Genomic DNA, 122763 nt, shown 5'->3' with positions numbered 1-122763 from the left:
ATATATGAATATATTTATTTAAGTATGAAATATATATATATATATATAACAATAATAAATCTCCGAGCGAGGTATAAACAGTAACTGCTCTATAATATAAGCGGGATCAGCCATCTGAATGTGGCTAGGGACAGGGCGGGGTGGTGGGGGTGTTACTGATGCATTTAGCCCCAGGCGACTATCGACGTCACCAGAAGAGCCGACACCATCACGGTGTCCTTGCTAGCCTGCAAAGGGAGATCAGCCTCCCCGAAGATACGGATGCTACACACGGACCGGTTTCAAGGTAATTGCCTCTTGTCAGCACATGGCAAGCACCGTTCTTCGTTGAGGGACTTCCTGTACAGGCCAGATATATATAGATTTTCACAGTAACCACAATCACTGGCGTAGAAAATCTGTTTATACCTCGCTCAGAGATTTATTATTGTTTTCGAACAGTTTTTCTACGCCAGTGATTGGTGGTTACTGTGAAAATCTATATATATCTGGCCTGTACAGGAAGTCCCTCAACGAAGCAAGGTGCTTGCCATGCGCTGACAAGAGGCAATTACCTCGAAACCGGTCCGTGTGTAGCATCCGTATCTTCGGGGAGGCTGATCTCCCTTTGCAGGCTAGCAAGGACACCGTGATGGTGTCGGCTCTTCTGGTGACGTCGATAGTCGCCTGGGGCTAAATGCATCAGTAACACCCCCACCACCCCGCCCTGTCCCTAGCCAGATGGCTGATCCCGCTTATATATATATATATAATATATATATATATATATATATATATATATATATATATATATATAATTGTCCTTAAGAGTATAGTTCGCGTATTTATCCGAAGCAATCGGTTTTTCATAATGATAGAATACAGTCATTAATCAATTAAAAAACTCGTTGGAAAATAGCAGTAATGAATTGACACCTATCAATCGTTTATGTATGTATGTATGTATGTATGCATGTACGTACGTACGTATGTATGTATACAGACACACACACACATATAAAGCTTTAGCCGAAGTAAGAGAAATGGTGCCAACGCGCGAAACTCTCAGACCCTGAGTCTCTCTGTTACTTCTGCTAGATATTAATAAAAATGTACATCCACAGTAATCCCTCGCCATATCGCGGTTCACATATCACACACTCTGCACATCGCGGTTCACCTATCGAGCACTCTGTACACCGCGGATTTTTGCGGCTGATATATGTATACTTATATTGTGGACTCCTCAGTATATCTGGGTTTCAGCGGCTGATAGGTATTTATATCTTTTAGATTTTAGTCATTTTCTTTGAGAGGTTTTAGAACGTAACACACGCGATAATCGAGTTTGAGTTCTATTTTTCAGTTGTATCAACCTAACCGATATAATAGTCATATATCTACATTTTATATATATATAATATATATTATATATATATATATATGATAGATTGTTAGATGGAGAGGTGGACAGATATAGAGATTTTGTTGCAATAAAAAAAAAAATACCGCATTTGAAAGTGAGTTCGTCTAAGTCCCTTACTGATCATAATTTGGACTGCATCTCAAGTGGCGCATCATTTAATGTGTGGAGAAAGCATCAAATGATGTTTGTCGTGAGAGGCAAGAGTCGTGTCGGAAGACTGGAAACGTGTGCTTTTGGTTTTGCCGAATAATTGCATTTTCACTCGGATTTTACATGAACTGAGGCAGTGTGGACCAGCCAAAGAGGAGTGGTGGCCAATGGTTTCGTGATACATATACAAACATCTTGCTTTTTTCTGTACATGTATATATTATATATATATTGGTAATTATTCAGTTTACGTTCATTTTATATATATATATATATATAATATATATATATATATATATATATATATATATATATATATATACACATACATACATACACACATATGTACACAATAAATATATACAAATATACATACTGACATACTCAAACATATAAATATGTATATACATGCGTAGACACGTTTACCCACCCAACGCACATACATGAACAGACACACACATGTTTAATTGTACACAAACCTGAATTCATGCTGTGAACTTCCGATGCAGTCTTTTTGTCGGTGGACGCAATCTTAACGTCTCCTCATTTATTTCTCTATATACACACATAGCTACCTATATAGCACTACCAACGTACCTATTTGCGTAACATCCTACTGAAATAAGTACCAATTTGCTTCATAATCAACTTTCGTTCCTATCTATCCATCAAACCTGGTTCATTCATTCGTGCCCATTCTTCTTCATATTTACCTATCGACCTAACGTCTTTCTATTTATCTCTCTAACAAATAATTCTTCTATCCAACCAACAACTATTTAATTGTCGATTTCACTCAAAGCTCATTTAAATGTTTATTTGTTTATCTGTGTTTAACCATCTCTCTCTGCATCTGTTTAACTGTCTATTTTAGACATTTCTGTCTGTTTAACAATCTATCTATGCGTCGTTCGGTTTGTCTTTCCCTCTACCTGTCCACGTATCTCAGATGTCGGTTACAGAGGCGAAAATACTCCGGCAAATCCCGAACAACAAACACAGTTTCCACTGCTGAATGTAATAACATAATGCATCTCACAGCCAACAGAGGCTACCAGACCTCACTGGCCTGACTCGCACATTAAGCATTAATTCAAACACATTCTCATCTTTCCTTCATCCTTGGCTAATCATGGCTGCTGCTTGTGTTAATGTGACTTGTGCGAGCCACTGTTGTTGCTTTAGCTAAGTCCATCTTTGGCACTCGCCCATCTTATCCATACTTACAAATCTCACCTACCGCATTGCACCCCGACGTATCCATCCTAGCTCATACCAGCGAGGGAACCTCTATCAGGTCGTTTGAACTGTTAGAAATAGCAACCACAACCCCTTATGAACTACATAACTTAGTCTTTAAAAAAATACTTTGGATACTTTGGAGAACATAGTCCTAGATACACTATTACTCAACTCAGCTATACTCAACGTATATACGCACAAGACAAGATAAACAAAACAAATACGGAAGCTTTACGTCCTCGCCAGACCTGTTGGAAATAGAAACCAGGTCTCTTCAAAAACAACAAATCACATTCTATTCTGTTATCTTATGTAGTGTTAGAAAACATTTTATCTGAAATCAAAAAAGAAAGATGGCCACGTTTGGAACGCTTTTGATCGTTGATTTACTTTGATCTGAGCTTGAGCTTTAAATAAACAAGGAAAAGAAAAACCAAACCATTAACTTCCACTATCGTGGCCTGTTTATCGGTTGCCCACTCTTTCATTTGTCTTTATATCAGTTTCCTTGTTGTATGGGAACCGCTTCTAAACAAATTATCTCAAAGAAAACAACCCCATCCCTTTTTCTCTCTTCATTGCAGTCATTGCAAGGGCTCAACAAAATCAAGTAGATTTGCGACGAATTGAGGAAAAAGAGCCTTTGCCTAAATCTGCGACCTTCACACATTATTAGTGTGAAGGAATTATTATTTCTTTTGCCTTTCAGTCTTATAGGGGTGGGGGTGGGGATCAGTGATAATAATGTAATTTACCAGTCAAGTACTGAAAGGTCGTTATAATATTAATAATAATAAATGCCCTTTTTTCTCCCTGACCCCTTCAATAATAATAATAAAATTGGAATTTATGCTTTGTGCCTATAGGAAAAACCGGTGTCGATAAAATAAAGTATCAACAGATATAATTACCGACTGTACACCGACAACTAGCATTTGTATTTCGTCAAGAATTATTGTTATTATAAAAATCTGTAGTCTTAATTTCTCATCCTTCGGTAATTTGCCTTGACAGATTTATATTTTGTTCTCGTCCAATTCATTTGGTGCGCTGGATTGTTTGGCCAGCAGACATAGCTTACTACGTAGTGCTTGTTGCTTGACCTGACTCTATCTGGAGTCACCTCCTCATTTATCTGTCTTCCTCAGTCTAACCTAATGTCATTCATTCTTTCGTCGACCTGTCAAGCAATTTGTACGATACTGTACCTTCTAAAATCGTAACATACCCTTCCTTCCTTCCCTGTCATATATTCTTTTCAAAACACAAAATACCTGTTGTGCATAGAAAGACTTTTCAAACAAACATAGTATTTTCTTTCACACGTTATAGTCTAACACACACAAACATACATGTTTCTTAAATCATTTCCCTTCTGTATTCAACCTCTGTAACCTCACACTACACCTCGTCGCCTTCAATTCAATTCGCTCACCTCATGCACCCACCCACCCATTCATTCCTCAGCTACCTTTTACCATTCCGAACCAACTGGTGATCCACTTATGCGGTGACATGACCTGTAAGTAGAAATAACAGTTACCGTTCCCCCAACACACACTCTAACATCTTTCACAAAAGAAACAGTTTACATTCCATAACGTAGTTTTAGATACTAAAAGACAGTGTGGTCACGACTGGAGCTGGTCTGGTACCAAGCAACATAATCTCCTTCCCCCCCACTACTCTACATCACGTTTTATCGCCACCCTCTCGCATCACCTCATAAGTTTATCACTTTCATTCAGTTCGCTCCAATTCTGAACTTAATTTCTTTTATTCTTCCACCTGTAACCCTACATTCCATTCCTTCTTCAGAGATCTCACCCCCGCCTCCATCACGGGTCCTACGACCACTACACCGGTCACACGTCTCTTCATCCAATCCATATCACTTTACCTCTGCGTAAAAAGTATTCTCACAAAACACATTTGGACACCCATCAAGCCTACGCTCAAACAATTTTGACTTGGAGCTAAATGACATCCAACCACATAGTCACTATATCCAAATAGGCTTGCACTCGAGTGATATACTGTAAAAAAAAATAACCAACAAAAGCAAAAAAGACAATAGTCATATTCTATTCAATTCATCAGGTCACTCTTTCATCCTCTCTTAAGCACCCGTTCTTGTTCACCTGTAGCCGAACCATACAACTCACCACCTACCCTATTCTCATCCACTTTATTCCCCTCCACGTAGGCCAAAAACAGCAACACCCTGACCCGACATATACACTACCACAAACTTCCGCCTACGTGGTTGCTTGATAAAGATATCACACCCATCGTCTTAATAAAGACATTGCATTATGTAGTCCTAGATTTAGTAAAAGAAAAAAAAAAAAGGATGGTCCTGGCTGGAATGCCTTTGGTGGTACGTTTTGTTAATCGAAGTTGATTTCAAGTTAAACAACTCTACTTATCATCACTTACGAGTCCATCATATACACACATCAATAGAACCAGCGCCTCTTTTGCTTTCAGAGCCATCTGTCTGCTCCCATATATTTTCCTGTTTGCTGACTTCGCTCTGATTTTCTCGTTTGAACACCAAGGTTGAGGTTAGGGTTAACCGGCGACCTGCCGCTCTCTTCTAGTCCGTCCAATCTACTTCACACCACTTTACTCTGTCCATCTTTTTTCTTCCCCTCTTTTGGAAGTTTGTCCCGTGAGCTGGTCAGATATTTCAAAGCTCTTCTTAAATTAATTCTTCACTTCCTCCAAGCATTCAACAACCGTTACGATCAACAATCACAGACAAGGGGGGGACCGAAGAGACCATATGCTGCTGCTAAAAACTCCATCTTAAAGAGAGAGGTCTCTTCACGTCGTTTGTCTATACTCCCCTACAACCACCATATATATACATACCACTGGTCTTTGCTGTCATCACGACCCACCGCCGCCCCTGCAGCGTGTCCTCCACCACTACAATCTACACTATCATTACAGATACTGTTATCAATATCGCCTCCGCCACTTCCACAAATTCTATTACAAAAGCACACACAAAAAGTATCTACATTCGCCGTCACTAACAACCACTCGTTCACTCCTTCAGTCGCTTTCATCGTCACATTAGTCAACAGCAACACACCGGGAACATCGTAAATAACAACAGCCGCCACAACGTTTGCCACGTTACCGACCTTTTTCATAACACTACAACAGCAACTGACACTCTCTACTAAACCACTACTGCCATCACAGCAATCACAATAATCATAATAAGGCCATCACTACTGCTACTGCTGCTATCACCAGAGTCAGAAAAGCTTATCCTCACATACATATCTGTCTCACATTAACTCTTATCCATATCCTATGTCCGCGCAGTCGTCGCGTTTTAACACTGCGAGGTCAACTTCGTGGTTGGGTGGCGGCGGAGGCCCTCCTGGCTCCGCTGACCTTCTGGACTGTGTCTTCCGCCCCCTGTTGGCCTGCTCCAAGATGAAGAAGTATATGGCCCTGTGGGGCTCTCTCTTCTTTTTCGTCATATGTGTCTCTCTCTATCTGATGATGGAGACCGTCAACATGAACAGCAGAGCCAATGTTAGGCTGGCAGACTTTGACGAGGTGAGTAATTTTTTTTATTTTGTGCCAGTCCCTTCAAGTTTGCCCCAAACAGATCGGAAAGTCTTTTTTGTTTATGTTTTAATTTGTCAGTTATTTCTTTATTGTTATTACTAATTTCACTATTTTACTCAATGTAATTTTATCCCCACTGCTTTATTTTTGTGTCGATTCGGAGACATTTGGTCCTAGCAGTCTTTCTTCTGCTTCTTGACTGGTACTTTATTTTATCTATCCCGGATTTTCGGTATGTGAATGTGAAGAACCTGCCTGCCGCTTTTATTTTTCTAATAATTACTGTAATAGTTTTTAACTATAGGCACTGGGGAAATTTGATGCGAGGGTCTGGTATTGCTCCCTTAATACTTGAACGTTGTCAATCTTGGATGAAAAATAATTTTGTTGGAGAGGCGCTGGATCAAGGGACCATGAGAAAGCCCAGGCTAATACAATGTGTGTGGGTTTAGTTTATTCAGAAATCGAATGGAAAATATGTATGTATAATTGATGAACGCATTTGAAAGAAGTGAGGAGGACCTCTATATCTCTGACAAACACTTTTTTTCAACTTGAAGAAAAAGTGTGACTCCATTGTTGGAGAAGTGCTGCGGCCCTCAATCAAAAGTGGGTTGACAGTGTGGTTTTATATTTTAATCTGTTTGTTTCATTTTTTCCTCTCTCTCCCTCGTGTTTATTGTACATGCCTACCCATACAAAATGTAGGATCCTTTCGGTTTCAACGGCAGTTTTTTTTAATAATTTCCACGTAACTAAACACTTTTAAACTTCGTATACTGGTAGAATGTGTTTATAAAACATCTTTTTCTCTTGGCTTTATTGAGAAAATGCTATAGTTTGTAAGATATTTGTTGTTTTTCTTCAATTTCTGCAATTTCAACCAATCAATGACGTCTATTGAGGTGAAAACATTATGTGCCGTATGAATATGTCCCTCGTTTAAGAAACACATTGGGTTTATTTACATTTCTGAAGAAAAAAAGATACCCTTCCCCCTAACCCTAAATCTAAAATAGATTGAAATGCAATAGATCGATACTAGGGCCATAATTATGGGTGACAATTCCATATGACACTGCTAGAAAAAACTGCCGTTCAAACCGAAAAGATCCAAAATGTATTTGACGAAGTACACGTCTGATTCGTTTTTTTTTTTTAAGCAAAGGAGTCCTAAAACTTCTATATATTCTGGATGTATCGTGGCCGAACGGCTGAGAAGTTCGCTTAGGAGATTTGGTTTTTATTTGTAGCTATCATGAAGAGGTCTCCCTCGCTGGCTCCATACATACATATATAGAGGTAATAGTGTCTCCCTAAACCAGAAAAATGGATATTTCTTTGATGAAATTTTCTGCAAATATATTTCAGATGGTGTAGATTCTGATTATATCAATTTGTTATGAAAAAGTTTTTTCGAGGGTGTGGAGAGGAGTTTTGGAAAAGTTACACGTGTTGCTTTTGTTTCCTCATAACTTTCCCACAAATGGATATTTTTTTAATGAAATTTTCTATAAATTCTTTTCAGATGGTATATTGTATCATTATATCGGAGTTTGATATGCGAAAAAAAAAAAAAAAGCTGGCACACAAACATATTGACAGATATCACAAAATAAAACTTGAATTTTCAAAGAAAAAAAGAAATTGTGAGTTGTGTCAATATGTATATGTACGAGTCCATCAATGTTTTAACATATTAAATTGCTATATAATCGTAATATACACCATCTGAAAGAAATTTAGCTGCTATTTCTAACAGATCTAGCAACCACGTAGACGCTGCCTAGTTCGCACGTACGTATATATTGTAAAGACTTGTGTTCAAAAGCATTTTCAACTGTGATCATCTCGTTTTGGTAAACTTTTACTGTCGTTTTTACTCTGTGTTCAGGAAACTTAGGATATCGTAATCCAGTGTATCGTTTTCTAAGACAAAAATAGGGCGTGATATGGGTAGATTTGGCTGCTATTTCTAACAGTTCTAGCTTAGACATGTTTCTCCCGCGTTGGCCCTCTCTCTCTCTCACACAGACAAACATACGCGTGCACACACAAATAAAATAGTAGGTTGTGTGATCTGAGGGGAAAACTTTGGCTGCTATTTCTCACGTCTCGTCTGATGTCTTTCAGACCAGTTTTCCGCACCCTACACAAAACCCCACTATTTATCTCTATTTTTTTTTCTTGTTTAAGTCATTAGGCTGCGGCCATGTTAGGGCACTGCTTTGAAGAATTTTAGTTGAATGAATTGACCCCAGTACTTTTCTATCGGTGACTTATGGCGAACCGCTAAGTTACAGGTATGTAAGCACACCAACACCGGTTGTCAAGCAGTGGTGAACAAACATAGACACAAAGACGCGATATATCGTGCTTGAGAAGACCCATCAAGCCAAGTGGAATCATTGTGGTGGCTGGTGCTGGTGGTGTGTGACGGGTACCCTAGCCGCTGGCACATAAAAAGCATCCTTTGAACATTGGGCTTCATGGAGGCAATGATAAGTGACTGAGACCTTTGGCGATATGCTTCAGAAGACCTGTCAAGCCAAATGAAATTGTAGTTGTGGCAAATGCTGGTGTTGCATAACTGGCACCTGTGTCAGTGGCACATAAAGAGCATCCATTACAATCTTGGAGTGGTTGGCGTAGGAAGGGCATCCATCTGTAGAAACATTGCTAAATCGGATTGGAACCTAGTGTAGCTCCCCAGTTTCAGTCAAACCATCTAACTCATGCCAGCATGGAAAGCAGATGCTAAATGACGACGATGATGATATATATATATATATATATATATATATATATATATATATATGAGAGAGAGAGAGAGAGAGAAAATTCAATTCAATTGGCCTCATGAAGAGATGGTGTCATCCAAGGAAATATCAAGACTTATGACCTCATGATTGTGAGTGCAACACCGTAACCACTAGGTCAAGCACCTCCACACAAACATACACATATGTATACATGAAGGCTTCTTTTAGTTTCCTTAGGTCAGGGCTATAGTATAAGACACTCAAGGTGTCACACTGGGACTGAAGCTGAAGCCAGATAGTTGCAAAGTGAGCTTCTTAACCACATAGCCAGGCCATATATTTTTTTAAAGGAATTTTGCAGAAGTATGTTTTTCAAAGTGTACATGACAATCATATGATTAGAAAGAAATTATATACTTTTTCACTTGGAAATTAAGTCCTTACTTTTTTTTTTCAACTATTCAATAACCTGCTCGTGATCATTATTCAACTAAAAGAAAACCCATGTCATAGTCTTAATGTAATTCACTGAGAATAAAGACCTCCTTCAGTCATGAATGACCATGGAATTGTACCTAGAAAGTTCACCTCTGAAGCACAAGTCTGGGAAATTTGTTTGAGGAAGACCAGCAGTTGCTCATGCACACCAGCCTCCCTTCTCCATACCACTGATGTTGTCCAAAGACATCAGTGACGTTGCAATTTATTTCTACAGCTGAATGAACTGGAGCAACACAAAATAGTGTGTCTTGCTCAAGAACACAACACAGCCCAGTCTGGGAATTGAACTCACTACCTCATGTTTGTGAGACCAACATTCTTACCACTGAGCCATATGCTTAAAAAATATTCCCAAGTTCATTTTTAGCCTCCAAATTGAAATTATTCGAATACTTTTGATTTTAGTTGAAAACCAAAACTAACTCAGATTTAAAAAAAATTTGGCTGTTGCTATAGCAACCAGTCTGCTTCATATAGTTCCTTTCTGTTGTTAATGGCTGGTTTCAATTTGTTTATAAGGAGGGTTTCAATAATTCTGAAATTGCCCCCGTTGCATTGGGTTGCCTTGATGGAAACTTTAAAGTTCCAGGTTTGGCACTTCTTGAAGTGTCTGTCTGCATATACTCTTTTATATGGATGTGTAGTTCCTTAGTGGTGCTCCCTATGTAGGGTGCTCCACATTTATCACAGACTACCTCATAAACTACATAGGCCCTTGAGCATGTTTTGATGTCATTAAGGGGGCAGTTGGTGAGTATGCATCCCATGGTGTTCTCTGGTGTTTTTTCTCGACAGAACTTTCCTCAGGGATGGACTGGTGTGTACCAGCTGTATATGAAATCCCTCTCTGTAGCTGGCATGTTGGATAGCTACTATTCTGTCATTGAAGTAGGGCAGTCTAAAGAAGCACTTTTCTGACCTGATGTTATGGGTTTTCTCCTGTTGTTTACCTCCTTTTGTGCTTTGCAGATGCAGTTGTTTAGCTGTGGAATGTGGATAGCTGTTGTGTGCTAAGTTCTTGAGGAATCGCTTGGTGTTGGTAGCTTTGTTGGTTACTTCACTGCATCTGTCTCTTATGTGTGATATTTCATTTTGTATGTAAGCCACATACATACAAAACGAAATAACATGCATTAGAGACAGATGGCTCTCTGCCATCCATAGCTAAACGACTGCACCTGGGAAGCACGAAAGCTGGTAAACAACACAAGAAAACCCATGACATCAGGTTAGAAAAGTGATTGCTTGAACTGCCTTTTGACTGAACAACCTGCCATCCACGGTACACACTAGTCTATCCCTGAGAAACTTACTTGGCAGTTGGTTTTGGTCTTGTTTTCCATGGCTGGATAACTTCAATGTACAGCGATGTCTGCTCGGTAGTTTGGGTGAATGGTTACCTATTGAAACCATTCAGTATAATGCATTTGGTTCATCAAAAGTGACTCCTCTCATCTCTTCTGAATCTACTGGCTCTAGAGCCACTACTGCAGAAATTGGAGGTGTTGAGAGGCATCCTGTGCAAACTAGGACATGGGGGAACTGTATCAGCATATGCGGACTACATCACTGTCACAGTGTCAAACACCAGGGCATGTGAACCTGATTGGCATCGCTCTAAAACAACACAAGTCAGTGACTGGAGCAAAAATTAATCAAAAAAAGTCAGTGAACCTGCAGCTCAGCACTTGGAGAGGTAAGTCCATGCCATGCAATAAAGTTGTGGGATACTGGACGGAGGAACCAGTTAAATTGCTCAGTCTGGTTTGCTCCAGATATTCAGGTGAAGAACAACTGGGACAAAGTGACAAGCAGGGTGGATAACTCCCTCTGAAATGAGCCAAGAGAAAGTTATCTTTGAAAGGCCATGTGAAGGTGGCAAATGCTTACACCACATCCACAATACTACACCACAATACTACTGCCTGATTGCTGTGTCCTGCCCTGGTTTACATTTGATCGATGAACACCATGCCTGTTGATGCACAGATATGCACTGAGACTGCAATATCTCCAGTGCTTCCTTGAGCAGGAGTGGTCACCGTTTGTCAGACTCGCTCCTCCACAGTTTGTCTCTTTGAATCAGCTGCAGTCTTGGATCAAGTATAATCTGAGCGGGGCACCTGGTACATCTAGAGTGTTGTCAGCTGCTTACAGTCCTCTATCAGGCAATATGGTTATTAGGAGTTCCACCTGGACGTTTTGTGTAGGTAATTTCCATAATTCCTTGACCTGGTAGTACTACTGAATGTGCATGGGGTGCGCATTGCTAGTTCGAGATAAACTCTACTGGCATGAAAGTGCTGTCAGCTGGGCTTGCCGAAGATGTATGCAGAGTGACTAAATTATTCTGCACACTCTAGTCCAGTGCCTGACTGTTGCAGACTTGGAGGTCTATGTTGAACACCTGCTGTCACATGTAGGACAGATCCAACTATTGGTTGGGTCTATTGTGAAGATTGTTCCACCACCTTCCTTTAGGCTAAAAGGGCAATCAGTGTATCTTTGGTGGCCTTACCGAAAGAGGGCTGAAGGCAGATACTTTCCTCTTTGGCCAAGACCTTGTCAACTTTTTCAAGTTTCACGTGAACAGGTGAAGGTAGAAAGAAAAGTATTGCCATCCAGCAATTTTGATGAAAGGTGGGTGAATGTGACAAGAATGGTCCAAGTAAATGGGCCTACTTTAAGCATGTGTGTGGACAATGTAGAAAGGGCACCTGCCCTAGAGGTCAAGGTCACTGTGGTTTTGTGGGCTTTCCACAATTAGCCCTAGAAAGTTGACTTTTTTTGAGGAATTATTCATTAAAATATTTTGTTTTTGGATTTGGTTTGCAAGATTCTTTGAGTTTGTGTGTTGAAGCATATTCTGTTGTGTCTGGGGAGAGTCATTTTCTTTTTGTGCCTTATAATTTAACACACTCACCAGTAAAATTTCAACTTATTTCTTATTTTTATTTTCCTAAAATTTTCGTTGTCTTGCAACCTTTTTAATAGTCTTGAGTCAAGGTCATTGTTAAAATTTATATTGTTACTGTTGGTTTTACTTTTTACATGCTTTTTATGTAATTCCATATTGTATTATCCTGTACTGTCCACAATGTTTTTGGTGAACTCTTAGTAGTTAGTAAAGAAAAGAAAACATTATTATTATAAATGTCCCATAGTATACAATATCATGACATTGTTGATTGAAGATATTGTGTCTATCAGGGGTTTGTACTGTTTGTCAAGTCTCAACAAGGACCTCAGACAGACAGTACTTTATGCAATATGTGTGCAATTACAAGTATGCCGACATCTAGATTGTAGGGTATTTCTAAGATTTTCAGATGTATTTTCAGATTGGGTGGTATTGAACCCAGTGCTCCAATGACAACAGGGATGACCTTTATGTTTGACTCTCGTAGCTGCTTCATCTTAGCGATCTCAATTCTCAGGTTTCCATGTTTATCAACCTTTTCTCTTTCTTTCCTGATGATGTGTTGATCTTCTGGCACTGCCATCTCAATTATTAGGGCCTCTTGTTTGTCCCACGTAAAGGTTACTATATATCCAACCTTCAGTACTCTAACACTTTATCTGTCTGGAAGTCAAAGTCTCAGAGGATTTTTACCTTTCTCTTTTTGTCCATTACCTTTTCTGGTGTATGTTGGTACCAAGTACCTGTAACCTCATATCCATACTTATGGCATATTATTATTATTATTAAGGTGGTGAGCTGGCAGAATCGTTAGCACACTGGGCAAAATGCTTAGCAGTATTTTGCCTGTCACTACGTTCTGAGTTCAACTTTACCTTTCATCCTTTCAGGGTCGATAAATTAAGTACCAGTGAAACACTGGGGTTGATGTAAACGACTATCTCCCTCCCCTAAATTTTAGGCCTTGTGTCTGTAGTAGAAAGGATTATTATTATTCCAAGGGTGGTGGATTGACAGGATTAGAGCATTGGACAAAATGCTTGTGGTACTTGTTTTAGCTATTTTTATGTTCTGCATTTAAATTCCGCTAGGGTCAACTTTGCCCTTCTTTCAGGCTAATAAAGTACTAGTCAGTTGGGTATATTAACTTGGATCCATATACTCAGCTAACCCTGTATTGTAGGTCTGATGTCTAATTTAGAAACTGTTGTTGTTGAGGCTGCAAGCTGGTAGAATTGTTTGCACACTTAGTGGCGTTTTGTCTGTCTTTACATTCTGAGTTCAAATTCTGTTGAGGTTGACTTTACCTTTCATTCAAGGCAAAACCTGATGGCTTTGTGCCAAAGTTTGGAATTATTATGGGAAAGGCTGCAAGCTGATAGATTCGTTAGCATGCTGGGCAAAATACTTAATGGCACTTCATCTGTCTTTGGATTCAAATTGTTCATGGCCAACTTTACCTTTCATCCTATCAGAGTTGATAACTGTACCCAGTCAAGCATGGCTTGATGGAATCAAATTCCTCCTCCCTTCAAAATTCTGACCTTCTGCCAAAAAATTAGAAAAAATTATTATTAAAGCAGTAAGTTGGCAGAATTGACAGCATGCTTAGCGGCATCTTATCCATCTTCACATTCTAAGTTCAAATTCCACTAAGGTCGACCTTGCCTTTCATCCTTTCGGGGTCGGTAAATTAAGTACCATTTGACTACTTGGGTCGATGTAATCAACTATCCCCCTCCCCTAAATTTCAGGCCTTGTTCCTATAATAGAAAGGGTTATTATCAATAATATTAATACACTAATTTATTTTTTGTATGTACTCAATGCTTAAGAGAAGGAAATTGTTGAAAGAAATTTTGTTTGTTAAATAAAAATTTTTAACTGGATGTCTTGTAATTTCTGGAAGAGATTTGAAACCACCACCTAAGTGTTGAGTTGCTGCTTTTCAATACTGATGCCTACTGGGCAAAAGCAACAACAAGCTTAATGAGAAAATTAAGATACTGAGCAAAAGAGAGAGGCAGTGAGAGGGAGAGAGAGAGGGAGTGGCTGATAGGTATTTGAATTCCTTTCTACAATTGAACTTAAACTGACCCCTGGTTATTAAAGGCCCAACCACACACATTTGTTTTAGGTCTTCTACCCATTTGAATTCAGCCATACACCAGATAACTTGTCTTATGTTCCAAAATTTAAATTTTGAATTTGTTATAATTATAAAATTACACCTCAACTAAAACTCATCTTTTAGCTTTCGAAGACTACCTTTTCTTTCTCTTTCTATATTTTTTGTTAAGTTACAATTTTTCTGTTTTGGTCAGGATTTTTCAAATTTTTTTTTCTTGTATCAAGTAATGGACGAAAGCATTTAAAAAAAATTAAGAGCCAAATCTTTTCTTAATACTAACAAGAGCATAGTATGAGAGAGATTAAGCTGTTATTTCTAGCAAACTGAACAACCACACAGAGTTGTTCAATTGGCACATTTGTTGATGTGTATAAGTAAACTAAAAAACTAAGACACACACACAGATATGAAAGAAGTAAATAGACACCCTTATAAGCATTAGAATTTATCTAAATCTGAAATTATATATCCAAATTATTTGTTAGTAGTTATAATGCGAACATTTAATATTTAGTAGACATGCCCTTTGCATTTTTCAATTCAAGGGCCCTATTAGTCATGTTTACTGATCAGATGGTGAATATTCTCTTGCGGAATTTCTTGCTAAGTTTCATGTAATAATCTCGAAAGATCTGGCTTTGAAGATGCTTTCTTGTTTTGTTTATGAAATGTCCTGTCCATTACGCCCCAGAGGTGTTCTATAGGGTTCATATCTGGTGACTATGGAAGCTTTCTAATGCCATTCTTTACCAACAAGTCTTGGGTCATTTTAACCATGTGACAAGGAATCCCATATTCCATTGCAATATGGACACATTTATTTGAATTTATCTTTCCCTCACACTCCACCAGCTCTGATCAGCCATTGCTCCAAATTGCTTCCCAGACCATCACAGAATAGCTGCTGTGTTTCATTGCTGGTTGCAATCTTTTGACATCAAATTCTTGATTACAGTCTCCAGACCCACACTCAACCACTGCTAGGAAATACAGAAAATCTGGACTCATCAGAATATGACTGTGTCCCAAAATTCTAATGGCTTCTTTTCTCCACTTCATATTGGATAGTCAAAGATGTGGCTTCCTTCTTCCTGTTCTGCCAGTTTGTGGAGATTCCTGACAGCTGTTCTGGGACTGACATCAACTTGCTCTGCTATGTCAGAGGTCTTGCAATGAGGATTATCCTCCACACTTCTCTTAGCAAAGAGAAGGGTCCTGTCAGAGGGCCCTGGTTGATCTGGACAAGGTGATGTGGACTCCTTCCCCTCTTTGGTGAACTGCACAATCACTCTATTAACTGTAGAAAGCAGGATCCCATGGTTTTCTGCGATTTTACGCTGACTATATCCACCTTCAGAATGAAATTCAGACAGTTCCAAGGCTTCTTTTGTACATGGAATGATTAAACAGTCACATATAGAATCTGAAACATAAAAATCATCATCATCATCTTCGTTTAACATCCGCTTTCCATGCTAGCATGGGTTGGACGATTTTGACTGAGGGCTGGCGAACCAGATGGCTGCACCAGGCTCCAATCTTGATCTGGCAGAGTTTCTACAGCTGGATGCCCTTCCTAAAGCCAACCACTCCGAGAGTGTAGTGGGTGCTTTTTATGTGCCACCGGCACGGGGGCCAGTCAGGCGGTACTGGCAATGACCTCGCTCGAATCTTTTTACACATGCCACCGGCACAGGTGCCAGTAAGGCGACATTGGTAATGATCATGCTAATGATCATGATAAGGCGGCGAGCTGGCAGAATCGTTAGCACGCCAGGCGAAATGCTTAGTGGTATTTCGTCTGCCGTTACGTTCTGGGTTCAAATTCCACCAAGGTCAACTTTGCCTTTCATCCTTTCGGGGTCGATTAAATAAGTACCAGTTACACACCGGGGTCGATATAATTGACTTAATCCATTTGTCTGTCCTTGTTTATCCTCTCTGTGTTTAGCCCCTTGTGGGTAGTAAAGAAGTAGGTAATGATCATGCTCGAATGGTGCCCTTGGCACCTTACAAGCACGGGCACAAGTGCCAGTAAGGCGATGCTGGTAACGATTACACTCGAATGGTGCCCTTTTATGTGCCACTGGCACAGAAGCCGGTTAGCCACTCTGTCAACAATCACACTTGTATGGTGCTCTTTGCACCCTGCTAGCACGGATGCTAGTCATTGAATTTGATTTTGATTTCGCTTGTCTCAACAGGTCTTCGCAAGCAGAGTTTAGTGACCAAAGGCTAGCATGGGTTGGACGATTTTGACTAACATTGACAGGACACAGCATTTATAATTTCATTGCACTATTACTTACTGATATTTCTAATCAAAAAAATGTCTACTAAAAAAGATCGTCAAAAAACAAACACACGACGTGCAATGCTTTCTCTATATCTCCTATTATGCTATTGCCTAATTTATTTCAACAGAGATTCTGCAATGGTACAACCCTAATTGTGCACTGACACAGCTTTTGTAATTTCATTCCACTCCTGCTTACTGATATTCCTAATTAAAATATGTCTACTAAAAAAAGACCGTCAAAAAATGAACACCAAACAAACGCACTACATAGGTTGGAACACCATAAGATGTACCCAGTGTAAGCTATGGACACATAAGACGTACAGCAATATCAAAGGAAGGAAAACTGGGAAGATAGTTTTTGTGTGTGGGGACAATAAACACTGAAAATGTGCAGAAAACAGCTTCTGTCACATTTTAAGGCGAAAAACTACAAGTAGTTGATAGAGGTAGACCCAGGAAGACCTGGGATGAGGTGGTGAAGCATGACCTTCTAACGTTGGACCTCACGGAGGTGATGACAAGTGACCGAGACCTTTGGAGATATGCTGTGCTTAAGAAGAGCAAACCAAATGAGACCGTAATCATGGCCTATGCCAGTGCAGCATAACTGGCCTATTTAAGAGTACCCTTCAATCTTGGGCAAATAAATTGCACTTGTGAAGACCTGTTGAGTTAAATGAAGTCATTGTCGTGGCTGATGACAGTACTGCCAGACTGGCCCTCCTGCTGGTGGTACATGAAAAGCACCCAGTACACTCTTGGAGTGGTTGGCATTAGGAAGGGCATCCAGCTGTAGAAACTTTGCTAGATCAGATTGGAGGCTGGTACCGACTTCCAGCTTGCCAGCCCTCAGTCAAACCATCTAACTCATGCCAGCATGGAAAGTGGATGTTAAACGATGATGACGATGATTGATATATATATATGTATATTAGATCATCCCATAAATAATGTGGTTTTTTTAACTGCATGAACTAAAAGTTGGAAGAGGCACAGGATAAACTACCTGCATCAACTTCCTATGAAAGCAGGTAGTAATTTTACCTTGTCCTTATTCTTAGTGCAAGTTTGGAAGTGACAAAGGAGCATATTTTGCTTTATGAGTTCAATAAAAACAACACCACAATGAAAAGAGCAAGGAATATTAATGCAGTATTTGGAGATTGGACAATAAGAGTAAGCCAGTGTCAGCGGTGGTTCCAGAAGTTCCAAGTCAGACTCTGCAGCCTAGAAGACAAGCCTCATCCTGGAAGATCTGTAGAGCTCAATGAGAACATCCTGCAAACCCTGGTGGAACAAAATCCCACTGTAACTGTTGAGGAACTAGCAGAGAAGCTTGGATTTGGTCATTCAACCATTCATTGACACGTGTACCATTTGAAAACGGATCAATGGGTTCCTCACAAACTTTCTTTTTGTGTGCAGAGAGTGAATGTGTGCTCTTCTTTGCTGTTACATCTCCTGAATAAACCCTTTTTTTTTTGGACTGAATAGTGACTGGTAACAAGAAATGGGTTCTCTATAAAAATGTCAAGTGCCAAAGGTAGTGGGTAGGGAAAGGAGAAACACCAGCATCCCAGGCTAAAGAAGGTCTTTGCCCATGTAAGGTGTTACCTGTTTGGTGGGATATGAAAAGCTTAGTCCACTTTGAACTGTTAAACTCAAACCAAATGATAACAAAGGAGATTTACTGCAAGCTGCCTGAGTGTCTCAAGTCAATTCTAGAAGAAAAACGACCATCTTTGGTTTCAAGACGAAAGGAGTTCGTCCATCAGGATAATGCTTGGCCACACAGTGAGAATGAGATGCAAAAGGCTGGAGCAGTTTGAATGGGAAACGATACCCCATGCACTATATTTGCTGGACATTGCCCTGTCTGATTATCATTTATTCTGCAGTCTTCAAAATCCTTTGGACGGAAAAAATATGAATTCTATAGTCGAGGTCAGAACAGAACTGGAAGAGTATTTTTCATCATGGACAAGTTAATTTTGGAAGAGGGGCCTTGCAAGTCTACCAGATAGATGGAAGAACATTGTAGAAAATGAAGGAGAATATATTTTAGATTAAAAAAGACTTCATTTTGATTTTGAAAAATAAAAATAAAAATAGAAAAACTCACATTGATGGGATGACCCAATATATATATACACACATACATAGATAGGTGCAGGAGTAGCTGGGTATAGGCACAAGTGTGGCTGTGTGGTAAGTAGCTTGCTTACCAACCACATGGTTCTACTACAGCCTTGGGCCTACAAAAGCCTTGTGAGTGGATTTGGTAGAGAGAAACTGAAAATATATATGTGTGTGTGTGTGTGTGTGTGTGTTTGTCCCTCCACCATCATCACTTGACAACCAATGCCAGTATGTGTACATCTCCGTAACATTAGCAGTTCAGCAAAAGAGACCAATAAAATAAGTACTTGGCCTACAAAGAATAAATCCTGGGGTCCATTTGTTCAGCTAAAGGCAGTGCTCCAGCATGGCTGCCGTTAAATGAGTATACACACACATTAGCTTATGTATGTATGTATTGATATATATTTTGTTGCATCTAGGGAAAGTCATTATGCCACACACTCGTTCAATTCCACTCCTTTGTTATTCGTCAGTTGGCTAAATATCCAACTAAGTAATCGACTGTTTGTTTAACTTGGTTACACAGTCAGTTGTCTTTGTTTTTCTCTTTTTCAAAACTCTTTCTTGCAGACTATAACAAGGATGTATCTTGGCACCTACGCTTATTCTCTTTGTGTCTAGCTGCATGGATTCACAAACTTTCTCCAGACAATCCAGGAGTTGACATCAGATAGTGGTAACGTGGAGAGCTTTTCAATCTTAGTAAGCTTCAATCTAAACATCTAACACACACGCAACACATCTCAGAACTTCAATATGCTGATGATAATGCTGCCTTCAGTCATTCAAAAGAAGAACTCCAACAGTCTGTAAATAACTTGGCTTTGGTTTACCATTGCTTTGGCCTTAGAGTAAACATCAAGAAAACCAAGGTCCAAGCACAACCAGTACCAAATACCATCTTAGCAGATTTTTATTTTACCACCTCCAATACACCTTTTCTCAAACAAGTGCATCTCAGAAAAATATATGGAACACAGAATTGGAGCTGCACACAAGGCATTTGGAAAGTTAATGAAATGCATCTTCATCGCTGATCATGAAACACCGTCCTTAATGATCAGAACATGTAGCAAGAAGGGAAGCGTCAAGATTCCCATGTGAAGTCTTATTCAGTGAACTTACTTCAGGGAAAAGACCACAGGGTTGTCCTTGTTGAAGATACAATGACCAATTAAAAGCAACATTAAAAGCTACTGGAAGAGAAAATGAAGGAAGAAATCAAATGACAGGAGAGAAAAGCTCAACAAAATGAAGCTCGTCCTCTATCAACATGGTCATGCAGTTAATGCCATTGACTCTTCTAGGCATGAATTGGTTTCCAAAATCATCAACATCACCACAAAGGAAGCATTCAAAGAAGAAAAATAAATTCTCAGATATGAGACAAACGCCATCGATATATATCATAGGTGCAGGCATAGCCTTTGGGTGAGAGTTCTCTATAGCCCTAGGCCAACTAAAGCCTTGTGAGTGGATTTGGTGGACAGAAACTGAAAGAAGCCTCATGAGAGAGAGAGAGAGAGAGTGTGTGTGTGTGTGTTTGACTGTCCCCTTACCTAGGTATCACATGATAGCTATGAGTGTTACCATCATGCAAGCAGTGTCCTTCGTTTCCAATATTCTGTGAAACGTCTGGCCATGGGGAAACATGTATTTGGAAACATGTAAGGGTTGGCGACAAGAAGGACATTCAGTTACAGATAATATGCCAGAACCAATTCTATCCATGAATGGAAAAGTGGACATTAAAATGATGATGTGACAGATAGAGAGATGGGTGGATGTATGTGTGTGTGTGTGTGTGTGTAGGCTATTACGTGGATAAACATAGTTAGATATATTAAATATAACAGTTTGGGTATGAAATCCAAAATATGTGTACATGCAAAATGCAATAAAGCGAAAAGTGGAGTCTTTGATGAATACCTAAGTATAAATATATAAATATTCATATTAATAGATCCAACTTACTCAGAGTACAAAGGACAGAGAAAATTAAAGAGGAGGTAGAACAGTGTTATAAGTCCAACAGCTGTTTGTTGGGGTTTGGTAGATGTAGTTCATCACAATACGTGGCTGTAAGGGAAGCAATCAACATTGGATAAGATGAACTTCCATCATCAGGACAGAAAAGATCTTTCATTTCAGATCTTAATGCAGAGAAGTTCAAAGATGTGTGTGTATGTATGTGCATCTTTGTTTTGACCTATGTGATAATTGTAAATGAGTATCACCATCATATAAGCAGTGTCATTTATTTCCAATGTGCAAACATGTCTGGCCGGAAGGTTAGTGACAGTAAGGGCATCTGCAGAAGATCTTCCTCACAGCATTCTGTCTGACCTATGCAAGCATAGAAAAGCAAAGGTTCAAAACATACATCAGACACTGTGAAAGCAAGTTTTACTTGAACATTGTGCCTTTATCAGCAACAAATAGCAGCCAAATCTCCCTCAAATTTCATATCTATGTACCAACGAAGTGGGTCTCTATGTGATAGCTCGACCTAACAGAATTAGCAGCTGCTAAGGCTTCTTCAAATCCCTCACTCCATATTCAAATGCTGTCACAAAATGGGTTGATACTTTTGTTGGTGTTATTTCTCACCTTGATTGAGTTCAAAAGCAACTTCCTAACATTATTTGTCCTGTTTTTGAAGGTAAACGTGAACAGTTCTCTCACTGCCAACACATTTCTCTTTCATCCTCCCCCTTCCACAAATACACCTGCTTTCTTCTCTTGCACCTCCTCTCCACTCTTTAGCATTCAGCTTTCTCTGCTTATTTATTCACGTTGATAGAGATTTGTCATTACCTTGTAGCTGTGAGATTTTAATGATGTGATTGTTTATTTTTGGAATAATACTGTTGAGTGTGAGAAGCTGGATCTGGCCAGTTTAAATGTGAAAGGGTTGAAATTAATAATTAATAGAAATAATTATTTCCACTAAATCTTACTCATTCACTGTTGTTGTATCCTCTTTACAAAGTGTTGCTTCTACTCTGGTATTTTCTGTCCTCAAATATCTCACAAACACAACTTTCTCTCTATTCTTCATTTCCCTAATAAATAGCATCTTATTTGTTTCAAACCATTTCAAGGTTTTTAGGGCAGTAGGTTATTTTTCCTGGTTATATGAGGTCTTTTTTTATTATCAGTTGCTTACCAGCTTGTAGTGAGTGGTGTCACCCACCAAAATTAATAAACAGATGGATAGAGAGGTACATACAGGCATAGTTGTGTAGATATAGAGTTTGCTTTATAACCATACTCTCAAGATCCGATTCACTGTGTGGCACTCTGGACAAGTGTCTTCAACAGTAACCTCAAGACAACTAAAGCTTTGTGGGTGAAATTGGCAGATGGAAGCTTATTTACATCTCTCTCTCTCATACATAATATAAATATATGCACCTTTTGAGTATTTGGCCTCATGGAGGTAATGACAAATGATTGAGACCTTTGGCATATGCCATGCTTGAGTAGAAGATCCATCAAGCCAAGTGAAATTGTAATTGTGGCAGATACTGGTGGCACATAAAAAGCACCCATAACACTGTCACAGTGGTTGGCATTTGGCATTAGGAAGGCTATCCAGCTGTAGAAACCATGCCAAATAGGATTGGAATCTGGTGCAGCCCCTCAGCATACCAGCCCTGGTCAAACCATCCAACCCATGCCACCAGGGACAACAGATGTTAAATGATGATGACAATGGTAGTGCCTACGTGTGTAATTTATATTCTTTATCATCACATGTAAGTGCTGAGCTAAAAACAGTGACATTTGTTGGCACTTTCAGTCAACAAATCATCCTCTGAACTTTCAAAGACAAGTGGGATAAAAAAAATTCCCTTGTAAAACTGATGAGGGCGAGCGATGGGAAAAACATTTAGCTGTAAAACAATGCTCCAATAATAACTTTTTGCCCAACCTATGCTTGCATGGAAAACAGATATAAAATGTGTTGTACTGTGTGTGTGTGTGAGAGAGAGAGAGAGAGTGTATATTCTTTTATTCTTTTGTCTCAGTCATTTGACTGCAGCCATGCTGGAGCACTGCCTTTGATTGAACAGATCAACCCCAGGACTTATCTTTTGTAAGCCTAGTACTTATTCTATCATCTCTTTTACTGAACGACTAAGTTATGGGGGACATAAATACACCAACATTGGTTGTCAAGTGATGGTGGGGGCACAGACACACACACACACACACACATATATACAACAGGCTTCTTCCAGTTTTCTGTCTACCAAATCCACACACAAGGCTTTGGTAGGCCCAAGGCTATAGTAGAAGACACTTGCCCAAGGTGCCATGCAGTGGGAATGAACCTAGAACCATGTGATTGGGAAGCAGGCCCCTTACCACACAGCCGCTCCTGTACCACACATTATATATATGTATAAGTGCTAGAAAGATTTTGGACTGCATGAACTGTGGTTATAGTGTTAAAAGGAAATGGTTGTGCAGCTGATGGTCGTTGATAGCCAGCATCATGAATCAGCCTACACATCACTTTCATGCTTATCTATTCAGGTTCAATCATGTAAACTTTACTGATGCTATTTTAGAAAGACTGATTTTTTTTTTTTTTTGTTGGCTTGTAAATTCAAGTAACATGTTTACATCAAATTTTGCATTAAGTTCAGCCAGTTTTATCACTGGTTATGTCACCCAGGTGGGAGTAATAACTAAATAATTGCACTTATCAAGTGCAGGTGTGTCTGTGTGGTAAGAGACTTGCTTTCCAACCATATGGTTCTGAGTTCAGTCCTACTGTGTGGCACCTACAGCAAGTGTCTTCTACCATAGCCTTGGGCTGACTAAAGCCTTGAGTGGATTTGATAGATGGAAACTGAAAGAAACCCGTTGTATATGTGTGTCTGTGTTTGTCCCCCTCTTGACAAGTGGTGTTGGTGTGTTTACATCCCTGTAACTTAGTGGCTCAGCAAAAAGAGACTAATAGTATAGGTAAAAAAAAAAATCCTGGAATCAATTTGTTTGACTAAAATCCCTTCAAGGCAGTGCTCCATCATGGCCGCAGTCAAATGACTGAAACAAATAAAAGATAAAGATCATGTGACATAACTGACAAGGCTGTTGGAAAGAGACACCAAAGAAAAAAATTTCTTGTCATTATTCTGTTTTTTTTTAGAAACCAGGGGGTTGAAAAACAAACAAACCTGACCCTCAGTAAATTTGAACTCAGAATACAGATAAAAGAAACTATCTGCTACAAAGTACTAAGTTATGACCTACTGTATCATGACTGCATATCAGCTCCTCTCTCTCTCTCTCTCTCTCTCTCTCTCATAGTGTGAAATCAATAATGAATCGCCTGGCAGCTGCTGCCATTCATACGAAATAGGTCTCCTGAAGATCAGAGTCAAAAGTCATTAATAACGTCAGCTTAACTGATTGCTGTAACACAAACACAGATGCACTCAGTCTGCTAGACACAACAGTCAAATCTCTCTCCAATTACAGCCTGTTTTGTGTATGTAAATATGCATGCATGAGCTAAAGAGAGTGAGACTTCTACATGGTAGCTAGAACAGACAGAAATAACAACTAAATATCCCTCAAATCTTACTGTAATGTCACTCCCACTGCATTGTGCGAAAGTACATTTATATGCATCGAGGCATCATGAGAGTCTTTCAGAAATTCTACTGATCTTAGTACTTTAAGGTACGCATGAATTAAGTTTAGCTTTAATGTCCCCATTCTTATAAACACCAAGTAGTCACTTAACTTGCTATGTGAATGGATGTGCACCAAACAACACCTCTGTATGCTCACATCATCATGGATGCTTGTATGAGTGAGTGTAGATGTGCCATGCAGCCTGTGTGACGCTGTTTATACATCCGCTGTATTGCGTGTTTGTTTCTCTTTTGCATCCGTTATTTTATTAATTGTCTTCTGTATAAATGAAGAGATATCCTTAAATTTGCTGCTTTTCGGTACATGAAATGAGAAGATACATTGCAGAACTGTTATTTTAATGAGTTATATTTATCATCCGAAGAGACACATCTGCACCGCTGGAGGCTCCTGAAACAACTAGTGATTAATAAAAATTCTTTCATTTACTATATATATATGAGAAGCTAGGAGACAGGTTTATTTAGCCAGAGGGGAAGCAGATAAGAAAAAATTTGCCAATGTTCTGCGCCGTGAGGACCAAAGACTTGAGGTATTCCGTGTTGCAAGATAGTGTGTGAGAGAGAATTGTGATGTTGTAGGAGAGAAATGTGTTCGCATGGATGATGGCTCACTTGCGCTGAGAGAGGTTTGGAGACACCATTATGAGAGGCTGCTAAATAAGGAAAATGAATGGCATAAAGAGAGTCTGCCGAATGTCGACCCAACAGAGGGACCAGCTATCTGAGTTGATAGTTCCTTAGTAGTTAAGGCAATTAGAAGCATGAAGACAGGGAAAGCCCCAGGTCCATCAGGAATTACTGCTGAGATGCTTAGAATATCTGGTAGTGTCGACTATAGCCTAGTCACCCATATAGTTAACCAGGTGATACATGAAGGAGTCATACCCAATGACTGGTGTAGCAGCATAATAGTCAACTGCTACAAAGGTAAAGGTGACGCTTTAGATACAAATAATTACAGAGGTATCAAGTTGTTAGATCAGGTAATGAAAGTTACGGAGAGGGTCATAGCCCAACTGATTAGGGAAAGAGTCAGCTTGGATGAGATGCAATTTGGTGCCAGGGAAAAGCACCACTGATGCTATATTTCTGGTGAGACAGCTGCAGGAGAAATACCTAGCCAAAGATAAGCCCCTGTACCTGGCTTTCGTTGACATGGAGAAAGCCTTTGACAGGGTCCCCCGATCCCTTATCTGGTGGTCAATGAGAAAACTAGGGATAGATGAATGGTTAGTGAGAGCTGTGCAAGCCATGTACAGAGACGCTGTAAGTAAGGTGAGGGTTGGCAACGAGTACACTAAAGAATTCAGGGTAGAGGTAGGGGTCCACCAAGGTTCAGTCCTCAGCTCCCTCCTATTTATCATAGTCCTCCAGGCAATAACGGAAGAATTCAAGACAGAATGCCCCTGGGAGCTCCTCTACACTGATGACCTTGCTCTAATTGCTGAGTCACTATCAGAACTGGAGAAGTTTCAGGTATGGAAGCAAGGATTAGAATCGAAGGGCCTTAGAGTCAACCTAGCTAAAACCAAAGTCCTAATATGTAGGAAGGCAGGCAAATCACAAACGCCTTCAGGTAGATGGCCCTGCTCGATCTGTAGAAAAGGCGTAGGTAGAAACTCTATAAGATGCACCAAGTGTAAGCTATGGACACATAAGAGGTGCAGCAATGTCAAAGGAAAGTTAACTGGGAAGATAGTTTTTGTATGTGGCAGATGCTCAGGAGCAATAAACACTGAAAATGGTCAGAGACCAACTTCCGCCGCATTCCAGGGAGAAAAACTAGAAATTGTTGATAGTTTCCGCTACCAAGGTGACCAAGTCAGTAGCGGGGACGGGTTGCTGAAAGTGTAACTGCTAGAGTAAGAATAGCCTGGGCAAAGTTCAGGGAGCTCTTACCTCTGCTGGTGACAAAAGGCCTCTCGCTCAGAGTAAAAGGCAAACTGTATGACGCATGTGTACGAACAGCCATGCTACATGGCAGTGAAACATGGGCCGTGACTGCTGAGGATATGCATAAGCTCGCAAGAAATGAAGCCAGTATGCTCCGATGGATGTGTAATGTCAGTTTTCATACTCGACAGAGTGTAAGTACCTTGAGAGAGAAGTTGGACCTAAGAAGCATCAATTGTGGTGTGCAAGAGAGACGTTTGTGCTGATATGGTCATGTAGCGAGAATGGATGTAGATAGTTGTGTGAAAAAGTTCCACACCCTAGCGGTTGAGGGAATCTGTGGAAGAGGTAGACCCAGGAAAACCCCGGACAAGGTGGTGAAGCACAACCTTTGAACTTTAGGTCTCACCGAGGAAATGACCAGAGACCGAGACCTTTGGAAGTATACTGTGCGTGGGAAGACCCGGCAGGATAAGTGAGACCATAACCCATGGCGTCTACCTGGGACGTAGCCAGCCCACTTATGCATACCTTTCCTTTTTGTGACACAAACCCTACTTGTGAAGACCTATTGAGGCAAGTGAAAATCAAAATCAAAATCGATCAACATCAATGGAAATTGCAGCTGTGATTCCAGTGCCGGTGGCATGTAAGGGAACCACCCGAACATGGCCGTTGCCAGCACCGCCCCGACTGGCCTCCGTGCCAGTGGCACGTAAAAAGCACCATCCGATTGTGGCCGTTGCCAGCCTCGCCTGGCACCTGTGCTGGTGGCACGTAAAAGACACTCACTGCACTCACGGAGTGGTTGGCGTTAGGAAGGGCATCTAGCTGTAGAAACACTGCCAGATCAGACTGGGCCTGGCGCAGCCGTCTGGCTTCCCAGACCCCAGTTGAACCATCCAACACATACTAGCATGGAAAACGGACGTTAAACGACGATGATGATATATAATCCCAAAAATGAAGAAGAAACACAAGAAAAAACAACACAAGGATGTGGTACGTGCAAAGTTCTTCTTCAGAAATAGGAGACAGAAGAAAGTCCAAGAGAAAAGGAAGATGGAGGGAAAAAATTCACCAACAATCCACATGTAGTGTAGTGTGTCTATATATAAATAAAATATGAATTAGAGATAAAACCACTACTAGTGAGAGAGAAGTTGGACCTTATACTGTGAAATTTGATTTAATCCTAAATCTAATTTTTCCCTGTAAGTTTGGAGTCATACTCCCTAATATTATTATTTTATATATATATATATATAATATATATATATATATATATATATATATATATATATATATATATATATATTATATACTATATATATATATTATATACTATATATATATATATATATTATATATATATATATATATATATATATATATATATATATATATTATATATATATTATATATATATTATATATATATATATATATTATATATATATATATTATATACTATATATATATATATTATATACTATATACTATATATATATTATATTCTATATATATATATATTATATAACTGTTGGCATCCTTTTTGTCTCGGGAGGCAATGGAGTTGCGCATAAAAAAGTCTAGTCCGGCTTTTACATTTCATGTCCTGCTGTGGCTGTGTAGTCCTATCCTGGACAAACACTCCCTCTGGCAGGTACCGCAAATGTAGCGAAGACTGTTCCTGGCTGGTTGTAATGCCATAGTTTCTTGCTGGCGTCTTTTCTTGTCTTTCCATTTCTTCTCTCTCTCTCTCTCACTCCTTTGTATTCCCTCTTTTACGGTACGTCACCAATCTCCACGGTTGCCTGCAACTGCTTCCCAGTTGGTAATATTGACGTTGCAGGCCTTCATGTCCCTTTTGCAAACATCCTTGTAACGTAAGAGCGGTCTACCCACAGACCTAGTACCCCTAGCAAGCTCTCCGTAGAGTATGTCCATGGGGATGCTGCCATCTTTCATATGGCTAACATGCCCAAGCCATCTCATACGTCTTTGTGTGAGGAGCGCAAACATGCTTGGTATTCCTGCTTGCTTGAGGACATCTTTGTTGGGGATATGATTCTGCCATTTGATGCGGAGGATTTTCCGGAGGCAGCGCAGGTGAAAGATGTTTAGGGTACACTCTTGGCGTGTGTATAGCGTCCAAGTCTCACTTCCATACAGTAGAGTGCTAAGTACACATGCCTGGTAGATCTTCATTTTCGTGGTCTTGGTCAGCTTATTGTTGTCCCATGCCCGTTTGGAGAGTTGGGCCATCGCAGCAGCTGCCTTGCCAATGCGAATATTGAGCTCAGCGTCAAAGGATAGGTTGTAGGTGACGTTAGAGCCAAGATAGGTAAACTTCTCCACCTCTTGTAATCTGTGGTCTCCAATATGTATGTTTGGGATGTCCGATGTAGCCTGACCTATGATGTTGGTCTTCTTAAGGCTGATAGCTAAGCCAAAGTAGTTACATGCTTGCTCAAAACAGTTAATGAGCCTTTGGAGGGCTTCTTCTGTGTGTGATACCAGAGCGGCATCATCAGCAAATAGCATCTCCTTGATCAGGACGTTTCTGATTTTGGTCTTGGCATGCAGGCGCGAGAGATTGAACAGTTTCCCGTCACTTCTGCTGTGCAGTAACACTCCATCATCTGATGTCTGAAAGGCATGTGAGAGTAAGAGCGAAAAGAAGATGCCAAATAATGTAGGAGCGAGGACACAACCTTGCTTTACCCCGTTTTTTATTTGGAAGGCGGCTGATGTTGAACCGTTGTGCTGTATGGTGCCTTGCATATCATCATGGAAAGACTTGATGATCCTTAGCAGCTTTGGTGGACATCCGATTTTTTGGAGCAGGGTAAAGAGGCCTGTTCTGCTTACCGAGTCAAAGGCCTTTGTTAGATCAATGAAGGCCATATATAATGGCATTTTCTGCTCTCTGGACTTCTCCTGAAGTTGGCGTATGGAGAATATCATATCAATAGTTGATCTGCTTCTTCTAAAGCCACACTGCGATTCCAGATAGATTCGAGAAGCAAGTAGTTGTAGCCTGGCCAGGATAACGCGAGCAAAGGTCTTTCCAACAGTGCTTAGAAGAGATATTCCATGGTAATTGTTACAATCACCACGGTCACCTTTGTTTTTGTAAAGCCTAATGATGTTAGCATCCCGCATATCCTGAAGGACTGTACCTTCTTCCCAGCACTGACACAGAAGCTCATGAAGGTGCCGAAGCAGGATGGTGTTTTTGCCAGCTTTGATGATCTCTGAGGGGATGCCATCTTTTCCCGGAGCCTTGTTTCTTGCTAGGGAGTCAATAGCCTTGGTGAGCTCTGCTATAGATGGCGGACTGTCAAGTTTGCACATGACTGGCAAGATCTTGACACTCTCGACTGCAGCCTCAGCCACTGTAGTCTCCCATGAGTAGAGATCCTGGTAGTGCTCAACCCATCTATCCATTTGCTTGCTTTGATCCCTGATGAGATCTCCAGTAGTTGATTTCAGAGGGGCTGACTTGGTTGCGGATGGACCGAGGGGCTTCTTCAAACCGGCATACATCCCATGGGTGTCGCCCCCATCAGCAGCTGACTGGATACCCTGACAGATTTCCTGCCAATACCTATTTGCACAGCGTCTGGCTGTCAGTTGGGTTTTATTTCGTGCCTTTCTGAGTTCTTCGAGTGACTTTGTAGAAGAGTCACTCTTGTATTGCATCAGAGCTGCACGCTTTGCTTCGATAACTGGCTCCAGCTCTGAGAGCCCAGCATTGAATCAGTCTGGATTTTGCCTTTCTCTCATGCCGAAAGTATCTATTGATGTGGTATACAAAGCTTCCCTGATATAATTCCACCTACTTTCAGCAGAGGAGGTTGGGCAGCTACTGAGGGCAACCTTGATAGAAGCAGCAAAACATTTTCGCAGTGTAGGGTCCGAGGTTTTGGCAGTGTTAATGCATGGTCAGCCCACTTTCTTGGAGCGATGGACTTTTTTAGGCAGAATCCTCACCCTACTTCTAATTAGTGAGTGGTCTGTGTCACAATCTGCGCTGTGGTAACTGCGGGTCAATAGAGTAGAATTCAGAAAGGATCTCCGTGTAATGATGAGATCCAGCTGATGCCAGTGGTGAGAACTTGGATGTCTCCAAGATGCCTTGTGGGATGGCTTGTTATGGTATGTGCAGAATTCGAGTAGTCTCTGACCATTGTCATTCATGTTGCCAATACCAAAGTGTCCAACACAAATGGGCCACGAATCATGGTCAGATCCCACGCGAGCGTTAAAATCCCCTAGAAGGTAGATATTTTCAGATGTTGGTATATTTTTTATGACACAGTTGAGATCTTTGTAGAACTGGTCCTTGGTCTCCTCTGAGAGTGGGAGCATAGATGCTGAGTAGATGTACTGAGCCAGAAGAAGTCGAGAGGCGCAGTGAGAGGATACGCTCAGTGCCTCCTGATGGTGGTTCTATTGAGGAGAGTAATGAGTTTTTCACTGCAAAGCCAACGCTATGCTGATGAGGTTCTTCTGGATCGCTTCCTTGCCAAAAGAAGGTGAAATCCTGTTCTTTGAGTTTGCCGTTTGAGGGAAGCCTTGTCTCCTGTAGCCCAGCAATGTCTATGTTAAGCCTCTTTAGTTCACGGTTAATGATGGCTGTTTTCCTTGTGTCTTCAACCCTGAGTAGATCATCAGATATTCCAGGGAACATGGTCCTGACATTCCAGCTTGCCAACTGCAGGACTGGTGGTTTCTTGTCTTTTAGTTGTTTGCCCGGTGCAGAGGTTGCAGGCCGCTTTTCAAGTCATACTCTTATCTCCAAGCACCCAATGAAGCAGGCGGCCTGTGGCAGGTCCGCACCTTATTAACTGGGGGCTGCCCAGCTTGAGGTGGGCAGTAGCTAACCAATAGGACACGGAGGTCCCTCCCACGGTCAGAGGTAACCCGTAGCGCCCATATTTTACGCCAATCTGAATGGACTTATCACTCGTGACTGTTACCTCCCGTGTTGTTTCTGCAGCTTTTTACAGCAGCACTGAAGTGTCCTCTCCAGTTTTGCGCAGGCCTGGGCTAGAGATAAGAAAGTCCTGGGTAGCCCAATCGTCAGGTTTTCTCTCTCGACCTTGCTGATGTAGTCCAAAGGAGTGCAGAGCATTACGTTTGGCACCAGCTTGGTTGCAGGAGCTGCCGGAAGAGTGTCGAGTCGAACACTAAACCGCCTTCGGGGCTCCACTCCGGATTTCTTTGAAGGTTGTCTCCTTTCCGTAACCCTGGATAGGGGCCCATACCGGGTATTGTCAGCCGGAGCCAGCTGAGCCCGGAACTCGTGTCAGGCAGGGTCGTCACTCCCTGAAGTAGTGAAGAAGTTCGCTACCCACTTCCTTTTCAAGTAATGTTAAATTATTATTAGATTTTTCATTCTTTTTCCTACGTTTGTTTTATGTTTATTTTCAACCACTAACATTCATCATCATCATCAGCAGCAGCTGTTGTAGTAGCAGCAGCAATATCACTATCAGCAGTAGCAGAGGCAGTGGTAACAGCAGTAGTAATGGCAGCAGCGGTGGCAGGAGCAGCAGCAGCAACAGTGGTAGCAATAGCAGCAGTAGTAGTGATGGCAGCAGCAGTGGCAGTAGTAGTAGTAGCTGCAGCAGCAGCAGTAGTAGCAGTAGTTGGTTAGCAAGAGGTAATAGAAAATAGATCTTCCAGTTTTTTTGGGGTTTTTTTTAGAATTTCTTTAAGTAAATTACTCGCTTCTCCCCTTGCTCAATTCCGACCGACCCTTGTTCGCTGTGCTCCATATATTATATACTATATATATATAGGCATTATTAAATCTCTAAACGAGATGTAAACAGTAATCGCTCAACAATGTAAAGTATAAAAGCCATCTCAATATGGCTAACCACAAAGGGGGGATGTTACTGTAGCTTTTTAGCCCCATACGGTAACCCCCCCCTCTTTGTGGTTAGCCATATTGAGATGGCTTTTATACTTTACATTGTCGAGCGATTACTGTTTACATCTCGTTCAGAGATTTAATAATGCTTACAGTCAGTTTTTCGAAATCAGTGGCAGGCGTCACTAGAAAAATTCTTATATTTGCAAAGCAGGCCTTGTCTTTCATCGTGACCTGGTGGTTACCGCCCGTTGATAAGAGACAATGATCTCGAAACCGGTCCGTGCGTATTACTCAGGCTTACAAGAAAGGGATGGCCTCCCTTTGCAAATACCTTAAGGGCACAGAAAGTGTGTCTAAAGCCAGCTGGAGACGATGATCTCCTGGGGCTAAAAAGCTACAGTAACCCCCCCCCCCTTTGTGGTTAGCCATATTGAGATGGCTTTTATACTTTACATACATATATATATATATATATATATACACACACACACACAGGGTAGGCCAAAATTAGTGCCCCAACTTCATGTGTCCCAATTATATGACTATTAGTTCTGTAGTTTCTTGATGCATGCTGTAATTATTTCTATATGTCACTGATTATTTGATGTGTTGAATTTTGTGAGAGAATACTGGCAGAAGTCAGAGATTCCAAATTTTCTGATCAACTCATTATCTCTGATGAAGCGACCTTCCATGTTTCCGGTCCCATCAACTGCCATAACTGCTTCTTTTATTCAGAAGATGACACTGAAGTGGTTTGGGAAAAGTACGTCAATTCACCTACTCTTCTCGTCTTCAGGACTTTGTGCATTCCATACTCAATGAGTGATGATGAATGGTGATCATTACCTGGCGTTGTGTGAGAACATCATCTGGCTGCATTTTCGATGCTGCCATTCCAAAATCTTTGTGCAAGATGGAGCACCTCTTCATTATGACAAACATGTAAGAAACTTCCTCGATGAACACCTACGAAATCGTTGAATTGGACATCATGGCAGCTTTTGTGAATATCCAGCAAGGTCTCTGGATTTAACTGTGTGACTTTTTTTCTCTGGGATAGCTCAGAGATCAAGTCTACAAGGAAACGATCCATAATTTGAACCAACTGGAACAACAAGCAACTGTAGGTCTCAGTCACCTTACCAAACCAGTGTGTCAAAATACATTCGCCAATGTTGCCAGGCATTATGAGTTGTGCATAGCAACGAATGGCCATCACTTTGAATGACCTGTCAAATTGATGTTCTCTTCATATTTCCTGTAAAATTTGTGGGTTCATGTGGGTACATGTTCATTTTTTTCACTTTCATTACACTTCATGTATTTTTTTTCAAAAACACAAGTTGGGGCACTAATTTTGGTCCACCCTCTAATATATATGTGTGAAGGCGCATGGTTCAGTAGTTGGGCTTAAAATTGTGAGGTTGTGAGTTCGATTCTCGGACTGGGCTGCGTGTTGTGTTCTTGAGCAAGACACTTTATTTCACGTTGCTTCAGTTCATGCAGCTGTAGAAATGAGTTGCGACGTCACTGGTGCCAAGCTGTATCGACCTTTGCCCTTCCCTTGGATAACATCAGTGGCGTGGAGAGGGGAGGCCGGTATGCATGGGCGACTGCTAGTGTTCCATAAACAATCTTACCTGGACTTGTGCCTCAGAGGGTAACTTTGTAGGGGCAATCCTATGGTCATTCATGACTGAGTGGGGTCCCCGATATATAAAGTAAGCAAATGTCTACATAGTAACTCAAGCTAGCAGAAATAACAGTAGCTAAATCTCTCTCAAATCACACTCATATATATATATATATATATGTATATATATACACACACCAACAAGTGAGATTCAAGGTAGCCAGACCTGATAGAAACAGCAACCAAATCCCATGAATCACACTTTAATGTCCTATGTATCTACGAACCAATAAAGAAGACCTCTACTGGACAGCTAGACTTGATAGAAATAATAGCAAAATCTCCATCAAATTGTTATATTTTATGACATGGTATTCTAACACTTTACAGAATGAGAAGGTTTTATCCTTCTACTGACACAAGAGTGATTGGCTCTGACAGGATTAACATTCTCTATCTTGAATTAGTTTTTATTCAGAGTTATTCATCCCGTGGTGTGTTATCTGCACAAATATGTATGTATACACACACACATGCCTCCTTATATGAAGGAATTTATGAATAAGACTTGGGTTCCACAAGATTGTGCAGGTAACATACTATTACCAATCAAAACAGTATGTTCAAAATAGCAATCTGTAAATCATACTTAAAGCAAATATATTGTATTCATCCTGAGAAAATATCTCTTATAGATGTACAGAGTTAAAAAACACAGAAATACCTCAGTTACAGACAAAAATCGTCCAGTTGCAGCAGTGACATTGCTAAAAACACATTTCTACTTTTTTCAGCTTCATCAGCAGCAAATATCTACTGGCACTGCATGCTAAGTGTAAATTAGCCACTACTTGATATAGTTAAACAGTGATTGAAAAGTCATTGATATTGCATGTGTGTGTGCAAATAAATCCTATACATACAAATATACAATCTACACACACACACATACATTTATGCATACATATAGACACTCACACATACACATATTTATTTATGTATGTATGTATGTATGTATGTGTGTATGTATGTATATATGTACGTACGTACGTATGTATGTTACTGATACCACCTAGAAGAAGGTACTTCTTTTCCACTCACCAAAGTGAAATCAGCTTTGGCCAGGAAGACTTGATGTCATCAGATAGTATACAACAATCGTCAGATGTTTCAAGCCCAAAATATAACATTCTCCTTTTGGTGGGTCAGCAAAAGTGGCCAAATCACTGCTCAACACCCCCCTCTTGATTTCCAGCTTAAATCCTCTCTCTTGCTTTATAACCAGCAAGAAGTCTTTCTGCTGCCTCTCCCATTCTGCTCACAGCCACCTTTCACGCTTTTCCTCTCATGCTGTAAGCATGCTTCATACTGACTGGACTGAGAATCCCCTAGAGCCAACCTCAGCTATCCTTTCTTCCTGCAATCCTGCAGAAGGCTCACTTGGCACACTTCCATTCGAAAGCTTACCATGTAAGCTTGTTGAAGATTATTTACCTTGCTTTTTCAGACCATAAAACTACATCTGGCCTTGGTGTTGTATGAACAACCTGGGGAAACTGCAGCTTTTCTCCCAGGTCCACTTTCATATCCCATGATTGGGCTCCATGGAATAGGCTATTTGACCTTTTGCTGCCTTCACTGGATTTTTCTCTTTCACAAACTTGATTGATGGTGTTTCTTGAGCCTTACCTCTTCCACAAATTAATGTATGTATGGAACTTTAAATATGTGTTTACAAATGGTGAAAGCATACTCAATACCACAAATAGAATGTATATATTATTTTAGTAACTGAAATTATGGATTTGGTACCAACATTTGGAATACTAGACTGGGCAGTTGTGGAGATTCAGATTAACCACCACAAGTGAGTTCCACATCAACAGTGACACCAACAGGATTAATGATAAATAAAGGAACGAGCAGGGGCAGATTGCCTTTTAATGTCACTTAGGCAACAAACGGCGAAATGAGTATATTGCAAGCATACTCAACAGTGATAATAGCACCATGAGAAGTTTAGAATAGGGTACAGTTGTGCCACATGCCCCAAAGGGTAGCTCTATTTGGGAATCTCCTTACTTTTGTGGAAATCATTTTACAAAAACTAAAATTTGAAATATGTTCCAAAAGTGTCTTGAAATTTGCAATCAAAATAAGAAGAAAAAAAAATCAATCAAGTGGATATCGGTCAGAAATTGTCATAATAAAGTGTCAAATACGTCAGCAGTCTTTAAAATACTTGCCTAATTTACAGCTAATTTGACAGCACATACTAAATCAACAACTGTTGAAACTCCTCAGCATATAGCAGTAATTAATGTTCAATATCTCATTTGAACCAACAATAGTTACAACATCCAGCTGTGAAACAAATAATTTAGATCTGTAAAAAGAAGAGTCAAAAGTCTAAATTGAATTTATGGCCATGGAATATATGGTCATGACCTATCAACAACCTGCAGAAAAAGCTTCACGAGGTACTGCCTTCCCATGAGACATGACATTGCCCAAACCATTTACAATGCACTCAGAAGAAAGGACTGTCCTGACAATCAAATGAAAGGCACACCAGAACCAGAACGTATCCACTTGTTTGAAAATAAAGAATAATGATGGAACAGCTCACTAACAACAGCAATGCAAACACAATATTGTTCTTTGGAAGAAAAGTCATCAAATGTGGAAGTTAAATCCTGGCAAATGTGAAGGTATGGAGGCATGATGCATTAATGAAGAATTTGAGCTTTTATTAGATTTTCTTTCATACCTACTGCTTGGATACATCAGCCTATATAACAACAGATGTACATAAAATCTTGTAATCACTGTTTTTATGCATAGTAAACTGACATGGATTGTCTAAATCTGATCAATTAGTGAGAGCGAGAAATTTTTAAACATTTCAAAAATTGCCTATTTGAATTTCTTGAAATGAACACAATCATTTAAGCATATCTCTCTCTCTCTCTCTCTCTCTCTCTCTCTCTCTCTCTCTCTCTCTCTCTCCTCTCTCTCTCTCTCTCTCACCCACCAAAGAAGCTTGCACAATCGTTACATAAGTGGGGTATATAGACACAGGCACCTACCTATGTACACACAACTCATTCACATCTTGGAACTAAAAATATACATGCACAAAGGTATAATTTGAAGGAAATTTAGAAGATATTTGTTACAGGTTGTGACATAAAGCAAAGGAAAAGAAAGGAAGAAGTGAAATAAAACAGGAGAGGAGTGTGGGCTAGCATGCTAAGTCTAAACTAATTTGTGTCTTAACTTTAATCAGCAGCCGCAAGATACAGCATTGAGACCTCCTGTTCCCATCACCCTCATTAACCAGTCAGTGGTGAATTATATGAATCAAACAGACAGCCTCTCTCAAACTGCATAAAATAGCTATCAAATCTCTCTCAAACTGCCTTATATATACAAGAGTGTGCTGAAAAGTTCCTGGCTTTGGGTAAAGGAAAATACAGAAGAATCAATTACTTGTAGGGACATGGTATTTCATTGTGAAACCATAATACAAAGTATATTAAACATTTCTATAAGTCTGTATTTGACTGTGTTAGCAGTGCTATCAAATCACTTGTTAAGGTTATCTCCACAGATTTTCTCTAGAAATTATAGCCAGCAGTGATTTTATTCAGCATATTCCCCTCTCAAATTTACATACTTATTGCAGAGGTCCTCCTTAAAACCAGGAACTTTCAGCACCCCCTCATATATATATAATAGTATAAACCTATACAGCGGTATTAATAAAACTAAAGTCACCCAACCAACTAATATGAACCCTAATAATAGCAATAAAACTAGGCCTTTGGACCCTACGATAATAACACCAATAGGGCAGAGAAAAGTAACATGAAAGTGAAACATAACTCTAGATCTAACCAAGGTACATACATCCATAACTTCACACAAATCACAAACAAGGAGGGAAGCTTCTACACTAGGGAAAACAACACAAAAAACAAACAAAATAGCGATAATATCTGGCTCGTAATTCCCCACACCATGCACCTCAAATCAAATATAGTTCGCTCATTAATGAAAATCATAGACAAACACCTAAACGTTAATAATAAATACACAGAATTATTTAGGAACAAAATCAGAATAGGTCACAGTCTGATTAATAACTTAGCCACACTAATAGCCTCAATGAATAATAAAAAAACTTGACAAATTCTATGAAACTAGAAAAATAGTGAACAATAAAAGTAATAACCAACCAACTAATAGGACCAAGCCCCCCCCCCCCTAACGCAACACCTCCTGCCTTCTTAGGTACAGACCTGAATAATAATTGCCCTCAATACAACATGGACGTAGATACACCTAATTATTTATGCGCTTGTAGGGATAGAACAAAGTGCCATTTCTCAAATAGATGTAAGACAAATAACATAGTTTACCAATGTGACATCCGCACAAACAACCAGACAAAATCATACATAGGTGCAACTAAGAACCATATGGTTTTCAGATATAATACGCATCTATCCAGCTTCAGAAATAGGAATAAGGCTAACTCAGCAGGCTTTAGTGCATACATTTGGGAACTTAAGGATAAAAAAATAGATTTTAGCTTGAACTGGCGTATACTCACAAAAACAACTTCTTACAACACCGCAAATAGACACTGCAATCTCTGCCTATCAGAACGCCTAGCTATACTTACGGCTAAGCAAACACTTCTCAACAGAAAATTTGAGAACAAACTTTGTCTTCACGTGGGCCTTTATGTATTTTTGAAATACCGGTAGAAAAGCCTCTCTTGTCTTCACGCAGCCCTCTATGCCTTCATAATCCCTAACTAGAATGCTCATCTATATAAGTCTAACTAACAGGGTAACACATGAAACACACGAATAGCCACCCTGCAAACTCACTTGCCCCAAACATTCCATAATAATACACTTTGCAAATACACAGGGCCCCGCCTAGCATTAAGAACTTCCTAAATTCTAGCAATAAGACAATTATGAGCCATAACACATCTTCAAACCATCCAAAATTTGGTAAGCTCCCTTCTCACCCTGCTAGAGTTACCCCCTTCACTTACACTACCGGTGCCAAAAGCTATACAACAAGATACGCACTTTAGAAAAAATGTGCTTAATTAAACGAGGTAACCTGCACCTAAATAATACTCACCCCACCCTAATTACCCAATGAAACTAACCAATCTACCACAAGCAAACCTCTACCCAGCGAATTTACCAGTGCAAGAGCAAAATTTAATGTAAGAATTACCACTTTTATTTACATTACCATCACATATTTATCAATTATGTTCGCATCCTAACCGATGCATCTATCTATACTTGCATTCTGAAGAGATTTACTTACTCCAATAAATTGAAACGATCGTAAATGCCTCTCACATCTCTGCTTCTTCCTTCTTTGTTACCTATTTAATTAAAGACATAACAGCGTAAATCATGCGTTTCCGTTTGTATATCCATTTTTTTTCTCTTACATATATATATATATATATATATATACATAAGCTAATGGGGAAGACCTCTTCATGGTAGTGAGACTGGGTAGAAGAAACAGCTAATCTACTTCAAATCAACTCCTACAGTCTTGTGTATGTATATAAGTTTATATGATCTAATGAAGAAGACTTTTAATTGGCAGCTAAACCTGATAGAAACTGCAACCAAATTTCCCTGAAATGATATCCTCCTCCCAAACACACACACACACACACGCTCACACATCAAACACAAACAACAGGTGCCTGGAGAAAGAACTACAAGGCCAACATCACGGGCTTGAATAGAGTAACAAAAACATATTGGAATGACTGGGAACACCTTCAAAGAAAGATATACACAGCATTTGGCTTTGTTCAGAGACAAAAACAAAAACACACAACATCCCTATCCAATATGGTATGGACATTTCAAGAGAGAAGCATGATCACCCCCCCCCCCCCCCCGATAAATTGGAGCATTATTGCTAAGGCCAACAAATACAGGGGGACTGGGCAACAAATGATAGCTTTGCATCACTGAAAAATTAAACATTATTGCATCAAAAGTGAATATAGCAAATATTAGCGATGAAAGCTCCCCCCGCATGCATAAGCAACATTTCACACTCAGAAATTTCAAGCAGAACATTCTCCCACCACCTATTTTGCCACCACTTTAACCTGAATAGATTTTTTATTCTCTGAACATCAATTATATACATTATACATATTTACATTCCCATATAACAGTTAAGAACATCACCATTATTGTATTACGCATGCGTGGAAGTGTTTGTTCGACTAGGTGCTGCTGGCTTAAGTACGCACAACTCAAGTTAGAGAAGTGGTGCGTATTATACACATGGTTTAGGTTTTTCAGAGGTACAGCCCCCTAAAAATCCCCTGCGTATTTTACTCAAGGACAGACTATATTCGAGGTTTTACGGTACTTACTGTTGCCTTGCCTTCCATTCCTGTAATTTCAGCACTAACATTGACAGGACACAGCATTTATAATTTCATTGCACTATTACTTACTGATATTCCTAATCAAAAAAATGTCTACGAAAAAAAGATCGTCAAAAAACAAACACCAAACAAACACACGACATGCAATGCTTTCTCTATATCTCCTATTATGCTATTGCCTAATTTGTTTCAACAGAGATCCTACAATGGTGCAACCCTAATTGTGCACTGACACAGCTTTTGTAATTTCATTCCACTCCTGCTTACTGATATTCCTAATTAAAATATGTCTACTAAAAAAAGACCGTCAAAAAATGAACACCAAACAAACACACTACATGCAATGCTTTTCTAATAAAAGTGATGTTCCACTTGATCTGCAGCCTTTTCAGTGCCATCACAGTCAACTGGATTCCATAAAGCTGCCTGAGAAACAGTAAAAGTAATTGCCCAATCAACATGTATTGCTGCTAGTATATTTATAAATGAAAGTAGAAAGTTAAAAATTGATGAAATACTGTTTATTCTGATAAAATATTCTATACATATAAATACATGCACACATACAGATGTTATCAACCAATTATTCTTATCAAAATTAATGGGTTGCATAGTCTTTATTTGCTTAATGTTATCAGCCTGTTACTGCTATTGAAAGGTTTCTTACAAAAGTAATCACAATAAGTGGTTTTTATTTTGTCTCTATCTTTCTACCTTTCTGTATATCTATCTGTCTGACTCTATTTTTTTTTAATTAATTGGTGGCAGAGATACACTTTATTGTAATTAGAATACTACTTGAAACAGAGAGAGAAAGGGGCGGATGGTGACGTGTAGATTTAATCTATTTTGTAGAAAATATTCAATGGTTTGTGTTGGTCTCTTTACAAGTATTTTGGTTTCGTTTTTTATACACATATGTTTGTGTGGTTATGAAATCACCTATCATCTTTAAATTAATTTCTTTATGGGTCATTATCTTTAAGAAACCTACTTTTTGAAATTAATTGTACAGATAGCAGAATCCACTTCTATATTTTTTATTGATTTCTATTGTGTGTGCATTGGGTCATCCCATAAATAATGCAGTTTTTCATATTTTTATTTTTCAAAATCAAAATGTAGTTCTGTTTTTAATTTAAAATATATTCTCCTTCATTTTCTACAATGTTCTTCCATCTATCTGGTTAGGCTCCTCTCCCAAAATTCACTTGTCCATGATGAAAAATACTCCTCAACTAGAGAATTCATATTTTTTCATCTAAATGATTATGAAAACTGCGGAATAAATGATAATCAGATGGGGCAATGTCCAGCAAATATGGTGGGTGGGGCATTGTTTCCCATTCAAACTGCTCCAGCCTTTGGAACATCATCCTTGCTGTATGTAGCCGAGCATTATCCTGATGGACAAACACCTTTCATCTTGCAACCAAAGATAGTCATTTTTCTTCTAGCACTGATTTAAGTCACTCAAGCTGCTTGCAGTAGATCTCCTTTATCATTTGGTTTAAGTTTAAAAGTTCAAAGTGGACTAAACCTTTCGTATCCCACCAAACAGATAACAGCTTACATGGGTGAAGCCTTCTTTAGCCTGATGTGCAAGTGTTTCTCCTTCCCCTACCCACTGTCTTTGCTGCTTGACATTTTTATAAAGAACTCATTTCTCCTCACCATTTACTATTCAGTCCAAAAAAAGGTTAATTCACGAGATGTGAATTAAGAAGAGCACACATTCACTCTCTGCACACAATTAGACTCAGAAAGTTTGTGAGGAACCCATTGATCCAATTTGCTAACTTTTCCGATGGCACAAAGGTGTCAATGAATGGTTAAATGACCAAATGCAAGTTTTTCTGCTAGTTCCTCAACAGTTATGATGGACTTTTGTTCCAGGGTTTGCAGGATGTCCTCATTGGGCTCTACAGATCTTCCAGGACAAGGCTTATCTTCTAGGCTGCAGTGTCTGGCTTGGAACTTATACAACCACCGTTCACACTGGCTTATGCTTATATCCTGCATTAATATTGCTTGCACTTTTCTTTGCGTTGTTGCCTTTGCTGAATATGTTCTTTTCTCACTTCCATTAGAGCTCTGAAAAGATAATTGTTAAAATCGAACTGTACTCTTCAAAACTTGTACTAAGAATAAGGACAAGGTAAAATTACTACCAGCTTTTATAGGACATTGATGCAGATACTTTATCCCGAATCCCTCCAACTTTTAGTTCATGCAGTTGACAAACCACAATATTTAGAGGATGATCCTATATATATATATATATATGGTTATCAGTAATAATAAAAGGTGAAATTAATTAATTAGGGATAATTATCAATACACCAAGTAGATTTCAGCATGTAAAAGCCCCATTCGAGGAAAATTTAAGTAATACTAAGTAATTAAGGGTTTAGCAACGAATTGCCTCACCAACACACCGAATTAGAAATAGCAGTCAAAGAGATATAGCTATTCTTCTACTAAAGATCCCCTGAGATCCCCTTTAGTAGAAGGAATAGCTATATCTCTTTGACTGCTATTTCTAATTCGGTGTGTTGGTGAGGCAATTCGTTGCTAAACCCTTAATTACTTAAATTTTCCTCGAATGGGGCTTTTACATGCTGAAATCTACTTGGTGTAATTGATAATATCCCTAATAATTAATTTCACTTTTATTATTACTGATAACCATATTTATCCCAGTAAATGACCACAGCATTTTGTCTTGGCTACACGCGGGTGGAAGGGGGCTGGTGACACAAACTTTCATTCAAACTTTGAATTTCGTGGTACTGGTCATGCTTTAGCTCGCTCTGAGTTGAGATGATGCATTCTAGTATCTCAAAATTTAATATACAATTATTCATAATTGTAGTATCCTGCGCCGATGAGAGAAGAAGTACGGGTAAAGTAGAATTTTCTAATTCTTACGCTATCCTAAAACTGATCTCGAAACGTACGTCCGTAGGTAACGTAAAATTGCATGATGGATTGCCGTCATTTCATTCTTTCTTTCTTACCTGTCTGTGTTTGCCTTTCAAGTGCTGTGTTTTTACTGAGATCCCCTTTTAGTAGAAGGAATAGCTATATCTCTTTGACTGCTATTTCTAAATCGGTGTGTTGGTGAGGCAATTCGTTGCTAAACCCTTAATTACTTAGTATTACTTATATATATATATATATATATATATATATATATATATATACATACGAAAAGCTTCTTTCAGTTTCCATCTACCAAATCTACATACAAGGGTTTGGTCGGGCTGAAGCTGTAGTAGAAGACTCTTGTCCAAGGTGCCACACAGTGGCACTGAACCTGGAACCATGTAGTTGGGAAGCAAGCTTCTTACCACACTGCTATGCTTACACCTATATATATATATATCACATCATACGCACTAATACTCTCTCATACACACACACACACACACACACACACACACCCTTTTGTTGGAGCAGGTCACTCAACCCTGTTATCAACCCTATTATCTCCCCTAATTTCGCTCTCGCGTCTCATGTTTGATCTTTGACTGCTGGCCGAAATCAGATCGCCATGTTGATTCGTTAGTTACTGCACGCATTTTTTTCTCTCCTTCTTTCTGTATTTTTTTTCTCTGTGTATCTTTCTGTTGAAGAGCGTAGGCTCGAAACGTTAAAGACTTGTTTTATTTATATTTCCTGAGCGCCATACTAATACAATTGTTTGTTTGTTTTCACCTGCCTTCGTCTTTTGTTTATTTTCATAAAGCTTCCCGTTATATATATATATATAATATATATATATATATATATATTATATATATATATATATATATATATATATATATTGTTGAAATTTAGAGTAAAACAAAAGATGAAGAAATGTGTATGAACAACAAGGAAGTGTATTAGTTTAACGCTCAGGAAAATGAAAAATTATTTTATGTTTCGAGCCTATGCTCTTCATCAGAAAGGAATAAGAGAAAATAAACAGAGAGAAAATGACAAAAACTTGGAGAATTTAGCAGTTCAACATGGCGAATGCTTAGAAAAAAATGTTGCTTTTTGTGTGTGTGCGTGCGTGTATACAATTCAACATATATATATTCTTTTGTTCTTTTACCTGTTTCAGTCATTTGTCTGCAGCCATGCTGGAGCACCACCTTTAGTCGAACAAATCGACCCCGGGACTTATTCTTTGAAAGCTTAGTACCTATCAATCACTTTTGCCGAACCGCTTAGTTATGGAAACATAAACACACCAACATGAGTTGTCAAGTGATAGTGGGAGGACAAACATAGACACACAAGCATATACATGCCTACTTATCCATCTCTCTCTCTCTCTCTCTCTATATATATATATATATATACACACACACAAATATTGAGGATGTAATTTCTTCATAAGATATTTTTAAAAAATATCTGGATATTAACTGGTGTTATCAAACATATTGGAATAATGTTGCGCAAAAGATATGGATAAACTGTCCAATACTGTGTAAATTAATAAAAGAAAATGGAGAAGAAATATAGTGTATACTTAGTTAATTTTATTTGTATCATGATGGAAAAAAAGTAATGCATATAAGATTTGAGATTTAAATAAACAGAATCAACAAAAGAAATAAGCATAAAAGAATCCTATACATGGTTCAATCCAGCCATTAGGTTCAGATCATCACCATTCAAGTGATGTTAGATGTTATGAGCGGATATCAGCAGGGAGGATGAAATAACTAAGATGAGGACTGTATTTTCAAATAACATAAATAGTAATTTATGAGGATGCTGAAGCCATGTGGGAAGATGTTTGTCTAATGAAATCTTGCTAAAATACTTTAAGGTATTTGAAAAATAGACTTATAAGTGTTAAGGGACATAAAGTAGGTGTTTAATTGGAATCTGGGCTGTTAAGAGTATTACTCTTTACTCTTTTACTTATTTCAGTCATTTGGCTGCAGCCATACTGGAGTACTGCCTTTAGTCGAGCAAATCGACCCCGAGACTTATTCTTTGTAAGCCCAGTACTTATTCTATCAGTCTCTTTTGCCGCACCTCTAAGTTACAGGAACGTAAACACACCAGCATTGGTTGTCAAGCGATGTTGGGGGGACAAACACAGAAACACAAACACACACACATATATATGTACATATACACGATGGGCTTCTTTCAGTTTCCGTCTACCAAATCCACTCACAAGGCTTTGGTCGGCCTGAAGCTATAGTAGAAGACACTTGCCCAAGGTGCCACACAGTGGCACTGAATCTGGAACTATGTGGTTGGTAAGTAAGCTACTTACCACTTGGCCATTCCTGGGCCTATTGAAGACAAAAATAATTCTATATTAACTATTAATTATTTAGCATTTCAATGTACTCACATATACATTCTGTTATTCAGAGAAAAGTATGTTTACATACTTCGGAGAGGAATTTAAATATTTATGTGGAAAACATTAAGGGTGTAGTGGAAAAGGTGTAGCAAAAGATGTTGAGGTAGCAGATGAAATAGGCAAAGTAAAACAATAGAAAAACATCAGGTTGTAATTTAAATAATTTATTTAAACAACACTTGCATTTACATGTTGTATACACCAAATATTTCACCGCATCACCATTAGCAACTGCTTTGAGTTGGCGAAGAAATTAACAGGGTAAATACTGTATTGATATAATAGGGTAGAACCAAACATGTTTTGTGTCTGTGTGTGCGTTGGTCATTCAGTGGTATCTGTTTATGTTCTGCGACTGTTGTTCATGTTGACTACCTCAGTCTGTGTTACCTGTTTAACTGGCACTCTCTGTCCCTTGACGGATTGCTGTATTTATAATGGGCATGACAGCTAGAAGGACAGACATACCACAGGAGAAATTTCTACCTATGTTGGTCGCCTCCTGTCCACTTGAACCTTAAATGACACAGCTAAGGTCGAAGAGAAACAATCTATCATTTCTTAACAGGACAATGAAATTTCTCCTGCACCTGTTTGGTGGGTCAGGCAAGTAAGAATCCCTAGATTCGGTTTCAAATCTCAGCTTGGAAAAAGGAAGTATTAGTTTTTACACTACCCCACTTCCAGTAAGAAAGCCATAGAGATCGATTGATACAGATGCATGCGATATTGAAAATGTGTGATTTTGTGTGTAATGCAGCAAAATGTAATTTACAGACAAATGAATAGATGTCAAAAACATGGCAGGTGAAAGAAATGAGAAATAAAAATATAAAGCAAAGAATTAACATTCAGAGTTGGTGTGTGCCATATACGTTAGGCAATGTGTATATGCCTAGGCAAAAGCATAAATGTGATATGCTGATGCGTTGAAAGAGATATGCAACTCTATTAATGTGCAACCACTAGAAGTCTAATAGAGGTAAGTTGTCTTTCAGTGGCACAGAGAGCAAGTGATTGCACACACGAAAATATGAGTGTTGCAAGTGTGTGTAAGCATCCAGGTATGATGTAGAGAGCAAAACATGTACATGCAAAAAAAATGTAATTTTACAGAAAAATGAAAAATGTTTGTGGAAAAGTTCGTCAGTTGATGTAGAAAAATGTTTTTTTTTTATAGAAATGTTCTTTGTTTTCTTTTGGTTTGTATGCAGGTGATGCAGAGTCATTCGCGTTATGTATGTGTAAGAAAAATGTGTTGATGTGGGCATTGTGGACATTTCAATTGAGAAGATGGGTAGATGAAGGGTTTGAACTCACTCGAAAGACGTGAACAGACCTTGCAGGCCATTGAACTGTTCTTCCTAATTTGGTGTGCTGAGGTTGTGCAGAATCTGAGGTGTTTGCGATGGGGGACGGTGAAGTTGCTGAGTCCATTTGAGGAACGGGGAAAAATAAATCCTCTTCGACGAATGCTTTTTTTAAGCGATCAACAGAGACAGTATTTTGTTTTCCTCCTATATCGAGAAGGAAATACTTTGGTTCTTTTTGAATTACTTTGTAGGGCCCGGAATATGGTAGCTGAAGTCGAGACGGTATCCCATCATTTCTAACGAAAACATGCATTCAAGTATTGATGTCCTTTGTGACATATGAAGTGACGTTCTGTTGTGTAGGGCCTGCAGGGGACAAATGTGACATAGATGTCCATAAGTGGTGCACATGTTTTGCTGGGTCAGGAAAGTCTTGTGGTGAAACAGGTTTGATCATCTGCCCAGGTAAGGTGGGTGCTGTGTCATAAACTAGTTCAGCCAGTGTATGTCCAACTCCCTCCTTAACTGTGGATCAAATAACAAGGAGGATGAGCGGGAGATTTCCAACCTGTTGGAGCAGTCTGGATATGCTTTTATAGCCGCCTTGAGTTGGTGGTGAAAGCATTCGACCATGCCATTTTCTGCAGGGTGGTAAGCTGTTGTGTGGGTGTGTTTACACCCGAGGAGATGAGTCAGCTCGGTGAAGAGGTGGGAATCGAACTGACATCCTCTGTTGGTGGTGATAGCTGTGGGTGTGCCAAAGCGCGAAACCCAGTGGGATATCAGCTTACTGAAGTATCTGATAAGGGCCAAACTTCGGGTCACCATGAAAAACGATTGATACAGTTGAGCAGATGTGTACAGTTTTGTGAAGGTGGCAGGGGTCCCATGATGTGGATGTGTATGTACTGAAATTGTGCACCTGGTTTGGAAAAGGAGCCAATCGGTGATTTTATGAGTTGGTAAATTTTTGCTTTTTGGAATGCAACACAGCACTTGGTCCTTTCTTTGTTATCTTTGTTGATACTGGTCCACACAAAACAGATCAATGTCAGCTTTTGAGTGGAACAAATACCAGGATGTGACAGAGAATGCAGGCCAGAAAAAAAACTTCACGACGATGCTTCTCCGGTAAATAAGGGTGTTGGTGACCAATGGAAATATCACACCAAATATGGGCCATAGATGATGGTACCAGAACTTGCTGAAATTTAAGAGATGACAAATTTCAAAGCTTTAGAAGTTCATCATTCTTCTGATCAGCTGCTATATGTGGAAAATCAATTGCAGCAGTGGTGTGGATTGCATTGATCTGCATGTGTGATAGTGCATCGGCTACTGAGTTGGTCAACCCTTTAATGTGGCATATATCTGTCATGTACTGTGATATGGAATTGAGGTGGCAGAGTTCTCTCAATGAGTAACAATCAGGCTTGGTATTAAATGCATACACCAGTGGTTTGTGGTTGGTGTATATGGCAAAATTGCGACCTTCTAGCATGTATCGGAAAAGCTTAACAGCCAGGTATGCCACTAATTCTCTACTGAAAGTTCTGTATTTCATTTCAGCTGGTGTTAACTGCCTGAAAAAGAAAGACATATACTGTTGCCATATACTGTCAACGAGCTGCTGTAGCACACCCCCAACTCCGGAATCAGATGCATCCACTAGTACACACGGTGGGGCATCTGGTTTGGGATACACCAGCCTGGCGGCATTGGATAACATTCTTTTCAAGGCAGTGAAAGAGGCAAGTTCTTCTTCACTCAGGGCAACGTTTGTATTTCTGCATGTTCTATGCCGCAGCAAATCCGTGAGCAGTTGGGCTGGGTAAAAATTTCACATAGAAATTTACCAAGCCAAGAAACTCCCGCAATTTGCAGAGAGATGTGGGTGGTAGAAAATCCACGATGGCTTTGAGATTCTCAGGAAGTGGGCGAATGCCATCCTTATTGACAATGTGCCCGAGAAAATGAAGGGATGCAACTCCAAATGAACATATTTGCGCAAACATTCGAATAGCAACAGAAGGTGTTGATCATGCTTTTCGTCTGAGTTACTGGCTATGAGTATGTTATCTATGTATGCAGACAAAAAGCAAACCTCTGGTAATTGTGTCTATAAACTGTAGGAATATATGTGCTGCATTGCGTAAACCGAAAGCCATACGCAGGAATTCAAACATTCCGAAGGGTTTCGTGACTTCTGTCTTCGGAATATCCACAGGTTCCACAGAAATTTGTTTGTAAGCTTGCAAGCTCCACGCAGTGAGCTAGAAAAGTCTTGGAGATGAGGGATAGGATATGCATCAGATATAATGTAGTTATTTAACAATCGCTAATCACTGCAAACTCGCAAATCAGCTGATGACTTTTTAGGAACACAGTGTATTGGCGAGGACCAGTTGCTGCTGGAAGGGTAGATGATTCCAAGGTCAAGTATGTACTGGAATTCTTGCTTGATGGCCTTGAGATGATCTGGTGGTAACCTTCAGGTTCATGCAGTAACATGTGGACTGCTGGTCTTGGTGTGGTGCGGGACTTCATGTTTGATAGGCTGACTATGGAATACTGGTTGAGCAATGTCCAAGTATTCTTTAAGGACAGTACTGTGATGGGTTGTGATTGTTTTCAAAATTGTTGGACTGACTGTGGTCATATGAGGGGTTATACCGTGTACAGTGAGCTGAGTGGTGCTGTCAACAAGTCTTCTGTTCTTGATGTCTACCAAGAAGCTGAAAGGATGAAGGAAATTAGCTCCTAAGACAGGGGTTGGCAGTTTAGCGATGACAAATACCCACTGGAAGATGCAGCATAGTCCTAAGTTCAGTGTTAGGGACTGTTCATTGTAGGTTAGAATTGGTAAGGGGTTGACTGCCTGAGGACCGACAGGTGTCTCTTATCTTTAGCCTGAAGTGCTGTTTTTGTATATTCTTGTTGTTTCCTATATTTTGTTTCTTTTCCAGTACTCCTGTATTTTCATATTTCTGTGTTTTTTTTAATATATTTTTGTTTCACTATTCCATCTATCTGTTTTTCTACTTTTTATCTCTTTATTTTTCTGTTTATCTGTTTTTCTTTTTCTATACTTGGTTATCTTTTTGCTCATTTTATTGTTCTGTTTTTGTATCTGTTTTCTTAGACAACAACTATTCCTCACTTTAAATATGCAGTTAACTCCTGATTTCATATGTGCCTGTACACTGACAATAGTGTGTTGTTATTTGAGATGTTAAATTCCAAATATGTTAAACTGGGGTTCCATTAAACCAAAGATTTGCTACACACACACACACACACACACACACACACACATATATGTAGGGTGTGAGGCTAATGAATATGAGTTTATGTGTTTTATTCTTGGATTGGGTGAAGCTCTGATTTCTTAAGCAAGGCACTTCATTTCATGCTGCTGTAGTTCACTAAACTGAAAGTGAGTACCAGTGGTAGTGGTTACTTAGAGAGTCTTTGTACTCTCACCCACTTAAATACTACAAAAACAGAATAATTCCAGCCTAAATACTGACTTACACTACCTCTATCTTCATTTCTGTTTTTGTTTTCTCTCTTTCACAGAATGACTTCAACTCTATCGAGTCCCAAATCCACAAAGTGGAACAGGATATTCACAAGAATCATGGAACCATCCGAGAAATCAAAAAGATACTGCGACACATTGCCAATGGTGACAAGTCTAGTATTACAAAGCTGAAACACTTGTTTGAGAATGAGGACTTGGATGACTCCAACAAAGACAGTGACTCAATTGATGACCTCTGGGACTCAGACTACAAGGGCTTGCAACCGCAAAAACCATTGCCAGAGGTAGTCATCCCAGATGGTGTTTGTCCAGCATTCAGAACAGAGTCAAAAACACAGCGTAAGGTGAGAAACTTTGCAGGTTTTCTCTTTGGTTTATCATTCTTGGCTGTTACTGAGATGTTGTTGCTGAGCTACTAGTTAATTCTGATTGAGCAGACCTCCTCCCAATCTTTTCTGGTGGAATGGCGAGGTCAGCATCAGAATTGACAGTATAAAGTTTCAGTTGGGTAGTGAGTTGGTACCGTCTTTGGAATGGTGTTTGTCCTGGTTATTTATGTTGTGTGTTTGTGATGAGACTGACACCACCCTATATTGACTCTTGTTTATGGAAGAGCAGCAGTCGCCCATGCATACCGGCATCCCCTCTCCACATGCCAACAATCTTATCCAAGGGAAAGGCAAAGGGGCCGATACAGCTTGGCACCAGTGACTTTGCAACTCATTTCTACAGCTGGAGCAAAGTGAAATGAATTGTTTTGTTCAAGAACACAAACACATAGCCTGGATATATATATATCATTATTTAATGTCCACTTTTCGACTCTTGCAACGATTGGATAATATATATCCTCATCATCCTCATTTTTAATACCTATTTTTCTATCCTTGTATGGGTTAAGCAGAGTTCATTGAGGCAGATTTTCTGTAGCTGGATACCCTTCCTGTCACCAACCTTCTGCTTTCAAGCAAACTAGTATTTTCCATGATTGGACATGTTTTCATGGAAGGCTGAAAGCAAATGACACTGCTTGCATGATGGTGATGCTTGTTTACAAACTGTCAAGCAAGGAGACCACTTTCAAGCACATGTGTATACACATACATACATGATGGCTGTCAACTTGTTGCAGATGCAACAAGTTCTGTGAGTTGCTTATTCATATGACTGTAACAAACAGTCATATGCATTCTTTTCACTTCTATATTCTTCCAGATCACTCTTGTGATTTTTCTCTGAGCAAATTACACACATTTTCTAGCAGACAGTGCTTGTGAGCTTCGCCCTGGTGAGAAAGACATTGCAGTTTGTAACAAGTCTTTCTGTGTGGCTTCTCTGGTGGCTCATCAGGCTTGCATGAGATATAAATATGTAGCCATCCTGCCCACTCCCTCCCCAGCCCAAGCCTTTATATCTCCTCACCTATTCTCACCATCCCACAAAAGCATGTCCCAATACATCTCCACCATCATCTTTCTCATTATCACTCTCTTTATCGTAATTTCCAACTCGCTTTCCTTTATTTTCCAACTGAGATATCCATATCTCTACTGTACATAACACACCTATCTCTGTCCCCTGTTTTCTTCAAACCAATTGTCAAACCAATTGACATGCGGAGTAAAAAGAACAAACTAGAGTTTGTAAGCCTTCTTTGGGATGACTTATGAAGTGTGCGGAAAACTTTGCTCTTGAACCTAAATCTAGTCAAACTAAACAAATTTCCTGTTGATCCATACCTCACATAAACTCCTTCAGTGGAATTTACTAAAAGCTGAAGAAAGCATTGCACCAAAATAAATGGCAAAGAGAGCAGGGGCATCGACTAGTGAGGACAAAACAAAATTTTTTCATTAAACCAAAGAATCTGAACTGCCAAAAAACTTAACATTGCTTACTTTAAATTTATAGCCATCCTTCAACAATTTCAGAATGCTATTAGCATTATCTCACTTGACCAAGACAATCTATGGGAATTTTTAAAATCTCAGATCTACAATTCAGATTCTTCTACAATAGGGTTTAAATCAAAGAAATTAGAAGATTGGATCACAGGCTACAACAATGAAATCACTCCCTTAATGAAAAGTAAACAAGAATTACTTCCAACATATTCTCAATCAATCAGGTAACCCAAATGAGCCTGAAAGATACAAACGCTTGAAGGCCTTGAAAGCACAAGCTGCTTTTAATAGGAAGGACACAAAACAATTTTTCTCCTTAATCAAAGAAGTCTTTGGTCCCACATCAACTGCAATAGCCCCAGTTTGTTGTGTTGATGGGAGATGTCTCTTAACTGACAGAAACATCAGGTTGAGCAATATTCAAAATTCTTCTGAATAGGGCTTCCAATGTAGATATGGATATTATTCAAAACATAGAAGAATCTAACAGTTATCCATGAAATGGCCAATGAATCGATTTTAGAAGATGTTTTCTAGACCAATAAGAAAATTAAACAACAATAAAGCTGCTTGTGTGGATGGTATTAGAAGTGAGATTTTGAAGTCTGGCAGCAAAAAACTTTATAATTGCTGGAGGACTGAAAGTGTCACTCAGTACAGGATGGACACAATACTAATTTCCCTTTTTAAATCAGTATTGAAAGAGGATTGTGGTTATTTTCATGGCATCTCCCTCTTATCAGTCATTGGTAAAGTTCTGGCCAGGATTCTTTTCGAGTGATTGAATACTCATTGTCATCATTTAACATCCGCTTTCAGTTACATGACACCAGCATCGGCCATGACTATGGTCTCACTTGCCTTGACCGGTCTTTTCAAGCATGGTATATTTCCAAAAGTCTCGGTCACCTGTCACTGCCTCCATCAAACTCAACATTTGAATGGTGTTTTTTTTATGTGCCAGTCACACAGCACTGGCACATGACTACGATTTCACTTGGCTTCACGGGTCTTCTCAAGCACACCATCTTGCCCAACTTTCAAAAGGTGCTTTTAAATGAGCCAGTTAAGCGACACTGGCATCAGCCATGACTACAATCTCACTTGGTTTGACGGATCTTCTTCAGTACAGCATATCGCCAAAGGTCTCAGTCACTTGTTGTTGCCTCTATGAGGCCCAGCATTTCAAGATCATGCCTCTCCACTTCATCCCACGTCTTCCTGGGTCCATCTCTTCCACAGGTCCCTTTCACTATTAGTGTGTGGCACTTCTTCACACAGCTGGACTCATCCTTACACATCACATCTGATGCTTCTTATGCCCAACTTTTCTCTCAAGACACTTACACTCTGTCATACACATGCACACTGACATTGCACATCCAACAAAGCATACTAGCTTCATTTCTTACAAGCCCATGCACATCCTTGGCACTCACAGCCCATGCTTCACATATCCTTGATAATAGTGCTGATCTAGTTTCAAAGAGAGAAACAAAGTTCAAATTGTTGTGATTTAGCACCTGTGCTATAAGTGCTGTCCTCTCTGCTCTAGTTTTACCCTTATCATCTCCTAGATTGGCTGTTATCACAAAACTAAAGAGCCCAATCTGCTCTAATAAGGAAAGGTGACCTTTATACACGCACATATAAAAATATAAAAAGATATAAAATTAAAAGTAATATATATGTATATATAAATGTATATATATATGTATGTATATATATATATATGTATATATATATATATATGTATATATATGTATATATATATATATGTGTATATATGTATATATATATATGTGTATATATATGTATATATATATATGTGTATATATATATATATATATGTATATATATGTATATGTATCCAACCCATGCTAGCATGGAAAGCGGACGTTAAACAATGATGATGATGATGATATATATGTATATATATATATGTGTATATATATGTATATATATGTATATATATGTGTATATATATATATATATATTCGGTAAAAGCAATTAAGATTCAAGTGAGTTCTGTTGAATTCACATGAATGCGGTACTTAACTAAGATGTACCAGAAATATATATGGTGTTAACCATAAGATAAGCGGTGTGATTATAAATAAGAAAAAAGCAACAAGAATGGATCAATATTTCGGTACAATTGTTTCGTACGAAGACATCTTTATTAAGGTTGCAAATATTGCAGTAAATATAAGTGACCCGTACTCATCAGCCGAAAAAACATCTGAGTTCTCCAAACATCTAAGGGTGTGATGTTATACTCCTGAAACATCGGGTATGATTGATTGATTCTAGTTTCATAGTTCTATAAAAATAATATTTTGGTAACAAATGGACGTCTAAAAGTTCTTTTAGTGTTGCACAGTCATATAACGGGTTTTAAAAAAGTATTTCAAAAAACCTCTTAGTTTTCCAGAAAATGAAATTGAAATTGAAAATGTAAATCCATCCATATTGAAGAAAGTTTGCATTCTGGAGATATGAGGAGAGGTATCATACTCACAGAATATTTTTTATATGTATATATATATATATATATATATATATATAATCAAAATAAGCAACAAGGATATCCACAGGTAATGCAGTACGATCACTTCATGCAACTCCATGTAATTGAACAATGCAATCATTACATCAATTTAAAATGTAGAGCAATCTTCAGCAGCACAAAGACATAGAATTTAATTAAATTAGAACAGATGGACACAATAGTTGAATTATACCTAAAATAGCAGATATGGGTGTGAGCTTTGCTCTATGGAAACATATGACATTTTTAAGCATAAAGATAATAGCAACCTGATTAATAATTGATTAGACCTTAGGGTATCATGTGTACATAGTACCACCCGTACCTTCAAATATTTTAGAAAGTAGCACTTTATTGACCTTGGGTTTTAAAACCTATAATGTACCTCTTAGTTGAAAATCAGTGCATAAATAGCATACCCTACAACATTAATTTTTCTTTTAGTCAATCCTGGGTATCAGTGATTAAAGACACAAGTTAATTAAGGAAATAAGCAATTTTTAATTTTAAATACTTGAATTATTACATATTTTCTATAAATCTTCTCTATTGAAGTTACTAAATTGTATATGTACTTCATCATGATTTTAGTGATTAAGCTATTTTATATCCTTTTCTATGGTGTTTCTACCCTACCCGATAATTTTAATACTTTATAACTACCTTTAGAAAAACCTAAATTTTTGTACCCCTATACTTCCATACTTACTTTTTATAAAAAAACAGTATGGATATCTTCACAACTTAAAATTAAACTACTAAAATTAAACTGCCTGAATTATAATTTAACTAATTTGTAGTAAATTTGTTCTCTCACCTCAATGATAAATGTTTATAATTACCTGATAACCCTAAATTTTAACTTTATACAATAAAGACATATTGTTTAACCCTTTCGTTACCAAACCGCCCGAAAAAAATTTTGGTTAATGTGACCAAGCCGCCCAAAACCGCCCGAAAAAAATTTTGGTTAATGTGACCAAGCCGCCCAAAACCGCCCGAATTTACCTATTCATATTTAAATGAGAATATCAGAGCAAATCTCTTTAGTACATTCGTGAAAACACGTATTATACTTCGTAAAGAGTTCAACTACAGTTTTGTACAAAAATCGAAGTGTAATTTTAATTCCGTGAATTTTGGGAGATTTTTTTCCAAAATTTGTTCCTATTGTGTTTTCAAAATTTGTAATTCTGACAAAAAATGGATACGAATTTCATTATATCAAGCAGCGAGTCAGAATTCGAAGGATTTTCTACTGAAGACCTTCATAAATCTAACTCTATGACTGAAAAAAAAAAGCATGTGGTATTTGATAATGAATCTGATGTTTCATTTTCCGAAAGTGAAAACAGTGAATCCGAGAGTTCCGACAGCGATAAAGAAAATGAATTGGCACCTGAATGGAGTGAAAATTTAAAAACTGTTTCTTTCGGTGATTTTTCTGAAGAAACTGGACCAAGCCACAGACTTTCCCAGAAGAGTAAAGCCTTAGACTATTTCTTTTTACTTTTTCGAATGAGCCTATTTGAAATCATTATGGCGAAAACGAACCGTTACGCTAAATGTAAACAAAACGATAGTGGTTTCCCATAACCTTAAATGAAATTAAGACTATTTTGCCATAAATATTATTATGGGTATCAGAAAGTTACCCAGAATAACAAATTCTATCGTAAAATTTTGTATACCCAATTGAATATTTGCTAATAACCCATTTTCTATAGCGATGTTTGAACAAAATTTTAATAATTTTATATTTTGTTGAATTTACCTGTATCAACCTGCAATTAGAGTCACTTTGTGACAAAAATTATAGTATAGAATTGGTTGAGAACATTTCATTAAATTATCTTCCAAAATTCACGTTAATATATTGATAAATAAAAAAGTTATTAATTTCTAACGTAATCATAAATTTAGTCTGGTTTCATTAAATGAAACCAGACTAAATTTATGATTACGTTAGAAATTAATTGAAACACATATTTTGGTCAGAAATATAGTAACGAAAGGGTTAAAATAGTTTTAGTAACTAGGTTTTTTATCCCTTTCTTAAAGTGTTCCGTCCTCTTAATTTTGGTATTTATATTGGCTTTATACAAACCGCCCTTCTAATTAAGTACCCCTAAGAAACTGTAATATCATTTAGGGATTAACATAAATAACTTTTGAAATCTATATTATACCTCTTAATTTGATATTAGTATATGATTAGCATGTCCTTTTAACAACAAATATTCTTTCAACCAATACCGGGTTTTAGTCCTGATTATAGTAAGCTAAATAAGTTAACAATTTTTAGCTCATAAATTACTAGCAGTATTGCCCGGCGTTGCTCGGGTTTGTAAGGGAAATAACTATATAAGCATTTTTAGAGAGTTACTTCCCTTATATAAACTGAGCAAAAATGCAGAAAAATGATGATAAATTTTTTTTTAAATCGTAGACTCATCGTAGACTCACGCTAATACCCAGAAGGGCTCAATATGAATCACGACTATAAGATACCTGCTTTTGGTTAAATTGTACCGCAAAATGTGGGAGTAGTTAGGAATCTAAATCGGAGTAGACAGACACACACACAACTTCAATTTTATATATAAAGATTAAACATTTTCTATAAACACTTGCTATTATAGTTAATAAGGTATGGATATTTTATTAAGGTTTTTTTGTGGTTAGGCTGTTTTTATTCCTTATCCATGATGCTCTACCCTAACTGATCATTTTTATTATTGTTATTTTATGGTAGCCTTAAATAAATCTAATCCTTGTACCCCTATTAATTCGTACTCAGCTTATATAAGGTAATACCAGTATCTGTACAACTTAAAATAGTTCAATTTAATTAAATCATTAGATAATTAACATGTTCTTTAAGCTCAGTTGCTCCCTTATTAAATACCAGTTAAATCCAATTGATTAATCTCCATAGAAACCATATAATAAGTTACTATTTAGATAAGTAATAAGTAAATAAATATTGAAATATTTCTTTGCAATTTTCTTTTCCTCCCTCTATTGTGGTAAAAATTACCACAATTATACTCAAAATATTCAAATTTTGTTAAAATTTCATTCTCAATAATCTTCTTGATTACCCTAAATTTTAACTTTATACAATAAGACAATATTGTTTGAAATGATCTTTAGAAATTACTTGATTAATCTCTTTCTTTAATGGCTCTACCCTCCTGATCTTAGTATTGCCAAGGGCCTTTATATAAATAATCCTTCTAAACAAGTACCACTAAGAAACTATAAATATCATGTAGGGAGTAACAATGATAACTTCTTAAACCTATAATATAAGCCTTAGTCTTTAAAAAAAGATTAGTGCAAAATATGAATGTTCCATAACTTAAATATTCCTTTAGCCGATTCCAAACATCAGTCTTTTATTGACATAAGCTAAATAAGTAAATACATAATTTTTAGTCTAATATATTTTGGATTATGAAAGGTGCATGGCTCAGTGGTTAGAGCATCGAGCTTACGATCGTGAGGTTGTGAGTTCGATTCCTGGACCAGGCTGCGTGTTGTGTTCTTGAGCAAGACACTTTATTTCATGCTGCTCCGGTTAACTCACCTGTAGAAATGAGTTGCGACATCACAGGTGCCAAGCTGTATTGGCCTTTCCTTTGGATAGCATCGGTGGTGTGGAGAGGGGAGGCTGGCATGCATGGGCGACTGCTGGCCTTCCATAAACAACCTTGCCCGGACTTGTGCCTCCGGAGGGTAACTTTGTAGGTGCAATTCCATGGTCATTCATGACCGAAGGAGGTCTCCTCCTCCATATTTTGAATTATACTTTTTATAAAAATCTTCTCTATTGGTGTTAACAAGCTACATATACTTTACCATAGTAATTAAGCTATTTTATTTCCTTTTCTACGGTATTCTGCCCTGCTTGATTATTTTATTTTATTTCTTTATTATTTTATAATCAGCCTTTATTTATTTATAAATTAATCTAATTTTTGTATCTCTATAAATTCATATTCAACTTATATTAAACTATACTGGTATATTCACTACTTATAAAAAAATACTGCTTAGATTAAAATTTTATTAATATATAATTGGCATGTTCCATTACCCCAATACTCCTTTATCAATACCAGTATATACCAATTAATATTGACAGATACCATCTGATGAGTTAGTATTTAAGTATACAATATGTGTAAATATTAAACTATTTCTGGAAAATTTCTTATGAAGCAATCATACTGCATTACCTGTGGATATCCTTGTTGCTTATTTTGATTTTAATCACCTTATTTTAAATTGTATGGATAATATCGTACTAAATTCTGGTGCCTCAGTAACATTCATCTGAATCTAAATAAATATATCTTAAACATATCAAAGGGAAATGGAAATCAATAGAAATTTTCACTTCCAGCCTAACATTAAAAATTTACTCCAAAGACTATGTATTACTCATAAATAAATATACTCTCTCTCTCTCTCTCACTCTATATATATATATATATATATATATTATATATATATATATATATATATATATATATTATATATATATATATATATGAAGGTGAGTGACTTAGTGGTTTGGGTATTCGGCTCATGATCATAAGGTCGTGAGTTCAATTACCGGTAGCACATTGTGTACTTAAGCAAGACACTTTATTTTATGTTGCTCTAGACCACTCAGCTAGCAAAAAGGAGTATGACCTGTATTTCAATAGACCGACCTTGTCTCAGTCTTAGTTCTGTTGAATCTCCTTGAGGACTATGTTAAAGGTATGTGTGTCTGTGATGTGCTTAGCTATTTGCACATTAATTTCATGAGCAGGCTGTTCTGTTGATTAGATCAACTGGAACCTTCATCATCAAAACCAATGGAGTACTAGTATGTATATATATATATGTATATTTTTTTTTTGCTTTTATTCGTTTGTCATTTGACTGTGGCCATGCTAGAGCACTGCCTTTAGTTGAGCAAATTGACCCTAGGACCTATTCTTTGTAAGCCTAGTACTTATTCTATTGGTCTGTTTTTACCAAACCACTAAGTTATGGGGACATAAACGCACCAGCATCAGTTGTCAAGCGATGTTGGGGGGACAAACGCACATACACACACACGTACATATATGTGATGGGCTTCTTTCAGATTCCGTCTACCAAATCCACTCCAAAGGCTATAGTAGAAGACACTTGCCCAAGGTGCCATGCAGTGAGATTGAACCCGGAACCATATGGTTGGTAAGAAAGCTACTTACCACAGCCACTCCTATATATATAGAGAGAGTCATGCATATCTGTATGCACATTTGAAAGAGATTTAGCTTCTATTTCTTGCAGATTGAGCAGTCATGGAGAGGCATTGCAGTTGGCTTATGCATTGGCCTTAAGCCACACAACTTGCTAGTTCTTTCATAACACTTGAAGACCGCAGTTAAAATCTACCAAACAAACTTAAGAAAGTGAACTAATGGAAGGAATGATTAATCAAATGAAATATGTCTATTTTCAGATTCGCAATGCCTATGATGTCATCCCATTTGACAACATTGATGGTGGTGTGTGGAAGCAAGGTTGGAATATAACCTATCCCACCAACCACTGGGAGAACCGGGACAATCTTCAGGTGTTTGTTGTGCCCCATACTCACTGTGACCCAGGTAGGTACCACTTTATCATACCCTCCTTCTACCCTGATGTTTGCAGATGCTTCATAGATGTTGTATCGGTCTCTACTAACCCTTTTCACCACCATTGTTATCATTATGTCTGCTGAGTTAATAAAGAACCCTTTAAGTCATCACTTGGCCTGCTAGAAATAGTAATCAAATCTTCCTCACATCTGTGGCTCTATGTTCCCTGTAGATAGGAAAATGCTAAGATGGTCATGGCTGGCATACCTGTTGATTATATGTCTGTTTGATCCAAATTGACCTGGGGCTAAACTACAACAGCAGTTACTGCCACCAACACATCTACTAATACTGCTACTACTATGTGTGTGTGTGTGTATGAACATGACTTTCTTTTGGGGGGATATTCAGGGTGTCCCAAAAGTCACTGATGGGGTTTCAATTTTTAATAACTTGCTTAACTTTCCAAATAAGTGCATGAAATTTTGATACAATATGAAGGACATAATGAAAATTAATATGCACAAGTCAAATATTGCAACACCACTACATCACATATGAAGAATGGCATTGCTTAAATGGCAGCCATTTTCAGCTTCGCACGCCTGTGCTCTTTCCAAAACTTGCACCATAAGATCCTCATGAGTATCAGACTCCACTTCTCTGGTATCTCTATGTTCTCCTTCAGTTGCACCAGGGTCTCCGGTTTGTTGGTGTAAACCCTCTCTCTCAGGTATACCCACAAGAAAAATCCGGGCTAGTCAAGTCTGGGGAACATAAAGGCCATTCAAGGTAGACTTCACACATGATTCCAGCAAGCTGGGGCAACTGCCGATACTGCAAGAGAAACAATTCAATTGCTACGGCAGTGATTTGGAGAGAGAATAATCTCCTGCTATGGCAATGTCAACTGGCCTTCATGTTCCCCAGACTTGACTATCCTGGATTTTTTTCTTGTGGGGATACCTCAAAGAGAGGGTCTACATTAACAAACCGGAGACCCTGGTGCAACTGAAGGAGAACATCAATAGAGAAATTAGAGAAGTGGGGTCTGAAACTCTTGAGGGTCTTATGGTACGCAAAGCTAAATGTGGCTGCCATTTAAGCAATGTCATTTTCCATATGTGATGTAGTGGTGTTGCAATATTTGACTTGTGCATATTAATTTCCATTATGTCATTTATACTGTATCAAAATTTCATGCATTTATTTGTAAAGTTAAGCAAGTTATTAAAAATTGAAACCCCATCAGTGACTTTTGGGACCCCTTATAGTTGTGTATGCCTGTGTAGAGAACCCAGGAACACATTACCCAACCTGTTCTTTTCTAAAACAGTGATGTGGGATTTGAAGGTTGTTTAGCTGCTATTTCTTGCAGAATAAGTAACTACGTAAAGGCCTTTTTATTGGCTCAACATAGTTGTTGTGGAGGTGAGGGTGGTGAGCTTTGTTGAGAATAAGTGAGGGCTGAAGTAATATCTGGTCCTTCAGCATTTAAACCGGCCATATCCAGCCCTAATATTCTACTTGTTTTATGTTTATATCAGCCAGATTTAGTCTTTCACAAGTACACTACATTGTCATTCTAAGGATAACAATCACATCATTGAAATCTTGAGGTTACAAGATAAGCCATAATTAATTCAAAACAATGTGAATAGCATTACACATGACAGAGTAATCTGAATGCTAATGGGTTAAAATACAATCTTTGCTATGTTGTAGTTGTGAGATAACTAGGAGAGATCATCAGTGTGGGCAAGTCCATGCTTTTGAAGTGATTTGGGCTTTTTAGTTGCATGTTGTCTATGACTGAGGCTAGGATCAAGAGTATTTTTTTTCATTTAGATGCAAGCATGGCTTGCATAGCACCTTCTGCATGGCCCCTTGTGCATAGCACCTTCTGCATAGCACCTTCTGCATAGCCCCTTCTGCATAGCCCCTTCTGCATACCCCCTTCTGCATAGCACCTTCTGCATAACCCCTTCTGCATAGCACCTTCTGCATAGCCCCTTCTGCATAGCACCTTCTGCATAGCCCCTTCTGCATAGCACCTTCTGCATAGCCCCTTCTGCATAGCACCTTCTGCATAGCCCCTTCTGCATAGCACCTTCTGCATAGCCCCTTCTGCATAGCACCTTCTGCATGGCCCCTTCTGCATGGCCTCTTCTGCATAGCACCTTCTGCATAGCACCTTCTGCATAGCACCTTCTGCATAGCCCCTTCTGCATAGCACCTTCTGCATGGCCCCTTCTGCATGGCCTCTTCTGCATAGCACCTTCTGCATAGCACCTTCTGCATAGCCCCTTCTGCATAGCACCTTCTGCAAAGCCCCTTCTGCATAGCACCTTCTGCATTGCCCCTTCTGTATGGCCTCTTCTGCATAGCACCTTCTGCATAACCCCTTCTGCATAGCACCTTCTGCATTGCCCCTTCTGTATGGCCTCTTCTGCATAGCACCTTCTGCATGGCACCTTCTGCATAGCACCTTCTGCATGGCCCCTTCTGCATGGCCTCTTCTGCATAGCACCTTCTGCATAGCCCCTTCTGCATAGCACCTTCTGCAAAGCCCCTTCTGCATAGCCTCTTCTGCATAGTACCTTCTGCATAACCCCTTCTGCATAGCCCCTTCTGCATAGCCCCTTCTGCATGGCCCCTTCTGCATACCCCCTTCTGCATAGCCCCTTCTGCATGGCCCCTTCTGCATACCCCCTTCTGCATACCCCCTTCTGCATAGCCCCTTCTGCATACCCCCTTCTGCATAGCACCTTCTGCATTGCCCCTTCTGCATGGCCTCTTCTGCATAGCACCTTCTGCATAACCCCTTCTGCATAGCACCTTCTGCATTGCCCCTTCTGCATGGCCTCTTCTGCATAGCACCTTCTGCATGGCACCTTCTGCATAGCCCCTTCTGCATAGCACCTTCTGCATGGCCCCTTCTGCATGGCCTCTTCTGCATAGCACCTTCTGCATAGCCCCTTCTGCATAGCACCTTCTGCAAAGCCCCTTCTGCATAGCCTCTTCTGCATAGTACCTTCTGCATAACCCCTTCTGCATAGCCCCTTCTGCATAGCCCCTTCTGCATGGCCCCTTCTGCATAGCCCCTTCTGCATAGCCCCTTCTGCATGGCCCCTTCTGCATACCCCCTTCTGCATAGCCCCTTCTGCATACCCCCTTCTGCATAGCACCTTCTGCATAGCACCTTCTGCATAGCCCCTTCTGCATGGCACCTTCTGCATGGCACCTTCTGCATAGCCCCTTCTGCATAGCACCTTCTGCATGGCCCCTTCTGCATGGTCTCTTCTGCATAGCACCTTCTGCATAGCCCCTTCTGCATAGCACCTTCTGCAAAGCTCCTTCTGCAAAGCCCCTTCTGCATAGTACCTTCTGCATAACCCCTTCTGCATAGCCCCTTCTGCATGGCCCCTTCTGCATACCCCCTTCTGCATAGCACCTTCTGCATAGCCCCTTCTGCATAGCCCCTTCTGCATGGCCCCTTCTGCATAGCACCTTCTGCATAGCACCTTCTGCATAGCCCCTTCTGCATGGCACCTTCTGCATAGCACCTGCATAGCCCTTTTTGCATAGCACCTGCATAGCCCTTCTGCATGGCTCCTTGGACAAGTGTTTTATACTCTAGCCCTTGATTGACTAAACTCTTGGTGAGTGGATTTGGTTGACAGAACCTGAAAGAATCCCATTTCATATGTCTATGTGTGTCTTGGAGTTTGTCCCCATTACTACATGACAACTGATGTTGGTTTGTTTACACCCCCCACTGTAGTCACATGACTGAAATGAAACAGTTAAGGTATAAGTAGGTAACACTGAATTTTTGAAAATATTTAAATGTAATTTCTGTTGTACTTTTTCTTGGCAAGCATCCAAAAAAAAAACATTTTGATTTAGCAAATTGGTTGAAATCTTGCCTAATTGGCCTAAATAAATAATTAGCCATATTTGTGATGTCATATCTTTGAAATTGAAGTGATAATCAATTTCAGATTACACAAATTAATAGTGCCCATGGTATACCAATTGCCTATTTTTTTCTTTCGGGTTCTTGGAAAGAAAACTGTTTTTTAGCAATTTTTAAAATATTTATGTAAAGCCAATATTGTTGCATGTCACAAGCAGTCAGTTTTGCAGTGTTTTCAGACCTGGTTAAATTCAAAAGTACAAACTTCAGAGACTTGAGTCTTGGCACATTTCTTTTAGGTATGGAACTAAATAAATCCTGAGATTTTAGGACATTACACCATTTCAATAAAATTTTAATGGCTATAAATGGCTATAAATGGTTGAGTTTTGGATTTTCTCCATTTTGATGGATTTTTTTCTTTTTTTTTTTTGCATCATGATCTTGAAAGGGACAGATTAAGCTTTTTATGAAAAAGGTTTAAGAAAATTTATGATTTTTTTCTACACACTCCTTTCATCCACCTACTCCCGGGACTTATTTTGGCCAATTTTGTTTGTACTACTTACTTAAAACAATGGGAGAAGCCTTTACAGTGAAAAGAAAAGGAAATTTTGGTAATATCTTTAAATGACAAAATTTGTGTGATTTAAAGGAGATTTAACTGTTATTTCTAGCCAACCCATGACCACCTTATACATTTCTCAGAATTGCATGTAAACCTAGATTAAAAAACAAGCAAAATGTGACAATTAATTCCATGCTTTAAGCATTAAAAAATTCAAAAAACATAAATTAAAGGCATTAACAACATCTCTAACTCGCAGCAAACTTAGTAGGAGAGAGAGAGAGAGAGAGAGAAAACAACCCAAAATAAATTTGTAAACACTGACACAAATTATCCCAACTATATTCAAAAGCAGAAAAAAATCATCACACCTGACTTCAATGCCCTACAAAATTATATTCAATGCACAATATAATTTCTACTGGCAAAATTTGACCAATATTTCTCAAAGAAAAATAAAATTTATATGTACAAGAATATTTACTAGGTTTACAGCTCTCCACATTAAAACAAGAGGAAATAACATTCTCAATACAAAGATTCCTTACTAAGTTTGGGCTCTTGTTAAACTCAATTTAGTACATTCTTTTGTAGAAATATATGTTTACTTGGTAATTAGTTCATCCATGTCTTGAAATTCTGGGTCAAACTCAATGTTTGGAGCCAGGATTTATGTTCTGTTTGACCTCTTGCCTTGCATGGATATGTCAGTTTGGGAAATAGTGTCAGTTTACCACTCTCTTTACTGACTCTGCTTTTTGACCTTTTCACAGCCAAATTCAGCACTCTTGTTTATGTTGCTGGTGGGGAAATAAATCCATTCCACCTCCAATGCTGGGACCACCAGATCAAATGATTTTGACTTCCTTGGTCTTGTCTAAGATGGCTGCTCAATTGCTAAAGATAGCAAGTTGGTAACAAAAACAGGACAGTGAAAACAAACGTCCAGGGCTGTTAATCCAAAATGAGGTGAAGTGATGAACGCTGGAGAAACAAGCTTTGACAAGAATGTGTCCTATCCCTATAGCTGAATGAGTGTATATATATTTGTGTATATGCATGTATATGTGTGTATATGTATGTATATAAATGTATAAGAGAATAATTTTAAACCAAAAAGCAGTTAGGTTAATCCAAAAATTAAAAATAGGACTGCAGCTGGAAATGGTTGGGTGACCCTGAGGCGAAAGGAGAAATAGATTGAAAAGTGTAATGGATAAACACTCCAGTCGGTCAAAGCAACTTTATATCATTTCCCAAATTGTCAAAACTAGAATATAAATATATATTAAAATAATAGGGCACCCAATAGTATTAGATATACACATACACATGAATAAAAGGTGATAAAAGCTAAAAGGGTGAAGTGGAATGAAGAAAAATGAATTCATGCATAATAAAGGCAGCTAAAAGTTTAAGACAATAGAGGTAAAATAATATAAATGGATGTGTATATGTATGTGTGCACATGTACATAGGTACACATGGAGACCTGTATATGAATGTGTGGGGGTGTATGAGTGAATGTATGTATCTGTGTACATGCAGGTGTGTAAGTGTGTGTATGGATGTATGTATACATGCATGTGTGGATGTGTGTGTGTGTGTGTGTGTGTGATTAGGTTACTTCAGATCAAAAGATTGAAGAAGGTCATCTTTTGACCACTCCTAAAGTATTCCTTCTCTTTATTCTAATCTCTTCTCCCTACCATCTTCAACTACTTTTTCTCTTCCTCCTGCCATTCTCTTGCTCTTCTTCATGTTCTTTTTTCCTTTTTCTTTTTCACACATGCTGTTGTATTTACTTTCTGTATTTTTTATTAATTTTTATTTTTTATATTTTTTTATTTTCTATCTTTATTTTTTATTTGTTTACTTGTAAGAAAAAGTCTTTTGCTATATAAGCAAGTTTCTTAAACCACAGAATTTCAGTTTGAAAACAGCTATCAAAAAGCTCAAAACTCGTTAGAGTAAACATTATCATTAAAATAAAAATCATCACCACAAAACCCATCTCTACTAATTTTTTCATATATATATCAAATGCCAAAACCTTCCCAGGTGAAGAATGTACCCCTCAACACAGATTAGTTGTTAACGACTTCAGGATCATGGCTAAATGGATGCCAAGAAGAAGACCAGCCTGGAGGAGAAGGGTCTGGAAGCTTAAAGATCCTGCAAATGGACAGATTTAGAGATGTATTACTTGAAACCTTCGATGAAATAGAAGGGGATATAGCATCACATAATATGGAAGACAACTGGAGGTTTCTACGGGACAACCTGCTGAGAGCCACTGACCAGATCTGTGGCTGGTGCAAAGTCTCCTCTCGAACCAAGGTAACGTGGTGGTGGAACAATGTGGTTGACAGGGCTATTAAACAAAAGAAACAGGCTTGGAAGGACTGGAAGAACGGAGGTAGCAGGGAATTGTATCAGACTGCCAAAAGGGCAGCTAGGAGACAGGTTTATTTAGCCAGATAAGGAAAAATTTGCCAATGTTCTGTGCTGTGTGGACGAAAAACTTGAGGTATTTCATGTTGCAAGACAGTGTGTGAGAGAGAATCGTGATGTGGTAGGAGAGAAATGTGTCCACATGGATGATGGTTCACTTGCGCTAAATGAGGATGCAAAGAGAGAGGTTTGGAGATGCCACTATGAAAAGTTGCTCAATAAAGAGAATGAATGGGAGAAAGAGAGTTTGCTGATTGTCGACCCAACAGAGGGACCAGCTATCCAAATTGACAGTACCTTGGTAGTTAAAGCAATCAAGAGTATGAAGGCAGGGAAAGCCCCCGGCCCATCAGGAATCACTGCAGAGATGCTCAAAATATCTGGTAGTGTCGGCTATAGCCTAGTCACCTGTATAGTTAACCAGGTGATACACGAAGGAGTCATACCCAATACTGGTGTAGCAGCACCATAGTCAACTGCTACAAAGGTAAAGGTCACGCCTTAGATACAAATAATTACAGAGGTATCAAGTTGCTGGATCAAGTAATGAAGGTCACGGAGAGGGTCATAGTCCAACTAATTAGAGAGAGAGTCAGTTTAGATGAGATGCAGTTTGGGTTTGTGCCAGGGAAAAGCACCACTGATGCTATATTCCTGGTAAGACAGCTGCAGGAGAAATACCTAGCCAAAGATAAACCTCTGTACCTGGCTTTCGTTGACATAGAGAAAGCCTTTGACAGGGTCCCCCAATCCCTTATCTGGTGGTCAATGAGGAAACTAGGGATAGATGAATGGTTAGTGAGAGCTGTGCAAGCCATGTACAGGGATGTTGTTAGTAAGGTGAGGGTTGGCAACGAGTACAGTGAAGAATTCTGGGTAGAGGTAGGGGTCCACTAAGGTTCAGTCCTCAGACCCCTCCTATTTATCATAGTTCTCCAGGCAATAACAGAGGAATTCAAGACAGGATGCCCCTGGGAGTTCCTCTATGCTGAGTCGCTATCAGAACTGGAGGAAAAGTTTCAGGTGTGGGAGCAAGGATTAGAATCGAAGGGCCTTAGAGTCAACCTAGCTAAAACCAAAGTTCTAATAAGTAGGAAGGTAGACAAATCACAAATGCCTTCAGGTTGATGGCCCTGCTTGATCTGTAGAAAAGGCGTTGGTAGAAACTCTATAAGATGTACCAAGTGTAAGCTATGGACACATAAGAGGTGCAGCAATGTCAAAGGAAGGCTAACTAGGAAAATAGTTTTTATATGTGGCAGATGCTCAGGAGCAATAAACACTGAAAATGTGCAGAGACCAACTTCCGCCACATTCCAGAGAGAAAAACTAGAAATAGTTGATAGCTTCCGTTACCTAGGTGACCAAGTCAGTAGTGTGGGTGGGTGTGCTGAAAGTGTAGCAGCTAGAATAAGAATAGCCTGGGCAAAGTTCAGAGAGCTCTTACCTCTGCTAGGGACAAATGGCCTCGCTCAGAATAAAAGGCAGACTGTATGACGCATGTGTACAAAACAGCCATGTTACATGGTAGTGAACATGGGCTGTGACTGCTGAGGATGTGTGTAAGCTCGCGGTTAATATAGGGCGTTACGATTATCAGAAAATCAAAAAAAAAATGTGTGTAATAGGTGTAAAACAACTTCCTATGAACGAATATGAAAAAAAAAATTCGCGCACGCGAAAGGGGGGTGGGGGAGAGGCCTCGGAAAATTCACATCGGGAAGTTCCGAAAGCGTCTGAGGAGCTGACCCGGGCACCAAAACAAAAAAAAAATAGTGTAATATGTGTAAAACAACTTGCTCTAAACGAATATGACAAAAAAAATGCGCTCTCGCGAAAGAGGGGTGGGGGAGAGGCCTCGGAATATTTATATCGGGAATTTCCGAAAGCGTCTGAACCGGGAACAAAAACAAAAACAGCGTAATAGGTGTAAAACAACTTGCTCTAAACGACTATCATGAAAAAAATGCGCGCTCGCGAAAGGGGGGTGGGGGAGAGGCCTCGGAATATTTATATCGGGAATTTCCGAAAGCGTCTGAACCGGGAACAAAAACAAAAACAGCGTAATAGGTGTAAAACAACTTGCTCTAAACGACTATCATGAAAAAAATGCGCGCTCGCGAAAGGGGGGTGGGGGAGAGGCTTCGGAAATTTCACATCTTCAGTCCACGGCCTTTAAACTAAGAAAAAATAGTGTAATTGGTGTAAAACTACTTGTTCTAAACGAGTATCAAGAACACACACTCACACATGAATCATAAACTCCGTATTTTTGTACATATTTCGCAAAAAAAAAAATAAATAAAGAGAAGAAATTCGTGCGCGAATTTTTTTTTCATATTCGTTCATAGGAAGTTGTTTTACACCTATTACACACATTTTTTTTTTGATTTTCTGATAATCATAACGCCCTATATTAACCCTTGAAGCCAGTATGCTCCGAAGGATGTGTAACGTCAGTGTTCATACTCGACAGAGTGTAAGTACCTTGAGAGAAAAGTTGGACCTCAGAAGCATCAGTTGTGGTGTGCAAGAGAGACGTTGCGAGAATGGATAAAGATAGTTGTGTGAAAAAGTGCCACACCCTAGCGGTTGAGGGAACCTGTGGAAGAGGTAGACCCAGGAAAACCTGGGATGAGGTGCCAGCATCGCCCCGACTGGCCTCCGTGCCAGTGGCATGTAAAAAGCACCAACCGATCGTGGCCATTGCCAGCCTCGCCTGGCACCTGTGCCAGTGGTACGTAAAAAGCACCCACTACACTCACGGAGTGGTTGGCGTTACGAAGGGCATCCAGCTGTAGAAACACTGCCAGATCAGACTGGGCTTGGTGCAGCCTCCTGGCTTCCCAGACCCTGGTCGAACCATCCAACCCATGCTAGCATGGAAAGCGGACATTAAACGATGATGATATGTGTGTGTATATATATATAACCACACTAATAACTTGAGGATGAAATTTAGGATTTCTCAGTTTGCTCTGAATTGCTTTTGATAAAACTTTTCCCAGCTGGTTTGCACACTATGGCAACACCATTGTTATGTTTTCATTATTCTGTGTAACGTCCTTTCTTTTTTATTTCAGATTCTTCAGTTTTTGGGTGAACCACACGAATAGCTTTTGAATGAAAATAGTCCATCTAGACATTTTTTTTCAGAGAATGAAGGGTAATGGCACATATTAAGCATACATGTATATATATCCAACAGAGAACCAAAGTAATAACATTTATTGACATAATGAATTATTTAGCCATTTGAGCACCATTTTGACAGATAACTTCAAAAACCCTATTAGTCATGGAATCTGCCAATTCTTAATAGTAGCAGGTTGGACTGCCTCTGCTGCTGCAGCTTTGATGGTCGTCCATAAGACATCTTTCGACATAAATTGGTGTCCATTGGCATAGACATCTTGAGGGATCAAAGACTTTTGATATGGTTGAGATCCAGAGATGCTGGCGGTTACACCATCAGCCTTTCACCTTGTATGCCATAAGACCCTAGTATGTTTGAGTGGTCCCAGCAGAGTGGGAGAGAGCATTGTCATGCATGAATATGAAATTCCTTAGAAGTGACAGTGGTATGTCATCTAGCCAGGGATCCAAGGCCTCCTTCAAGTGATAGCAGTAGGTGGCTGCAGTCACTTTAACCCTTTCAGGCACCCTGACTGGATCAACAAGTCTGTCCCCAATGATACCAACCCACAACATGACCCCTCCACCCTGTTGTTGACATCATAAACATTGGTGATGCTTATCTCCAAAATAGACACAACCATTTGCCTAACCGTCAAGTCCATCATGGGTTACCCTGGTTTCATCAGTGAACGGAACACAACTCGTGTCTAATATCATGTACTTTTGGGCCCATTGAAACCTCAAACTCCTGTGATGGTGTGTTTCAGGTAGTTTCAGGGGTTCTTGCACAGAAGCCATGGTCCTGCAGATGCAATTTCTGGTGGTTTTCAATACATGAAGTCCGGAGGCAGTGAAAATGGCTTTGCTTGTTTGTCCAGGTTTTCCATGTAACTTGTGGCCAATATTCCTTAAATTCCTAGCTGTCACAGTCTCAGATCATTTCTTCCTTGGCAAAGGGTCCTTCAGGAAATGTCTAGCCATGTCCTCATGACAACCTAACTTCTCTGCAATGACATGAAGACATGAAGAGAGGTGTCTTTAGCATTTTCCTTGATGATGACAGAATTTTTTTCATCATTAAGGCCTTTCCCACATCCCATTGTGCCTCTGCACGATTAGCATGGGCCACCTAAAAACTGAAGAATCTGAAATAAAAAAGAAAGAGCATTACACAGAATAATGGAAACATGACAACGGTGTTGCCATAGTGTACAAACCAGCTGGGAAAGTTTTATCAAAATTGATTCACAGAAAACTGAGAAATCCTAAATTTCATTCCTAAGTTATTAGCATGGTCCTGGGTATGTGTGTGTGTTATTATTATTGTTATGATTATTATCAATGCTTTTGCACATGCTTGTTCACGCTAGCATGAATTAATGGAGTTTTTGAAGCATTGTTTTATGTCTAGATGTTCTTCCTGAAGCAAATCCTTTAAATCACTTCATATGATGTGCAACAATACAGTGTGTCTATTCTAAGAATCTGGATACAGATGTATATACATGTTTGTGTGTGTATTTGTTTTTATTTCTTTCTTATCCACTTTGCCATGAGTTGGCATTTTACAGCGAAAGGCTCTTCCTCATGCCAATCCTTACCTGCTTCTTATACTTTCTGTTTTAATCCCTCAGGTTGGTTAAAAACTTTTGTTGGCTACTATCAACAACAAACTAAGGGTATATTTGAGAATATGTTGGTGAAACTGGAGGAGATGCCAGACATGCGATTGATTTATGCAGAGATGTCCTTCTTCTCAATGTGGTGGGATGAAATCAGCCCTGAGAAACGAGCCCGAGTTAAGAAGTGAGTTTACCTATTGGTTTTTTGTTTTTTTATGAAAAATCTTTTTACCTTTTGCAGTTTTGTATTTGCTTTTTTAATGTTAACTTATGATAGCAGAACATGAGCACTGACGAAAGCTTCACTCTGCACTAGATTATTATAAACAACAATCAACACATTATGGAGGATACATGAAATCAATGCTGAACTTTATGACTCTATTTTCGTATGGTGTCAATGAAGATAATGGTTCATTGGTCACTTTTGGAGAATCAAAAAGATGAGCTAGCGCATCATCTATTGCCATTGAAGCCTCCTCATTGCAGAAGATTAAAACAACCACACTTTACATTTGTTGACTAACTAGCGGAAGATAAAGTTGAAAAATTGACTTGTTGCCATTGATGAATTGTACTTGCTGGAGGTTATTTATTGCGGATGTTCACTTGTAGAAGAAGGAAGAATAAGTATATTGAAATTCTTTGCAGAATTCAAGCTAGTCACTGTGAGAATGATAGGTTTTCTCTCATTGAGTCAAATTAGTTTTGGGTTCATGAATGCCTAATTATGTATGTGTGCACATACGAATGTACATACAGGCTGATAAGAGAAGAGAAGAGCTAGAAAAGGAAGGGATAGGATGGACAGACTCACATTTAGGTGTACATATGTACCATGGAACACATTGCTTGTCAGTAGTGTTGGCGCACATATCCATATCAGTTATGTCCATGAGCAACAAGTGAAGGTATGTGGCTTATTGGTTAGGGTATTCAGGTCATGATTGTAAGGTCGTGAGTTCAATTCCCAGTGGCAGATTGTGTCTTTGAGCAAGACACTTTATTTCACATTGCTCCAGTTCACTCAGCTGGCAAAAATGAGTTGTACCTGTAATTCTGTGCCATGCTAGATCTCTCTGAGAACTACGTTAAGGATATGCAGGTCTGTGGAGTGCTCAGCCACTTGCATATTAATTTCACAAGGAGGCTGTTCTGTTGACTGGATCAACTGGAACTCACATCATCCTAACTGACAAAGTGCCAGTTAGTTAGGCATGAGCAACCTGTTCCATGGTTGGCTCAACTAAACCAGCAACCTCATTCATGGCTTTGATGCTTTGATGCTTTAGAATTTAATGTCTTTTATCTTTTGTTTCACTTGTTTCTGTCATTTGGCTGCAGCCATGCTGGAGCACCACCTTGAAGGGGTTTTAGTCAAACAAATCAAGTCCTGGACTTATTCTATTGGTCTCTTTTGTTGAACTGCTAAGTTAGGGGAATGTAAACACCAGTTGTCAAACAGTGGATGGGACAGACACAAATACACACATATATGATGGGCTTCTCTTAGTTTCCATCTACCAAAACATTTCAACAGGTTCTCATCAATCTGAGGCTATAATAGAAGACACTTGCCAAGGGTGTCACACAGTGGGATTGAACCCATACCCATGTGATTGGGAAACAAACATCTTACCACATAATTATTGCTGTGCCTTTTGTATGCAAAAATTACATAACAGCCTCCATCATTTTCAAGGATATAAATTTCTCTTCATATGGAATAGTCAAAGCTCTTTTCTGTGCAATCAAAACGGAATCTTTTGCAACAATTCCAGTGACTTATAGCTTGGACATTCTGGTACGTTTTATCTGTTTGGATTGTCGTTCATTCTGCATTTGGTTGAACAGTTATGCTTATATATACATATATATATATATATATATATATATATATATATATATACATACATATATATATACATATATATATATATATATATATCCTTCCCTTCTTTCCTGAGCGTCAAATAATACTTTAATTGTTCCACGTCCTCGCGTTGCTGTGTTTTTTCTGTGTTTTCTTGTTTGGATTACTTTATATATATATATATATATATATATATATATATATATATATATATATATATATATATATATATCATCATCATCATCATCATCGTTTAACGTCCGTTTTCTGCGCTAGCACGGGTTGGACGGTTTGACCGGGGTCTGGGAAGCCAGGGGCCGCTCCAGGCTCCAGTCTGATCTGGCAGAGTTTCTACGGCTGGATGCCCTTCCTAACGCCAACCACTCCGCGAGTGGAGTGGGTGCTTTTTACGTGCCACCTGCACAGGGGCCGGGGGGTCCGGCATCGGTCACGATCGGTTCGAGCTTTTCTAGAGTTGAGTTGGGGAGGGGGTCCAGCTGAGAAAGGTTCCACCAGTGAAAAGAGAGGGAGAGATAGTGGGGGGGTGCAGGTAATATAGGGAAGCACCAGTGGGGAAGGTTGGGGTAAGGAGGAACGATGACAGGGAAGGGTTGGTGCAGGTTCGTAAGAAATAAAAACGTAGGATATCACGAGGCGGGGAGGGGACTGGAAGGAGATAGCCAGATTGAGGCAGTGACAGATTCAAAACAGGAGGAAACGTAAGATCAGTGGGGCGGTTGATGAGCTGCGGCGCTAGCAGCTTGTCTTGGTGGGGGGAAGGGGTAGTACACAGTGAAAGCATGTGAGGAGGAGGGGTAGGAGGGAGAGACACACGTAATGGTGGTGGGGGAGGAGGAGGGCATATCCGGTGTAGATGGTGAGAACAGTGTTCACTGGTGGTGGGGGTGGGAGGGCGGGGGCACCGCCAAATGGCGGAAAGATGGAATTAAGGATTGAAGGTAACCTTAAAGGGTTAAATTTCGTAGAGAAAGATAGGAAAAACAAAGCAAGTTACTGTATAAGTTCAGACATTTAACGGTAGTAACGAATGAATGTATGTTGTACGAGGTACGGAAGATAAATGAGATAAAATCTTTTTAACTTGCTGTGGACATCAGACCGGAAGTTGAGTTGGAGAAGAAGGAAGTTTGAATTGGGGATTGTAATGGTGATTTTCGGGTTTGAGCAGAAGAAGAAGAAGAAGAAGGCATCGCCAAATGGCGGAAAGATGGAATTAAGGATTGAAGGTAACCTTAAGGGGTTACATTTCGTAGAGAAAGATAGGAAAAACAAAGCAAGTTACTGTATAAGTTCAGACACACATATATATAAATATATATACATATATATATATGTGTGTGTGTGTGTCCTTTATACAAATCCACAATTTTTCAGTTAGAAGGCTCGCACTTTCTATGGTCATTCAAAACCGTCCAAGGGTGGTTGTGAAGATCTTTTCATTTCCCAGTTACCCCTGAAAGTCATTTTAAAAAATCGATAAACCGACCCCTTATGTTTCAGGTAACAAAAGTCTTTAATACAGGGAACGTAACTCACTTAATCCAGGAGTTTAATCTAAAGATATTAAACCATAGCAAGGGAAATAACTCTTTAAAACTCTGCATTTCCTTTCCCTTGTTATGTATCACACCTCAAAACTGTACCAGACCAATTTATCCAATTTAGGACCGGAACTGTCCCAGATTTCTGGATTTTCCAGTTTCTCAGAGAATTTCTAAACGTTTGCTTAAAATCTCTATATCTATAAATGGCAAAATGTCTGTTTTTTGATTGGACGGAAATAATTTTACACCTGACAGTTTGATGCGTGTGCGCATTTGCAGACAGTCTGTATGACTCAGCACATTTTTGTGTTTTGTGAAGACGTGTTATCATGTGTTTTGGCTTTCAAACGTGCACACTTTTTTGATTTGAGAAATGCAGGGAATAATTAATGAGTTAGACCAAGTGAATGACAAGAGAGAGGGATTTTCATGAAAGACCAAAAATGCTTGACTAGCACTAGACTCAACAGCGCCAGGTCATAGTGCTAGTATATGTTATAAGTTAGAACAAACAGTAAAAGGTTGTCATTATAGTACTCAGAGTTTCGAATGTTGGAACGAAGAGCTACGATACATTCTCATCGGCTCTTAATGGCAACAGATGCTATGAAAAATCCGTTAAATAAAAGGGAAGTAACTCTAATAGATAGAAAAAGAAAAAAGATACACACAACCATATTCTCACAATATGTAGATATAAACCTCCTGCGTTCACAACATCTACATATGTACACACTCATACAAACATGTACACACACACACAAGCATATGTATGTATGTACCCATACATACACATATCCACACACATATGTATATATGTACACACACACATATACATATACACTCTCACACAATTAAAAAGGAAAAAATGAAAACATAAAAAATAAAAACTTAATGAAAGTTAAAACATATGGGAAAGCTTCTGCAGGATCTTAGTAGAAATGTGGATTGTGGCCATGATTTTAGTGGGCCCGAAACCATAACAGGTATTTTGTGAGATGTGGACATGATCCAAAATGTTCAGTTCTTGAATTTAAACATGTAGCAGGGTTGAAGGAACTTTTCCAGACAGGCCATCTTTCCATATTACAAAGACCGCACTTGCCACTACTGTTGGTATAAGATTTACACTTGGCTAAGATCTTCCAATAAATTCTGTAGTCAACACCTTGTTCTTTTAAGAACTGGATAATTTGCTAGTCTTTCATTTATTTCAGAGTCTGAAGCTTAAGGTGTGATTGTTGAATCTTGCTTTGAAATTTCCCTCTGTGAAACCCACATATCTCTTGGATGAAAATGTTTTATTAGCATTCGTGAAATTTATAAATAAACTAGCAGAGATACCCAGCGTTGCCCGTGTTACATACAATTGAAGAATTAGACTTTTCTGTTATATTTTCTCTAATGAAATGGAATATCTGTTTCGAATTTCATCAAAATTGCAGATGAGGATTATTTCCCTCTTTACACACCCCCCAAAAATTGTAATCATGCCACATGTATCCCATACTACTGATTTTTATGTGCATATTCCAAAATTCCAGTTTTATTGAACCTGTTAAAAAGATTTTGCCCCAGAAAAGTGAAGGTCATGGAGCTCTAAAATGTGAGAGTTAAGGCCCTTGTTGGGGTGGGCATCTTAATGTCAACCAGAGAAGTTGAATTGTTGAGAATCTTTTTAACTTGGGTCTTATATCTATTGTTTGAATTTCTTTGAAATAGGAAATATATGTTCACTGGGTTTGTAAAAGAGAGCAAAGCTACAGGAAACCAAAAGACGAATGATCACAATAAGCAGTCAGCTACCCTACCCTAGTCGTTACCACTCCAAATGTAGGATTCCTCACCATCCAGGTGACAAGCACAGCCGTAAGATGCATTACGAATCTCTAGCAATTGGAAGGGCGTGACCCAACTGAAATAAACATTAACAACTGTGTGACATGAGGGCTAAGGAGAAATGAAAGTGTCACCTCTGGAGTTTGCAAATGACCACTATACTGATACGTAACTGGACAGAATAAATTTACAATCTATAAATGTCTTTGAATAACCAGTCACTCATCTGGGAAGGCCTTGAAATCAATATTACCATCTGGGGACTATGTGTGACCCAGTGATAATAAAAAGACTGAAAGGAGGTCTGCAATGAAATAACTTTACTCAACTGAATCAGTGGAGGCAAAGATGCCTCTCATTTACTTGACAATTTATGCACCACATTGCAGAAATCACAATGTAAGTGTATGTCAAAGCAAAGTGTTACGCTGTTGTACCACTGAATTACAAATAATACCCAACTTTTATGCTCGGGTAACCCTACGGCTTCCAAGAGCACAACAAAATTGTAGGTGTTAAGTCCCCATGGAGGGGTCTTTCTAACTTGTAAGAAGATGAAATTTTATAAATATTACTTCATTTGTGCCTAATATCTATGGTTAAAATTTCAACAGCAAAAATCTATTTATTGTCATGGGGGTTATGGCCGTTATGCATAGAATATAATTTCCAGATTTCATAAAGATCCATTCAGTACTTTTGACCTAGTTTTGGATCATAAAAGAAATTACTAAAATTTGGAAGTTAAGGCTCCCATTAGGGTGTTATATATATATTTATATATATATATACACACACACACACACACATACAAAGATAAATTGATAGATACAACTGAGTGGACAAACAAAAATATGAGACACAGCCTAATTCTTATTTTTTATGTTGATAAGCCTGGTACTTATTCTATTAGTTTTTTCTTGTGAAACCAGTAAGTTATGTGGATGTAAATAAATGAACAGCAGTTGTGAAGCAGTGATGAGGTCGAAACACAGAGACAAAGACACACACATGCACTTACATATATACATACATATATATACGAATGATTTTTCTCAGTTCCTGTCTACGAAATCCATATATATTATTGTTGGCATCCTTTTTGTCTCGGGAGACAATGGAGTTGCGCATAAAATAATCTAGTCCGGCTTTTACATTTCATGTCCTAATATATCTCCTGCTGTGGCTGTGTAGTTCTATCCTGGACAAACACTCCCTCTGGCAGGTACCGCAAATGTAGCGAAGACTGTTCCTGGCTGGTTGTAATGTCATAGTTTCTTGTTGACGTCTTTTCTTGTCTTTCCATTTCTCTTCTCTCTCTATGTCACTCCTTGGTGTTCCCTCTTTGACAGTATGTCACCAATCTCCACGGTTACTGGCAACTGCTTCCCAGTTGGTAATATTGATGTTGCAGGCATTCATGTCCCTTTTGCAAACATCCTTGTATTGTAAGAATGGTCTTCCCACAGACCTAGTGCCCCTAGCAAGCTCTCCGTAGAGTATGTCCATGGGGATGCTGCCATCTTTCATACGGCTAACATGCCCAAGCCATCTCATACGTCTTTGTGTGAGGAGTGCAAACATGCTTGGTATTCCTGCTTGCTTGAGGACATCTTTGTTGGGGACATGATTCTGTCATTTGATGCGAAGGATTTTCTGGAGGCAGCGCAGGTGAAAGATGTTATGGGGACGCTCTTGGCGTGTGTATAGCGTCCAAATCTTCATTTTTGTGGTCAGCTTATTATTGTTGCATGCCCATTTGGAGATTTGGGCCATCACAGCAGCTGTCTTGCTAATGCGTATATTGAGCTCAGCATCAAGGGATAGGTTGTAGGTGACGGTAGAGCCAAGATAGGTAAACTTCTCCACCTCCTGTAGTCTGTGGTCTCCAATATGTATGTTTGGGATGTCCGATGTAGCCTGACCTATGATGTTGGTCTTCTTCAGGCTGATAACTAAGCCAAAGTCGCTACATACTTGCTCAAAACAGTTGATGAGCCTTTGTAGAGCTTCTTCTGTGTGTGATACCAGAGCAGCATCATCAGCAAATAGCATCTCCTTGATCAGGACGTTTCTGATTTTGGTCTTGGCACGCAGACACGAGAGATTGAACACTTTCCTGTCACTTCTACTGTGCAGAAACACTCCATCATCTGATGTCTGAAAGGCATGTGAGAGTAAGAGCGAAAAGAAGATGCCAAATAATGTAGGAGCGAGGACACAACCTTGCTTTACCCCGTTTTTTATTTGGAAGGCGGCTGATGTTGAACCGTTGTGCTGTATGGTGCCTTGCATATCATCATGGAAAGACTTGATGATCCTTAGCAGCTTTGATGGACATCCGATTTTTTGGAGCAGAGTAAAGAGGCCTGTTCTGCTTACCGAGTCAAAGGCCTTTGTTAGATCAATGAAGGCCATATATAATGGCATTTTCTGCTCTCTGGACTTCTCCTGAAGTTGGCGTATGGAGAATATCATGTCAATAGTTGATCTGCTTCTTCTAAAGCCACACTGCGATTCTGGATAAATTCGAGAAGCAAGCAGTTGTAGCTTGGACAGGATAACATGAGCAAAGGTCTTTCCAACAGTGCTTAGAAGAGATATTCCATGGTAATTGTTACAATCACCACGGTCACCTTTGTTTTTGTAAAGCCTAATGATGTTAGCATCCCACATATCCTGAAGGACTGTACCTTCTTCCCAGCACTGACACAGAAGCTCATGAAGGTGCCGAAGCAGGATGGTGTTTTTGCCAGCTTTGATGATCTCTGAGGGGATGCCATCTTTTCCCGGAGCCTTGTTTCTTGCTAGGGAGTCAACAGCCTTGGTGAGCTCTGCTATAGATGGCAGACTGTTCACACAAGTTCACACATGACTGGCAAGATCTTGACACCCTCGATTGCAGCCTCTCCCGTAAGTAGAGATCGTGGTAGTACTCCACCCATCTAGCCATTTGCTTGCTTTGGTCCTTGATGAGATCTCCAGTAGTTGATTTCAGAGGGGCTGACTTGGTTGCAGATGGTCCGAGGGCCTTCTTCAAACCGGCATACATCCCACAGGTGTTGCCACTGTCAGCAGCTGACTGGATACTCTGACAGATTTCCTGCCAATACCTATTTGCACAGCGTCTGGCAGTCAGTTGGGTTTTATTTCTTGCCTTTCTGAGTTCTTCATGTGACTTTGTAGAAGAATCACTCTTGTATTGCATCAGAGCTGCACGCTTTGCTTCGATAACTGTTTCCAGCTCTGAGAGCCCAACACTGAATCAATCTGGGTTTTGCCTTTCTCTCATGCCGAAAGTATCTATTGATGTGGTATACAAAGCTTCCCTGATATAATTCCACCTACTTTCAGCAGAGGAGGTTGGGTAGCTACTGAGAGCAACCTTGATAGAAACAGCAAAACATTTTCGCAGTGTAGGGTCCAAGGTTCTGGCAGTGTTAATGCGTGGTCGGCCCATTTTCTTAGATTGATGGACTTTTTTAGGCAGAATCCTTACCCTGCTTCTAATAAGAAGCAGGGTGAGGATTCTGCCTAAAAAAGTGCATGATCTGTGTCACAATCCGCGCTGTGGTAACTACGGGTCAGTTGAACAGAATTCAGAAAGGATCTTCGTGTAATGATGAGATCCAGCTGATGCCAGTGGTGAGATCTTGGATGTCTCCAAGTTGCCTTGTGGGATGTCTTGTTGGCAAAGAATGTGTTGGTGATGCACAGGTTATGGTATGTACAAAATTCAAGTAGTCTCTGACCATTGTCATTCATGATACCAATACCAAAACATATACACTTACATATATACATACATACATATATATATATATATATATATATATATGCTTGATTTGTTTCAGTTCCTGTCTACAAAAACCATATATATATACACACACACACACAAAGATAAATTGATAGATACAACTGAGTGGGCAAACAAAAATATGAGACATGAGACACTGCCTAGTGCTTTTTTTTATTTTGATAAGCCTGGTACTTATTCTATCAGTTTCTTCTTTTGAAACCAGTAAGTTATGGGGATTTAAATAAACAAACACCAGTTGTGAAGCAGTGATGAGGGAGAAACACAAACACACACACATAGACTTACATATATATATACATATACATACAGTTGATTTCTTTCAGTTTCTGTCTACAAAATCCACTGACAAGGCTTTGGTTGGTCTGTCAAAGTATTTTGCTAATATGTGCCAGTTTGGCTGTGTAACATTGCAAGCAAGCAAGATTGTACTTCACTTTTAATGTATTCGTCATCATCATCATCATTTAACGTCCGCTTTCCGTGCTAGAATGGGTTAGATGATTTGACTGAGGTCTGGCGAACAAGATGGCTGCACAAGAATCCAATCTGATCTGGCAGAGTTTCTACAGCTGGATGCCCTTCCTAATGCCTACCACTACAAGAGCATAGTGGGTGCTTTTACATGCCACCGGCATGAGGGCCAGTCAGGCGATACTGACAACGGTCACGTTCAAATGGTACTTTTTATATGCCACCACTACAAGTGCTAGTAAGGCACGCAGATAACGATCACGCACAAATGGTGTTTTTAACATGCCATCGGCTTGGAGGCCAGCTTGTTGCTCTGGCCCCAATCTCACTCGTATGGTACTCTTAGCGCTCCTCTAGCACGGATGCCAGTCATCAAATTTGATTTCGATTTCAATTGCCTCAACAAGTCTTCGCAAGCAGAGTTTAGTGTCCAATGAAAGAAAGGCACGCATAAGTGGACTGGTTACACCCCTGGCATAGGCCACAAGGTTATGGTCTCACCTGCGCTTGCCGAGTCTTCTCAAGCACAGCATATTTTCAGAGGTCCGGTCACTAGTCATTGCCTTGGTGAGGCCCAGTGTTTGAAGGTCATGCTTCACCACCTCATCCCAAGTCTTCCTGGGTCTACCTCTTCAACAGGTTCTCTCAACTGCTAGGGTGTGGTACTTTTTCACACAGCTATCCACATTCATTCTCGCCACATGACCATACCAGTGCAGTCATCTCTCTTGCACACCACATCTGATGCTTCTTAGGTCCAACTTTTCTCTCAGGGCACTAACACTCTGTCGAGTATGCACACTGACATTACACATCCATTGGAGCATACTGGCTTCATTCCTTGCAAGCTTACACATCCTCAGCAATCACGGCCCATGTTTCACTGCCATGTAGCAAGGCTGTTCGTACACATGTGTCATACAGTCTACCTTTTACTCTGAGTGAGAAGCCCTTTGTCACCAGCAGAGGTAAGAGCTCTCTGAACTTAGCCCAGGCTATTCTTATATATAACACACACACACACACACACACGTATATTTATATTTGGATAAAGATAGTTATGGCCAATCTTTGGGGCTTCTCTAGGGTTTCACGTCCATAAAGGGCTTAGCTTTACAGTGTTTCTTCAGTCTCTAATTGCTGCTGGTAATTTTATACATATGCTCACACACACTTAATTTAGAAGCACTTTTTTTTAAAACAACGGCCATTCAACACAGAGTTTGGCTTTAACTGCTCTTTCTCCTTCTCTTTGCTTTAGATGTGTATGTGTATGGAACCATTGTCATCATTATCATTGTCATTTTAAGTATGCTTTCCATATTGATATAAGTTGGGTAGTCATCACAGCCTCAGGCAATTTTTATTCAAAGTTATTGTTCCCTGCTAGATTAGTTGGAAAATTGTGTCTTGCTCTTCATTTCAATTCAACAACACAACGCAACGCAATGCAACGCAACGCAACGCAACGCAACGCAACCTCTCTCTCTCTCTCACTGTTTCTTTACATTTCCAGGCTTATTAATAATGGCAAATTGGAAATTGTGGCTGGAGGATGGGTAATGACAGATGAAGCGAATGCACACTACTATGCCATGATAGACCAGATGATTGAAGGACACACTTGGCTGAACGGCACCCTGGGTAAGTTTCATAGATGGCCACATTCCTTTTTATTGTTGGTTTTTCTTTATTAATTTATCTCTTTCTTGTTGCTGGTGAAGCAGATCTATGTGGAAAAACATTCTAGCCATGATTGTCTTGTCCTTTCAAGTATTAACCAGTTGTCCTTTTTTCAAAGACAGTAAAATGTGATTTGAGAAAGGTTTGACTATTGTTTCTACTATGCCCAACTATCATGTGGAGGACTTCTCACAAGGTTTTATATATATATATATATATATACACACACACACACACACATATATACATCTTTTATCTTATATTTGTTTTGTCATCCTGGGGCACTGACTTGAAGAACTTTTAGTCAAACAAATTGACCTCAGTACTTATTTTTTGTTAAGCCAGGTACTTATTCTATTGGTTTCTTTTGATAAACCACTAAGTTACAGGGACATAAACACATCAACATCAGTTGTCAAGTGGTGGTGGGGAACAAATACACACACACACATATACAATGGGTTCCTTTCAGTTTCTATCTACCAAATCCACTTATGAGGCTTTGATCAACTCGAGGCTATAGTAGAAGACACTTGTCCAAGGTGTCACACAATGGAACTGAACCCAGAACCATGAGGTTGGGATACAAGCTTCTTACCATGCGGCCTCACCTGCCTTTGTCTCTATATAAGTGTGTGTGTATGTATGTATATTCAGAGTATGAATGTGTGTGTATCATCATCATTTAACATTCGTTGTCCATATTAGCATAAGTTGACCGGTTTGACCAGGACTGGTAAGCTGAATGGCTACACCAGACTCCCGTCTGATTTGGCATGGTTTCTACAGCTGGATTTCCTTCCTAATGCAAACTGCTCTGAGAGTGTAAGGACACCCGTATCTGCCACAACTACAATTTCATTTGGCTTGATGGGTCTTATTCTCAAGCGCAGCATATTACCAAAGGTTTCAGTCACCTGTCATTACTTCCATGAGCCCCAACACTTGAAAGGTACTTTTTACATGCCACTGGCATGTTTCAGTTATTTTACACCAACACACACACATATATATATAAATGAAAGAATGGAGTTGAACAGAGATGTTAACATAGGATAATTCATTCACCTACTTATATATATATATATATATATATTATATATATATATATATATATACTGGGTGCATAAGATATCTGAGGAGAGATTTATGTTTATAAAAAAAAACAGATATGTAATAACTTTATTTATATAAAAGTGCTATGAGGATAAAAATAATCCTTTTCTATAATGTTATTCAATTAAGCCACCTTCAGCTTCAACAACTGCTTCTATATTTGATCTAAATCATCTACATGCTAGAATCAATTGCTCCTCATTCATATTGGACATTACTTAGACTAAGGCAGCTTTCAGAGAATCTTTGGTAAATCATCTACATGCTCAAATCAAGTGGTCCTAGTTCATTGTGGACATTACTCTGACTATGGCAGCTTTCATAGAATCTTTGGGGTTCATTGACCTCTCAACAATGCTCCACATATAATAGTCCAATGGATTGAGATCTGGGGAATTAAGAGGTCAGATGTTAGGGGTTATGTGATCTTGAAAATTTTCAGCCATCCATTCCTGTTTTACTAGAGCCATGTGTGATAGTGCAGAGTCTTACTCAAACACATATAGCCTTCCATTGCATACACTGTCTATCCATGGCTTAACAATTATTTCCAGGACCTCAATGTAGGCAGCGGAGTTAACTCTAAGGCCTTGTGGAAAGAAGTAAGGAGGCATCACATGTCATTCATTGCTGACAACCCCTAAAACCATGACAGTTGCAGGAAATTTTGTATGCATAACACTTGCACATAACCAACTGTCATTTTTTCCTTTTCCAGCTTAAGAGCCTTTTAGATCTGATGTAGTGATTTTCTATTGCCTTTTTGGACAAATTGACCTTTCCTTATCATATAAGATGTCTTCATGGACAGCATTTCTGACTGTTCCTTCTGACACAGAGATCTTTTGCAATTGACCTCATGGACTTTCTGGGATTGTAATCAATGGGTTGTTGAACTTGCTGGATAAATTCAGGTGTTCAGAGTGTTTAGAATGCTTTTTATGCTTTGATTCTGGTGATTATATTTCCATCTTCAGCCTTTTAGCTCCTTACAGATTTTGTAGACAAAAGATCTGGCAACTTTTAAAAATTGAGATATTTTAAATCGCTATGCTCAGCCTTTATAACCACAATAAGAGCACGCCTCTTCAATTCTTGAGTAAGCTGAGGGTCTGTCATTATTATTTTCTAGAGCAAAGATTATGCAGAGTTAGCAAAAAATGCAGCAATGACCCAAAAAACCGTTTGTCCTCAAATATTTTACGCACCCTGTATATATAGTATTTAATAAACTGTATGGAATATAGTATACACCTGGTAGTTTGCTGGTAAAGCATGTTCATTGGGTATTTGATTAATGAGAGAGATGGAAGATACAAAAATCTTTATTGATCACTACAATTGTTTCAACCCATCTAGCATTGATCTTTTGTAGGAGAGATACAGTACAACTGGTTTAGGTGTATCCATGAATGTTGATGTGTCTCCTCAGGTGATTTCAAGAAGTATCTCATTAAAAATAAGCTTGTTTTGCACAATTTATTTCTGGATGTTTTCTTGCTCTTTGTATATCAGAATGGAAAATTAATTATCAAAATAGAAAATTAAGGAATACAACTTCATTCTTATGCATGGGCATTGTTGGTATTTTACATGGACAGTGGTCAGTCATAAGTGATCGTCTTCTTCGGTCATGAGTAGACCACCATCATCATCATATGTATATCTGTCATTAATTATGAATATCCAATGGTAAAATAAATTTATCTCATTATCTTTTTCTCTTTATTTATAATTTGATACACTCCTTATGTTAATAAATAAGCATACTAATATTGTTTTAAATATGGGTTATATGCCCACCACTGATATGGAAAAAGTATAATTAGTGGGTCATTAAGTTGCAGAAAAAGTAATAATTTCCATGCTGGTATATATATTTATGTGGCATATATATATATATATATATATATATATATATATATATATATATATATATAGTGCAATTAACAATGAAGGCAATATTATAAATTATTGTATTAAGTTTAGATTAATTTTTTAAAATTTAAATAAAAATTTAATATTAAAGAGTTAATTAATATAAGTGTATCTATAATAAGAAATGGGTTACTAAATAATATATAGAGAGTATATGTTATACTTATTGTGTGATTGGAACAGAAAAAAGCAGAATTTATGTAAAAGATGTGATTAAGAAGGTGTGTATGTATAATCAGAATTATATAATCAGAATATTAGAATATATCAGATGTATTGTATATTATTATTTAGTGAAATATTAGTGTAGTGAAAATCAATTATTTAAATTTAGAAAATATATATTTGTGTACATGTAAGCATTGGGAAATTTTCTCAGGTCTATCATTTAAGAGTTTATGCTTTGAGAATACATTGTAATTTATTTCCTCCAGGCAGAGCAAACAATTTTGGCTGGTGGCATATACCCTTGAGCATTGTTAAAATTTTCCATTTAATCTTATAAGTTATATTGCTATCTTTTAGTTTCTAGATAAATTTACTAAGGCCTGTGCTATTTCTTTTATTAGAATTTCTAAAAGAGATCTTATGGTTTGCAAGTCAGCATTTCACATAACACGCTCCATCATTATAGAAATATTTGCCTTCCACTTCAATGGTTGCATGGTTTACAGTTATTAGAAGTGTTAGTTGTGTTTGTATTGTTGTTCATGTGTTGTTTAGATATATGTCTGGCATTTATGTTTGTTTGAATATTGATTGTGTTCATAGTTAGAGGTGGAGTTATTTCAATTTGTGTAATATGCATTAAATTTTACATTATTAAAAGGTGATATATGCCGAAATAGGTTTTTGGTTACCAAAAATCCAATCCTCATTATTCTATTATTAATGATAGTTATATTATTAGAAGTGAAATGTTTATCTATGATAGAATGAATTACTCGGATAAGGTTAGTCATTATTTTCCTTTTTTATTCAGGCATTTCCTGTTGCTTTTATGTGTATCTTTTATATATGGAATATGTTTCTTGCGTCTTAAGGATTTTTTAGTTTATTTAGTTTAGTTATTGTTTAGTCTATAGTTGGATCCATGTTGATTGTAATTCATATTTATATTACATTATAACTGCAATTATTTTTATTTCTATTTTTTTAATGTTAATTTTTGATTGATTTGTATTTATTATAATCAAGTCTTCCTTCACCTGGTTGTTTGTCTGTGGATTATCAGTATGTGGGTCAAATTTATTTTCTGTTTGTATCCTGCCTTAGCGAATGCTGAGTTAGAATAATCCTTATTTATATAAAAAATTTCTTGACTAGATGAAAGATCAACTTTGAATTGGGTCTATGATATGGTGCATGGTTACCTGTGAGTTAATTAAGATTAACATCTAGAAAGTTTACTGAGCTATGCTCATTTTCAACAGAAATTTTAAGACCAAACCTATTGAAGAATTTATGAAACTTTTTCTTCTAATTTTCTATTATTAGTAGTTTTAATAATGAACTAGCAGAGTTACCCAGTGTTGCCCGTGTCACATGCAATTGAAGAATTAGACTTTTCTGTTATATTTTCTCTAATGAATTGGAATATCTATGTTTCGAATTTCATCAAAATTGCAGATGAGGGTTATTTCCCTCTTTACACAACCTAAAAAAATATATAATCGTGCCACATGTATCCCATACTACTGATTTTTATGCACATATTCCAAAATTTCAGTTTTATTGAACCTGTTAAAAGGATTTTGCTCCTGAAAAATGGAGGTCATGGAGCTCTAAAATGTGAGAGTTAAGACCCCTGTTGAGGTTCGGTGTCTTAATGTCAACCAGAGAAGTTGAATTGTTGAGAATCTTTTTAACTTGGGTCCTATATCTATTGTTTGAATTTCTTTGAAATAGGGAATATATGTTCACTGGGTTTGTAAAAGAGAGCAAAGCTACAGGAAACCAGAAGACGAATGATCACAATAAGCAGTCAGCTACCCTACCCTAGTCGTTACCACTCCCAATGTCGGATTCCTCACCATCCAGGTGACAGGCACAGCCGTAAGATGCATTACAAATCTATAGCAATTGGAAGAGCATGACCCAACTGAAATAAACATTAACAACTGTGTGAGGTGAGGGCTAAGGAGAAATGAAAGTGTCACCTCTGGAGTTTGCAAATGACCACTATACTGATACATAACTGGACAGAATAAATTTACAATCTATAAATGTTACCATGTGGGGACTCTGTGTGATCCAGTGATAATAAAATGACTGAAAGGAGGTCTGCAATGAAATAACTTTTCTCCACACTTTGCAACTGAATCAGTGGAGGCAAAGATGTCTTTCATTTACTTGACAATTTATGCACCACATTGCAGAAATCACAATGTAAGTGTATGTCAAAGCAAAGTGTTACGCTGTTGTACCATTGAATTACAAATAATGCTCGGGTAACCTTACAGCTTCCAAGAGTACAACTGTATTCGTCTTTGCTTAGATAAAATGAGTAAATTGTGGGTATTAACTCCCCATGAAGGGGTCTTTCTAACTTGTAAGAAGGTGAAATTTTATAAATATTACTTCATTTGTGTCTAATATGTATGATTAAAATTTCATCAACAGCCAAAATATATGAATTTTCGTGGGGATTATGGCCCTTATACATAGAATATAATTTCCAAATTTTGTAAAGATCCATTCAGTACTTTTGACCTAGTTTTGAATCATAAAAGAAATTACTAAAATTTGGGAGTTAAGGCCCCCATTAGGGTGTCTTAGAATCGTCATGTGAAGTGGAAACTTTGAGAATACTTCTTGATGTGTGTCAATTACCCATGGTTGAAATTTCATCAACATAGAAAATTTATGAATTTTCATGAGGGGTTTTGCCCCCTTTAAGCCATCTGAAATTCAAACCGAACATAATGCATTATACGCGCCCTGATGCATTGAATCTAAGTTTCAAATATCATAAGGATCCATTCAGTAATTTTGGTTCATGAAATTACCCTTCTCCCTGGGCTTGGATTTTGTGTTCCAAATTTCATTATGATTGGTGCTGCAGTTTTTGAATGTAAGATTTGCTTTTTTTCGGTATGTGGTAAAGCAAATCTTTGCTGAACCCTAATTATAAAGTATTACCGTGAAATGGTCTTTTTTCATGCCGAATTCTACTTGGTGAAATTATTGATTACTTCTTAATTAATTAATTTTACCCTTTGTTATTATTGATAATGGAATTTTTCTCCCTGATAACAAACTACAGTTTTTTTCCTGTAGTATCTTACTTGACGACACGTGCTGATGGGCAGGGGGAGGTGATGAACTCTCATTCGTATTTTGAATTCGGCGGCACTAACACTGAATATGATCTGTCCGATACCGTTAGGTGGAGAGATATATTCAATTCTTCCAGTGCCTTCGAATTTAATATTTAATATTGTTGGAGTCCCATGCTGATGAATGAAAATGGTTTGGTAAAGTATAATTCTATATTTTTTATATTGATCTAATTCCGAAACGCACGTACATGGGTGACCAGATATGGATTGTTTTTCGTTATTTTTCCTCTCTGCCTACGTAGATTGTTTTCAAGTATTTTGGTTTTTCTGGGAGTCCCTTTTTAAAGTAGAAGAAATAGCTAAGGTTTTTTAACTGCTATTTCTAAACTTCGGTATGTGGTAAAGCAAATTTTTGCTGAACCCTAATTATAGAGTATTACTTAAGCTTACCGTGAAATGGTCCTTTTTCATGCCGAATTCTACTTGGTGAAATTATTGATTACTTCTTAATTAATTTTATCCTTTGTTATTATTGTATATATATATGTGTGTGTGTGTGTGTGTGTGTGTAAATTTAAATTTAAAAGGGCGAAAAATTGAATATTAATTTGATTAATATCAATTTAAAACCAGTGGTGTAGCATATTGAAAAGTCTGAAGTTTCAGAAAAGATTATATTACATACATATAAGAGGGATGACCTGTAAGTGGACATACATTATGCTAGAAGAAGATCCGCTAAGGTCTTACCATTCCTTTGTTGGTGGTAAGACCATAGCGGATCTTCTTCTAGCGTAATGGATGTCCACTTACAGTTCACCCCACTTATATAATAGTTTCACTTTAATAGTTTCAGTATTAAAGTGAAAGCATCTGACATTACAATAGAGAGATGTTTTGGTTTCACTTTTGACACGTAATACTGAAATAGTAGAGAAGATATGATATTGCTGTGGGCTCGCACTAGGCAAGAAGTTAAAATTTTTTTTGCCCATGACACTTCATGGACCCTAAGTAAGGCATGTGTAAAATTTGAATGAAATTGGTTGTGTAGTTCTCAAGTTTTAGGGAATCACACAGACGGACAGACACACATATAATATATATATATGTATATATAATATATATTTCTGGGAATTCACTATTAAACTTATGCAGTATATATATTGCTACAATATAGATGACTTGCACCAAACGAATCGAGCCCATAGCTATGTTGAAGCAATCAGGTGTGTCCTTCCTAGCCAAGTATTTATTGTCAAATTTAATTGATTTACACGCTGTAAGTATATTAATTCCTGGTGAGACAAGTTAGTATGATGCTTAGCACTATTTAGTACTGTGGGGTTTATTGAGGAGTAGTAATCATTTATATTGACCTGGATAAATCTATGTCTATCCTTATTATCAAATCCATTGAACCAGCTGGTTACTTCCTGTGTATTAGACCACAGCTCTAATCTTAATTTATTCTTAAGTTGGACAATATTTTTATCTAAAATCAATTGGCTTAATTTACCTATGTCAGATTTTGCTTAGCAAATAAGTCTTACTTATGGGTCAGTGAAGAAATTAGATTTGTGGTCCTTAAGAAATATTCTGGGTCTCAGAGGAACGAACAGTTCAGTCAATTCATCAAGATTATATTCATACATAATTTTTTTACACTCAAGATTAATATTTCTAAGTATATTCCTATTTACTATTTTATATTTTTTAGTTATTTCCTTCTGAATGAGATTATGGTATAAATTAATGTTCACATTGTATAGATTTTAATTCCAGGATAATGTTCCTTAATTTTCTCATGTGCTGGTTTCTAAGTGGGTGCTTCTCACGTCTGATGTTCTTAACTGCATTCCAAATCTGGTCTTTGAAAGTATCAAGATGTCTATTATATGGGTGATGTTTCTTTGATTCAAGTAAGATTTATCCTCTGAATAAACTAGAGCCAATTTCGCTATGTTTTGAGAGTGAACAGCCATTTTGTCTTTTTCTACATTGGCCATTTTCATCCTCTGTAAACACTTGAAGCTACTCAGTGACGTTATCATGTGTGGGAAACAGCAACCAATTTGTTTCTTATATACGTTAGTTTTGGTCAGCATTGTTGTTGCTATTGCTCTTCTCATTGCTTTGTTGAGTCTTGTTGTTGTTATTCATGTTCTTGTTCATGTTAATGTCATTCTTCTTCTGCTTGTACTTCTTGCTTATACTGTCAGCCGTTTTATTGAAGTAAACACTTCTACACTGTGATATCCTGATATCTCAACACACAATTGCAGAGCCCCCCCCCCCCCCAACCCCCCCCCATTGAATAGCTGAAGGATTAAAATTAATCAAAGGACATACTAACTAAATTCTACCTGCTGGAAATAACAGTCTTATGTAAATCACCAAAATACAGAAATCAACCGAAGGCAAATCAGGTTAAGACAATCTCCCAATGTACATTTAAGTATTTGGACTGACATGGACCAGCTTCTGCACTGGCAAAAGTAGCCTTAGCTTCCTCAGCATGCATTACTATGATAGAAGAGACTCCCAACCTGTCATTTTGAAGTTCGTGCTGCAACTGATTCATTTTGTGCCAAAATCATGGCAGTCACCAGTGTGGAAATAATCTCGATACAGGGGCAAGCAGTTCACAAGAAAAATAATTCATGAAAAATTAATTTGCAAAGATATCATTAATTCTCTCGTTATCCATATATACAGACATACATAAATGTATAATAAATATATAGGGCAGTGATGAGTTTGTATGAGGGAGTAAAGATGAGTTAGAATTGGATCAGAGCTGTCGGAGGAGTTTGCAGTGAAAGTTGGTGTGCATCATGTGTAGACATGAATGTGTGTGCTTGTATATAATAGGCTGGGTGTGGTAAACCTTGTGCTTAATCCCCAGACTGTAGTGATGGGGAATACTAAAAGTATAAGTTCTAATATTTATTTCATGATGGGGTCCTCCAGTTTCCTAGTATATCTCTGTTCATGAGTGCGAGATTAGCAGATTTCATTTTTATAGCTTAAGTAGATGGATGAGAGAAAAGTGTTTCAGTATCATTCTTTTCTCTTCCAGACAGAGTCTGCAGCTCTTATTGCTATTGAAGTGAGGCTTACACATCTTCAGTTGATGCTGTAACATGCAGCACTTTCTTTCATAGGTATCACAGCTCTTGCTAGAGCTAGAGCTGTGATATTTTGCCTCTCCTATATATTAAAAGAGAACTTGTAATTGTTAAATCTGATCCTAAAGAGATATTCTGTCACACTCACATATTTTCACATATCAGTCTGCTCACTGGGATTCTTTGACATCACCTCTGCCTCATATACAATGGTCTCTGTGTTGTATTGGCCATCAAATGAACATGTACTGTTACCTATGCACAAGCATCTAGCTTCTGTTTCAGGTATGGGCTTACCTTGTATAAAGAAAATCTTAGGAGGTAGGCTCATACCTGCTAGCATGAACGACATGAGCATATTATCAAGACATTGTTTTATAGCCAGCTGCCCTTTCTGTCTTGAACACTTATCTATTTTTCAAGGGATTTCTTATTTCACATATCTTTGAAAGCCCCAAACCAGCAGGTGATTTGTTGACAGAGGAAATCACCACTTAAAGCTCAATGATTCTCGGAGAAGTGCAAATGTGAACAAATACACACACACACACACACACATATACATACAAAGGGCTTTGGTTCTATTGTAGAAGACCCATGCCAAAAGTGCTGTGCAGTGGGATTGAACTCAAAACCATTGCGTAGTTAAGAAACAAATGTCTTAACTACACAGCCATGCTTATACATTGACACGTTGATTAATATCACTGATTACTTGGTATGAGGTGATTGTTTGTCCATACACACACATGGTATATGCTATGACCCTTCAGGTGATAAAATGGATAAATATAAAAACTATGACCTATCTAAAGAGTTACTTCTCAGGTTGTTTCTGTTCAGTCAAATTATATGCTTGTAAACATTTTCAAGGGTTGCTTTCTTTAACAAGCCCCTCATTTGGATTAAAGAACCGAGAAAAATTCACAGCACATAGCCACTTAATGGCCAAAGCAACACTGAGACCATTGTATATGAGGGAGAGGTGATGTCAAAGGATCCCAGTAAGCGGACTTACATATAAAATATGTGAGAGGCCTTCCAAGATTTTATTGACTCTAGATTGCCAGGCTTTTACAGTTCTGAGCTGGAGAAGCTACCACTGAAATGACAAAAGTGTATTGACAATATCTGTGCATACTTTTAATGAATAAAACTATTCCTTGTATTTATAAAACATTAGCAAACTTTTTTTCTTTTCTACAAATTTCATACTTGACGACCTAATGTATATGTGATAGTGGGATGACCAGGAGGTGAGGTGAAGGTCAGTCGAGAATAGTAAGATAGAGAGTGTAAGAAAAGTGAAGGATAGGAGTGGGAAGGGGTTTTTTTTTTTTTGAAGGGCATATGTGGTTGCATATATGTGTGGATGTGCACAAGTGCTAAGAGAGGCGAACTCCTTATGGAGGAAGAACCAGCTCTTGCTCTTAGGGTGTACCCTACCAGTTGGCTGATATTTCCATTTGTGAGGACAAGAGGAAAATACCTTGCCTTTAGAGTTCCAGTAACCTCCTAGGTGGAGGAAATTCTTCAATATAATTCTTTTTTCTGCTGAACAAAGACTGCACCTCATACTGCTGTTTTTTTTCTTTTAATACCCCATATGTGTTTTGTTTGTTTGAATTTTATAGTACAAATAAACTACAAAGCAAGTGCCTAGGGCAAAGTGTAATATTGAAATAACTTGATTTATTGAAAAATTGATAAATTGGTAGCACAGATACAGAAATTCTTCTCTTATGGATGTTATCCTAGAGAGTGAGAGAAACAAGGAAGTAAAATATCTATGAAATTAGTAGGCTATAGAGTGTGAGAGTGGAGTGGTTGGGGCCAGGAGAGAGAAGGAGAGAAGAGGGGGGGTGATTTAAAATGCAGCATTCAAAATGGATCATAAAATCAACATTTCTATGAACCACAATAGTTTGCATGTAATCTATATTTTATTTCAATATGCACTCAATTTTTTTTCCAATTCACCTACTTTCTTGTTTCTTTGCTTCCCATATCTCTTATGGCCTAGTATCTATATAATTTTTATTGCTTTATTATTTTCAAATAAATAATTATCTATTTTTAACAGCATACTTTCAGTGCTTTTAACATCAGTTTTTTTTCTTGATTGAAATATTCATAGTTTAGATAAATTACCAATCCAAGAAGAATAAAAATAATACGAGAAACAATTCTTCCTTATAGTATGATAGTATTTCTTAAGCAGACTCTAATGATATTATTCCTCACCAACACTTCAATCACCTACTGTATATTCATGTAATTTAAAGCTGATATTCTGGTATTTTTTTATTAGTATGTTGAAAATTCCAAATACTTCGCATCATACTCCATTGTTTGAATTTGACCCATCTATATAACTGACCCAGATCTTAATCAATCTGATTGATTGACTATTGATGTTGCTCGTTTTTGATTTTTTAAAATCTAATTAATTAAAGATTTTTTTTTCTAAAGAAAGTTGTTAAATATCATATCACACTTTTTTTGTTTGTTTAAATCAAGTGGTTACCACTTAACACTTCTTTCTATTCTTCTGTTATTAAATGAGAAGTTAATTTGGCTTTATAAAAAAATAGCTATTTTGGTATATGTACTTTTCAACAGCCTCATGTAATTTTTGCAATTTGACTACAACATTTTTCAATAACCTATAGGCACAGGAGTGGCTGTGTGGTAAGTAGCTTGCTTACCAACCACATGGTTCCAGGTTCAGTCCCACTCCGTGGCACCTTAGGCAAGTGTCTTCTACTATAGCTTCGGGTCAACCAAAACCTTGTGTTGGTCCCGACAACATCCCAGCTATAATTTGGAAGGATGATAGATTTCACACACTTTTGCTCAACCTTTGCAACCACTCACTTTCCACCTTTGTCGCTCCAAAGATTTGGCACCAATCTCAGATCATCTCAATACCCCAAAAAGGCGATTTATCCCTCGTCACCAACTACAGGGGTATATCTCTAATGTCAATTGCTGCAAAACTGTACAACAAACTGATTCTAAATCGTCTTGTCCTTTTTGTTGAACCTTTGCTCCGAAAGAACTAAAATGGATTCAGACATGGGCGCTCAACGCTGAGCCAGATACTATGCCTACGCAGACTTATTGAAGAATCAAAAGCATTTAATCGCGATCTTGCAATGGTATTTGTAGACTTTTCTAAAGCGTTTGATTCTGTAGATAGGTACAAGATGTTTGAAATCCTTAAGCTCTATGGGATACCAGACAAAATCATTTCTGCCATCAAGGTCCTCTACACAGATACGTCTTCAACCATCTTAACCCCTGACGGAGAAACATCATCTTTCTCAATCAAAGCCAGAATACTGCAGGGAGACACACTCGCCCCATTTCTTTTCATCATTGTTGTTGACTATGTGCTACGTATGTCAGTTGATACCATCTCTGGCAAGGGCTTTGAAATAAAACCAAGAAGAAGTTCCAGACACCCAGCTGAATACTTGACAGACACTGACTTTGCTGATGACATCGCTCTTATCAGTGATTCTCTCTCCAATGCCCAGTCTCTTTTACAATCTCTCGAACAAGCCTCAAATTGTGTAGGTCTTTACCTCAATGAGGCCAAGACTGAATATATAAACAAGTGCCTGTCTAACAGTGATTGCATCATCCATACTCTCAACAATGCGCCCTTAAATATGGTTTCTGATTACAAATATCTTGGGTCATACATATCATCATCTGAAAAAGATTTTCTAACTAGAAAGGGTATGGCCTGGTCAGCCTGTAATGACATGCATAAGATCTGGTCATCAAATCTAAGTAGAGACTTCAAACTTGAAATCTTCAAAGCCACAGCTGAACCAGTTCTATTATATGGCTCAGAAACCTGGATGTTATCAAAGAAGCTTGAGAGGCGGTTGGATGGAACCTACACTCGCCTCCTTATGAGAGCTCAAAATCTCTCGTGGAAGCGCCATCCAACCAAAATACAAATATATGGGAAACTACCACCTGTGTCATCTCTTGTGAAAGGTAGGAGAGTCCAGTTGGTTGGACATTGTTGTAGAGCTGAAGAAGAAGTAATTTCTACTCTTCTCCTCTGGAAGCCATCTACTTGCAATACCAGAGGGCGCACACTCTCCTACCCTGATGTAATCTCCAGGGATACAAGCATCCAGCAACAGGACCTCCGTAATGCCATGATGGACCGTGAAGTCTGGTGTAGCATGGTAAATTCCATTGTCTCGACCACGGTTGAACAATGATGATGATGATGATGATGAGTGGATTTGGTAGACAGAAACTGAAAGAAGCCCATCATATATGTGTGTATATATATCATGTGATCATGTGACCGACCAGACCATCAGATGTTGTTACACATCGCTGGTCACAATGCGTTCACATTGTTTTAGCCTTCGAATGACGCCACCCCGCTGGCTAAGCGAGCAGGCCAACAGAAGAAAGAGTGGGAGAAAGAATGGTGAAAGGGTACAGCAGGGATCACCACCCCCTGCCGGAGTGTCGTGGAGCTTTTAGGTGTTTTCAATCAATAAACACTCACAACACCCTGTCTGGGAATCAAAACTGCGATCCTACGACCGTGAGTCCGCTGCCCTAACCACTGGGCCATTGTGCCTCCACGTGTATATATATATATATATATATATTTATTTATTTATTTATATATGTGTATATGTCTGTGTTTGTCCCCCAACATCGCTTGCTGGTGTGTTTATGTCCCCGTCAGTGGTTCGGCAAAAGAGACCGATAGAATAAGTACAAAAAATAAGTCCTGGGGTCAGTTTCTTCGACTAAAGGCAGTGCTCCAGCATGGCTGCAGTCAAATGACTGAAACAAGTAAAAGAGCAAAAGAGTAATCTGAAGATAAGCATTACTAGTATCTCCTTATACCCAGCTACTATATAAAAATTGAGCTCTGATAACTCCCTTGAATCAAGTGTTTATTTACTAAACATTGATTTTTCAACATGATTTTTAAGGCTGCTGTATTGGAGTTTTTTTGGGTTTTTTTCATGGAGTGCATGAGTTCCCCTTTTAACCCCTTTTGTTGCTATATTTCTAATGCAATACACTGCTTTTGTTTCAAATAATTTTCTTTTGAAAATGATGAAGAATTTAGTTAAAATAACTGATATTATCAAATAGGTGTTTCAAAACAACCTGAATGAAGCTGTAAAGTATTATGAAGGGTACCCATGTGTAGAATCTAGAGCAAAGCAGCATGATGCAGTCCTTGGACCCATCAGATCCTGTCAAACTGTCCAACCTATGCCAGCATAGAGTATGAACTTTAAATGATGATTATAATAATGAGTGTTGATAATTGAGTCGTTAAATTTTTCTTGATATTGGTTTCAAATTTTGACACAGGTTAGCAGTTTCAGGAGAAGGGATCAGTTGATTATATCAACCCCAGTGCTCAGCTGGTACTTATTTTATCAACCCCAAATGATGAAAACAAAGTCAACCTTGGCAGAACTTGAATTAAAGATGTAAAGATAGATGAAATGCTGCTAAGTGTTTTGCTCACCATGCTAACGATTACCCAGCACTGGTATCACAGCCGCAATTTCCATTGATGTTGATAGACTTCGATTTTGGTTCTGCTTTCTGATATCTGATTTGATTTTGATTTTGATTTTTTTATTTTTTGACTTTTTTGATTTGTTGATTTTCACTTGCCTCAACGGGTCTTCACAAGTGGAGTTTTGTGTCCCAAGAAGGAAAGGTATGTATAAGTCGACTGGCTACATACCAGGTAGAGGCCACGGGTTATGGCCTCACTAGTCTTGCCGGGTCTTCTCACGCACAGCATACTTCCATAGGTCTCGGTCTCTAGTCATTTCCTTGGTGAGACCTAAAGTTCGAAGGTCGTGCTTCACCACCTCGTCCCAGGTTTTCCTGGGTCTACCTCTTCCACAGGTTCCCTCAACTGCTAGGGTGTAGCACTTTTGCACACAACTATCTTCAGCCATTCTCGTCACATGACCATACCAGCGCAGACGTCTCTCTTGCACACCACAACTGATGCTTCTTAGGTTCAACTTTTCTCTCAAGGTACTTACACTCTGTCGATTATGAACACTGACATTACACATCCATCGGAGCATACTGTCTTCATTTCTTGCGAGCTTACGCATATCCTCAGCAGTCACAGTCCATGTTTCACTACCATGTAGCATGGCTGTATGTACACATGCATCATACAGTCTGCCTTTTACTCTGAGTGAGAGGCCTTTTGTCACCAGCAGGGGTAAGAGCTCTCTAAACTTTGCCCAGGCTATTCTTACTCTAGCAGTTACACTTTCAGCACATCCACCCCCGCTACTGACTTGGTCACCTAGGTAGCGGAAGCTATCAACTACTTCTAGTTTGTCTCCCTGGAACGTGGTAGAAGTTGGTCTCTGCACATTTCCAGTGTTTATTGCTCCTGAGCATCTGCCACAGACAAAAACTATTTTCCTAGTTAGCCTTCCTTTGACCTTGCTGCACCTCTTATATGTCCATAGCTTACACTTGGTGCACCTTATAGAGTTTCTACCTACACCTTTTTTACAGATCGAGCAGGGCCATCTACCTGAAGTCGTTTGTGATTGGTCCACCTTCCTACTTAGGACTTTGGTTTTGGCTAGGTTGATTCTAAGGCCCTTCGATTCTAATCCTTGTTTCCACACCTAAAACTTCTCCAGTTCTGATAGTGACTCAGCAATTAGAGCAAGGTCATCAGCATAGAGGAGCTCCCAGGGGCATCCTGTCTTGAATTCCTCCGTTATTGCCTGGAGGACTATGATAAATAGGAGGGGACTGAGGACTGAACCTTAGTGGACCCCAACCTCTACCCGGAATTCTTCACTGTACTCGTTGCCAACCCTCACCTTACTAGCAGCGTCTCTGTACATGGCTCGCACAGCTCTCACTAACCATTCATCTATCCCTAGTTTCCTCATTGACCACCAGATAAGGGATCGGGGGACCCTGTCAAAGGCTTTCTCCATGCCAACAAAAGCCAGGTACAGGGGCTTATCTTTGGCTAGGTATTTCTTCTGCAGCTGTCTTACCAGGAATATAGCATCAGTAGTACTTTTCACTGGCACGAACCCAAACTGCATCTCATCTAAGCTAACTCTCTCTCTAATTAATTGGGCTATGACCCCCTCCGTAACCTTCATTACCTGATCCAACAGCTTGATACCCCTGTAGTTATTTGTATCTAGGGCGTCACCTTTACCTTTGTAGCAGTTGACTATTATGATGCTACACCAGTCATTGGGTATGACTCCTTCGTGTATCACCTGGTTAACTATACGGGTGACTGGGCTATAGCCGACACTGCCAGATATTTTGAGCATCTCTGCAGTAATAGCTGATGGGCCTGGGGCTTTCCCTGTTTTCATGCTTGTAATTGCCTTTAGTTGATGAAAACTCTTAAGTGCATGTATATGTCAACTCTGCCTTTCATCCCTTTGGAGTTGAGGAAGTATGAGTGAAGTAATGAATTTGATGGTATTGATTGCTACCTCCTCTCAAAATTGCTGGCCTTGTACCTAAATCAGACACCATTATTAAACCCCCATGTAAATTGTAAAACTCTCCTTGTAATGTTCTCCTCATCTTATGCCTCTGTGGTAAATAAAAGAAACCATCATTATTAACCGATTATTTAGTTTTAATTTTATTCCATGCTTTCCCTGCCCTACCAAGTGCAGCTCAGTGTGCCTTGGCTATGTGCTGTACTTTGTTTTAGTATTGTTATTGTTACTGTATTCAAAGTGCTTTACATAGAACGTGTGCAGTGCCTAGTAGTGCTATTTTCTCTATGTTATATATATATTCATAAGTCCTGCTGTTTTAGTTGTGTATTTGTTTGTATGTTTTTTAACCCTGCCATGCCGTATGCATCTATTTTTGTATGAATCATTTCTGTGTTCAGGCCCCACATTCAAGTCATCTCTATTGCTAGATTTTTGTATTTCAAGGCTTTCTCCTTTTCTTTTGGAGATACATTGTCATTTTTTGTGACTCATATGTTGATTAGAAGGCTTCTTTTATTTTTTTACTTATTGGTCCCTGACAACAATATCTGGCCTATTACCTTAATTTTTCTATCTGTGTATATTGGCATATCCCAGAGTATGGTTGATTTGTCATTTTCTGAGACCTTTTCTGGGGTATGCCTATGCCATATTTTTCCTGTTGTCTATGCCATAGAGTTGGCATAGCTTCCAGTCTATATAAATCCCAACTTTGTCATATCTGTAGATGTATTCATTCTTGGTTAGGACTGGGCAGCAGAAGCAATATTGTTTCTTCTCTCTCCCCCTATATTCTGCTGTTACTTATTGTATTTTCCTTCATTATGTATTTTTGATGGTTTCTGGTGGGAAGTCTTTGATCTTGTGCCACAATAAAAAACTTTTCAGTCTCTGCTTTGAGACCTGAACTCCTCCTCAACCAGTGTTGGGATTTTTCTTTTCTGTTTAGCTTATCCCAGTATTTGTCATGTAAGGGGTTTTCTTGCTATCTTTTTACCATGATATCGTATAGTTCCAGGTTTAGCTTCGGTTTTAGTTGCTTTACAGCATTTGATGTTTCTTCTTTTTCTTCATAGTTGTCAAGTACTATAACCTCTTTTTCTTGTATTTTTCATCTTCCTCAAAGCCAGAAAACAAGTTTTTTTGAGGCTCTTTGTACTAATTTTCCTTGGTTCTGAGTTATATATTTCTGTAATCTTATAGTGGTTATTTTATAGTTGTTTTCTAGTTCTACCACCTTCAGTTTTTGTATAACATTTCTATGCCAAATTTTGGGTGATGTATTCTTCCAAATTCTGTCATTACTTTTCTTGTTTTCCTGCCTGGTTTGGCTAGTTCATTTAGTGTCCAGCTAAGAATATTCTAACTGTAACTCATAACTGCGACAGCTAGAGCTCTGTTTTCAGTATTAATCTAATTCATCTATAATATTCCTTATTTTTTCTTTCATTTGTATGTGTTGTACTGTATGTAGTTCATTGATTCCTAAGTATTTGTATGTCTGAGTTTGGTCTACTTTTCTTATTTCATTTTCTTTATCCAATATGATATTGTTATTCTTAATTATGATATGTTTTATAAATTTTATCACTGTTGGTGCTACTTTGCTCATGATTAGTCTTTTAAGGCTCCATCTGTGAGGGTGCTGTCAAAAGCCTTTTGGTAATCAATCCAAGCCATGCTTAGACCTCTTTCTTTCAGCTGTTTTCAGTTATAACTGATCTTACCAACATGTGAGCTTAGCAGCATCCCTTCTCTTATAGAAACAGGTTGTTTCCTTCTAGATGTTTGCCCATTCCTCGCAATATTATTGCAGTTAAGGCCTTGTAATTTGTAGGGAGATATGTTACAGGTCTGCAGTTATGTTGGTTTGTAGTTTTGGCAAATTTGGGAATTAGGATGGTTTTCCTTTTTGTAAGCCATTCAGGTTTCTCTGGCTCCGTTAGCATCTCATTAAACTTCTCTACTAGCAACTTATGTGTCCCTGTTAAATATTTTAGCCAGAAGTCAGGAATATTATCATGTCTTGATACCTTCAGTTATTTGATTTTTGCACTACCTGGGTCACCTCTTTCGTTGTCATGGGTGTCCACAATTGTTCAGGTACTGTGTTTGTTGTTTCAATATTTTCTTGGATAATTCCTTCACTGCCTATACTTCTTCCCAAAATTCTTCTACTTCTGCTGGTGCTGCATTAATCTATTACTTTTACTGAGTTCTTGGTTGAATCGTTTTAGATTGAAGTTCAAAGAGTCATGTTTTGTTCAAAGAGTCATGTTTTTCATAGCAATGGATTCTTTGTGCTTAAGCAAGGATGTCTTGCTTTAGATGTTCTTTTGTTTCGTGTACAGCTTGTCTTGTTATTTTATATTTCTGTAGTATTTTTCTTTCATTCTTGTTGTTTAGTAGTGTTGTTTTGGTCACATGGAAAATGTACAGGACAATTAGCACAAGGCCATGGAATTTGTGGAGTGAGTTTAATTCATTAAACGAACCCTAGTTCTTCATTTGATTTTTATTTTATTGATTTTGGGAAAATGAATTGCAAAACTAACTTTGGCATGATTTAAACTCAGATCAAACACTGGTATCTAAACACCTCAATGCAATTTGTCTGATTCTGCCAGTCAGTGTAATTAAATTGTTATACGTTTTGGTCTGGGGTGGAATTTTTTAAATTTGAGATCAGATTGTTTAGTTTGCTATTAATGTTTATCTTTACAATGGGGCTTTAAATAGTTTCAATTTATTTGTTGTTTTAAATTTTCCAGTCAGTTTTTGCCATTAATTATTATTCTTAATGAATTCTTTTAAAGTTTCTGTCTTTTTTCGAAGATAACTGAATCAGGTAAAGATTTGATTTGGTCTTGTAATTCATTGTGGCTAATGATAATTTGCTAGCTTTATTAACTTATTAATCTCTTTGGAGTAATAAGGCCAGCTGGTGAGCTCTTGAATGTTTCACAGCTTCTACACTGGACTTTTGGGTCAAATTTCCAAACACACACACACATTGGAGGGGACAAGGAGGTGTTGCCTCTATTGCTTCTAGCAGGACCATAACCAGTATGGTCTTTTGCTGAGGTCTGTGATGAACATAAAGTGTTCGTCGGAACACTTTGTACATTATCATATGACTTAGCAGTGCTGATTTTGTTACACACATTCATCATCATCATCACTTGGTTTGGAATCACTTTTCATTTATAAAATCATTATTGTTATATATTCTCTCTCTCTCTCTCTCTCTCTCTCTATATATATATATATATATATATATATATATATATATATATATACCACTCACTGTGCCACGGAAGACGCTGCCAGCTACCACCAATCAACAAAAAGGCTGGCCAGGCAGCAAAAACCCTGCGAGAATCAAGTCTGTTGGTTCGAGGAGCACAACTATTCAACTCCATTCCGGTACATGTCAGAAATCTATCAGGATGCAGTGTGGAATCATTCAAATTGCAGCTGGATAGATACTTAAGCACCATTAGAGATGAACCCCATCTCCCAGGAGATACACAACGAGCACAAACTGACTCAAACTCGCTCCTACACATGTCAAAATTAAACAGAGAATACAACCTGGCAACCACACCAGACTCTGAGGGTGGAGTCTTCGACTTGGCCTGAGCATGGACTCAAACTCAAATGAAATGAAATGAAATGAAATAGCTTAGTTTATCTTCAGGTTGAATTACCTGTAGTTGTAAGTCATTGTTGCAAGGACAGCAGTGAAGAATTTTCTGTTTTAGCCAGAGGAGAATAGTAGGTAAAAACAAGTATGTCAAATGACCAATAAAATTTATCATCAGTAGACAAGCAACAGGATGAAAGAGCTGTGTTTAAGGAAGTCTGTTTACCAAAGGCAACAATAAATTAAAAAAAAGTACACTATTAGGTGTAACTGTTAAGATAAATAGTTTACAATGTCATGCTTACAACAGTTGCAAATACTAATAAAGCCTGTTGCATATTACAGAAATCTAAACATAGAATTTTGGAAAATATAAAAAAGTGTCTAAACATATAAATAGAATACATCAATGTACATAAAAGTGTATTAGTATAAAAACAGGTGCATACAAAAAATAAAGAAAAGAAAACCAAAGAAAATATACACACAAACATTACAGAAATACCATGCAAAGAATATAAAGAAGTGAACACACACACACACACACACACACACACACACACACGTGTACAGTGATGCAACAGGAAGAATAGAACTCAAAATATGAGTATACTTTTATTAATATTTAGCAAAAGCAACAGTGATTTAAGGTCCGAGCATTTTAGACATTAGAAAATCTAGGGGGAATTATCAGGGTGAAGCATGAAAAAGTAGGGAAGAAAAAAAAGGAAAACTGAGGAGCTAGGGAGAAGAAGGAAGAAATATAGGTAAAACAATTTGGAGAGTAGACAAGTATTAAGAAGGAATTGTGGTTTATATCTTAAAGTCTTGCTTAATCGATATCTACATTTTAAAAAAAGGTCACTATACTACTTTATATTATCCTTACATTCCATAATAGTTAAGACATCTGTTAGTGTAGCCACAATATATGTTTTTGCACATTGAACATAGACCATTTCATCAACTGAGTCCTGCTTTAAATTCCAAATCTACTTCGACAAAGAGATGCAATTATTCTTAGCTTGTGATTGATAGCTAGAGTAGTGGTTATACAATTTCACCTTAAGGTCTGTGTTGCAGACACCCATATAAACATATCAGGCTAAATTTGTAATTACTAGACCCAGCAGTTACTAGACCGCAAAGACCCAACAAATTGACAGAAATTTAGAGACATTCTAATGGAAGCCTTTGATGATAGTGAGGAGGAGATAAGGACATATGGCTTAGAGGACAATTGGAAGTTCCTGTAGGACAATCTACTGAGGGCTGCTGACCAAATCTGTGATTGGTGCAAAGTCCCAGCTAGGCCAAGAGTGACATGGTGGAACAAGGAGGTGGACAGCACTATAAAAGCAAGGAGACAGGCCTGGAAAGACTGCAAAAATAGTGGAAATAGAATTATATCAGGAAGGGAGGCTAGGCAGCAGGTTTTCATAGCAAAAGGAATAGCTGAAGATAAGAGGTTTGCCAATGTTCTGCAGCATGAGTATCAGAGGCATGAGGTGTTCAGGATAGCAAAGTAGTGTATCAGAGAGAATAGAGATGTGGTGATTGAGAAATGTATGCAAACAGATAATGGTATGCTCAAACTAGGTGACTCAGAAAAGACAGATGCATGGAAGTGCCATTATGAAAGGTTGTTGAATGTGGAAAATGAATGGGAGAAGGAGAGTCAAATATCAAACCAATTGAGGGACTAGCCATCATAGTTGATAGCAGTATAATAGATAAGGCAATTAAGGATATGAAGACAGAGAAAGCCCCTGGACCATCAGGTATCACTGCTGAGATGATTAAAATAACTGGCAGTGTGGAATACAGCCTAGAGGAAGGTGTTATCACCAATAACTGGTGTAGTAGTATTATAGTTAGTTGCTATAAGGGTAAAGGTGATGCTTTAGAGAGAAACAACTACAGAGGTATCAAATTGCTGGACTAGGTCAGAGAGAGTTATAACTCAATTGATTAGGAATAGAATTAAGCTAGATGAGATACAGTTTGGTCTTGTACTTGGGAGGAGTATCACAGATGCCATCTTCCTAGTTAGCTGCAGGAAAAGTGTCTGTTCAAAAGTAAGCCATTCTACATAGCTTTACTTGACTTGGAGAAAGCTTTAGACAAAGTCCCCTGCTGTTATATGGTGGTCTCTAAGGAAGCTAAGAGTAGCTTGTTCAAGCCCTGTGCAGCAGTACAGTCACTAAGGTGAGAGTTGGCCATGAATACAGTGATGAATTTAGTGTACAAGTAGGGATTCACCAGGCTTCAGTTCTCAATTCACTCTTATTCATCATAGTCCTTCAAAACTGGATGCCCGTGGGAACTACTATATGCTGATGACCTTGCTCTTATTGCAGAATCTGATGAAGTTCCAAATACGGAATCAAAGTGCCTCGAAGTTAACCTAGCAAAGTACAAAGTTGTTTTTAACAAGAAAGCAGATAAGCCCCTCTTTCTGTCAGGTAAATGGCCCTACTGAACATACAGGAAAGGAGTGGGAAGTAATTCCATTCACTGCACCTAGTGTACACTGGGTACTATTTATGTGTCACCAGCACAGGTGCTTTTTATGTGACTCAAGTGCTGGTGCTATTTACATGGGTCAACACGGGTGTCTTTTGTGCACAGAGGGCAGATTATATGTTTGTGTATGGGGTGGGGATTGTAAATGACATGCCTTCCAAATATGGATGGCTACGATTTTACTTAGCTTGATGTATCTCCTCATGCCCAGCAAATTCCCAGAAGTCTCAGTCCTTTGTCATCTCTTCTGTGAAACTCAATATCTGAAGATCTTTTCTCACCACTTCATCCTACATCATCCTCAATCTGCACCTTCCACAAGTTCCCTCCACAATTACAGACCAGCACTTCTTTATGCAGCTGTACACTCCTCCCTCTTGCACACTACATTTGATTGTTCTTATACCCAATTTTTTTCTTAAATCATTTACTCTGTCATACATGCACACTGACATTACCCATCCTGCAGAGCATGCTGGCTTCATTTCTTTCAAGCCTTTACATGTCCTCTGTAGTCACATTTCTCTGTCATGTTGCATAGCTGTTTGTACACAGGTATCATACTATCTGCCTTTTACTCTGAGGGAGAGGTTCTTTGTTACCAACAAAGGTAGTAGCTCTCTAAACTTTGTTACAGCCCTGTTCTTCTGGAAACTACACTTTATATTATGTATTGTTAATATTTATACTGTTAACAGCATCACCCCTATTATGTGTGTAACTGTTGACTGGCATAGACATATCTCTAGGCCCATTATGTGGAGAGAGCTGTGTACTCAACTCAACATCATCAAAGTAAGTGTCAGTCTCTCCCCCAAAATGAGGAAAGTCTGCAGCGTTATTAAGTATGGGGCTAGGGCTGTAGGGTATCATAAACATGTTACTATGTGTACACTTAAGTTTTGGTTTGGATTGGATTGCTTGTGTTCAGTCCATTGCAGGATGAAGGCCTCAGCATCTTTTCACTACCACCCACAGTCTGATGTGGAAGCTTTGAATTTGAGCTTGAGATCATACTGGTTTGATGAGCTTATTCTGCCACACTGGCTCCACATGGCTTGGCAGAGGGGTGTAATTTTTATCCTCTCACCCAAGAGTAAAGTCGATGAGGCAATTTCTTATTATTGAGATGACGTATAGTGTCAACAGTGTTACATATAGTCAAGTATGGCAGCTTAATCGAGTGGGGGAGGGGGGTAAAGATTCTTCTGTATCTATTAGAACTACGGAAGTGTTTTTCCAAGTTGTGAATATTGAGGGTGAAACCAGATTTCATCTAATTCACCTCATGCATCTTATAAAGTTAGGGATACAAAGAATAGGTATGCATAATGATATTTTTTTTTAATCATATAGATATATTCGTTTATGCACTTTATATTCTTTGCATGCTTTTTCTATACATGTGTGCATAGATATTTTCTTCGGCTTTCTTTTATTTGTTCATTTATTATTTTTTTTATGCACCCTATTCATTCTCCTCATCCAAGTCTAACATTTAGGTATTTGATGTTGATATCATTGCATGAGCAGCCATATGTTCACTCATATGCACTCCTTAATCATTGAATCAGCATATCTGCTAAGTTGGCTATGGATATGTGTACCCTCAATGTAATTTTCAGGCAGATTTAGTTTGACACCAATGTAACCAGGTAGAGTCCATTCAACAGTTTCTTATTTCTTTATTGCCCACAAGCGGCTAAACATAGAAGGGACAAACAAGGGCAGACAAAGGGATTAAGTCATATATTTGTTTATCACTTCAGCATTCACATTATTCTATCAAATGTAAACTTATTTATTCACGTTGTTTTAAATCAATTGTGCATTATGTTGTAGCTTTGAGATTTTGATGATGTATCTGTTTATTTTTACAATGTGAGGTTACGTCTTGCCAGTTTGAACTTAAAACGGGGAGAATATTTTGGCTGGTTTAAATACTTAAAAGTTAACATTTTCTAAAATGAAAAAAGCAATATGAAAATGTGTGTTAAAATATGAAGGTACTTTAAGAAAAGGTATCAACTAAAATACCAGTTGGCAGTTCCTAGTGAGAACTCACTGAAACCAGCAGAGATTCTATTCTATTTCCTTTTCTTTTTTATATTTGATTATGGTTCTTACTTATATATTGTTTTTGTTTCTTTCTATCACCAGGTGTAAAACCTCAGGCTGGCTGGTCTATTGACCCATTTGGACTGTCTCCAACCATGGCATACCTACTGAAACAGATGGGTCTAAAGAACATGCTGATTCAAAGAGTTCACTATTCTGTCAAGAAATACTTAGCAAAGAAGAAAGAACTGGAATTTCTCTGGAGACAGGAATGGGGTAGGTTGCTTCTTCTTCTTCTCCAATGCCCCTTTGTGTTGTAGGATTAACAGTTAATGTTGTTCATGATTAATCTCTGGCCGTGATCAAATTTTTCCAGCCATGACCATCCTGTCTTTTATTCAGATGCAATGTATCCATAACTGCTTTTTCTCATGTTTCCTTCCTTCCTTGTTGCATATCTGGGTCAGACCTGACTCAGCAAACCTAGTATCAAAAATGTACCAGCTGTGTACTATTCTGTCTTTTGTCTAGGCATTATATTTCTTCTAGGCCTATATTATCGATTGTGCCTGTACGGGGTTAGACTAATCCAGCTGACCTGTGTTCAAATGTGTTCCCTCCTATAATTAATTATACTACAGTAACTTCTTTGATAAGAAAATTAAGCTTTTGTGTGAATTCATCTTCATCATAAGCATCCTTTAATGTCCATTTTCCATGCTGGCATGGGTTGGACAGATTGACCACAGTTGGCAATCTGGAGAGCTGCACCAGACTCCAATTGTCTGATTTGGCATGATTTACACAGCTGGATGCTCTTCTCAATGCCAACCCCTTTACAGAGTGTCCTGGTTGCTTTTGCGTGCCACTTCACTGGCTCTTTTTCATGCCACTTCTACAAGTGTTTTTTACGTGACGTTGGCATAGGATTCTTGCAGGTCAATCCTTACCACCAGCGGGGGTCAGTCTTAATACTTCTGCTTCAGAATACAGGTCTTCTTGAGTATAGCAAGGTGCAGCCAAATGCATAATAATGGGGGGAGGGTGGGAAATTGATTTTCTCACCGTAACATTTAGACACTGGACATTCCCTTGACCAGTAACTTTTGGCCTGTTGCCTGTACAAAAAAAAAAAAACCCCAGAAAAAAGGGGAAAATGGAACAACCTCTCCTTGACTTTTATGTTTTTAGTCTCTGTATTGGGTAAAGTTGGTTTTTTACATGAGGTCAACTTTTATTTGTGTATATATGGATATATGTATGCATGTGAGACTATCAAATCAAACAACTAAGGCTAATATAGAAAATCCCATAGTAACAAAGCTAAAGCACACAGAATAAAGCCACTTGGCACAGATTCACCTTGGATTCTGCTGTGCACACACTAAGTTTTAACTTTATTGCATTCACTATGACAGAGAAAGTTGTTATGGGGATATCTGCTCAGAGGCCTTACACAAAGTTGCAGAAAGTGTATGGAGAGGAATGTATGAGCTAAATGCAAGCGTATGAGTGGTTCAAAAGTTTTCAAGAAGGCCATAAAAATGTCAATAGTGATGAATGTTCTGGGAGACTTGCAACCAGCAGAACTGAGAAACACATTGCAGATGTGCGTGCAGCTGTAAGGTGAAATCATTGAATCACCATCTGTGAGTTATCAGATGATATGCTGATTAGTTACAGTTCAGTTCACTCCATTATCACAGAAGATTTAGGTATGAGATGTCAAAGGAAGGCTAACTGGGAAGATAGTTTTTGTATATGGCAGATGCTCAGGAGCAATAAACTCTGAAAATGCGCAGAGAACAACTTCCGCCACATTCCAGTACCTAGGTGACCAAGTCAGTAGGGGGTAGGATGCGCTGAAAGTGTAGCTGCTAGAATAAGAATAGCCTTGGCTAAGTTCAGAGAGCTCTTACCTCTGCTGGTGACAAAGGGTCTCTCGCTCAGAGTAAAAGGTAGACTGTATGACGCATGTGTATGAACAACTATGCTACATGGCAGTGAAACATGGGCTGTGACTACTGAGGACATGCGTAAACTCACAATGAATGAAGCCAGTATGCTCCGAAGGATGTGTAATGTCAGTTTTCATACTTGACAGAGTGTAAGTACCTTGAGAGAAAAGTTGGACCTCAGAAGCATCAGATGTGGCGTGCAAGAGAGATGACTGTGCTGGTGTAGTCAAGTGGTGAGAATGGATGAAGATAGCTGTGTGAAAAAGTGCCACACCCTAGCGGTTGAGGGAACCTGTGGAAGAGGTAGGCCCAGGAAGACCTGGGATGAAGTGGTGAAGCATGACCTTTGAACTTTAGTCCTCACCAAGGAAATGACTAGTGACCAAGACTTTTGGAAATATGCTGTGCGTGAGAAAACCCGGCAAGCCAAATGAGACCATAACCTCGTGGCCTATGCCAGGGGCGTAACCAGCCCACTTATGCGTACCTTTTCCTTCTTTGGACACTAAAACTCTTCTTGCAAAGACCTGTTGAGACAAGTGAAATCAAAATCGAATTCGATGACTGGCGTCCATGCTAACGGGGTTCAAAGAGCGCGATCCGAGCATGATCGTTGCCAGAGCAGCTATGTGGCCTCCTTGCCGGTGGTACGTAAAAGACACCATTTAAGTGTGATCGTTACTAGCATCGCCTTACTGGCACCTGTGCTGGTGGCATGTATAAAAGATTCGAGCGAAGTTGTTGCCAGTACCGCCTGATTGGCCCCATGCTGGTAGCATGTAAAATCACCCACTACACTCTCAGAGTGGTTGGCGTTAGGAAGGGCATCCATCTGTAGAAACTCTGCCAGATCAAGATTGAAGCCTGGTGCAGCCATCTGGTTCGCTAGCCCTCAGTCAAATCGTCCAACCCATGCTAGCATGGAAAGCGGACGTTAAACGATGATGATGATGATGATGTGTGCCTGCCAAGTTTGTGCCAAAACTGCTTTCAGTTGACCAAAAACACACAAGATCTCATCATTGTGTCAAGAACAATGAAAACTGTCATGGTCAATGCAATGGTCACACGCTACACACATTCCTTCCAAGCACTGCTGGAAATAGCGGAAGTGAAATAAAATGTTCAAACTTAGTGCGAAAGCAGCTTCATTCTGTGTTATTATGACAACAGTCTGGATACTTACTGACCACACGCAATACAATTAAATTATGGACGAGCCATCCTAGGTTTTTAATAACGGACAAAAGATTTACTTAAAATTATTTCATTAGGATGAAAACTATTATTACACAACTGCGATCTAGTCACTGATCCAGTGTATATGTATACATATGTGTGTATATATATATATAGAGAGAGAGAGAGAGAGAATTCACAAAAAAAACAAAAGACAAAGACAGGTAGTGTAGAAAACAAACAGATGTATTAGTATAACGCTCAGGAATTGAAAAAGTCTTTTACGTTTCAAGCTTACGCTCTTCCACAGAAAGAAACAAAAAACAGGATGGTCATGGCTGGAAAAATTTGTTTATATATATATATATATATATATATATAAAATTAAATAAGGGTAGAAATTGATATTAATCAATTAAAAGCAGTGGCTTAGCATATTTTAAAAAATCTGAAGATTAAAAATTGTTTTACATACGAAATTTAGAGGATTGACCACTAAAAGTGGACAGCCTATATGCTAAACATAGACCTCAAATCGCCATTACTACGAAGAATGTGTTCTCAAGAAAAATCCCAGCAAAAAAAAAAAATGTAAAACTAAGCAAGACAAATGAAAATATACAAAATAAAAAACAATTACCTATGCACCATTAGTTTCACTTGTTAATATTTACCTATATGGACACACAAACCTCTGCAAGATCATCAGCATAGTCTGTCATTTATAAAACACAATTTCCAGAACTAGACACAGAATGCTCAACCGAAATCTAGCATGTATAAAGTTCTACAAATTATATTTAAGTGTATCTTTCAAATGCCTTCACTTTGGCGTGCTGAGATCGGAAACTACTCTGCAGTTAATAAACTACAGCAGTCAATTTAGAGAACATTTTTTTATTTAAAATTAGATAAGGGTAGAAATTGATATTAATCAATTAAAACCAGTGGCTTAGTATATTTAAAAAATCCAAAGATTAAAAGTCGTTTTGCATAAAAAATTTAGAGGACTGACCACTAAAAATGGACAGCCTATATGCTAAACATAGACATCAAATCGCCATTACCATGAAGAATGTGTTCTCAAGAAAACTCCCAGCAAAGAAACCAAAATGTAAAAATAAGCAAGACATATGTGTATATATATATATATATATATATATATATATATATATAAACAAATCAAATTGCGATAAAATAAAAATAATTATAATCGCTGGTATTACTAACACAAGCCATATATTTTTCATATATCAGTACATTAAGGCGAAATATGTGCTAGGAATACAGAAGCTTGATAAATTAAGTGAAATGAAGATAAAAACATTTACTAAACCGGAAAATTCTCAGACTGCAGTTTCTTTCTATTCAGCAAACAAGATAATTTATTTGCCCAGGGAGAATTCTTCAGTGAGACCCTGTTTTTCTGGGATCCTAACTATATATATATATATATATATATATATATATATATATATATATATATATATATATATATATATATATATATATATATATATATATATATATATATAGAGAGAGAGAGAGAGAGAACAAAGTGTACGTACGCCACTATATATAAAATACAAAATGGGACAAGAACGCAAAACATCCGGACAACTAAGTGATACAAAAAGGGACAACAAAACATCCAGATAGATGATACAAAAAAAAAAACAAGGGGTGGGTCCCGGGGTCAATTTGCTCGACTAAAAGGCGGTGCCCCGGCATGGCCGCGGTCGGATGACTGAAACAAGTAAAAGTGTATATAAATATATATGGCTTCTGTGCCGGTGGCACATAAAAAGTACCATCCGAACGTGGCCGATGCCAGCACCGCCTTGGCTGGCTTCTGTGCCGGTGGCATGTAAAAAGCACCAACCGATTGTGGCCGATGCCAGACCCCCCTGGCACCTGTGCAGGTGGCACGTAAAAAGCACCCACTACACTCGCGGAGTGGTTGGCGTTAGGAAGGGCATCCAGCTGTAGAAACACTGCCAGATCAGACTGGAGCCTGGTGCAGCCCCTGGCTTCCCAGACCCCAGTCGAACCGTCTAACCCATGCTAGTGCGGAAAACGTACGTTAAACGATGATGATGATGATATGGTGGTTGTCTACTCATTATGCTGAGTTTGACCACCTCCTTTACCTATACCTTAGAACCATCATGGCATCTGATGTGGCTTTTTAAACGAGACAATGTTTTGGAAAGACACCCACATAGATTGCATATCTGATTTGGACCACCAAGGGCTGCAGTTAAGTTCTGATCTTTGTGGATCTTAAAATGTCTTTTGGGGCCTCTGTTAGATTTACAAACCTTCTGGCATACACTGCATTGAAAGGTGTGCACAGACATAAGCAGAATAGTTGGTGGAGGTTTTCCATGGCTTCCCAAATGAGATTTGAACCCAACTAAAGAAGGGCATGATCTGTCACAAACTGTGCACATAAAAAAGATCATTGTGGTTCACATTCTCAATCATAATATTCTTCCTTAAATCTCTCTTGAGTCTTGCATGTGGTATACACTCCACACTTTTGTTCGCCATCCAGCTCAATCCAAAGCAAGGGTTTCTATGTCCTCTGGATCTATTCCAAGTGACTTCACAGTAGTCCTTATGCTGTCTTTAAACCATTTTTTAAGTTTACACCAATAGTGTTCCCCCTCTGCAAGCTCACCACAGTTTGGGTTTGTGTTCATCTGCCATTCAAACAATATGGCCACACCATCTCCTTTGGTTTCTCAAAATCATAGCTTTAATTGAGGCGATGCCTGCAGATGGAAGAACATCTGTTTTGGAACTAAAAGAATTCCATTTTATATTTAAAATGCGATGAGGGCATTTTTGGTGGAATTGTTCTGACAATTTAAAATGTCTCTCATAATATGCCCATGTTTCACGTATGTGTGTATATATATATATATATATATATATATATATATATACATATATATATATATATATGTGTGTGTGGGTGTGTACAAATAAGAAAATGGAGAAACTATTTAGTTGGTTCATCAGCTTTCGGGTATTAGAATGTTGACTTCTTCATTTATTTAACAAACACAAGTAAGTTTTTGTTAAATAAATATATACGTTATAATTCAATACAAATAAGATAAGAATACAATTATAAAAACCTTAATATAAGTTATTGAAATCATTATATCATCATCATCATCATCGTTTAGCATCCGCTTTCCATGCTAGCACATTGCCCAGTCTGATCTGGCAATGTTTCTATGGCTGGATACCTTTCCTAACGCCAGTGTGTGTAGTGGGTGCTTTTTACATGCCAGACGAGGCTGGCAAACGGCCACAATCGGATGGTGCTTTTTACGTGCCACTGGCACGGAGGCCACTCGGGGTGGCGCTGGTAACGGCCACATTCGTATGGTTCTCTTACGTGCCACCGGCACTGGTATCACAGCTGCAATTTCCATTGATGTTGATCGATTTCGATTTTTATTTTCAGTTGCCTCAACAGGTCTTCGCAAGTAGAGTTTTGTGTCCCAAGAAGTAAAGGTATGCATAAGTGGACTGGCTACATCCCAAGTAGAGGCCACGGGTTATGGTCTCAGTTGTCTTGCCGGGTTTCCTCAAGCACAGCATACTTCCAAAGGTCTCGGTCTCTAGTCATTTCCTTGGTGAGACCTAAAGTTCGAAGGTTTTCCTGGGTCTACCTCTTCCACAGGTTCCTTCAACCTCTAGGGTGTGGCACTTTTTCACACAACTATCTTCATCCATTCTTGCCACATGACTATACCAGCGCAAACGTCTCTCTTGCACACCACAACTGATGCTTCTTAGGTCCAACTTTTCTCTCTGTCGAGTATGAACACTGACATTACACATCTATCGGAGCATACTGGCTTCATTTCTTGCGAGCTTACGCATATCCTCAGCAGTCACAGACCACGTTTCACTGCCATGTAGCATGGCTGTTCATACACATGCGTCATACAGTCTGCTTTTTACTCTGAGCGAGAGGCCTTTTGTCACCAGCAGAGGTAAGAGCTCTCTGAACTTTGCCCAAGCTATTCTTACTCTAGCAGTTACACTTTCAGCACACCCGCCCACGCTACTGACTTGGTCACCTAGGTAACGGAAGCTATCAACTACTTCTAGTTTTTCTCCCTGGAATGTGGCGGAAGTTGGTCATTGCGCATTTTCGGTGTTTATTGTTCCTGAGCATCTGCCACATACAAAAACTATCTTCCTAGTTAGCCTTCCTTTGACCTTGCTGCACCTCTTATGTGTCCATAGCTTACACTTGGTGCATCTTATAGAGTTTCTACCTACACCTTTTCTACAGATCGAGCAGGGCCATCTACCTGAAAGCGTTTGTGGTTCGTCTACCTTCCTACTTATTAGGACTTTTGTTTTGGATCGCATAGCTCTCACTAACCATTCAGCTATCCCTAGTTTCCTCATTGACCACCAGATAAGGGATCGGGGGACCCTGTCAAAGGCTTTCTCCATGTCAATGAAAGCTAGGTACAGGGGCTTGTCTTTGGCTAGGTATTTCTCCTGCAGCTGTCTCACCAGGAATATAGCATCAGTGGCACTTTTCCCTGGCACGAACCCAAACTGCATCTCATCTAAACTAACTCTCTCTCTCTATTAGTTGGGCTATGACTCTCTCCGTAACCTTCATTACCTGATCCAACAGCTTGATACCTCTGTAATTATTTGTATCTAAAGCGTCACCTTTACGTTTGTAGCAGTTGACTATGGTGTTGCTACACCAGTATTGGGTATGACTCCTTCGTGTAACACCTGGTTAACTATACGGGTGACTAGGCTATAGCCGACACTACCAGATATTTTGAGCATCTCTGCAGTAATAGCTGATGGGCCTGGGGCTTTCCCTGTCTTCATGCTTCTAATTGCCTTAACTACCAAATAACTGTCAACTCGGATAGCTGGTCCCTCTGTTGGGTCGACATTCGGCAGACTCTCTTTATCCCATTCATTTTCTTTATTCAGCAACCTTTCATAGTGGTGTCTCCAAACCTCTCTCTTTGCATCCTCATTTAGCGCAAATGTACCATCCTCCATGCAAATACATTTCTCTCCTACCACATCACGATTCTCTCTCACACACTGTCTTGCAACACGAAATACCTCAAGTCTTTCGTCCTCATGGTGCAGAACATTGGCAAAATTTTTCTTATCTGCTTCCCTTCTGGCTAAATAAACCTGTCTCCTAGCTTCTCTTTTGGCAGTCTGATACACTTCCCTGCTACCACCATTCTTCCAGTCCTTCCAAGCCTGTCTCTTTTCTCTAATAGCCCTGTCTACAACATTGTTCCACCACCACGTTATTTTGGGTCTAGAGGGGACTTTGCACCAGCCACAGATCTGGTCAGTGGCTGTCAACAGGTTGTCCCTTAGAGACCTCCTGTTGTCTTCTACACTATGTAAATCTATATCCTCATCTATTTCATCAAAGGCTTTGAGTAATATGTCTCTAAATCTCTGTCCATTCGCAAGATCTTTAAGCTTCCAGACCCTTCTTTTCCATGTTGGTCGTCTTCTGGGCGTCCACTTAGACCTGATCCTAAAGTCACTAACTACCAGTCTATGTTGTGGGATACACTCTTCACCTGAGAAGGTTTTGGCATTTATAAGCAGCCATCTTTCCCTTTTTCTGGCAAGGGTGTTGTCAATTTGGCTAGTATGTCGGCCCGATTGGTAGGTGACTGGTAGGTTTCCTGAAGTTAGTGTTGCAAACCATAAGATCATTTGCATCGCAGAACTCCAGCAGCTTGGTTCCCTCCTTGTTGCGGGAACCATAGCCATAGCCTCCATGTTGTCCAGCATGCATTGAAGTCACCAGCCACAAAAAGAAGGTCCCTGTCATTCATCAACGAGGTAGTCTGCAGTAGGGTGTCATAGAATCGGTCTTTCTGTCTATTGGGTAGCCCCGGCTGAGGGGCATAGGCCGATATAATGGTTGCTAACCCATGGTGAAGTATTAATCTAATCTTAAGTATTCTGTCGCATACTCTGACTACTTCAATTACCTTATCTACCCATTTTTCAACAAGAAGTATAACCACACCCCGACCCCGTCAGTGTTCCCTGCCCAGAAAATCTTGTACCTGTGTTCCTTGCCTGTGAGGAACCTAGCAGAACCTCCTCTCCACCTCACTTCTTGGATGCAGCATATATCAACACATCTCTGTTCAAGCATCTCGTCTATCTCACTAGACCTACCTTTCAGTGTGCCAACGTTGAGGGTGCCAACCCTGAGGGTGTGGGAGGTATGGGCCCTAGAGACCATGGGACGGTGGACAGTAGCTTCATGTACCTGAAAAGAAAACTCGCATTTGGCAGAATTCATAGACAAACAATGCAGTAGCCTTCAGTTCAACCTGCACAGACTACCCTTTCATATTTTGCACTGTATGATCACTACCTAACATAGGAGATAGCCCTAGACAATAGGTGGGGAAGGCATACAGCCTTTTGTAGAGTTTATGGGAGGCAACCCAGGGTTGACAAAGGATAGGGATAATAGGAACTTCCGGTATAGGTGGAGGGGGTTGGAGGGTGGGCGAACCTTGAACTAGGGATGGGTCTGCTTAGCATGGTTTAAACAAGACAGCAAGTGTTGATAATAGAGAAAATAGACTTGAGAAAAACATCTGAGAGTTGTCCGTCGGACATTCTAAGACAAAACTTAGGGTATAAATATATGTATATATGCTAGCAGTAATGCCCGGCATTGAGCGGGTAATTACTTTTACTCTTTCTTAGGAGCCACATTCAAAACGTTGTTATATATATAGATTTACTCCTCCTGTATGTAAGAGAAAAACATGTAATAATTGAAATAGAAAGAAGATCAATTTCATACATGAACTTCTGTTTGTTTATTATATGCCAATAATAAGTGAGTTGGTTATTTTATATATCAGTACAGTAATGGCAATTATATAATACACAAGGCTTTGCTCAGCATGGAACTGTAATGAATGAGAATTGTCCAATGTGCCACAAAGTGGGACTGAGCCCAAAGCAACGTGGCTGGAAAGCGAGCTTCTCAAGCACACAGCCACACCTATAAAAGAGAGATACATTTTGGATAATATATTCCTTGATATAATAAGCTTAACAAAAAGATGGGATGTTTACAGTGAGAAGGCCTTTGATTTTAATATTTACTCAAGCAACACAACAACTAACAACTCTACACCACACAGCGTGTTCCAGAATTCAATGAAATTGAGCAAATTTTTTTAAAACTGACAGAATTTTATAGTTATTACTTAATTATGATACCAAAACAAAAATAGATTTATAAATCAAACTTTTATTGAAAATTTTCAACATGTCTGTATCCCTGCATACTTCAAATCTCTCCTTAGCATTGTAAAACACATTTTGAAGAATTTCAGGAGTTAATTGCTAACTGAACATGTTCTTTAAGCTCAGCTAAAGGATTTCTCCATCCTGGGGATGGAGGTAAAGAAAATTATTGCTGCCAAATTGTGGACAAATAAGAGAGGTTCAACAGGAATGAAAATAAAATTATTTTAAAAATTATAAACAAAATTCAAAATTTATATTAAACATGATAAACATAAATAAAAGTGAGTTTTAAAAGAATTATACATTAATCTCTATTTTTGTAAGTATTTGTATATTTTTATTTTTGTATGCAGTATAAATGAACCAAATAGAAGCACATGTATGAACTGCTAATTTAACTGTAAATGCCACAATAATTATTGTAGATAAATTTCTTAATATATATATATTAAGCACATGTATTAAATGTTAATTTAAGGGTAAATATGTAACTGTAAATACCTTGCAACTGCTACGATAATTATTAACTGGTAATTGAACGGTGAATGTGTATTTTTATATACCTTGGACCTGCCACCTCATTGTTTTTTGTTTCACCTCCAGCCATTCATTATGTCAGTCACATATATGTGTATATGTATATATACATGTGTGTGTGTGTGTATACAGAATTTGAGGAAACAATATCCACATAAAGGATTGTTAAAAACAATCCCGATGCCAACTTAGTTTAACCAAATACATTGATTGAAAGTTCCTCAATATATATGTATAAAATGTCTCATAAAATTAAAAAGTTAATAAAAGAAAATGGAGAAGAAAAATTCAAAAGATGCTGGGTTCATTCTATATGTATTGCAATTGGAAAAGTAATTCAAATTAAGATTTAAAGAACAAGTATAAATGGAACTGCATCAACAAAATAACCCGAAAATATCCAAAAAGATATTCTACATATGTTTCAATATAACAATATTTTACACTCATCAATAATTGTAACTTTTAAAGATGTCATAAGTGATATATTGTTAAATCTCTTCAGGAAAAATAATATATTTTAGTCTTAAGTTCAAAATGACTTATTTGAAGACTATGTTTGGGAATTTTCAAATGTAAACTACTTTGAAAGACGCAGAGTTCATGTAATTAGAAATTTATCGTTTAAAATTTAGCTAGCATTGAATGTTAAAATACTACTAAAGCATCAAATTTACTTGAAAAGATGTGTGTGTGTGTATCTGTTAACAGTTATTTTCAATACTTTTCTCGATGGATTACGTGTTTATTTCTCATTTTGTCATCTGCAATTTTTTTTTATTTTTGATCTTCTATATATATGAAGATTTCCTCTCCGTTTGGCTGTTTTTCTCTCTAAAAAACTGAAAGTTACATTGTGGAACAGTCGTTTTAACAAGTTGTTATTTATCACCTGACGAGATACATCTGCACCACCGGATGCTCCTGAACCAGTTGTTGAGTGTCCCACCCAAGAGAAATCGATGCTAGATGTGTCAAAACAATTGTTGTAATTAATAATACTCGTATATTCCATTGTCTGTCTTTCATTTGTTATATATGTGTTATATATATATATATATATATATATATATATGGGGGGGGGGTAACAAAAGAGCAGGTATATTTTCACACAGGAAAAAATATAAGCAAATTTGTTGTTGAAAATGCACCTAAATTAAAAACTTATAATTGTTTGAAATAAATTTATTTACATATATTCCAAGCTGGCTTCAACAATATTTTTTGTTTATCACTAGTAAAAATTCAGAATTATGAATTAGAAAAAACATCTTTAAAAGTTTCAACGTTGACGAGTTTAAATGTTCATAACAGTCAATAATATTAATTTGTTTGAATGTACAAAGCTCGTTAGTGTTAGTAGTGATTGACAAGAAATGAATATCATCAAAGTTTCAGTCATACTGAGTTAAGAGGGAAAAAACAAGGGAGAAATGAAGATAGTAAAAAAAGGGATTTGGTTTACAATTTCTCTGATCTTCTTTCCATCGTTTGTAGGAACTTTCGCTTGTAACAGTGTTTTGGAATGTGGAGTATTTACATTTTTTTCTGTGAGTGGATCGGATTTTTGATTTGCTAAAGTACTGGTGATATCTTGTTTTTCCAATGATCAAGTTTCTTGTTTTGCCTGGCTGGCTTTCCTGTGGGAAATAGTCATCAGTCATTCTGGTTGGTTGATTCTCTTAAAGTGTCATTTTGTTGTATTTGCTGAAGTTTGGTTTTGATTGGTCTAGAGTTAGGTAATATCAGCAACTGGTGTTTGTAATATTTAATTGGTCTAGAGCAGTGTTTCCCAAACTTTTTGCATCAAATTGCAATATTGCCCACCTATCGGCCAAAAAATGCCCCATCGCCCATCTGTGTAAAAAAAAAACCCTGACACCAACACAAAATCCTCTAGGACACCCCCTCGTATCATTTGACACACACACACACACACAGTATATTGTAGGCTCATTGCCCTGTTAGTGCTGTTTGGACTAAAGATGCAGTTGTTTACGACTCCCTTATTGTGGGTTTAGTTTTGCCATGAGTGTGAATAAAATGCTAATGTTAACTCTTTATTATGTAAACAGATTAACTTCTGGAAACTTGTGCTTTCTTTTACACAGATTTTCATTTTCCCCAAATGAACCATTGATCAGAGCTACTGATGCAAAAATATTTAATGATTGTATTATAAAGGAAAAGATTAAAACTTTTTCAATGAGAACCATGTGTCTGGTGCGATGCAGCTAGTGCAGATACATTCGGTTTCAAACTTGTCAACTTTAGCCAAAAGTCTCCTCATCCAGACCAGTTCTTTTATGGGAAAGTAAAGTTCCAACATGGTTAAAACCAGATTCAACCAGGGATGAGGTAGGGAAGGCAAACAAAAGTAATTTCAGATGTTTCACAGATTGGGGTAGGAATTCAATATACTCTGATGGTACCACAAACTTTCTTTGCCGTTACGGCGATATCGCATTGTGGCATCATTGTCATTTTGTAATTCTATCAATTCCTCCTGAACATCATCCTCACAATCAACTGCATTGACCTCAA

The 122763-nt window shown here is 38.5% G+C and overlaps 1 protein-coding gene across 2 annotated transcripts; it reads left to right on the top strand.

Annotated features, from left to right (window-relative positions):
* The first annotated feature begins 3304 nt into the window (after positions 1-3304).
* LOC115226653 (alpha-mannosidase 2) lies at positions 3305-119311 on the top strand. Of its 2 annotated transcripts, none has more exons than XM_036515377.1 (7): positions 3305-6379; positions 50984-51292; positions 60913-61060; positions 72747-72918; positions 83819-83946; positions 109322-109495; positions 119289-119311. In XM_036515377.1, the coding sequence occupies exons 1-7, from the start codon at positions 6128-6130 to the stop codon at positions 119294-119296; spliced, it is 1191 nt and encodes a 396-aa protein (XP_036371270.1). In that variant the 5' UTR covers positions 3305-6127; the 3' UTR covers positions 119297-119311. The 2 variants fall into 2 exon arrangements, with proteins under 2 accessions (XP_036371270.1, XP_036371269.1); XM_036515376.1 differs by lacking the exon at positions 119289-119311 and adding an exon at positions 115838-115887.
* Positions 119312-122763: the final 3452 nt, after the last annotated feature.

Source organism: Octopus sinensis, linkage group LG30, assembly GCF_006345805.1.
Source record: "Octopus sinensis linkage group LG30, ASM634580v1, whole genome shotgun sequence".
Classification (NCBI taxonomy): domain Eukaryota; kingdom Metazoa; phylum Mollusca; class Cephalopoda; order Octopoda; family Octopodidae; genus Octopus; species Octopus sinensis.
This window is presented reverse-complemented; position numbering and strand designations above follow the sequence as displayed.

Excerpts from the sequence above, each read along its gene's own strand:
- LOC115226653 (XM_036515376.1), top strand. The coding sequence starts at position 6,128 with ATGTCCGCGCAGTCGTCGCGTTTTAACACTGCGAGGTCAACTTCGTGG. Across the intron at positions 51,293-60,912 it reads AGTCAAAAACACAGCGTAAG|ATTCGCAATGCCTATGATGT; the intron begins GTGAGAAACTTT and ends GTCTATTTTCAG. Across the intron at positions 72,919-83,818 it reads AAACGAGCCCGAGTTAAGAA|GCTTATTAATAATGGCAAAT; the intron begins GTGAGTTTACCT and ends TTACATTTCCAG.